Genomic DNA, 144179 nt, shown 5'->3' on the forward strand with positions numbered 1-144179 from the left:
GCAGGCCTAGCTTGCCTCAGATAGGGTCAGTGTTCATGACTTCAACTAAGAAAGAGACTGGTCAAAGAGCATGGCAGAGTTCTAAGACGAAAACTAAGGATACTCAGGAGGGAGCTCGGGTCTCCGCCCTGCACGTTTGGCGCTCTATACAGAGCCAATGAACATGCAGGGATTTCCAGCCAGTCACTGTAATGCCGCAGCCATGTTGTTTGTGGGCATTACAGTGATTGGCTGGCCGCACAGCGTCACCCCGAGTATTTAAAACTGGGTGCCGCCATCTTGGACACAGTCGCTCCGGATCAGACAGTGTAGGGTCAGGGCTGCTGAGCTAGGGAGAGATTTTTACTCCGAAATAGTTAGTGTAGGGTCTCTAAAGCCTGACAAATCAAACAAACAGTCCTTCTCAGGACTAATGTCCATCCCAGATATCAGTCAGGCGGTATAGGAGACGCAGTGGTTATACCAGCAAACGCTGCATTACAGTCCTGTGTGCTCCTGTTGGTCAAATTGCTAGACTTATCACCCCGGTCTCAGGGGCCAGGAAAATTTTTTTTTTTTTTTTTCATCTAAATCCTGTATTTTTTTTCTTCCTCAGTCAGACTGTCCAAATACACGTCTTATTAACCTTTTGGTATTCCCCCCACCACCAAAAAACTTTTGGTATTCCCCCCACCACCAAAAAAAAAATTGAGTGCGTATGTGACTGTTCAGACACCAATATATCTGTTTAAAAGAGTCTGGTGTAGGCCAGAAAAATATAAATGTGGTTTTGCAGTTCCACGGGTGAAATCTCTGTATTATCCTGTTTTTGGCATTTTTTGCCGTAAAAGAAAAACTGTAATAGTGTCTCCCTGACTGGTCAGACACCAATATATCTGTTTAAAGAGTCTGGTGTAGGCCACATAACTATAACTGTGGTTTTGCAGTTCCACGAGTCAAATCTCTATATTATCCTTTTTAGGCATTTTTTGCCACAAAAAAAAAACTGTAATAGTGTCTCCCTGACTGGTCAGACACCAATATATCTGTTTAAAAGAGTCTGGTGTTGGCCAGAAAAATATAACTGTGGTTTTGCAGTTCCACGTTTCAAATCTCAGTATTATCCAGCTTTTTGTATTTTTTCCGTAAAGAAAAACAGTAATAGTGTCTCCCTGATTGTTCAGACACAAATATATCTGTTTGAAAGATTCTGGTGTTGGCCAGAAAAATATAACTGTGGTTTTGCAGTTCCACGGTTCAAATCTCTGTATTATCCACTTTTGGGACTTTTTTACATAAAAAAACAGTTTGAGTGTGTCGCTGACTGTTCAGCCCCAAATATATCTACTTAAAAAAGTCTGGTATACGCCAGTAAATTAGAACTGTGGTTTTGCAGTTCCACGGTTCAAATCTCTGTATTATCCAGCTTTTTGCCTGTTTTACGTAAAAAAAAAAAAATAGTGTCTCCCTGTCTGTTCAGTCACAAATATATCTGTTAAAAGATTCTGGTGTAGGCCTGAGAAATAGAACTGTGGTTTTCCTCTTCCACAGTTCTAATCTCCTTTTTATTATCCTTTTTCCATTGATAGTGTAAGCAATTTTACTTCATTTACAATGGGCAAGGTGCGTGGCAAGGGGCGTGGAACTGGACATTCTGGTGATGGTGCGTGTAGAGGATGGGGCCGTGGCCAAGGTGAAAATGAGCCACAACCAACAGCCACATCTTCTCGCTCCCCCTTCTTCACCGAATTACTAGGGAACCACACTACAACACCAGAATTGCAAACTGATCAGTGTGAACAGGTTATTAATTGGATAGCAGATAATACTTCCAGTTACCTGGGCACCACCACCTCCGGTCTGTCTTCCACACAGTCAAGTGTTAGTAGCCGTGAGTCTCGACCGCATACTCCTCCTCACCCTGATGCTCCTTCCTCCCACCATGCCGAGTGTAGTCAGACAGCAACTGATCCCACACTTGGACACTCTGAAGAGCTGTTCACTGGTCCATTTCCATATTTGTGCCCCTCGCCTGCTCCGCTTGAAGTGGTGGAAGAGGAGATCCCATGTAGCGATGTCCAAATATTTGAACAGCCACGGCCAGAGGAAGTCGACGCTGGCAATTTGTCACAAGAGGTGGATGATGACGAGACACAATTGCCACGAAGTGAGGAGGAGGATCGTGGTGCGCAAGTGGAAGAGGAGGAGGTGGTGGATGATCTAGTAACTGACCCAACATGGCAGGAGGACACGCAGAGTGAAGCCAGCAGCACACAGGGGGAGGGAGGCAGAGTACCCCAACAGGCAGGAAGAAGCAGTGTGGTGGCCGCACAGAGAAGGCGGGCAACATTTCCCCGTAACACCAACACGAGGGACATTGCCATTACAACCAGTAGGTCTTCCAGAGTCTGGAATTTTTTTAAAGACTCTGCTGATAACCCCAATAAGGCCATTTGTACCACCTCCCAAGCTAGCATCAGCAGGGGTGACAAAACTACCAGCCTGACCACCACCAGCATGATCAGGCACATGGCAGCAAAGCACCCGACTTTGTGGGGCGAACCCCAGGGTCCACGACCAGTGTCAGCGGGATTCACAAATGCTTCTTCTGCTGTTGTGCATGTAATAGAACCCCCTGTTGTGCGTGCAAGGCAATCCCCTGTCCATACTGCATGCAAAGATGCCCCCTCCTCTCAGTCTTCACTTGTTATGGCAGTTTCTCAAGAAACAGCATCAACGCCCACGTCCCACTGCAGCGTTCAATTGTCCATATCCCAGACCTTTGAATGAAAGCGCAAATTCGCAGCCAACTCCCCACAGGCCACAGTCCTAAATTCGCACATTTCACAACTGCTTGCATTGGAAATGCTGCCTTTTAGGCTGGTGGAGATTAAATCCTTCCGCAACCTTATGGCGGTGGCCGTCCCTCGGTACTCGGTCCCCAGCAGACACTATTTTGCCCGGTGTGCCATCCCCGCACTAAACAAGCACGTGTCCCAAAACACCTGCCGTGCCCTCAACAATGCAGTTACTGGGAGAGTCCACCTGACAACGGACACGTGGACAAGTGCTTGTGGCCAGGGATGGTACATCTCCCTGACGGCACACTGGGTAAACATAGTGGAAGCCGGGACCCAGTCGGATCTTGGGATGGAACACATCCTCCCCACACTGAGGATTGCGGGCCCTATGTCAGTCAGAGTTGCCCCCACAGTGTACAGCTCCTGCACATCATCCTCCTCCTCCTCATGTTCAGGCTCCATCTCAGATATCACCACCTCAGTTACAAGCTGGAAGCACTTCAGTGCTGCCTCAGCAAAGCGGCAACAGGCTGTGCTGAAACTCATAAGCTTAGGTGATAAACCTCACACTGCTTGTGAGTTGTGGACAGCTGTGAAAGTGTAGGCAGAACTGTGGCTGAGACCGCTGAACCTACATCCAGGCATGGTCGTGTGTGACCATGGCCGTAACCTGGTGGCAGCTCTGAGGCGAGGCGAGATCACACACGTACCATGCCTGGGTCATGTACTTAACCTCGTAGTTCAGTGGTTTCTTAAATCGTACCCCGATTTGCCAGATCTGCTCGTGAAAGTACGCCGCCTGTCAGCTCATTTTTGGAAGTCGGCTACAGCTTCCGTCGCCCTTGCTGTGTTGCAGCAGCATTTGCAACTTCCAGCACACCGACTGGTGTGTGATGTAACCACACGTTGGAACTCTACCCTCCACATGTTGCAAATGATTTATGAGCAGAAGAGAGCAGTTGTGGAGTACCAGCTGCAACAAGGCCATCGATATTCAGGTCAGACTCCTCGCATAAGACCTCAGGAGTGGACCTGGATGTCTGACATATGTACCATCCTGACAAACTTTGAGGAGTCCATCAATATGGTGAGTGGCGATGACGCCATCATTAGCGTCAGCATTCCACTTGTCTGTCTTTTGCAACGTTCTCTGCAGAGAATTAAAGAGGAGGCATTGCAGCCAGAGTATGATGAGATGGATCAAGAAGCTGTAGCGGGCGATTACACAAAGCCCAGCCTCATCTCATACCAACGTGCTTTGGGGGACAATGAGGGAGAGGAGGAGGAGGAGGAAGAACAGGAGCTGGTATCATGCGCTGTAGACGGTAGTACCTGTACAACTGTCATACCGTCGGTTCAGCGTGGGTGGCCTGAGGACAGGGGGGAGGAGGAGGAGGAGAGCATGGTCAGTCGTCATCTTGGTGAGGACACGGAAGTCTTGCCCGTTACCAGTCTGGCACGCATGGCTGACTTTATGTTACGCTGACTTAACCGTGACCCTCGCGTTGTAAAAATGTTGGGTGACAGTCATTACTGGTTGGGGACACTTTTAGACACCCGCTACAAGGAGAACTTTCACTCTCTTATTCCTGAGGTAGAGAGGTCTACAAAAATGGGGCAGTACCAGAAGGCCCTTGCTGCAGAACTGTTAAAAAAATTCCCATCTGAACACGCTAGCAGCAGAGTTCATAGTTTGTTGACCAACCAAGGCGTACAGGCAAGAGAGACGCATCTCCAATCCAGCAGAGGCAAGGGAACACTGTCAACATTCTGGGACAGTTTTCTGAGACCCGCCCAGCTTACAGGCCCTGAGGCGCGGGGTACTCTCACAAGGAGTGGAAAGTTTCAAAAGATGGTGAGGGAGTGCCTTGCAGACCGTACCAGCGTCCTCTGTGATTCCTCTGTGCCTTTTAATTATTGGGTATCCAAGCTGAACACTTGGAATGAACGCGCTCTGTATGCCTTGGTGGTCCTGGCCTGACCTGCTGCTAGTGTTTTATCGGAGCGTGTTTTTAGTGCCGCTGGGGGAATTATAACTGATAAGCGCACTCGCCTGTCAACTGACAATGCTGACAAGCTGACCCTTATCAAAATGAACAAGGGCTGGATTGGGCCAGACTTCTCATCACCACCAAATTACAGCAGAGTAACATAAAGTCAAATCCACTGTGTTATTTCGGGTGGTGTATTCCCATGCACCGCTTCACACCCACACATGGGTATGCGCTTCCTCATTTCGGCTGTGTTTTGCTGTTCTCCTTATCCTCAGCCACCACCACCACTATACCACCAGGGTGACCTTGGTCCGTGTTGCCAGCATTGCAAGTTCCTCCCTCCTAATTTTTGGCAGCTTTTTCTTGGAAGGCATAGGCAAAGACTATCGGAGACCCACTCCCCAATAATGGGAATAATGTTTTTAAGATGCTGTACTGCAAGGCTCTTCCAAGGGGTATTAAAACCATCTTGTTAAGCTACTGCGACCTTCACCATTTCTCCAAGGGGCATTAAAACCGTCTTGTTAAGCTACTGTGACCTCCACCACTCATCCCAGGGGCATTAAAACCGTCTTGTTAAGCTACTGCGACCTCCACCAAATTTCCCAGGGGCATTGATATTGTCTTTTTATTCCACTGTGACCTCCATGTCTCTTCCAAAGGGCATTAAAACCGTCTTTTTAAGCTACTGCGACCTCCACGTCTCTTCCAAGGGGCATTAAAACAGTCTTTTTAAGCCACTGCGACCTCCACGTCTCTTCCAAGGGGCATTAAAACCATATTGCTAAGCAACTGCGACCTCCACGTCTCCTCCACGGGGCATTAAAACCATCTTGTTAAGCTACTGTGACCCCCACGTCTTGTTAAGCTACTGCGACCTCCACCACTTCTCCAAGGGGCATTAAAACCATCTTGTTAAGCTACTGTGACCTCCACGTCTCTTCCAAGGGGCATTAAAACCTTCTTGTTAAGCTACTGCGACCTCCACCTCTCTTCCAAGGGGCATTAAAACCGTCTTGTTAAGCTACTGCGACCTCCACGTCTCTTCCAAGGGGCATTAAAACCATCTTGTTAAGCTACTGCAACCTCCACGTCTCTTCCAAGGGGCATTAAAACCGTCTTGTTAAGCAACTGTGACCTCCACGTCTCTTCCAAGGGGCATTAAAACCATCTTGTTAAGCTACTGCGACCTCCACCACTTTTCCAAGGGGCATTAAAACCGTCTTGATAAGCTACTGCGACATCCACCAATTTTCCAAGGGGCATGAAAACCGTCTTGTTAAGCTACTGCGACCTTCACGTCTCTTCCAAGGGGCATTAAAACCGTCTTGTTAAGCTACTGCGACCTCCACATCTCTTCCAAGGGGCATTAAAACCGTCTTGTTAAGCTACTGCAACCTCCATGTCTCTTCCAAGGGGCATTAAAACCGTCTTATTAAGCTACTGCGATCTCCACGTCTCTTCTAAGGGGCATTAAAACAGTCTTGTTAAGCTACTGTGACCTTCACGTTTCTTCCAAGGGGCATTAAAACCATCTTGTTAAACCATTCTGAACTCCAAAGCTCTTCCAAGGGGCATTGAAATGTTGTTTGTAATTAATTCTAACCGCCACGACTCTTCCAACGGGCATTGCATTTCCTCCTAATTTTAGTCAGCTTTTGTTTTCAATGCATAGGCGAACACTAAGGGAGACCCACTCCCCAATAATGGGTAGAAGGTTTTTAGTACGCTGTAATCCACGTCTGTTTCAAGAGCCATTGCAGTTCCTCATAATTTTTGGAAAGCCTTCCATTCACTGCTTAGGCTAACAGTGCACAGGATACCCAGTTGCTGTAAATGGAAAAAACGGTTTAGTTAAGGCCCTCTGACCTCCATGTCACTTCCAAGGGACATTGGAGTGCCTCGAAATTTTTTATAGGCATTGCACTCACTGTATGCCCTATAACTGTGTAGCCGAACCGCTCCTTTTGGTACAGAAACATATCCTACAAGACATGTGTGGTTGACTGGCCTAATATTGATGTGAATGGTCCCTGTTCCTCCTGCTCTTTCTCCTTTGTCACCACCTCTTCCATCATTCATCACCTGAAGCTTTGTTTTAACGGGAGTCATAGAACTGGGATAGTAGCAGGAAAACATCCAGCAATCCTCGGAGGAGGTAGGATATGCGCCAAAACGCTGACCACCTCAGGCCTAGCCACTACTACATACATGCACTTGCATTCCAAGAAACAGAAAGCTAAGGAGATGGATGGCCTCATAATCATGAATAATTTACTCGTTGTGTAGGAGGCCGACCACTGCTGCTGTCTACCTTTTGAACTTTGTCTTGAAGCCTGATTGACCCAGGACCCGCAATCCTCTTTGTCTGGAGGACGTGTTGCTTCCCAGTGTCCAACTGTGTCCCGGCTTCCACAATATTAACCCAGTGTGAAGGCGTGAGATGCACCATCCCTGGCCACATTCACTTGCCACGTGTTTGTGGTTAGGCTGCCCTTCAAATAGGGGCAGCTGGGGACAAAGTATGGACACCCGGCCGCCCCCAGGTGGCTGTGGACCATGTGTAGTCACCCGGCCGTGGGGCGGCTGGGGACCGAGTATGGACACCCGACCGCCCCCTGGCGGCTGGGGACCAAGCGTGGAAGCCCGTCCGCCGGGCGGCTGGGGACTGAGCATGGATACCAGGCCGCCGACGCAGCCATGACGTGGTGGCCAGATTCCGCATACACATGTCTAAAAGGCCCAATTTGAAGTGCATGCAAACTAGCATTCCAAGAAAACAAAGCAGATGCTAACTTCTATCATCATCATGCTCCTCACCTAGGCACTCTCAACTCCCCTGATGGAGAAGCCAGGGCCCACCGGAGGAGTCTGGTTCTCTGGTGGGCTTGTCCAATGCTGCCCTAAAGCAGGCCAGGCTAAGAAAAGTGTGGAGGAAGTCCAGCGGAGCAATAGGGGTGGCTGGGGACCGTTTATGGACACCCGGCCGCCCCCAGGCGGCTGGGGACCGTGTGTGGACACCCGGCCGCGGGGTGGCTGGGGACCGAGTATGGACACCAGGCCACCGACGCAGCCATGACATGGTGGCCGGCGTCTGCCTCCACATGCACAAAAAGGCCCAATTTCAAGTGCAAGCAAGCTAGCAGTATGGTATTGCAGCCTGGGGGTAGGTGGGTGGCAGGCTGCATACTTGCGCTTGCATTGCAAGGAATGGGGGAGGTACAATTGAACACTGCTCTGGGAGAAGGACTTGCACGGGGATAGCTGCAAGTCTGCATCTTCTGATGCGGCAAGGATCACTTCTGATGGGCACACTTTTAGGCAGTGACCTGGGTGTCAGAGATGCTTCCAGGGGTCTTCCCCATGCTGTTCCCATGTCTTTTCAGCACTGTATGCATGTGTCACACAGCACATGGCCAGATAAGATTGTAAAATGTTAAAATTACATTTCCCGGTGAATGCATTTGTCACGGTTGAAAGCAATACAGAAGTGCAAAAACGCATAAAAAATGCTACTTGTAAACATAGCCCAAGGTGTGGAGGAGTATTTTAGTTTTTAGTTATTTATTTTACCTTATACACATGTCGTTACCCTGGAAAGTAAGTTCCTTAACATATTTCACAGGAAAGCACTTTCAGTTTCGTTTTTGAAAGTTTTCTTTTGACCCCGTAAAAGAGGTTTAATACCTCTGACCACGTTGTTGACAGCAGTGACCTGGGGGTCATAAATGCTTCCTGGAGTGATGCCCATGCAGTCCCCTTGTTTTTTGAGCACTGTCACTATCGTTTTGGGCACTTTTTAGGCTTTCTACAGACTGCCGCAAAAATGCTCGGGTCTCCCATTGACTAACATTGGGCTCGTTGCTCGGGTCGAGCACCCGAGTATCACGGCGAGCTCGGCCCAAGCTTCGAGCACCCGAGCATTTTAGTGCTCGCTCAACACTACTGCTGAGCATAAAGAACATAAAGGCTCGTCTCAGTTTTGCCAGAAAACATCTTGATGATCGCCAAGACTTTTGGCAGAATACTCTGCGGACTAATGAGACAAAAGTTGAACTTTTTGGAGGGTGTATGTCCCATTATATTTGACACAGCATTTCAGAAAAGCAACATCATACCAACAGTAAAATATGGTGGTGGTAGTATGATGGTCTGTGGCTGTTTTGCTGCTTCAGCACCTGGAAGACTTGCTGCGGTAAATGGAACCATGAATTCTGCTGTCTACCAAAAAATTCGGAAGGAGAATGTCCAGCCATCTGTTTGTGACCTCAAGCGAAGCACACTTGGGTTATGCAGCAGAACAATGATCCAAAACACACCAGCAAGTCCACCTCTGAATGGCTTAAGAAAAACAAAATGAACACTTTGGAGTGGCCTAGTCAAAATCCTGACCTTAATCCGATTGAAATGTTGTGGCATGACCTTAAAAAGGTGGTTCATGCTTGGAAACCCTCCAATATGGCATAATTACAACAATTCTGCCAAGATGAACGGCCAAAATTCCTCCAGAGCGTTGTAAAGACTCATAGCTAGTTATCTCAAATGATTGATTGCAGTTGTTGCTGCTAAGGGCCAAACCAGTTATTAGGTTTAGGGGCAATCACTTTTTCACACAGGGCCCTGTAGGTTTGGATTTCTTTCTCCCTTAATAATAAAGACCTTCATTTATAAACTGCATTTTGTGGTTACTTGTGTTATCTTTGTCTAATATTTACATTTGTTTTGTGATCTGAAACATTTAAGTGTGATAAACATGCAAAAGAACAAGAAATCAGGAAGGGGGCAAATACTTTTTCACACGTAGAAAAAAAGGTAGTTAGTTACTGATGGACCTTCAATTAATTTTAAAGCCTTGCACACATATTGTATCAAAAAACTGTAATTCCATCTGAACAGGATTGTATGTGTTCAATAATGGTACGGACATGGAGGAACATTCAATGAATTACAGAAAGGATCTGCAAACAAACTGGTATATGAGAAAAAAAGGAAAGGATGAAATGTTTGAATAAAATAAATGTGAAGAGCAAACTTATTTTTGGGTTGAGGATGGTAATGATTAATTCTTGCCTAAGTAATTACTTAATGAAAACGTAATTTGAATTGAAGACAAAAATATGTGGAGAATGATGCTATACTAGGATTTTAAATATATGAAAATAATGATGATCAAATAATCCCCATCACAATGCAAAGCATATAAAAATATCATCTTTATTGAAAATATTAATTTAAAAAGATACATATAGTGTGATAGAACTAATGGTAATATAGTCTGCAAATAAAGACAAAAGGACGTACTGCACAACCCAAGATAGTATATGAGGTATGGCAAAATATGAGTATTCAATTTAACCTAATCACTCCCTCAAACGTATTTCACGCCTATGCTAAAAGTTTTTATGCCCATACCAAAATCCCAACTAGCAGGGAATAAACAGTAATAGGAGGTACCAAAAAACCTATTATAGCTTACATGTCAAGTACCTGCTGGGAAAAAAACCTGTGATCAAACACACACCTCGAGTGGGCGCACGTCCGCCCCTACGCGCGTTTCAGCGTACCTTCGTCTGGGAGAACACTAGAATTTTGAATGAAAACATGTGAGAGAACATGCCAAAAAAGACATAAAAAACTGAATACGTTAAACATATAGTACTGAAAAGGGAAAAAAAAGAAGGATATTTGATATATATAACTTTATCTAGGACTGAGTACCATTTTTGATATTGATCGAATGATCTACTCACGTGAAAACAAAAATTAATACTCAGACTCAGAAAAAATAACAAAATATGAAACTAATTAAAAAAGTTGATAATATAAATACATAAGATAAATTTGAGGGGTGGATATTTGATGTTAATTTCAGAATTAACAAAGGAAGTGAAAAAACTAGTACACATAAAACAAATAATTTCTGTAATTCATCCTGTTTGGAAATTTAGTATCCAGTTTTGAAATCCAAAAAGCTTCCCGTAAGGCAACCTGTCTTTGTCAATTGGCACCTCTGGGTGGACATACAACCCTTTCAATGCCCAAAAAATGAAAAGTTTAACATATGTTCGCTATATGTTCGACAATACATCCTTTCAATTTGCGTGTAGTGCATCCAACGATACGATACGTACATGAACAGCACTCAATACAGTAAACCACATGGTGTGAATCACAGTGGGTAAAGGTTTTAATAGTGCCATTCACACTATGTGGTAATGTATTTTTTCTATCGCCGGTAAAGATGTTATTAAATTGTGCACTATATGGTATGGAATAACTAATGCAAAATGAGGGATTAGATTCATGTTTTTAACGATTTCTCAATAAGTTTTTTTTATATATTTTACCTATTGTTTGGTGGATATGCCGACTATCTTCCTTTTCACAATCTAAACCAATAAAATCACACAGAAGGATACTGTCTGTCTGTCCGTCTGTCCAGGAAATCCCGCGTTGCTGATTGGTCCGGCCGCGGCCAATCAGCGACGCAGGATTTCAGAACAAGATGGCGGCCGTTAGCGGCTCATCTGCCGTACGGAGGTCGCAGCATAAGTACCCCGACCGGCGGCGCCACTGACCTCCCGACGGCAAGTGTGAAGGGAGGACCAGGGAGCAGCGCCGCCGGTCGGGATACTTGTGCTGCGAGCAGCCGAGAGATGACCAGGGAGCAGCGGAAGTACCCGCACAGGCAGCACCGCTTCCCGGTCTTCACTAATACGGCTCGTTGAAGGGTCGCGGCCGGCGGCCGCGACCAATCAGCGATTTTGGCGCCAAATTTAAACACGCTCTCCGGTCTTCACTAACACGGTTCGCTGATTGGTCGCGGCCGCCGGCCACGATCAATCAGCGATATTGGCGCCAAATTTAAACACCGCTCTGCTGATTGCGCCCGGTCGGCCGCATACATATTCTAGCATACCCGATGCGTTAGAATGGGGCCACCATCTAGTAAAGTATAATACATAGCATATGTATCATGTTCATAGCCCACCAAAAAAAAGAAACCCTCAAAAAACAAATATAAAAGATTTATAAAATATATTAACTTTCCCTTTCCCATTTCCATACTATCCCAGAAGAAACTTCCATCTCTTATTATCTTTATGTACAACTGATATTTTTTTTAATCAAGTTCAATCAAATTCAAATATTAATCCTTTCGCACCAGAGCCTGTTTTTGCCTTTGTGACCAGGCCAATTTTTTCAATTCTGACCACTGTCACTTTAAGTGGTAATAACTTTGGAACGCTTCAACGGATCCCCCTGATTCTGAGAATGTTTTTTCATAATATATTGTATTTCATGCTAGTGGTAAAATTTGTTTTATATAATTGCATTTATTTCTGAAAATATCGGAAATTTGGCAAAAATTTAGAAAATTTTGCAATTTTCAAACTTTTAATTTCTATCTCCTTAAACCAGAGAGATATGTCACACAAAATAATTAATAAATTCATTTCCCACATGTCTACTTTACATAAGCATCATTTTTTAAACATCATTTTTTTTGTTAGGGAGCTATAAGGGTTAAAATTTGATCAGCAATTGTTCATTTTTCTAACAAAATTTATAAAACCATTGTTTTAGCGACCGCATCACATTTGAAGCGACTTTGAGGGGCCTCTTTGACAGAAAATACCCCAAAGTGACACCATTCTAAAAACTGCACCCCTCAAGGTGCTTAAAAACACATTCAAGAAGTTTATTAACCCTTCAGGTGCTTCACAGGAATTAATGAACGTGTAAGAAAAAAATTAAAGTTCTACTTTTTCCCACAAAAATTTTATTTTAGCCCCAAATTTTTAATTTTCACAAGGGTAGCAAGAAAAAAATGGACTCCAAAATTTGTTGTGCAATTTCTTCTGAGTACACCAATACCCCATATGCAGTGGAAAATTACTGTCTGGGAGCACTGCAGGTCTCAGAAGGGAAGGAGCACCTTTTGACTTTTGGAGTGCAAAATTGGCTGGAATAGATAGCGAATGCCATGTCGCGTTTGGAGAGCCCCTGATGCGCCTAAACAGTGGAAACCCCCCACAAGTGACATTATTTTGGACATTAGACCCCTCAAGGAATTTATCTAGATGTGTGGTGAGCACCTTGAACCCCCAGGGGCTTCACAGAATTTTATAATGTTGAGCCATGAAAATTAAAAAACACATTTTTCTCACAAAAATGCTATTTTAGCCCCAATTTTTTTATATTCACAAGGGTAGCAATAAAAAATAGACCCCAAAATTTGTTGGGCAATTTCTCCTGAGTACGCAGATATCCAAGATGGGGCGGAAAACTACTGTTTGGGAGCACAGTAGGGCTCGGAAGGGAAGGAGTGCCATTTGACTTTTGGAATGCAAAATTGTCTGAAATAGATAGTGGACACCATGTCGCGTTTGGAGCCTAAACAGTGGAAACCTCCAACATGTGACCCTATTTTGGAAACAACACTCCTTAAGGAATCCATCTGCTGGTGTGATGACCATCTTGATACCACAGGTGCCTCAGAGAATTTTAAAATATTAGGACGTGAAAATGAAATACTATGTTTTTTTTAATGAAAATGTTGATATAGCCTCAAATTTCTCATTTTCACAAGGGTAAAAGGAGAACATGTACCCCACAGTCGATTGTGCAATTTCTCCTGAGTATGCCAATACCCCATATGTGGTCGGAAACTACATTTCAGCCACAGTGCACAGCTCAGAAGGGAAGGAGCGCCATATTGGAGAGCAGATTTTGCTGGAATGGTTTGTGGGTGACATGTCACATTATCAGAGCCTCTGAGGTGCCAGAACAGCAGAACCCCAAAAAAATAATCGCAATTTACAACCTACTCCTCTGTATGAATTCATCTAGTGGTGCAATGAGCATACTAATACACAGCTGTTCCATAGAAATTTATACCATTGGGCAGTGAAGAAAAAATAATACCTCTCTTTTACCACTAAAATGTTGTTTGAACCTAAGATTTTACATGGAAAATAGGTAGATAGGTAAATGGTCACTACACCATAGATGAATTCCCAGAGGGGTGTCATATCCAAAATGGGGTCACTTCAAGGGGGATTCTGCTGTTCTTGCACTTTTCAGCACCGCTAAGTGCCAGAATTGCAGATTTCCCCCTGAAGTGACCCAATTTTGGAAAGAAATGATACCCCTCTGGGATTTCATGGGTTTAGTGAACATTTTATGGATGGATGATTTCCAGAAACAAGCACAAGGTGGAAGTTTTAGATTCTGGAGAAACAACTCCCCCCTCGTCCACCCCTGGAAATTGTTAAGTGAGCTCTATTCGAATGTGTCATTCACTAAATAAACCAAATGCTTGAATGACAAATTGGGATACATTTTTACAGTTTAAAAACGTGGTTCCATGTGGAAGATTTTAAAGCAGTCAGTGAGGCATTAGGCTGGCAATGATGGGCATTGTGGGCAATAGTAGCGGGTATCACGCCTCATTCCTCTCTTGGTACATACACAACATATTTTCTTAGGGTTCTTTCTTGTTTCTGTTGCTGGAACGAGCGCAATAAAATGTTGCTTAGTGAGTCTTTTCACATCCTCAGATTCTAATGGATGAGTGGTGTTAACATTTTCAAAAACAAGATTTTCAATGACCTTTTCCTGATAATCAAGGAAAGTATCTGAATTTCCTGCCTTTTCGCATAACACAAAAGAATTGTATGCGGCCACCTGAAACAAATAAATGACTAACTTTTTATACCAGGTATATGATTTTCTTGATATTTGGTATGGCTGTAGAACCTGGTCTGCACGATCCACACACCCCATGAACTTATTGTAATCAATGACTGACACAGGTTTTTGGCAGGCACTGCACTAAATAAGAAAAGTGCCTTTGACTGCGGTGCCCCTCCCCAAGCTGTGGCGATTGGTAGTCCCCTCCACCGCCCCTTACTGGCCAGAGAGAAATGGGAAGTCCCCAAAAGGACCAGTAAAGTAAAAGGGACGGCCGTCATAACCTCCTTCCTTTCCCCTGTGGTCCCGGAATCGCGGTGGGGGGTCGGAGTCCTGCATACAGGTACGCAGGATCGTCCGTGGCCTGGAAATAAAGAAAGGACATGTTGGAAAGTTCTGCTTGTTGGCTGATGAGACACAGGGCATTTGGCAACGAGCTGGTTTGAGAAGTTAAATGCCTTTCTAACGAAAAAAATAAACGGATAATTTAATAAAAGTGTGACTGATCTTTACCCATCAAGTGGTACCTGATATATTATTGGTAAGGGAAAGGGGTGAAGGGGGGCCTAAACGTGCATTGGGGTTTGGTTGGGGTCCCCGCAGTATGCTTTGGAGTAGTGGATCCTAGTTTTACATTGGCCCTTGTGGCATCTGTGTGGATCGAGCTGAGGATAAAATACCCTTCTTATCCTTATACTTGAGGGCAAGCAGCTCACCATTGTGTACAGCCCCTGACTGCCCCTTTTGGTACTTTTCGTTGACCAATGATTGTGGAAACCCCTGACGGTTTTTACGAATGGTCCCACAAGCCCCGATGTTGTGTTTAACCAGACTTTTAAATAGGGGTATGCTGGTGTAGTAATTATCCACATAGAGATTGTAGCCGTGTTGTAAAAATTGACTTATCAGCTCGCAAACGATTTTTCCCGATGTCCCCAGATATGTAGGGCATCCTGGTGGGTTTAGTTGGCTATCTTTCCCCTCATAAATGTGACAATCTGATGTGTATCCAGTTGAACTGTCGCACATTTTATACAGCTTTATTCCGAACCTTGCCCTCTTACATGGGATAAATTGCTTGAGGTGAGGTCTTCCTTTGAATTTTACTTTGGACTCATCAATAGAAATATTTTGCGTAGGGGTGTTGAGCCTTAAGAACTTTTCTGTCAAGTCTTCGATGATGGGTCTGATTTTATATAATCTGTCATGTTCTGGGACATTTTTGGGGAGGCATTGTTGTTAAAATACCAAAACCTCATGAGCATTTCATATCGGGTTTTAGGAAGAATGACAGAAAACATAGGTATGGCTTGAACAGGTCAGTTGGACCAGTAGGATCGAATGCTCTTTATTTCTAACAAGCCCCATGGCAAATGTAAGTCCTAAAAAAATTCTTAATTTCCAGAACACTATTCAGCGTCCATAAATTTTATCTAGCATAATAGGATCGTGGATTCTGGTAGATAAATGGGGATGCATATAAATTTGTTTACAGGACAATATGCTCTAGCAAGATATCTAGGGGTCCTGAGCGCTGTGAGACCGCCGATCGTAGACAAATGACTGCGTTGCACAGAACCCAGCAAGGGCAGACGTTTATCTACAGTGGGAGGTCGGGAAACCGGTTAATGAAAAAAAAATAATACAAATAATACAGTATTTTTCTTTTAGTGAATTTAGGAGCTGCTCCATACAGTGCAGGTGCCAGCTGTGCCACACAGCTGGCGCCGGACAGTCACTTGTCATTGCATCCAGCTCCAATCGCAACAGTTTAACCTCTCAGATGTTACTATGAGCAGATCCAAAACACTTGCCCCTTCAGTGACGTGATCACTGGCTGCCAATAGGATACTATGGCCCCCGACCCTACCATGTCGGTACTACTGTGAAGCCTAGGCTCAGGCTCGGCTTTAAAGGAGATCATATATTTTACTATGCATTGAAATATTTAACTACATAGTGTAGGAGGTTCATGTTCCCCACGAGGACTAAAAAGTATAAAGTGAGAATAAATTTTAATAAGGAACATATATAAAAAAGCTTAAAAACTTGAATCAAACCCTTTTACCCCAATTTAAAAATAAAAAAATACACATGTTCAATATTGGCATAAAAGTGAAAATTATTTAAGAGGACCTGTCACCAAACTTTTCATGTTCAACTGGACATGACGCGCCCCCTGGGACATATTCCTTTTTGAGGGGAATACCCGGCACCGGATCAGATGGGGGGTTGTAGTCTCCGAGCGGCTGTGACCCGGCCCGTGCCCAGGGCGTCAAGCTCAGTGTTAAGTGGCAGTCCTACAGATGTTATTAAGAGTTCTTTTGTGTCGACTACGCCACCCGTTGGGATGCGGTCACTGTGGCCGCCGCTGCAGCAGGGTCCGCTGAGGCTGATGGTGGGTGCGCAGCTTGGTGGGATAACCCCCAACGGGAGGGGTATAGCCTCAGAGGGGACAGGCGCAGAGGATGGGGGTTGTGGTGGTGTAGTGCAGACGGCAGTGAAGACAGAGTCGGGTTGTGCAGTTAAGGGTGTTTACTTACTGCAGATGTTGTACTGGTCACTCCAGCTGCTAGTGACCACCCGAGCCGTGCTGCGTCCACCAGGTCCTGGATCCAGCCAACCCCCAAACAAGTCCGGAGCGTGGCCCTGAGCTCTCTTTCTGTCCCGTTCTCTGGCCGTCCCCACCAGTGATCCACCTAGGTCCAGCTCCCTCGGGCCTTCTGTTGGGACACCCTTGGCCCTGGGTTCCCTGACCCTTCATGTGGTGTGCCTTCGGGGTGGATGTGATGGGTGACCGTGGCAGACGCTGCCCACGGTCTCCGGTCTCTGGCTGGGGAATGTTTTTACCCCCACCAGCTTGGGTTCCGGTACCCTGATGCCGACTCTTCACCCTGTGCTCTTAGTTGGGATCTCAGAGTCCTTCTCTTCTGTGCTCTGGGTCTCTCTCTTTTCTCCTCTCTCACTCTGGGTCTTGGTCTTTCTTCTCTCCTCTGCTCCTGACTTGTTTTCTGCAGCTGACTCTCTGTATCTGATCCTCTGCATCTGACTTGTCCTCTGCGTCTGACCCTGATCTTAGTTGGTGCCCACCTTATATACACCCTCTATGTGTGAGCTCAGGTGACCAGCACCCAATGAGCTCCTAACTTTACCCAGGCTGCTCCCCCTATCTGCCCCTACACTACATGGGATGTACCACCCCCCTCCCACTCCAGCCAGGAACAGACTCGGTCGTACCTGCACATTTCTAAGTGGGCGTACCGTCGGCCTGTTCCTCGGAAATGGGATGTATGTAGTGCATGCAGCCTACCGAGCTCAGTTCCACACTCCTTCCTTGCCCGGGAGTGGAATATCACACCTCTGGGTTGAGGTGCAATACCCCTGTAGCAGCCGAATCCTCAGGGTGCTACATTCCCCCCTGGTAAATCACAGCACGTCCTCGGGCTGTAAGACATAAATAACACCAAAACATACATTTTTTTTTTTTTTTCATAAACATATTAAAACATATAAAACATTATATATATAAAACTTTTTATATAAACATTCTCGTCGTCTCTTGTTTCAGGTTCCTCCTCCGGACACTGTGCAACGTGTGTCCGGGAAAAGTGCGACAGTCTCTTAGAAAAACTGGTTTTCCTATAAAACCGGTAGGGGGCGCTTTAGGAAGCGCAACTATATACAGGGGAAGTTGGCCGCTCTCAGTCCTCGGCCAGGTAGAGGGAAGGGCATGGCTGCTCACAGTCCTCAGCCTGTGGGATGAAGGGGTTAACGGGTAAACAGTTCACTCATCTGGTCCCAACGGGGACTATATATATGTATCAACAGTTTCTTTGGTACCCGGTTGGGTAACTATTTACATCATTCCTCTGCCGCACTCAACGGCGTCTTCCTCCTGCTCTTTGCTTACTGCTGGTGGTAACTTCAGACCCGTCCGGGTCCTCTTGCTCCTCCTCCTCGCACTGCAACTCCTCCTCCGTCAGGCGGTGTACGTTGAGGGCATAAGGTCCTTTGGCACACTTGTGCCGAGTAAAGGTGACCTCGTCTCCGATGTAGAGGTCACGACCTCTGTGCCCCTCCGGCAGATGGGACTCCACGTCTCTGCGCGTGACAAAGACGTCGCCGGGGGTGTTGTTGTCTCTAATGAAGCCCCACCCATGCTGCTGGTTGAACTTTATCACTGTCCCGATGGTGCGGGGACAATGCGCTGCACGGGGGTCCCTCCTGGTCCGGCTCTTTTGCTCCGCGCTCCTCACTTGAGCTTGCTGTTCCCGGACCCGCCTCTCTCTCCGCTCCCTCGCAAACTCTTCGAGCTGCTGTCGGCAACACTCAGCACGCTCCGCTGCAGCTGCCCTGGTTTCCTGAGTGAACCCCATTAGATCTTCTCCGGTGGGGTCCCACTCAAACTGCGCTTCCGCTAGCGGGGGCGAGATCCTTATTACGGGCTTCGGAGCCGGAATCAGGGGTGCACACATGGCCCCAACCCTCCTCTGGTGCTCCAGTTCGTAATACTTCTGGGGCCAGATGAAAGGCTGCCCGTCCGGCCACGTGTGCTGGGCAAACAAGTCCTCTCCCAGACGCGGCACCCTTGATTTTACGGGTGCGGGCGCGGTGGTGGTGGCGCCCGGGTTGCCCAGGCCTTGCGGCCAGGCCTGGGGCACCTGGAAGGTGAAGGGCACCGTTAGGACGGCGGCGCCCTGGGCTACCTGACCTTGCGGCCAGGCCGGAGGCTCCGCGGAGGTAGGGGGCGCTGTTGGTGTTGCGACGCCCGGGAATTCTAGGCCCTGCGACCAGGCTGGTGGTACTTCCTGCTTGGTCACGCTCGGGGTCGAGGCGTGTGACGTCACAGGGGTCGCGGCGGCGGCTTCCGGTTGGGGCCTAGTCTGCGTCGGTGACATGGCGTTTTCGGGCACAGCAGGGGGACTTTCGGGCTCTGCGACGGGGAGCTGGGGCAGGTAAGCGGTGTCACGGCTTGGGGTATAGACGTCCCCTTTACCTGCCTCCATGCGTTCGGCTCCCTCCTCGGCGCCGTCTCCGGCCTTGGGTCCTCCCGCGCCATCCTCAGAGGCGGTCTCCTTCCTCATCTCGGCTGGCGTGCTCCGGGTCTTGGTTTGCTGGGCCATCTCACGGCTCCACTCCGCCAATATCTCGCGCTGTACCCGGGCCATCCTCCGTGCGAGGCCCTCCAGGGCAGTCTGTGCACACTCCCGGTCTCGGGGGAGCTGTGCAAGGACCTCCACTAGGCCTAGTGGGGTCGTGGTGTCCAGCAGGCTCCTGACCAACGGGTCGGTGCTGCTCTGCTCTTCTTCCAGCAGGCTCCTGGCCAGCGGGCCGGTGCTGCTCTGCTCTCTGGACATCTCCGGGTGAGCTTCTCTGCTACTCCTCTCCAGACTTCTTGTCTCCGGGTGCGCTCGCTCCAGACTGCTCCAGGCGGCACCCATCTTCGTTCTTTTCTTTCGTCTCCTCCCACTTCGAGGGCGGTCCCGGGGCAACTCGGTGACTGTCAGCTCCAGGGGTAGTTCTTTCACGCTGACAGACACCTCCAGCATCACAGTCTCTGTTGGTGGGGGCGGTTTCCACTTTTGGCGCCATTTTCTGTCCTGGCCCACGATGGGAGGTGGCCTCTTGCCCTCCTTTGGCACGCCCATAATGGCGTCCGCTGCTCTTCCAAGGCGGGAAATCTGCGGTTTTGGCGGGAAGCGTCGCCCAGTGGCGGGAAACTCTGCAGATGGCGGGAACAAGCTGGAAATGGCGGACAATCGGCGGGAAACGACCTGTGATGGGGTCCGATGGCGTGGACCCTCCGGAACCGGCGGGAGACTTCTTTCCGAGGTAAACTTGCACTTTTCTTCAGGCACGCAGTACCCGGGTGTTGTGGGCACGTAATCCTGCCGACTACGCCAAAGTTGACGCGCCCCCTGGGACATATTCCTTTTTGAGGGGAATACCCGGCACCGGATCAGATGGGGGGTTGTAGTCTCCGAGCGGCTGTGACCCGGCCCGTGCCCAGGGCGTCAAGCTCAGTGTTAAGTGGCAGTCCTACAGATGTTATTAAGAGTTCTTTTGTGTCGACTACGCCACCCGTTGGGATGCGGTCACTGTGGCCGCCGCTGCAGCAGGGTCCGCTGAGGCTGATGGTGGGTGCGCAGCTTGGTGGGATAACCCCCAACGGGAGGGGTATAGCCTCAGAGGGGACAGGCGCAGAGGATGGGGGTTGTGGTGGTGTAGTGCAGACGGCAGTGAAGACAGAGTCGGGTTGTGCAGTTAAGGGTGTTTACTTACTGCAGATGTTGTACTGGTCACTCCAGCTGCTAGTGACCACCCGAGCCGTGCTGCGTCCACCAGGTCCTGGATCCAGCCAACCCCCAAACAAGTCCGGAGCGTGGCCCTGAGCTCTCTTTCTGTCCCGTTCTCTGGCCGTCCCCACCAGTGATCCACCTAGGTCCAGCTCCCTCTGGCCTTCTGTTGGGACACCCTTGGCCCTGGGTTCCCTGACCCTTCATGTGGTGTGCCTTCGGGGTGGATGTGATGGGTGACCGTGGCAGACGCTGCCCACGGTCTCCGGTCTCTGGCTGGGGAATGTTTTTACCCCCACCAGCTTGGGTTCCGGTACCCTGATGCCGACTCTTCACCCTGTGCTCTTAGTTGGGATCTCAGAGTCCTTCTCTTCTGTGCTCTGGGTCTCTCTCTTTTCTCCTCTCTCACTCTGGGTCTTGGTCTTTCTTCTCTCCTCTGCTCCTGACTTGTTTTCTGCAGCTGACTCTCTGTATCTGATCCTCTGCATCTGACTTGTCCTCTGCGTCTGACCCTGATCTTAGTTGGTGCCCACCTTATATACACCCTCTATGTGTGAGCTCAGGTGACCAGCACCCAATGAGCTCCTAACTTTACCCAGGCTGCTCCCCCTATCTGCCCCTACACTACATGGGATGTACCACCCCCCTCCCACTCCAGCCAGGAACAGACTCGGTCGTACCTGCACATTTCTAAGTGGGAGTACCGTCGGCCTGTTCCTCGGAAATGGGATGTATGTAGTGCATGCAGCCTACCGAGCTCAGTTCCACACTCCTTCCTTGCCCGGGAGTGGAATATCACACCTCTGGGTTGAGGTGCAATACCCCTGTAGCAGCCGAATCCTCAGGGTGCTACAGACACATGATGTAATGGTGGCTGCAAAGCAAAATAATTTTTTTGTTCTTTTTTTTTTTAATACAAATTTTATAAATTAACGTTATGGGGCTCAAAAAATGACGAAGTAAGCAAAATTAGTTCTTTTTTTGCAAAATTAGGGTTTGTTTTTTACAAACTTCTTAATTTTTTTTTCACTACTGCAAGAAAAAAAAAGTATACATGTTTGATATCTGCATACTCGTACTGACCTGGGGAATCATATTTGCAGGTCAGTTTTACCGAATAGTGAACATGGCAAATAAACAATCACAAAAATAATTGTGGAATTGCACTTTTTTTTCAACTTCAATGCACTTGGAATTTGTTTCCTGCTTTCTGGTGCATCACGTGATAAAATAAATGTTAAATTCAAAAGTACAACTCATCCCACTAAAATCATGTCCTCATACAGCTATCTGGACGGAAAAATAAAAAAGTTATGGCTCTTGGAAGAAGGGGAGGAAATTGGCCATGGCGTGAAGGGGTTAATAAGATGACAGATATTCTTACAGATTGTTCTCACGGATAAGGAGAAAATTGTGAAGTACTTCAAATATTTTTCTTTTTGGTTTGATATGGGGTCACGAGTCCTTCTGATCCAGGACACAAGTTGGATGAACGCTGACCGATAAGACGTACCATCATCATTATGAGGAACCTGCTGTAAATTCAGAAGATGTTTCAAAGGTGCAGGGAAGAAAATGAGAAACAATAGAATAATCTGTAGTATAAGTCTCCTCTAAATTGAATATCTGGAAGATGCGGAAAGATAAAGCTTCAGTAATAACCAAGAAAAGCATCTGAGGCAGCATCAGAGGCAGAACCAGAACCAACAATAGAGGTAGGACCAGGAAAAGCACCAGAGGCAGAAACAGAGGCAGCACCAGAGGCAGCACCAGAGGGAGGACGAGGAAAAGCACCAGAGGCAGAAACAGAGGTAGCACGAGAGGCAGGATCAGAGGGAGTACAAGGAAAAGCACCAAGGGCAAAACCAAAGGAAGCACCAGAGGCAGGATCAGAGGGAGGACCAGGAAAAACACCAATGGCATAACCAAAGGAAGCACCTGAGGCAGCACCAGAGGGAGGACCAGGAAAAGCACCAGAGGCAGAAACAGAGGTAGCACCAGAGGCAGGATCAGAGGGAGTACAAGGAAAAGCACCAAGGGCAGAATCAAAGGAAGCACCAGAGGCAGGATCAGAGGGAGGACCAGGAAAAGCACCAAGGGCAGAACCAGAGGCAGCACCAGAGGCTGGACACCTCTTTATCCTCTACACTTCTGTGCCTCTTCCAGTCTCCTCTGTTCCGATCCCAATACACCTGTATCCACGATACTCCACCGTTCCCTCTAGACTCTTCTGTTCTCAGCCATATCTTCTGTCCTCCTCCAGACTTCTTTGTCTCCTTTGGACTCCTCTGTCCCAACCAGATTTTGCTGTTCCTTACCCACACTTCACAACTCCTCAGACACCTAAGGTCTCTCCAAATACCTCTCCTGTGCTCCAGACTCTTCTGTTCCCTCGTAACAACTCTGTTCTACTCAGACTCCTCTGTTTCCTCAAAACACCTCTGCACCCCTGGAAGCATCTCTGACACCCAGGTCACTGCCTAAAAGTGTGCCCATCAGAAGTGATCCTTGCCGCATCAGAAGATGCAGACTTGCAACTATCCCCGTGCTAGTCCTTGTCCCAGGGCAGTGTTCAATTGTACCTCCCCCATTCCTTGCAATGCAAGCGCAAATATGCAGCCAACCAACCAACCACCCACCCGCAGGCTGCAATACCATACTGCTACCTTTCACTTGAACTGGGGCCTTTTAGCTTGGAGGAGGCCGAAGCTGGCCACTACCTTATGGCTAATTCGGCAGCAAGGTATCCATACTCAGTCCCCAGCCGCCCTGTGACCGGGTGTCCACGCTAGGTCCCCAGCCGCCAGGGGGCGGCCGGATGTCCATACTCGGTCACCAGCCGCTCGGCGGCCGGGTGTCCACACACAGTCCCCAGAGCCGCCTGGGGGCGGCCGGGTGTCCATAAACGGTCCCCAGTCGCCCCTATTTCTCCTGTTACGTTCCCACACACTTTTCTTAGCCGGGCCTGCTTTAGGGCAGCATTGGACGAGCCCAACAAAGAACCAGACTCCTCCGGTGGGCCCTGGCTTCTCCATCAGGGGAGTTGAGAGTACCAAGGCGAGGAGCATGATGATGATAGAAGTTAGCATGTGCTTTGTTTTCTTGGAATGCAAGCGCAAGTGTGCAACCTGCCATCCACCCAACCCCAGGCTGCAATACCATACTGCTAGATTGCTTGCACTTGAATTTGGGCCTTTTAGACATGTGGAGGCAGACGCCGGCCACCATGTCATGGCTGCGTCAGCGGCCTGGAATCTATACTCAGTCCCCAACCGCCCGGCGGCCGGGTGTCCACACTCGGTCCACAGCCGTCAGGGGGCGGCCGGGTGTTCATACTCGGTCCCCAGCTGCCCCACGGCCGGGTGTCCACAAACAGTCCCCAGCCATCCCTATTTCTCCTGTTACCCTCCAACACTCTTTTCTTAGCCTGGCCTGCTTTAGGGCAGCATTGGACGAGCCCACCAGAGAAACAGACTCCTCGGGCGGGCCCTGGCTTCTCCATCAGGGGAGTTGAGAGTCCCAAGGTGAAAACATGATGATGATAGAAGTTAGCATCTGCATTGTTTTCTTGGAATGCAAGCGCATGTATGTAGTAGCGGCTAGGCATGAGGTGGTCAGCGTTTTGGCGCATATCCTACCTCCTCCGAGCATTGCTGGATGTTTTCCTGCTACTATCCCAGTTCTATGACTCCCGGTAAAACAAAGCTTCAGGTGATAAATGATGGATGAGCTGGTGGCAAAGGAGAAAGAGCAGGAGGAACAGGGACCATTCACATCAATATCAGGCCAGTCAACCACACATGTCTTATAGGATATGTTTCTGACCAAAAGGAGCGGTTTGGCTACACAGTTATAGGGCATACAGTGAGTGCAATGCCTACCAAAAATTTAGAGGCACTCCAATGCCCCTTGGAAGTGACATGGAGGTCAGAGGGCCTTAACTAAACCATTTTTTCCATTTATATAAACTGGGTCTCCTGTGCACTGTTGGCCTAAGCAGTGAATGGAAAGCTTTCCAAAAATTATGAGGAACTGCAATGCCCCTTGAAACAGACGTGGATTACAGCGTACTAAAAACCTTCTACCCATTATTGGGGAGTGGGTCTCCCTTAGTGTGCGCCTATGCATTGAAAAGTAAAAGCTGACTAAAATTAGGAGGAAATGCTATGCCCGTTGGAAGAGTCATGGAGGTCACAGTAGCTTAACAAGACTGTTTTAATGCCTTTTGGGAGAAACGTGGAGGTCGCAGTAGCTTAACAAGGTGGTTTTAATGCCCCGTGGAAGAGACGTGGAGGTCGCAGTAGCTTAATAAAATGGTTTTAATGCCCCTTGGAAAAGTGGTGGAGGTCACAGTAGCTTAACAAGATGGTTTGAATGCCCCTTGGAAAAGTGGTGGAGGTCGCAGTAGCTTAACAAGATGGTTTTAATGCTCATTGGAAGAGATGTGGAGGTCACAGTAGCTTAACAAGATGGTTTTAATGCCCCTTGGAAGAGACGTGGAGATCGCAGTAGCTTAACAAGACGGTTTGAATGCCCCTTGCAAAAGTGGTGGAGGTCACAGTAGCTTAACAAGATGGTTTTAATGCCCCTTACAAGAGCCATACAGTACAGCATCTTAAAAACATTATTCCCATTATTGGGGAGTAGGTCCCCCATAGTCTTTGCTTATGCCTTCCAAGCAAAAGCTGCCAAAAATTAGTACGGAGAAACTTGCAATGCCCCTTACAAGAGCGATGCAGTACAGCATATTACAAACATTATTCCCATTATTGGGGATTGGGTCTCCCTTAGTCTTTGCTTATGCCTTCCAAGCAAAAGCTGCCAAAAATTAGGACAGAGGAACTTGCAATGCCCCTTACAAGAGCCATGCAGTACAGCATATTAAAAACATTATTCCCATTATTGGGGAGTGGTCTCCCATAGTCTTTGCCTATGCCTTCCATTCAGAAGCTGCCAAAAATAAGGACGTAGGAACTTGCAATGCCTCTTACAAGAGCCATGCAGTAAAGCATATTACAAACATTATTCCCATTATTGGGGAGTGGGTCTCCCATAGTCTTTGCTTATGCCTTCCAAGCAAAAGCTGCCAAAAATTAGGGTGGAGGAACTGTTGCAAAGCCCCTTACAAGAGCCATGCTGTACAGCATATTAAAAACATTATTCCCATTATTGGGGAGTGGGTCTCCCAAAGTCTTTGCCTATGCCTTCCAAGCAAAAGCTGCCAAAAATTAGGATGGAGGAACTTGCAATGCCCCTTACAAGAGCCACGCAGTACAGCATTTTAAAAACATTACTCCCATTATTGGGGAGTGGGTCTCCCATAGTCTTTGCCTATGTTTTCCAATCAAAAGCTGCCAAAAATTAGGATGTAGGAACTTGCAATGCCCCTTACAAGAGCCATACTGTTCAGCATATTACAAACATTATTCACATTATTGGGGAGTGGGTCTCCCATAGTCTTTGCTTATGCCTTCCAAGCAAAAGCTGCCAAAAATTAGGAGGAAATGCAATGCCCGTTTGATGAGTCGTGGAGGTTCGAGTTAATTAAAAAAAACATTTCAATGCCCCTTAGAAGAGCTGTGGAGTTCAGAGTGGTTTTACAAGACGCTTTTAAAGCCCCTCGGAAGAGATGTGGAGGTTCCAATAGCTTAACAAGACAGTTTTAATGCCCTTCGGAAGAGACGTGGAGGTCGTAGAAGCTTAACCAGACGGTTTTAATGCCCCTTGGAATAGTGGTGGAGGTCATAGTAGCTTAACAAGACGGTTTTAATGCCCCTTGGAAAAGTGATGGAGGTCGCATTAGCTTAACAAGACGGTTTTAATGCCCCTTGGAAAAGTGGTGCAGGTCATAGTAGCTTAACAAGACGGTTTTAATGCCTCTCGGAAGAGACTTGGAGGTCGCAGTAGCTTAACAATACGGTTTAATGCCCCTTGGAAAAGTGGTGGAGGTCGCAGTAGCTTAACAAAATGGTTTTAATGCCCCTTGGAAAAGTGGTGAAGGTCGCAGTAGCTGAACAATACAGTTTTATTGCCCCTCGGAAGAGACGTGGAGGTCCCAGTAGCTTAACAAGATGGTTTTAATGCCCCTCGGAAGACACGTGGAGGTCGCAGTAGCTTAACAAGACGGTTTTAATGCCCATTGGAAAAGTGGTGGAGGTCATAGTAGATTAATAAGTCGGTTTTAATGCCCCGCGGAAGAGACATGGAGGTTGCAGTAGCTTAGCAAGACAGTTTTAATGCCCTTTGGAACAGACGTGGAGGTCGCAGTAGCTTAACAAGACGGTTTTAATGCCCCTCGGAAGAGACGTGGAGGTCGCAGTAGCTTAACAAGACAGTTTTAATGCCCCTTGGAAGAGTGGTGGAGGTCGCAGTTGCTTAACAAGATGGTTTTAATGCCCCTTGGAAAAGTGGTGGAGATCGCAGTAACTTAACAAGACGGTTTTAATGCCCCTAGGAAAAGTCGTGGAGGTTACAGTAGCTTAACAAGACGGTTTTAATGCCCCTCGGAATAGACGTAGAGGTCCCAATAACTTAACAAGATGGTTTTAATGCCCCTCAGAAAAGGCGTGGAGGTCGCAGTAGCTTAACAAGACGGTTTTAATGCCCCTTGGAAAAGTGGTGGAGGTCACAGTAGCTTAACAAGACGGTTTTAATGCCCCTCGGAAGAGACGTGGAGGTCGCAGTAGCTTAACAAGATGGTTTTAATGCCCCTCAGAAAAGGCGTGGAGGTCGCAGTAGCTTAACAAGACGGTTTTAATGCCCCTTGGAAAAGTGGTGGAGGTCACAGTAGCTTAACAAGACGGTTTTAATGCCCCTCGGAAGAGACGTGGAGGTCGCAGTAGCTTAACAAGATGGTTTTAATGCCCCTTGGAAAAGTGATGGAGGTCGCAGTAGTTTAACAAGATGGTTTTAATGCCCCTTGGAAATGTGGTGGAGGTCACAGTAGCTTAACAAGAAGGTTTTAATGCCCCTCGGAAGAGACGTGGAGGTCGCAGTAGCTTAACAAGTCGGTTTTAATGCCCCTTGGAAAAGTAGTGGAGGTCGGAGTAGCTTAATAAGACGGTTTTAATGCCCCTTGGAAAAGTGGTGGAGGTCGCAGTAGCTTAACAAGACGGTTTTAATGCTCCTTACAAGAGCCATACAGTGCAGCATCTTAAAAACATTATTCCCATTATTGGGGAGTGGTCTCCCATAGTCTTTGCCTATGCCTTCCATTCAAAAGCTGCCAAAAATAAGGACGGAGGAACTTGCAATGCCCCTTACAAGAGCCATGCAGTAAAGCATATTACAAACATTATTCCCATTATTGGGGAGTGGGTCTCCCATAGTCTTTGCTTATGCCTTCCAAGCAAAAGCTGCCAAAAATTAGGGTGGAGGAACTGTTGCAAAGCCCCTTACAAGAGCCATGCAGTACAGCATTTTAAAAACATTACTCCCATTATTGGGGAGTGGGTCTCCCATAGTCTTTGCCTATGTTTTCCAAGCAAAAGCTGCCAAAAATTAGGATGTAGGAACTTGCAATGCCCCTTACAAGAGCCATACAGTTCAGCATATTACAAACATTATTCACATTATTGGGGAGTGGGTCTCCCATAGTCTTTGCTTATGCCTTCCAAGCAAAAGCTGCCAAAAATTAGGAGGAAATGCAATGCCCGTTTGATGAGTCGTGGAGGTTCGAGTTAATTAAAAAAAAACATTTCAATGCCCCTTAGAAGAGCTGTGGAGTTCAGATTAGTTTTACAAGATGCTTTTAAAGCCCCTCGGAAGAGACATGGAGGTTCCAGTAGCTTAACAAGACAGTTTTAATGCCCTTCGGAAGAGACGTGGAGGTCGCAGAAGCTTAACCAGACGGTTTTAATGCCCCTTGGAATAGTGGTGGAGGTCATAGTAGCTTAACAAGACGGTTTTAATGCCCCTTGGAAAAGTGATGGAGGTCGCATTACCTTAACAAGACGGTTTTAATGCCCCTTGGAAAAGTGGTGCAGGTCACAGTAGCTTAACAAGACAGTTTTAATGCCCCTCGGAAGAGACGTGGAGGTCGCAGTAGCTTAACAATACGGCTTAATGCCCCTTGGAAGAGTGGTGGAGGTCGCAGTTGCTTAACAAGATGGTTTTAATGCCCCTTGGAAAAGTGGTGGAGATCGCAGTAACTTAACAAGACGGTTTTAATGCCCCTAGGAAAAGTCGTGGAGGTTACAGTAGCTTAACAAGACGGTTTTAATGCCCCTCGGAATAGACGTAGAGGTCCCAATAACTTAACAAGATGGTTTTATGCCCCTCAGAAAAGGCGTGGAGGTCGCAGTAGCTTAACAAGACGGTTTTAATGCCCCTTGGAAAAGTGGTGGAGGTCACAGTAGCTTAACAAGACGGTTTTAATGCCCCTCGGAAGAGACGTGGAGGTCGCAGTAGCTTAACAAGATGGTTTTAATGCCCCTTGGAAAAGTGGTGGAGGTCGCAGTAGTTTAACAAGATGGTTTTAATGCCCCTTGGAAATGTGGTGGAGGTCACAGTAGCTTAACAAGAAGGTTTTAATGCCCCTCGGAAGAGACGTGGAGGTCGCAGTAGCTTAACAAGTCGGTTTTAATGCCCCTTGGAAAAGTAGTGGAGGTCGGAGTAGCTTAACAAGACGGTTTTAATGCCCCTTGGAAAAGTGGTGGAGGTCGCAGTAGCTTAACAAGACGGTTTTAATGCTCCTTACAAGAGCCATACAGTGCAGCATCTTAAAAACATTATTCCCATTATTGGGGAGTGGTCTCCCATAGTCTTTGCCTATGCCTTCCATTCAAAAGCTGCCAAAAATAAGGACGGAGGAACTTGCAATGCCCCTTACAAGAGCCATGCAGTAAAGCATATTACAAACATTATTCCCATTATTGGGGAGTGGGTCTCCCATAGTCTTTGCTTATGCCTTCCAAGCAAAAGCTGCCAAAAATTAGGGTGGAGGAACTGTTGCAAAGCCCCTTACAAGAGCCATGCAGTACAGCATTTTAAAAACATTACTCCCATTATTGGGGCGTGGGTCTCCCATAGTCTTTGCCTATGTTTTCCAAGCAAAAGCTGCCAAAAATTAGGATGTAGGAACTTGCAATGCCCCTTACAAGAGCCATACAGTTCAGCATATTACAAACATTATTCACATTATTGGGGAGTGGGTCTCCCATTGTCTTTGCTTATGCCTTCCAAGCAAAAGCTGCCAAAAATTAGGAGGAAATGCAATGCCCGTTTGATGAGTCCTGGAGGTTCGAGTTAATTAAAAAAAAACATTTCAATGCCCCTTAGAAGAGCTGTGGAGTTCAGATTGGTTTTACAAGACGCTTTTAAAGCCCCTCGGAAGAGACGTGGAGGTTCCAGTAGCTTAACAAGACAGTTTTAATGCCCTTCGGAAGAGACGTGGAGGTCGCAGAAGCTTAACCAGACGGTTTTAATGCCCCTTGGAATAGTGGTGGAGGTCATAGTAGCTTAACAAGACGGTTTTAATGCCCCTTGGAAAAGTGATGGAGGTCGCATTAGCTTAACAAGACGGTTTTAATGCCCCTTGGAAAAGTGGTGCAGGTCACAGTAGCTTAACAAGACAGTTTTAATGCCCCTCGGAAGAGACGTGGAGGTCCCAATAACTTAACAAGATGGTTTTAATGCCCCTCAGAAAAGGCGTGGAGGTCGCAGTAGCTTAACAAGACGGTTTTAATGCCCCTTGGAAGAGTGGTGGAGGTCACAGTAGCTTAACAAGACGGTTTTAATGCCCCTCGGAAGAGACGTGGAGGTCGCAGTAGCATAACAATACGGTTTAATGCCCCTTGGAAAAGTGGTGGAGGTCGCAGTAGCTTAACAAAATGGTTTTAATGCCCCTTGGAAAAATGGTGAAGGTCGCAGTAGCTTAACAAGACAGTTTTATTGCCCCTTGGAAGAGACGTGGAGGTCCCAGTAGCTTAACAAGACGGTTTTAATGCCCCTCGGAAGAGACGTGGAGGTGGCAGTAGCTTAACAAGAAGGTTTTAATGCCCCTTGGAAAAGTGGTGGAGGTCATAGTAGCTTAATAAGTCGGTTTTAATGCCCTGCGGAAGAGACATGGAGGTTGCAGTAGCTTAGCAAGACAGTTTTAATGCCCTTTGGAACAGACGTGGAGGTCGCAGTAGCTTAACAAGACGGTTTTAATGCCCCTCGGAAGAGACGTGGAGGTCGCAGTAGCTTAACAAGACAGCTTTAATGCCCCTTGGAAGAGTGGTGGAGGTCGCAGTTGCTTAACAAGATGGTTTTAATGCCCCTTGGAAAAGTGGTGGAGATCGCAGTAACTTAACAAGACGGTTTTAATGCCCCTTGGAAAAGTGGTGGAGGTTACAGTAGCTTAACAAGACGGTTTTAATGCCCCTCGGAATAGATGTAGAGGTCCCAGTAGCTTAACTAGACAGTTTTAATGCTCCTCGGAAGAGACGTGGAGGTTGCAGTAGCTTAACAAGACGGTTTTAATGCCCCTTGGAAAAGTGCTGGAGGTCACAGTAGCTTAACAAGACGGTTTTAATACCCCTCGGAAGAGACGTGGAGGTCCCAATAACTTAACAAGATGGTTTTAATGCCCCTCAGAAAAGGCGTGGAGGTCGCAGTAGCTTAACAAGACGGTTTTAATGCCCCTTGGAAGAGTGGTGGAGGTCACAGTAGCTTAACAAGACGGTTTTAATGCCCCTCGGAAGAGACGTGGAGGTCGCAGTAGCTTAACAAGATGGTTTTAATGCCCCTTGGAAAAGTGGTGGAGGTCGCAGTAGTTTAACAAGATGGTTTTAATGCCCCTTGGAAATGTGGTGGAGGTCACAGTAGCTTAACAAGAAGGTTTTAATGCCCCTCGGAAGAGACGTGGAGGTCGCAGTAGCTTAACAAGTCGGTTTTAATGCCCCTTGGAAAAGTAGTGGAGGTCGGAGTAGCTTAACAATACAGTTTTAATGCCCCTTGGAAGAGTGGTGGAGGTCGCAGTTGCTTAACAAGATGGTTTTAATGCCCCTTGGAAAAGTGGTGGAGATCGCAGTAACTTAACAAGACGGTTTTAATGCCCCTTGGAAAAGTGGTGGAGGTTACAGTAGCTTAACAAGAAGGTTTTAATGCCCCTCGGAAGAGACGTCGAGGTCGCAGTAGCTTAACAAGTCGGTTTTAATGCCCCTTGGAAAAGTAGTGGAGGTCGGAGTAGCTTAACAAGACGGTTTTAATGCCCCTTGGAAAAGTGGTGGAGGTCGCAGTAGCTTAACAAGACGGTTTTAATGCTCCTTACAAGAGCCATACAGTGCAGCATCTTAAAAACATTATTCCCATTATTGGGGAGTGGTCTCCCATAGTCTTTGCCTATGCCTTCCATTCAAAAGCTGCCAAAAATAAGGACGGAGGAACTTGCAATGCCCCTTACAAGAGCCATGCAGTAAAGCATATTACAAACATTATTCCCATTATTGGGGAGTGGGTCTCCCATAGTCTTTGCTTATGCCTTCCAAGCAAAAGCTGCCAAAAATTAGGGTGGAGGAACTGTTGCAAAGCCCCTTACAAGAGCCATGCAGTACTGCATTTTAAAAACATTACTCCCATTATTGGGGAGTGGGTCTCCCATAGTCTTTGCCTATGTTTTCCAAGCAAAAGCTGCCAAAAATTAGGATGTAGGAACTTGCAATGCCCCTTACAAGAGCCATACAGTTCAGCATATTACAAACATTATTCACATTATTGGGGAGTGGGTCTCCCATAGTCTTTGCTTATGCCTTCCAAGCAAAAGCTGCCAAAAATTAGGAGGAAATGCAATGCCCGTTTGATGAGTCGTGGAGGTTCGAGTTAATTAAAAAAAAACATTTCAATGCCCCTTAGAAGAGCTGTGGAGTTCAGATTGGTTTTACAAGACGCTTTTAAAGCCCCTCGGAAGAGACGTGGAGGTTCCAGTAGCTTAACAAGACAGTTTTAATGCCCTTCGGAAGAGACGTGGAGGTCGCAGAAGCTTAACCAGACGGTTTTAATGCCCCTTGGAATAGTGGTGGAGGTCATAGTAGCTTAACAAGACGGTTTTAATGCCCCTTGGAAAAGTGATGGAGGTCGCATTAGCTTAACAAGACGGTTTTAATGCCCCTTGGAAAAGTGGTGCAGGTCACAGTAGCTTAACAAGACAGTTTTAATGCCCCTCGGAAGAGACGTGGAGGTCGCAGTAGCTTAACAATACGGTTTAATGCCCCTTGGAAAAGTGGTGGAGGTTGCAGTAGCTTAACAAAATGGTTTTAATGCCCCTTGGAAAAATGGTGAAGGTCGCAGTAGCTTAACAAGACAGTTTTATTGCCCCTCGGAAGAGACGTGGAGGTCCCAGTAGCTTAACAAGATGGTTTTAATGCCCCTCGGAAGAGACGTGGAGGTGGCAGTAGCTTAACAAGAAGGTTTTAATGCCCCTTGGAAAAGTGGTGGAGGTCATAGTAGCTTAATAAGTCGGTTTTAATGCCCTGCGGAAGAGACATGGAGGTTGCAGTAGCTTAGCAAGACAGTTTTAATGCCCTTTGGAACAGACGTGGAGGTCGCAGTAGCTTAACAAGACGGTTTTAATGCCCCTCGGAAGAGACGTGGAGGTCGCAGTAGCTTAACAAGACAGTTTTAATGCCCCTTGGAAGAGTGGTGGAGGTCGCAGTTGCTTAACAAGATGGTTTTAATGCCCCTTGGAAAAGTGGTGGAGATCGCAGTAACTTAACAAGACGGTTTTAATGCCCCTTGGAAAAGTGGTGGAGGTTACAGTAGCTTAACAAGACAGTTTTAATGCCCCTCGGAATAGACGTAGAGGTCCCAGTAGCTTAACTAGACAGTTTTAATGCTCCTCGGAAGAGACGTGGAGGTTGCAGTAGCTTAACAAGATGGTTTTAATGCCCCTTGGAAAAGTGCTGGAGGTCACAGTAGCTTAACAAGACGGTTTTAATACCCCTCGGAAGAGACGTGGAGGTCCCAATAACTTAACAAGATGGTTTTAATGCCCCTCAGAAAAGGCGTGGAGGTCGCAGTAGCTTAACAAGACGGTTTTAATGCCCCTTGGAAGAGTGGTGGAGGTCACAGTAGCTTAACAAGACGGTTTTAATGCCCCTCGGAAGAGACGTGGAGGTCGCAGTAGCTTAACAAGATGGTTTTAATGCCCCTTGGAAAAGTGGTGGAGGTCGCAGTAGTTTAACAAGATGGTTTTAATGCCCCTTGGAAATGTGGTGGAGGTCACAGTAGCTTAACAAGAAGGTTTTAATGCCCCTCGGAAGAGACGTGGAGGTCGCAGTAGCTTAACAAGTCGGTTTTAATGCCCCTTGGAAAAGTAGTGGAGGTCGGAGTAGCTTAACAAGACAGTTTTAATGCCCCTTGGAAGAGTGGTGGAGGTCGCAGTTGCTTAACAAGATGGTTTTAATGCCCCTTGGAAAAGTGGTGGAGATCGCAGTAACTTAACAAGACGGTTTTAATGCCCCTTGGAAAAGTGGTGGAGGTTACAGTAGCTTAACAAGACCGTTTTAATGCCCCTCGGAATAGACGTAGAGGTCCCAGTAGCTTAACTAGACAGTTTTAATGCTCCTCGGAAGAGACGTGGAGGTTGCAGTAGCTTAACAAGACGGTTTTAATGCCCCTTGGAAAAGTGCTGGAGGTCACAGTAGCTTAACAAGACGGTTTTAATACCCCTCGGAAGAGACGTGGAGGTCCCAATAACTTAACAAGATGGTTTTAATGCCCCTCAGAAAAGGCGTGGAGGTCGCAGTAGCTTAACAAGACGGTTTTAATGCCCCTTGGAAAAGTGGTGGAGGTCACAGTAGCTTAACAAGACGGTTTTAATGCCCCTCGGAAGAGACGTGGAGGTCGCAGTAGCTTAACAAGATGTTTTTAATGCCCCTTGGAAAAGTGGTGGAGGTCGCAGTAGTTTAACAAGATGGTTTTAATGCCCCTTGGAAATGTGGTGGAGGTCACAGTAGCTTAACAAGAAGGTTTTAATGCCCCTCGGAAGAGACGTGGATGTCGCAGTAGCTTAACAAGTCGGTTTTAATGCCCCTTGGAAAAGTAGTGGAGGTCGGAGTAGCTTAACAAGACGGTTTTAATGCCCCTTGGAAAAGTGGTGGAGGTCGCAGTAGCTTAACAAGACGGTTTTAATGCTCCTTACAAGAGCCATACAGTACAGGATCTTAAAAACATTATTCCCATTATTGGGGAGTAGGTCTCCCATAGTCTTTGCTTATGCCTTCCAAGCAAAAGCTGCCAAAAATTAGGACGGAGAAACTTGCAATGCCCCTTACAAGATCCATACAGTACAGCATCTTAAAAACATTATTCCCATTATTGGGGAGTGGGTCTCTCACAGTCTTTGCTTATGACTTCCAAGCAAATACTGACAAAAATAAGGACGGAGGAACTCTCAATAATGGCAACACGGACCATGGTCACCCTGGTGGTATAGTTGTGGTGGAGGCTGAGGATAAGGAGAAGAGCATAAAACAGCAGAAATGAGGAAGCGTATACCCATGTGTGGGTGTGAAGCGGTGCATGTGAATACACCTCCCGAAATAAATCAGTGGATTTGACTTTATGTTACTCTGCTGTCATTTGGTGGTGATGAGAAGTCTGGCCCAATCCAGCCCTTGTTCATTTTGATAAGGGTCAGCTTGTCAGCATTGTCAGTTGACTGGCGAGTGCGCTTATCAGTTATAATTCCCCCATCGGCACTAAAAACACGCTCCGATAACACGCTAGCGGCAGGGCAGGCCAGGACCTCCAAGGCGTACAGAACGAATACATTCCAAGTGTCCAGCTTGGATACCCAATAATTAAAAGGCACAGATGAATCACGGAGGATGCTGGTACTGTCAGCAAGGTACTCCCTCACCATCTTTTGAAACTTTCCACTACTTGTGAGAGTACCCCGCGCCCCAGGGTCTGTCCAAAGGGAGGGCCTGAGAAAACTGTCCCAGAACCTTGACAGTGTTCCCCTGCCTCTGCTGGATTTGAGTTGCGTCTCTCTTGCATGTACGCCTTGGTTGGGCAACGAACTGTGACCTCTGCTGCTAGCGTGTTGAGATGGGAATTTATTTAACAGTTCTGCAGCATGGGCCTTCTGGTACTGCCCCATTTTTGTAGACCTCTCCAACTCAGGAATAAGAGACCATGCTCTCCTCCTCCTCCTCCTCCTCCTCCCCCCTGTCCTCAGGCCACCCACACTGAACCGACGGTATGACAGCTGTACAGGTACTACCGTCTACAGCGCATGATACAAGCTCCTGTTCTTCTGCCTCCACCTCTCCCTCATTGTCCCCCAATGCACATTGGGATGAGATGAGGCTGGGCTGTGTGTAATCAACCGCTACGGCTTCTTGATCCATCTCATCGTACTCTGGCTGCAATGCCTCCTCTTTAATTCACTGCTGAGAGCGTTGCAAAAGACAGACCAGTGGAATGCTGACGCTAATGATGGCGTCATCGCCACTCACCATCTTGGTGGACTCCTCAAAATTGGCAAGATGGTACATATGTCAGACATCCAGGTCCACTCCTGAGGTCTTATGTGTGGAGTCTGACCTGAATATCGACTGCCTTGTTGCAGCTGGTACTCCACAACTGCTCTCTTCTGCTCACAAATCCTTTGCAACATGTGGAGGGTAGAGTTCCAACGTGTGGTTACATCACACACCAGTCGGTGTGACGGAAGCAGCAAACGCTGCTGCAACACAGCAAGTGCGGCGGAAGCTGTAGCCGACTTGTGAAAATGAGCTGACAGGCGGCGTACTTTGACAAGGAAATCTGGCAACTCGGGATACGATTTAAGAAACCGGTGAACCACAAGGTTAAGCACATGAGCCAGGCATGGTACGTGTGTGATCTCGCCTCGCCTCAGAGCCGCCACCAGGTTACGGCCATTGTCACACACGACCATGCCTGGATGTAGGTTCAGCGGTCTCAGCCACAGATCTGCCTGCTCTTTCACAGCAGTCCACAACTCACAAGCAGTGTGAGGTTTCTCACCTAAGCTTATAAGTTTAAGCACAGCCTGCTGCTGCTTGGCGGTGGCAGTACTGCAGTGCTTCCAGCTTGTAACTGATGTGGTGATATCTGAGATGGAGGCTGAACATGAGGAGGAGGAGGAGGATGATGCGCAGGAGCTGTACACTGTGGGGGCAACTCTGACTGACATAGGGCCCGCAATCCTCGGTGTGGGGAGGATGTGTTCCGTCCCAAGGTCCGACTGGGTCCCGGCTTCCACTATGTTTACCCAGTGTGCCGTCAGGGAGATGTACCGTCCCTGGCTACAAGCACTTGTCCACATGTCCGTTGTCAGGTGGACTCTCCCAGTAACTGCGTTGTTGAGGGCACGGCAGATGTTTTGGGACACGTGCTTGTGTAGTGCGGGGATGGCACACCGGGTAAAATAGTGTCGCCTGGGGACCGAGTACCGAGGGACGGCCACCGCCATAAGGTTGCGGAAGGATTCCGTCTCCACCAGCCTAAAAGGCAGCATTTCCAACGCAAGCAGTCGTGAAATGTGCGAATTTAGGACTGTGGCCTGTGGGGCGTTAGCTGCGAATTTCCGCTTTCGTTCAAAGGTCTGGGATATGGACAATTGAATGCTGTGGTGGGACGTGGACGTGGACGTTGATGCTGTTTCTTGAGAAACTGGCAAGACAAGTTAAGACTGAGAGGAGGGGGCATCTTTGCATGCAGTATGGACAGGGTATTGCCTTACACACACAACAGGGGGTTCTATTGCACGCACAACAGCGGAAAAAGCAGTGGTGACACCCGCTGACACTGGTTGTGGACCCTGGGTTTCACCCCACAAAGTCGAGTGCCTTGCTGCCATGTGCCTGATCATGCTGGTGGTGGTCAGGCTGGTAGTTTTGCCACCCCTGCTGATGCTGGCATGGTTGGTAGTACAAATGGCCTTTTTGGGGTTATCAGCAGAGGAGTCTTTAAAAAAATTCCAGACTCTGGAAGACCTACAGGTTGTACTGGCAACATCCCTCGTGTTGGTGTTACGGGGAACTGTTGCCTGCCTTCTGTGTGCAGCCTCCACACTGTTTCATACTGCCTGTTGGGGTACTCTGCCTTCCAGACCCTGTGTGCTGCTGGCCTCACTCTACATGTCCTCCTGCCACGTTGGGTCAGTTACTAGATCATCCACCACCTCCTCCTCTTCCACTTGCGCACCACGATCCTCCTCCTCACTTTCTGGCAATCTTGTGACAAATTGCCAGCGTCGACTTCCTGTGGCCATGGCTGTTCAAATATTTGGGCATCGCTATATGGGATCTCCTCTTCCACCATTTCAAGCGGAGCAGGCGAGGGGCACAAATCTGGAAATGGACCAGTGAATAGCTCTTCAGAGTGTCCAAGTGTGGGATCAGTTGATGTCTGACTACACTCGGCATGGTGGGTGGAAGGAGCATCAGGGTGAGGAGGAGTATGCGGTCGAGACTCACGGCTACTAACACTTGACCGTGTGGAAGACAGACCGGAGGTGGTGGTGCCCAGGTAACTGGAAGTATTATCTGCTTTCCAATTAATAACCTGTTCACACTGATCAGTTCGCAATACTGGTGTTGTTCTGTGCTTCCCTAGTAATTTGGTTAAGAAGTGGGAGCGAGAATATGTGGCTGTTGGTTGTGGCATATTTTCACCTTGGCCACGGCCCCGTCCTCTGCACGCACCATCACCAGAACGTCCAGTTCCACGTCCCTTGCCACGCGCCTTGCCCATTGTAAGGGAAGTAAAATAGCTTACACTCGCACTATCAATGGAAAAAGGGTAATAAAAAGTAGATTAGAACCGTGGAAGAGGAAAAGCACAGTTCTATTTCTCGGGCCTACACCCGACTCTTTTAAACAATCTGAACAATCAGGGAGAAACTATTACTGTTTTTCTTTACTGAAAAAATGCCAAAAGCTGAATAATAGAGATTTTTTACCGTGGAATGGCAAAACCACAGTTATTGTTCTACTGGGGTATACCAGACAATTTTAAATAGATATATTTGCGGCTGAACAGTGAGCGGCACACTCAAACTGCTTTTTTTTAGATAAAAATAGCCCAAAAGTGGATAATTAAGAGGTTTGGAACTGCAAAACCACACTTCTATTTCTCTGGCCTTCACCAGACTATTTTCAACAGATATATTTGTGTCTGAACAATCAGGAGACACTATTACTGTATTTCTTTACTGCAAAAAATGCCAAAAGCAGGATAATACAGAGATTTGACCCGTGGAACTGCAAAACCACAGTTCTATTTCTCGGCCTACACCAGACTATTTTAAACAGATTTACTGGTGTCTGAACAATCAGGAGCCACTATTACTGTTTTTCTTTACGGCAAATAATGCCAAAAGCAGGATAATAGAGATTTTTTACCGTGGAACGGCAAAACCACAGTTATAATTTACTGGTGTATACAAGACTCTTTTAAACAGATATATTGGTGTCTGAACAATCAGGAGACACTATTACTGATTTTCTTTACGGATAAAAATGCCAAAAGCTGGATAAAAGAGATTTTTTACTGTGGAGCGGCAAAACCACAGTTATAATTTACTGGTGTATACCAGACTCTTTAAACAGATATATTGGTGTCTGAACAATCAGGAGACACTATTACTGTTTTTCTTTACGGCAAAAAATGGCAAAAGCAGAATAATACAGAGATTTGACCTATGGAACTGCAAAACCACACTTCTATTTCTCGGGCCTACACCAGACTATTTTCAACAGATATATTTGTGTCTGAACAATCAGGAGACACTTTTACTGTTTTTCTTTACGGCAAAAAATGGCAAAAGAAGGATAATACAGAGATTTGACCCATGTAACTGCAAAACCACACTTCTATTTCTCAGGCCTACACCAGACTATATTCAACAGATATATTTGTGTCTGAACAATCAGGGAGACACTATTACAGTTTTTTTTTTATGGCAAAATATGCCAAAAGCAGGATAATAGAGATTTTTTACCGTGGAACGGCAAAACCACAGTTATAATTTACTGGTGTATACCAGACTCTTTTATACAGATATATTGGTGTCTGAACAATCAAGAGACACTATTACTGTTTTTCTTTACGGAAAAAATACCAAAAGCTGGATAACAGAGATTTTTTACCGTGCAACTGCAAAACCACAGTTATAATTTACTGGTGTATACCAGACTCTTTTAAACAGATATATTGGTGTCTGAACAATCAGGAGACACTATTACTGTTTTTCTTTACGGTTAAAAATGCCAAAAGCAGGATAATACAGAGATTTTTTACCGTGGAACAGAAAAACCACAGTTATAATTTACTGGTGTATACCAGACTTTTTTAAATATATATATTTGCGGCTGAACAGTGAGCGACACACTCAAACTGGTTTTTTTTAGGTAAAAATGGCCCAAAAGTGGATAATACAGAGGTTTGAACCATGGAACTGCAAAACCACACTTCTGTTTTTCTGTCCTACACCAGGCTATTTTAAACAGATATATTTGTGTCTGAACTGTCACAGACACACTTTTTTTTTTTGGGGGGGGGGACACCAAAAGGTTAATAAGACGGTTATTTGTACAGTGTGAAGGAGAAAAAAAAAAGAGGATTTAGATGAAAAAAAAGGATTTTTCCTGGCCCCCCAGGACCTGGAGCTAAGTCCAGAAATTTCAGCAACAGGAGCACACAGGACTGTAATGCAGCGTTTGCTGGTATAACCACTGCGTCTCCTATACAGCCTGCCTGCCTGATATTTTGGATGGATATTAGTCCTGAGAAGGACTGTTTGATCTGGCAGCCTTTACAGACCCTACACTAACTATTTTGCAGTATAAATCTCTCCCTAGCTCAGCAGCACTTTCCCTACACTAGCTGATCCGGAGCGAATGTGTCCAAGATGGCGGCGCCCGGTTTTAAATACTCAATGTGATGCTGTGCGGCCAGCCAATAAATGTAATGCCCACAACCAACATGGCTGCGGCATTTCAATGACTGGCTGGCAATCCCAGCATGTTCATTGGTTCTGTAAAGAGTGCCAAACATGCAGGGCAGAGACCCGAGCTCCCGCCCGAGTAACTCGGAAATGCTCGGTGCTCGCCGAACATCCCGAGTAGCGTGATGCTCGGGCGAGTACCGAGCAGTGTCGAGCATGTTCGCTCAACACTACTCATTACTAGTGATGAGCGAGCACTAAAATGCTTGGGTGCTCGTAGCTCGAGTTGAGCAAATCGTAATGCTTGGGTGCTTGACCCGAGCAATGAGCCCTGTGTCTCTGGGAAACTCGAGCATTTTTCAGGCAGCTCCCCATGGAGGTCTGCAGAGGGCCTAAATAATTGACCAAATCGAAGGGAACAGTGCTCAAATGACATAGGGACAGCATGGGGAAGACTCCTGGAAGCATTTCTGACTCCTAGGTCACTGCTGTCAACAACGTTGTCAGAGTATTATGCCACTTTTACGGACTCACAATAAAATATACAAAAACTAAACCAAAATGGATTTTCTTGGGAAATATGTTAAGGAACATCCTTTCCAGGGTAATGACTTGTATATAATGAAAAATAAATAACTAAAAACAAAAATACTCCTCCACACCTTGGGCTATGTTCACACGCAGCATTTTGATGCGTTTTTCCACTTTTGCATTGCTTTCAATGGTGAAAAAATCATAAACACCCCTAAAAAAAATGATGTGGGTGTTGCATCACGGTCACCCTGGTGATATGGTGGTGGAGGGTGAGGAGAAGGAGAAGGAGGAGGACAAGAGCAAATAGACAAAATCAGGAAGCGTATACCCATGTGTGGGTTTGAAAAGGTGCATGGGAATACACCTCCCAAGAAAAGACACTGGATTGGAGTTTATGTTATGCTGCTACCATTCAGTGGTGTTGAGAAGTCTGGCCCAATCCAGCCCTTGTTCATTTTGATAAGAGTCAGCCTGTCAGCATTGTCAGTTGACAGGCGGATGCGCTTATCAGTTATAATTCCACCAGTGGCACTAAAAACCCGCTCTGATAACACGCTAGCGGCAGGGCAGGCCAGGACCTCCATTGATTAATACATTTGATTTCCATTGATGATTTCTGTGTGATTTTATTGTCAGCACATTCAACTTTGTACAGAACAAAGTATTCAATGAGAATATTTCATTCATTCAGATCTAGGATGTGTTATTTGAGTGTTCCCTTTATTTTTTTGAGCTGTATATTTATAATTTGATGTATTTTTGTAATGTTGTAATTTTGTATGTATTGGTGACTTGTTCAGATATGTGAGAAAGTAGTTTTGAGATTGATTAATCTTTGTAATTTTCTCCATATGTGTATGATTATGATGTCATTTTCTTGGATGTTTCTATATATTTTTGAATTTTGTATGATTGCCCACAATTGACAAAACTCCGGGAGCGGCTGAAACGTTTTGACTTTCAAGATGTGGAATGAATTAATCAACTTTTAAACACGTGAATGCCGGTTCATGCCACATTTTGAAACAAACAATTTGTGGTTAGGAACGGAGCGCTAGGTAGCAAGGAGACTCTCAGAGAGGAGATGTTATACAGAACTGATTATTACACATTCACTACGCGTTTTGATAGCGGCCTGCTGTCTTCCTCAGGTGGGGTTTGCAGACAAGAGAGGGAAGTGGCCATTTATAGGGACATTGACCAAAAGGGAGAATAGCCATTTAGTCATGACATTTAACCCTTGGCATTCCAAATTCCTGGTGACGCGGACATCAGGTGACCAAGACTCCGTACCACGTGACCTTACCGGGAAGGAGGACAGGGCAGCGGTCCTGCCGTAGCCCAAAGCCCCTTGATATCGTGCTGTTGCCAGTGTTATGCAAGGGTGCACAACCTCACCAGGTGAGCGGATAATCCCCCACCTCACAACACATTTCCCCACTAGACCATGGGGTACTTCTCAGGGTGCGCCTCTCTGTTTTTTGTATTACATAAGTTCATGCCACAAGTCCAGCTTGGATACCCAATAGTTATAAAGCACCGAGGAATCACGGAGAAAGTTGGTAGGGTCGGCAAGGTACTCCTTCAGCATCTTCCAAAACGTTTCCCTCCATGTCAGAGTACACCGCGCATCAGGTCCTGTGTGCTGGAAGGGCCTAAGAAAACTCTCCCAGAACTTTGACAGTGTTCCCCTGCCTCTGCTCGATTGCATTTGTGTCTCTCTCGCCTGTACTCCTTAGTTGTCCAACTCACTGTGACCTCTGCTGCCAGCGTTCTCAGATGCAAATTTTTTTAATAGGCCTTCTGGTACTGCACCAGCTTACTAGACCTCTCTGCCACGGGAATGAGAGATATAAAGTTCTCCTTGTAGCGTGGGTCTAGAAATGTGAACAACCAGTAATTACTGTTGTCCAAAATGCATACATCGCAAGGGTCACAGGAAAAGCAGTGGAACATAAAGTCAGCCATGTGTGTCAGACTGCCAACAGCCAAGACTTCCCTGTCCTCACCAAGAGGATGACTGTCCATGCTCTCCTCCTCCTCATCCTCCTCCTGGTCCTCCTCCTCATTCTCCCTCTCTTCAGGCCATCCACGCTGAACAAATGGTTTGACTGTTGTGTGGGTAGTACCGTCTGTAGCGCAGGAAAACAACTCCTGTTCATCCTCTTCTTCCTTCTCATTATCACCCAATCCACATTGAAATGAGATGAGGCTGGGCTGTGTGGCATCACCCTGCATAGTTCCTTGCTCGATCTCATTGTGCTCAACCTGCAATGCCTCCTCTTTAATAGAGATGAGCGGTGTTCGACTAGAACTGTTCGCCAATCTCAAATTCGAGCTGTTTTGGGTGGTGTTCGAGTTGTTCGACGAACCCGAACGATTTGCAAAAAATTCGGCTGTTCGAGGTTATGTTCGATAACTGTTCGTGCACGAAAAGCGTGTCCTGCATGTCTGGCGCTATTTAGAGCACCAATCATGCAGGGATTGTCTGCCACTCACTGTAATGCCACAGCCATGGTGGTTGTGGCATTAGAGTGATTGCCCAAATCGATGGGAACAGTGCTCACAGTGAAACATGAAAAGCCGGCAATTCAGCAGCGGCATATACCGGTACCCGACAATTTAGAACCGAAAGAATAGAGCTTCACACATAGATTAGATAGATAGAAACATGTCAGTCACACATATAAGAAGCACAGTGACAGTGTTGCTTACTGTACTTGTCATTTAGTGTAAAGGATTTATCAAAAAAAATAATAGTGTTTTCATGCACCGTCTCTTTAAAAAAGCCGGCCGGCAATTCAGCATCTGTACCCGACAATTTAGAATAGAAGGAATAGAGAATCACACATAGATTAGATAGATAGAGACATGTCAGCCACATATATACGAAGTACAGTGACAGTGCTGCTTACTGTACTTGTCATTTAGTGTAAAGGATTTATTAAAAAATATAATAGTGTTTTCGTGCACCGTCTCTTTAAAAAAGCCGGCCGGCAATTCAGCATCTGTACCCGACAATTTATAACAGAAAGAATAGAGAATCACACATAGATTAGGTAGATAGAAACATGTCAGTCACATATATATGAAGTACAGTGATAGTGTTGCTTACTTTACTTGTCATTTACTGCAAAGGATTTATTAAAAAAAATAATAGTGTTTTCATGCACCGTCTCTTTAAAAAAGCCGGCCGGCAATTCAGCACCTGTACCCGAAAATTTAGAATAGAAGGAATAGAGAATCACACATAGATTAGATAGATAGAAACATGTCAGCCACATATATACGAAGTACAGTGACAGTGCTGCTTACTGTACTTGTCATTTAGTGTAAAGGATTTATTAAAAAATATAACAGTGTTTTCGTGCACCGTCTCTTTAAAAAAGCCGGCCGGCAATTCAGCATCTGTACCCGACAATTTATAACAGAAAGAATAGAGAATCACACATAGATTAGATAGATAGAAACATGTCAGTCACATATATATGAAGTACAGTGACAGTGTTGGTTACTGTACTTGTCATTTAGTGTTAAAATAAAGGATTTATTATTAAAAAAAATTGGCGTGGGGTTCCCAGTAATTTTAGTCTCTAGCGGAGGTTAAGCAGACAGCTGGGGCAGATGTTTGAAGCCTGGGAAGGGGGTAATACCCACGGAGCTTCCCAGGCTGCTAATATCAGCCCCCAGCTGAATACCTAGCCTTTACTAGCTATTAAAATGGAGGACCCCCCCCCCCAAAAATTGACGTGGGGTCCCCCCTAATTTAATAGCTAGCAAAGGCTAGGCAGACAGCTGGGGGCTGATATTAATAGCCCAGGAAGGGAGCCATGAATATTGGCCCCCTCCCAGGTTAGAAACACCAGCCGTCAGCCGCCCCAGAAATGGCGCATCCATAGGATGCGCCAAATCTGGCACTTAGCCTCGCTCTTCCACGCTGCCCTGGTGCGGTGGCAGGGGGTAATAGGGTTGGGGTTGATGTCAGCTTATAATGCCAGCTGACATCAAGCCCAGGTTAGTAATGGAGAGGCGTCTATAAGACACCCCCATTACTAACCCCATAGTCAAAGTTAAAAGAAAACACAAACACCCAGAATAAAGTCCTTTAATTGAAATAAAGACACAATCCTTTATTGTTCTAAATTAAATCATACTTACCGTCACGCCCATTCTAGCTGAAGCCAACGATCTCCTGCAATAAAATAAAAATAATAAAGCAACCTCATCCTTAGCTTTCCATGGTTCCCACGACAGCTTCAGCTCTGCTACATCGAGATAACAGGCTGGACCGCAGCAGAAAGCTGCCATCCAGCCTGTGATCCCGCAGACACTGAGAAGCGCAGGCATGCTTGCACTCTGCAGTGTCTGGCTGTGACGGCATAAAGATGAGACGAGTTCATGTCCAATGAACTCGGCGCACCTCATGCACGTCACTGACAGCGTGGGAGAATTCTCCTGCACTCAGCACTTCAGCGTGAGAATTCTCCCACGCTGTCAGTGACGTGCATGAGGTAAGCTGAGTTCATTGGACATGAATGAGCTCACCTCATGCACGTCACTGACAGCATGGGAGAATTCTCACGCTGTAGCGCTGAGTGCAGGAGAATTTTCCCACGCTGTCAGTGACATGCATGAGGTGAGCTGAGATCATTGGACATGAATGAGCTCACCTCATGCACGTCACTGACAGCGTGGGAAAATTCTCCTGCACTCAGCGCTTCAGCGTGAGAATTTTCCCACGCTGTCAGTGACGTGCATGAGGTGAGCTCATTCATGTCCAATGAACTCAGGTGACCTCATGTACGTCACTGACAGCGTGGGAGAATTTTCACGCTGAAGTGCTGAGTGCAGGAGAATTCTCCCACGCTGCCAGTGACGTGCATGAGGTGAGCCGAGTTCATTGGACATGAGCTTGTCTCATCTTTATGCCGTCACAGCGAGACACTGAGGAGCGCAAGCATGCCTGCGCTTCTGAGTGTCCGCGGGATGACAGGCTGGATGGCAGCGTTCTGCTGCGGTCCAGCCTGTCATCTCGATGTAGCAGAGCTGAAGCTGTCGTGGGAACCATGGAAAGGTAAGGATGAGGTTGCTTAATTATTTTACTTTTATTGCAGAAGACATTGGCTTCAGCTGGAATGGGCGTGACGGTAAGTATGGTTTAATTTAGAACAATAAAGAATTGTGTGTTTATTTCAATTAAAGGACTTTATTCTGGGTGTTGTGTTTTTTTAAATACTTTACTAGAAATTCATGGTGGTCATGTCTAATATTGGCGTGACCCCATGAATTTCGGGCTTAGGGCCAGCTGATAATGCCAAGCTGGCCTTAACCCCTTTATTACCCAGTGAGCCACCGCACCAGGGCCCTGGATGAGTTGGGTACAGCGCCAGAAGATGGCGCTTCTATGAACGCGCCATTTTCTGGGGCAGCTGCGGACTGCAATTTGCAGCGGGTGGGGCCCAGAAAGCTTGGGCCTCCCTGCGCTGCGGATTCCAGCTCCCAGCTGCCTAGTTGTACCTGGCTGGGCACAAAAATAGGGCGAAGCCCCACGCATTTTTTTTTTTAATTATTTCATGAAATTCATGGAATAATTAAGAAAAAAAGGGCTTCCCTATATTGTTGTGTCCAACCAGGTACAAATAGGCAGCTGGTGGTTGGGGGCAGCCCGTCCCTGCCTGCTGTACCTGGCTGGACACAAATATAGGGCGAAGCCCCACGTCAATTTTTTTTAAATTATTTCAGGAAATTCATGAAATAATGAAAAAAAAATTGATGTGGGGCTTCGCCCTATATTTGTGTCCAGTCAGGTACAGCAGGCAGGAACGGGCTGCTCCCAACCACCAGCTGCCTATTTGTACCTAGCCGGACACAACAATATAGGGAAGCCCTTTTTTTCTTAATTATTCCATGAATTTCATGAATTTAAAAAAAAAATGCGTGGGGCTTCGCCCTATTTTTGTGTCCAGCCAGGTACAACTAGGCAGCTGGGGGCTGGAATCTGCAGCGCAGGGAGGCCCAAGCTTTCTGGGCCCCACCCGCTGCAAATTGCAGTCCGCAGCCGCCCCGGAAAATGGCGCGTTCATAGAAGCGCCATCTTCTGGCGCTGTATCCAACTCATCCAGGGCCCTGGTGCGGTGGCTCACTGGGTAATAAAGGGGTTAAGGCCAGCTTGGCATTATCAGCTGGCCCTAAGCCCGAAATTCATGGGGTCACGCCAATATTAGACATGACCACTATGAATTTCTAGTAAAGTATTTAAAAAAAACACAAACACCCAGAAAAAAGTCCTTTAATTGAAATAAACACACAATTCTTTATTGTTCTAAATTAAACCATACTTACCGCCACGCCCATTCCAGCTGAAGCCAATGATCTCCTGCAATAAAAGTAAAATAATAAAGCAACATCATCCTTACCTTTCCATGGCTCCCACGACAGCTTCAGCTCTGCTACATCGAGATGACAGGCTGGACCGCAGCAGAACGCTGCCATCCAGCCTGTCATCCCGCAGACACTGAGAAGCGCAGGCTTGCTTGCGCTACTCAGTGTCTGGCTGTGACGGCATCCAGATGAGCCGAGGTCATGTCCAATGAACTCGGCTCACCTCATGCACGTCACTGACAGTGTGGGAAAATTCTCACGCTGAAGCGCTGAGTGCAGGAGAATTTTCCCACGCTGTCAGTGACGTACATGAGGTGAGCCGAGTTCATTGTCGGCTCATCTGGATGCCGTCACAGTCAGACACTGAGGAGCGCAAGCATGCCTGCGCTTCTCAGTGTCCGCGGGATGACAAGCTGGATGGCAGCGTTCTGCTGCGGTCCAGCCTGTCATCTCGATGTAGCAGAGCTGAAGCTGTCCTGGGAACCATGGAAAGGTGAGGATGAGGTTGCTTTATTATTTTTCTTTTATTGCAGGAGATCGTTGGCTTCAGCTGGAATGGGCGTGATGGTAAGTATGGTTTAATTTAGAACAATAAAGAATTGTGTCTTTATTTCAATTAAAGGACTTTATTCTGGGTGTTTTTGTTTTTTTTTTAACTTTGACTATGGGATTAGTAATGGGGGTGTCTTACAGACGCCTCTCCATTACTAACCTGGGCTTGATGTCAGCTGGCATTATAAGCTGACATCAACCCCAACCCTATTACCCCCTGCCACCGCACCAGGGCAGCGTGGAAGAGCGAGGCTAAGTGCCAGAATTGGCGCATCCTATGGATGCGCCATTTCTGGGGCGGCTGACGGCTGGTGTTTCTAGCCTGGGAGGGGGCCAATATTCATGGCTCCCTTCCTGGGCTATTAATATCAGCCCCCAGCTGTCTGCCTAGCCTTTGCTAGCTATTAAATTAGGGGGGACCCCACGTCATTTTTTTTGGGGGGGTCCTCCATTTTAATAGCTAGTAAAGGCTAGGTATTCAGCTGGGGGCTGATATTAGTAGCCTGGGAAGCTCCGTGGGTATTACTCCCTTCCCAGGCTTCAAACATCTGCCCCAGCTGTCTGCTTAACCTCCGCTAGAGACTAAAATTACGGGGAACCCCACGCCAATTTTTTTTAATAATAAATCCTTTATTTTAATACTAAATGACAAGTACAGTAACCAACACTGTCACTGTACTTATTATATATGTGACTGACATGTTTCTATCTATCTAATCTATGTGTGACGCTCTATTCTGTCTGTTATAAATTGTCGGGTACAGATGCTGAATTGCCGGCCGGCTTTTTTAAAGAGACGGTGCATGAAAACACTATTATTTTTTTTAATAAATCCTTTGCAGTAAATGACAAGTACAGTAAGCAACACTGTCACTGTACTTCATATATATGTGACTGACATGTTTCTATCTATCTAATCTATGTGTGATGCTCTATTCTTTCTGTTGTAAATTGTCGGGTACCGCTGCTGAATTGCCGGCCGGCTTTTTTAAAGAGATGGTGCACGAAAACACTATTATATTTTTTAATAAATCCTTTACACTAAATGACAAGTACAGTAAGCAACACTGTCACTGTACTTCATATATATGTGACTGACATGTTTCTATCTATCTAATCTATGTGTGATGCTCTATTCCTTCATGTCTAAATTGTCGGGTACCGGTGTATGCCGCTGCTGAATTGCCGGCCGGCTTTTTTAAAGAAAGCGTCTTCTGAGCAGTTTGTCAGCTTTTGGACACCTTTGAAGGTGTTTTCTATGTGTTCCTATGTGTTTTTGTTTGCCTGCCATTGGTTTTAACGGTGTTCGACGAACAGTTCGACGAACAGTTCCTCGAACATCCCGGTGTTCGACGAACCGAACCGAACCCGAACACTACGGGGGTGGCTCAACACTACTCTTTAATTGTGAGCATCGAGCGTTTCACTAGACAGAGAAGCAGGATGGTGACGCTAATTATGGCATCATCGCCGCTCACCATCTTGGTGGAGTCCTCAAAGTTTTGGAGGATGGCATAGATGTCAGACATCCATGCCCACTAATCAGCTCTCATGTGGGGAGGCTGACCTGAATAACAATGGTCATGTTGAAGCTGGTATTCAACAACTGCCCTCTGCTGCTCACAAATCCTTCCCAACATCTGCAAGGTTGAGTTCCGTGTGGCGACATCTCACATCAGTCAGTGAGCTGGAAGCACGGCAAGGGTGGCGGAAGCTGGAAGTGACTTTCTAAAATGGGCTGACACACGGCGTACTTTGACAAGCCGCTCAGGAAGATCCGGGTAGGTTTTGAGGAACCTCTGAACCACTAGGTTGAGCATATGGGCCAGGCATGGTACGTGTGCGAGGCTGCCAAGCTTCAGAGCTGCCGCCAGGTTCCGGCCATTGTCACACATGACTATGCCTGGCTGACGGTTCAGCAGTGCCAGCCACTGATCTTCCTGCTTTGTTACAGCTGTCAACAACTCCACAGCGGTGAGCAGTTTGTCCCCTAAGTATATTAGCTTCAGCACAGCCTGTTGCAGCTTGGCCAAAGCAGTGCTGCAGTGCTTCCAGCTTCCGACTGATGTGGTAATTTTGGAGATGGAGGCTGAATAGGAGGAGGAGGTGCAGGAGCTGTAGAATGTAGGGGCAACCCTGATTGACCCAGGGCCCGCAATCCTTGACGTCGGGAGAACGTCATCCGTCCCAGGGTTCCAGCTTCCACTATATTAACCCAGTGTGCCATCAGTGAGATGTACCATCCCTTGCCACAAGCACTTGTCCACGTGTCCGTGGTTATTTGAGCCTTCCCAGTAACTGCATTTTTGAGGGAACGATTAATGTTCTGGGACACGTGTTTCTAGAAGCTGGGGACGTCACACAGACAGTGGTGCTGTGCTTGGTGGTGACATCACATGACAGTACTGTGCTTGGTGGTTATATCACATGACAGTGGTGCTGAGCTTGTTGGTTCCTTGACAGTGGAGTTGAGATTGATGGTTGCTTCAGTTTATGGTGGCGCTGATCTTAAAAGTTCTGCAATTAAATTATTTCCATCTTTTAATGAGTCCAAAAAGTGATGAGTGCTGACAAAAAAACAAACTTCTAGTTTGGCAAACATTGCAGTAGGTTATATCTAGAACATTCTCAAAGTTATTTACAAAGCAAATCTTGAAGACACACACCCTTTGCGAGGCTCCCAATGGAAGTCAAAGTCTTCCTAGGTGTCTCAAACCACAAAGCGTTCACAATGCAAGTTACTACTTATGCCATTGTCTCATCAAAGCCCATGGCCACCACTCGTTAGCTGCATCAGCATTCACCACAGCTCCTATCAGTGTCCTAGGCTACATTGTTCTTATAATGGCAGTTGTCTTTACTTGCCAAATGGTTTACTACTTGGGTCAGGGTGTTCCTCCATTTCTGAAGACACCTTACAGGTAGCTGTAATGTGGATTTGCCAAGATCTGGGCCACCATGTTGTGTGCCGCCATGCTCTGGTGTCCTGCATGAGTGACCTGTGAGACATCAATTACTCAAGTAGGGGATGGACAACATGTATAATATATGGTGGACCAGGCAATACATTACAGGACATCAGATCTGGATAAGGAGGTGGTCTTCCCAAGGTGGTGGTCTCTTGGAGAGATCAACTGTATGTGTGCTTTATATGAATCAGAAAGCTTTGCTTTTTACAGAAACCTTTACAGACATCCTCTTCATCTTGGTTTCCAGGCAGGGGATTTCTCAGAATTGGCCGCCCTCCCACTTCAGCTTTTTATTATTTTACTTTCATAAAGTCTTCATAAGAATTTGGAGTTTCTGCATCATTGAAGACCTAGGTAATGTTCTCTCATTCTTTGACTTCATTATTTCTATGAGATTCTATTAAGGAATCCAGATAATTTCTCCTATTCAGACTGAGGAGTTACGATGGTTGGGGTAGAATAAAGAGGCCCCAACGGAACAATTAAATTGGGTTTCTCTTTGTTAATGATCTTACTTCCATCCCTTACAACTGAGACTGAGACTGTGCACTTCCTATCGAACCTTGATAATAGAGTTGCCAGTAACTAACCGTTTTGATTGATAATTGACGACAGGTGCAGATGTTACATTTACATCAGTCATAAGGGACTTAATCCCCACTGTGATTGGACAAATTCTATAATCTGCTACCACATATAGACAACCCTGTACTTCCCTACACCACCATGGATGATTATATTAACCTTTGTCAACCCTAGACCACCAGGGGTGCTGACAATACTCTAGACCACCAGGGATGATTATATTAACCTTTCCCCACCCTAGACCACCAGAAATGCTGACAATAACTACCTCATTATGCTAGACCACCAGGGATGCTGACAATGACTAGCTCACTATGATAGATCACCAAGGATGCGGACAATATCTTAGACCACCAGGAATGATTATATTAACCTTTCCCCACCCTAGACCACCAGAAATGCTGACAATAACTACTTCCCTATGTTAGACCAACAGGGATGCTGACAATACCCTAGACCACCAGGGATGCTGATAATAACTATCTCACTATGCTAGACCATCAGGTATGCTGATGATACCCTAGATCATCAGGGATGCTGACAATAATGACCTCACTATGCTAGATCAACTGGGCTTTTGGTATGGAGCACTCCAACAGAATAGGCAAATGATGCCAAGACCACCAACCAAGCTGCCATTTATCCCTTAACTGCCCTGGACCAGCAGGGATCTTAGTATTCACACTTTCATAGTTTTATACCACAAGGATATTATGTTTTTGAGCTTCTGGCATAAAACAGTATGTGACCATATGTCATGTTTGGCTACCAAAATTTGAAACTTTGAGGATGGTGCTCTGAGAAGTTTCCTATTGCCCATTGTGAAGCGCTGCTGCCCACTTATATGGCCGATTGGCTCATGTATGCTCATTTTTTGGCATCAGAGCCCAGGGGCACGGAGACCCCTGCACCTGCAAGAAAATTCATTATCAGACGTATATGCAGACGGCACATCCTGAGCTGATATTACCAGTTATCATATCTGCAAGTGTCATTAGGGAAGAAGGTATAAAACATGGAGGGGAACGTGTGGGACTGATGCAGATGGTGGAAACATCAACCCCAACGCAGAAGGCAATTGTCTTGTATGAGGGGAAATAGAAGGAGACCCTCTATAATACAGAAAGCCGTGAGCACATATTTGCTTCTAGTTAGAGGTAACCACATCAACATCCTCGCTGGGAAAAGATGAAGAAGCCTCTGAATAGATAAGACTCACATTTCTTCTGTTGCTTCCTTTTTTCATTTTTTTTGTGTAAAGTTACAAATGTTGCAGAACTGAAGCCGACAGCGAATTGTTTCATTTTTCCATTGTGATACAAAAAAAATACTCAGCTTTGTTACATCTCTGCTTTGGTGTCAGCTACATTTCTGTATCTCACAGAAGCAAACTCCTATCTATCAGCCATGTATTAGAACATCAAAACTTTTTTTTAACTTTTTTATTTTGCTAAACTTTCTACAATACAAAAATATTTACAGTATCTTTGCGAAAACAACTTCAGTCCAATGAAATCACACAGAATGATACAAAGAATTACACAGAATGTTACAATAACACATCGCACATGTATCATGTTTATAACCCACCAAAAAAAACCAAATATAAAAGATATATAAAATATATTAACTTTCCCATTTCTATACAATGTCAGAAGAAACTTCCATCGCTGATTATCTTTATGTACAATTGATTTTTTTTTTAATCAGGTTCAATTCATTCTAATACTAATGGGAAAAAATATTACAGATATACAGTATACAGTATTAACCCTTTGGTGCTGTGCTCCATACAGTGCAGGTGCCAGCTGTGACACACAGTTGGCGCCGGACAGTCACTTGTTATTGCATCCAGCTCCAATCGTAACAGTTTAACCTCCCAGATGTCCTTGCGAACAAACACCCAAACACCTGCCCCTTTTCTGCCATTGAGATACTATGGCCTCCGACCCTGCCATCTTGGTACTACTGTGAAGCCCAGGCATTGGCTCGGCTTTAAAGGAGATCATACATTTTATTATGCACTGAGGTTCATGTACCCCAGGAGGAGAAAAAAATAAAATGAGAATAAATTTTAATAAGAAAAATATAAAAAAACGCTTAAAAACTTGAATCAGACCCATTTACCCCAAATTAAAAATAAAAAAAATACACATGTTCGATATTGATTATTGATTAGGACCTGTCACCAAACTTTTCATGTTGAACTGGACACATGATGTAATAGTGACTGCAAAGCGAAATAATTTTTTTTTTTTTTTAGATTAAAATTTTATTAAACTAACATTTTGGGGCTCAGACAATGATGACGACATAAGCAAAATTAGTTGTTTTTTTTGCCAAATTTTTTTTTTCTTACAAAATTCAGATTTTTTTTTCACCACTGAAACAAAAATAACTATACATGTTTGGTATCTGTGTACTTGTACTGACCTGGGGAATCATAATGGCAGGTCAGATTTACCGTATAGTGAACATGGGAAATAGAATACCCAAAAAACAATTGAGGAGTTCCACTTTTTTTTTGCAATTTCAATGCACTTGGAATTTGTGTCCCTTTTTCCATTGCATCAAAAGATAAAATGAATGGAGTCATTCAAAAGTACAACTCGTCCCACAAAAAAACAAGCCCTCAGACGTCTATGTGGATGGAAAAATAATGGGAGGAAATTGTTTGTGGTGAGAAGGGGTTAATGAGGTTGTTCGCCCCGGATAAGGAGAAAATTGTGAACTATTTCATATTTCATATATTTTTCTTTATGGTTTAATATGGGGTCACGAGTCCTTCTGATCCAGGACACACGTCGGATGAACGCTGACCGATAAGATGAACCATCATCATTATTAAAAACCTCCTGTAAATTCAGTAGATGATTCAAAGGCGCAGGGAAGCAATCGAATAAACTATGGAATAAGTCTTCTATAAATTGAATATCTGGAAGTTTGGAAATATAAAGCCTGAGAATGACTATTCATCTATATGAATATCAAAATTTAGATTGTGAGGCCCAATGGGGACAGTGATGATGTCTGTAAAGCGCTGTGGAAATTAAAGGCGCAGAGGCAGAGCCAGATGTAGAACTATAGGCAGTGCAAGAGCCAGTACCAGGAAAAGCATCAGAGGCAGCTAAGGCATTATCAGATACAGAATGAGAAAGAGCACCAGAGGCAGGACCAGGGGCAGAACCAGAGACTGCACCAAAGGCAGCACCAGAGGCAGCATCAGAGGCAGAACCAAAGACTGCACCAGAGGCAGCACCAGAGGCAGCACCAGAGGCAGCATCAGAGGCAGCACCAGAGGCAGCATCAGAGGCAGGACCAGGGGCAGAACCAGAGACTACACCAGAGGCAGCACCAGAGGCAGCACCAGAGGCAGCATCAGAGGCAGCACCAGAGGCAGCATCAGAGGCAGGACCAGGGGCAGAACCAGAGACTGCACCAAAGGCAGCACCAGAGGCAGCATCAGAGGCAGGACCAGGGGCAGAACCAGAGACTGCACCAAAGGCAGCACCAGAGGCAGCATCAGAGGCAGGACCAGGGGCAGAACCAGAGACTGCACCAAAGGCAGCACCAGAGGCAGCACCAGAGGCAGGACCAGGGGCAGAACCAGAGACTGCACCAAAGGCAGCACCAGAGGCAGCATCAGAGGCAGGACCAGGAGCAGAACCAGAGACTGCACCAGAGGCAGCACCAGAGGCAGCACCAGAGGCAGCATCAGAGGCAGCACCAGAGGCAGCATCAGAGGCAGCATCAGAGGCAGGACCAGGGGCAGAACCAGACACTGCACCAGAGGCAGCACCAGAGGCAGCACCAGAGGCAGGACCAGGGGCAGAACCAGAGACTGCACCAGAGGCAGCATCAGAGGCAGCATCAGAGGCAGGACCAGGGGCAGAACCAGAGACTGCACCAGAGGCAGCACCAGAGGCAGGACCAGGGGCAGAACCAGAGACTGTACCAGAGGCAGCACCAGAGGCAGCATCAGAGGCAGGACCAGGGGCAGAACCAGAGACTGCACCAGAGGCAGAACCAGGGGCAGAACCAGAGACTGCACAGAGGCAGCACCAGAGGCAGGACCAGGGGCAGAACCAGAGGCAGCATCAGAGGCAGGACCAGGGGCAGAACCAGAGACTGCACCAAAGGTAGCACCAGAGGCAGCATCAGAGGCAGAATCAGAGGCAGGACCAGGGGCAGAACCAGAGGCAGCACCAGAGGCAGCACCAGAGGCAGCATCAGAGGCAGCACCAGAGGCAGCATCAGAGGCAGCATCAGAGGCAGGACCAGGGGCAGAACCAGAGACTGCACCAGAGGCAGCACCAGAGACAGCATCAGAGGCAGGACCAGGGGCAGAACCAGAGACTGCACCAGAGGCAGCATCAGAGGCAGGATCAGAGGCAGGACCAGGGGCAGAACCAGAGACTGCCCCAGAGGCAGCACCAGAGGCAGGACCAGGGGCAGAACCAGAGACAGCACCAGAGGCAGCACCAGAGGCAGCACCAGAGGCAGCATCAGAGGCAGGACAAGGGGCAGAACCAGAGGCAGCATCAGAGGCAGGACCAGGGGCAGGACCAGAGACTGCACCAAAGGCAGCACCAGAGGCAGCACCAGAGGCAGGACCAGGGGCAGAACCAGAGACTGCAACAGAGGCAGCACCAGAGGCAGCATCAGAGGCAGGACCAGGGGCAGGACCAGAAACTGCACCAGAGGCAGCATCAGAGGCAGCACCAGAGGCAGAACCAGAGACAGCACCAGAGGCAGCACCAGAGGCAGCACCAGAGGCAGAACCAGAGACAGCACCAGAGGCAGCACCAGAGGCAGCACCAGAGGCAGGACCAGGGGCAGAACCAGAGACTGCACCAGAGGCAGCACCAGAGGCAGGACCAGGGGCAGAACCAGACACTGCACCAGAGGCAGCACCAGAGGCTGGACCAGGGGCAGAACCAGAGACTGCACCAGAGGCAGCACCAGAGGCAGCACCAGAGGCAGCATCAGAGGCAGGACCAGGGGCAGGACCAGAGACTGCACCAAAGGAAGCACCAGAGGCAGCACCAGAGGCAGGACCAGGGGCAGAACCAGAGACTGAACCAGAGGCAGCACCAGAGGCAGCACCAGAGGCAGCATCAGAGGCAGGACCAGGGGCAGGACCAGAGACTGCACCAAAGGCAGCACCAGAGGCAGCACCAGAGGCAGCATCAGAGGCAGGACCAGGGGCAGGACCAGAGACTGCACCAAAGGCAGCACCAGAGGCAGCACCAGAGGCAGGACCAGGGGCAGAACCAGAGACTGCACAGGAGGCAGCACCAGAGGCAGCACCAGAGGCAGCATCAGAGGCAGGACCAGGGGCAGGACCAGAAACTGCACCAGAGGCAGCATCAGAGGCAGCACCAGAGGCAGAACCAGAGACAGCACCAGAGGCAGCACCAGAGGCAGCACCAGAGGCAGAACCAGAGACAGCACCAGAGGCAGCACCAGAGGTAGGACCAGGGGCAGAACCAGAGACTGCACCAGAGGCAGCACCAGAGGCAGGACCAGGGGCAGAACCAGACACTGCACCAGAGGCAGCACCAGAGGCTGGACCAGGGGCAGAACCAGAGACTGCACCAGAGGCAGCACCAGAGGCAGGACCAGGGGCAGAACCAGAGACTGCACCAGAGGCAGCACCAGAGGCAGGACCAGGGGCAGAACCAGAGACTGCACCAGAGGCAGCACCAGAGGCAGGACCAGGGGCAGAACCAGAGACTGCACCAGAGGCAGCACCAGAGGCAGGACCAGGGGCAGAACCAGAGACTGCACCAGAGGCAGCACCAGAGGCAGCATCAGAGGCAGGACCAGGGGCAGGACCAGAAACTGCACCAGAGGCAGCATCAGAGGCAGCACCAGAGGCAGAACCAGAGACAGCACCAGAGGCAGCACCAGAGGCAGCACCAGAGGCAGAACCAGAGACAGCACCAGAGGCAGCACCAGAGGCAGCACCAGAGGCAGGACCAGGGGCAGAACCAGAGACTGCACCAGAGGCAGCACCAGAGGCAGGACCAGGGGCAGAACCAGACACTGCACCAGAGGCAGCACCAGAGGCTGGACGAGGGGCAGAACCAGAGACTTCACCAGAGGCAGCACCGGAGGCAGGACCAGGAGCAGAACCAGAGACTGCACCAGAGGCAGCACCAGAGGCAGGACCAGGGGCAGGACCAGAGACTGCACCAGAGGCAGCACCAGAGGCAGCACCAGAGGCAGGACCAGGGGCAGAACCAGAGACTGCACCAGAGGCAGCACCAGAGGCAGGACCAGGGGCAGAGCTAGAGACTGCACCAGAGGCAGCACCAGAGGCAGGACCAGGGGCAGAACCAGACACTGCACCAGAGGCAGCACCAGAGGCTGGACCAGGGGCAGAACCAGAGACTGAACCAGAGGCAGCACCAGAGGCAGGACCAGGGGCAGAACCAGAGACTGCACCAGAGGCAGCACCAGAGGCAGGACCTGGGGCAGGACCAGAGACTGCACCAGAGGCAGCACCAGAGGCAGCACCAGAGGCAGGACCAGGGGCAGAACCAGAGACTGCACCAGAGGCAGCACCAGAGGCAGGACCAGGGGCAGAACCAGAGACTGCACCAGAGGCAGCACCAGAGGCAGGACCAGAAACAGCACCAGAGGCAGCACCAGAGGCAGCATCAGAGGCAGGACCAGGGGCAGGACCAGAGACTGCACCAAAGGCAGCACCAGAGGCAGCACCAGAGGCAGCATCAGAGGCAGGACAAGGGGCAGGACCAGAGACTGCACCAAAGGCAGCACCAGAGGCAGCAGCAGAGGCAGGACCAGGGGCAGAACCAGAGACTGCACCAGAGACAGCACCAGAGGCAGCATCAGAGGCAGGACCAGGGGCAGGACCAGAAACTGCACCAGAGGCAGCATCAGAGGCAGCACCAGAGGCAGAACCAGACACAGCACCAGAGGCAGCACCAGAGGCAGCACCAGAGGCAGAACCAGAGACAGCACCAGAGGCAGCACCAGAGGCAGGACCAGGGGCAGAACCAGAGACTGCACCAGAGGCAGCATCAGAGGCAGGACCAGGGGCAGAACCAGACACTGCACCAGAGGCAGCACCAGAGGCTGGACCAGGGGCAGAACCAGAGACTGCACCAGAGGCAGCACCAGAGGCAGGACCAGGGGCAGAACCAGAGACTGCACCAGAGGCAGCACCAGAGGCAGGACCAGGGGCAGAACCAGAGACTGCACCAGAGGCAGCACCAGAGGCAGGACCAGGGGCAGAACCAGAGACTGCACCAGAGGCAGCACCAGAGGCAGGACCAGGGGCAGGACCAGAGACTGCACCAGAGGCAGCACCAGAGGAAGCACCAGAGGCAGGACCAGGGGCAGAACCAGAGACTGCACCAGAGGCAGCACCAGAGGCAGGACCAGGGGCAGAACCAGAGACTGCACCAGAGGCAGCACCACAGGCAAGACCAGGGGCAGAACCAGAGACTGCACCAGAGGCAGCACCAGAGGCAGCATCAGAGTCAGGACCAGGGGCAGGACCAGAAACTGCACCAGAGGCAGCATCAGAGGCAGCACCAGAGGCAGAACCAGAGACAGCACCAGAGGCAGCACCAGAGGCAGCACCAGAGGCAGAACCAGAGACAGCACCAGAGGCAGCACCAGAGGCAGGACCAGGGGCAGAACCAGAGACTGCACCAGAAGCAGCACCAGAGGCAGGACCAGGGGCAGAACCAGACACTGCACCAGAGGCAGCACCAGAGGCTGGACCAGGGGCAGAACCAGAGACTACACCAGAGGCAGCACCAGAGGCAGCACCAGAGGCAGCATCAGAGGCAGGACCAGAGACTGCACCAAAGGCAGCACCAGAGGCAGCACCAGAGGCAGGACCAGGGGCAGAACCAGAGACTGCACCAGAGGCAGCACCAGAGGCAGCACCAGAGGCAGCATCAGAGGCAGGACCAGGGGCAGGACCAGAGACTGCACCAAAGGCAGCACCAGAGGCAGCACCAGAGGCAGCATCAGAGGCAGGACCAGAGGCAGGACCTGAGACTGCACCAAAGGCAGCACCAGAGGCAGCACCAGAGGCAGGACCAGGGGCAGAACCAGAGACTGCACCAGAGGCAGCACCAGAGGCAGCACCAGAGGCAGCATCAGAGGCAGGACCAGGGGCAGGACCAGAAACTGCACCAGAGGCAGCATCAGAGGCAGCACCAGAGGAAGAACCAGAGACAGCACCAGAGGCAGCACCAGAGGCAGGACCAGAGGCAGAACCAGAGACTGCACCAGAGGCAGCACCAGAGGCAGGACCAGGGGCAGAACCAGAGACTGCACCAGAGGCAGCAACAGAGGCAGGACCAGAAACAGCACCAGAGGCAGCACCAGAAGCAGCATCAGAGGCAGGACCAGGGGCAGGACCAGAGACTGCACCAAAGGCAGCACCAGAGGCAGCACCAGAGGCAGCATCAGAGGCAGGACAAGGGGCAGGACCAGAGACTGCACCAAAGGCAGCACCAGAGGCAGGACCAGAAACAGCACCAGAGGCAGCACCAGAGGCAGCATCAGAGGCAGGACCAGGGGCAGGACCAGAGACTGCACCAAAGGCAGCACCAGAGGCAGCACCAGAGGCAGCATCAGAGGCAGGACAAGGAGCAGGACCAGAGACTGCACCAAAGGCAGCACCAGAGGCAGCACCAGAGGCAGGACCAGGGGCAGAACCAGAGACTGCACCAGAGGCAGCACCAGAGGCAGCATCAGAGGCAGGACCAGGGGCAGGACCAGAAACTGCACCAGAGGCAGCATCAGAGGCAGCACCAGAGGCAGAACCAGAGACAGCACCAGAGGCAGCACCAGAGGCAGCACCAGAGGCAGAACCAGAGACAGCACCAGAGGCAGCACCAGAGGCAGCACCAGAGGCAGGACCAAGGGCAGAACCAGAGACTGCACCAGAGGCAGCACCAGAGGCAGTACCAGGGGCAGAACCAGACACTGCACCAGAGGCAGCACCAGAGGCTGGGCCAGGGGCAGAACCAGAGACTGCACCAGAGGCAGCACCAGAGGCAGGACCAGGGGCAGGACCAGAGACTGCACCAGAGGCAGCACCAGAGGCAGCACCAGAGGCAGGACCAGGGGCAGAACCAGAGACTGCACCAGAGGCAGCACCAGAGGCAGGACCAGGGGCAGAACCAGAGACTGCACCAGAGGCAGCACCAGAGGCAGGACCAGGGGCAGAACCAGAGACTGCACCAGAGGCAGCACCAGAGGCAGCATCAGAGGCAGGACCAGGGGCAGGACCAGAAACTGCACCAGAGGCAGCATCAGAGGCAGCACCAGAGGCAGAACCAGAGACAGCACCAGAGGCAGCACCAGAGGCAGCACCAGAGGCAGAACCAGAGACAGCACCAGAGGCAGCACCAGAGGCAGGACCAGGGGCAGAACCAGAGACTGCACCAGAGGCGGCACCAGAGGCAGGACCAGGGGCAGAACCAGACACTGCACCAGAGGCAGCACCAGAGGCTGGACCAGGGGCAGAACCAGAGACTGCACCAGAGGCAGCACCAGAGGCAGGACCAGGGGCAGGACCAGAGACTGCACCAGAGGCAGCACCAGAGGCAGCACCAGAGGCAGGACCAGGGGCAGAACCAGAGACTGCACCAGAGGCAGCACCAGAGGCAGGACCAGAAACAGCACCAGAGGCAGGACCAGAGGCAGAACCAGAGACTGCACCAGAGGCAGCACCAGAGGCAGCACCAGAGGCAGAATCAGAAACAGCACCAGAGGCAGCATCAGAGGCACCACCAGAGACTGCACCAGAGGCAGAACCAGAGGCAGAACCAGAGACTGCACCAGAGGCAGCACCAGAGGCAGCACCAGAGGCAGCACCAGAAACTGCACCAGAGGCAACATCAGAGGCAGCACCAGAGGCAGCATGAGAGACAGCACCAGAGGCAGCACCAGAGGCAGGACCAGAGGCAGAACCAGAGACTGCACCAGAGGCAGCACCAGAGGCAGCACCAGAGGCAGCACCAGAAACTGCACCAGAGGCAGCATCAGAGGCAGCACCAGAGGCAGCATGAGAGACAGCACCAGAGGCAGAACCAGAAACTGCACCAGAGGCAGGACCAGAGGAAGGACCAGAGACTGCATCAGAGGCAGCACCAGAGGCAGCAACAGAAACTGCACCAGAGGCAGCATCAGAGACAGCACCAGAAATAGCACCAGAGGCAGCACCAGAGGTAGCATCAGATGCAACATCAGAGGCAGCACCAGAGGCAGCATCAGAGACAGAACCAGAAACTGCACCAGAGGCATCATCAGAGGCAGAACCAGAAACAGCACCAGAAACTGCACGAGAGGCAGGACCAGGGCAGCATCAGAGGCAGCACCTGAGGCATCATCAGAGGCAGAAACAGAAACTGCACCAGAGGCAGAACCAGGGGCAGCATCAGAGACAGAACCAGAAACAGCACCAGAAACTGCACGAGAGGCAGGACCAGAGGAAGCATCAGAGGCAGAACCAGAAACTGTACCAGAGACATCATCAGAGGCAGCACCAGAAACAGGACCAGAAACTGCACCAGAGGCAGCATCAGAGGCAGCACCAGAGGCAGCATCAGATGCAGCATCAGAGACTGAACCAGAAACAGCACCAGAATCTGCACCAGAGGCAGGACCAGAAACTGCACCAGAGGCAGAACCAGTGAAAGCATCAGAGGCAGCACCAGAAACTGCACCAGAGGCCGCACCAGAGGAAGCATCAGAGGCAGAACCAGAAACTGCACAAGAGGCAGCACCAGAGGAAGCATCAGAGGCAGCACCAGAAACTGCACCAGAGGCAGCACCAGAGGCAGCACCAGAGGCAGCACCAGAGGAAGCATCAGAGGCAGCACCAGAAACTACACCAGAGGCAGGACCAGGGGCAGCATCAGAGACAGAACCAGAAACAGCACCAGAAACTGCACCAGAGGCAGGAACAGGGGCAGCACCAAAGGCAGCACCAGAGGCAGCATCAGAGGCAGCATCAGAGGCATTATCAGAGGCAGCACCAGAAACTGCACCAGAGGCAGGACCAGGGGCAGCATCAGAAACAGAACCAGAAACAGCACAAGAAACTGCACCAGAGGCAGAACCAGAGGAAGCATCAAAGGCATCATCAGAGACAGAACCAGAAACAGCACCAGAGGCAACATCAGAGACAGAACCAGAAACTGCACCAGAGGCAGGACCTGGGGCCGCATCAGAGGCAGCACCAGAAACTGCACCAGAGGCAGCACCAGGGGCAGCATCAGAGACAGAACCAGAAACTGCACCAGAGGCAGCATCAGAGACAGAACCATAAACTGCACCAGAGGCAGGACCAGGGGCAGCATCAGAGGCAGCACCAGAGGCAGGACCAGAGGCATTATCAGAGACAGCACCAGAAACTGCACCAGAGGCAGGACCAGAGGCAGAACCAGAGACTGCACCAGAGGCAGCACCAGAGGCAGCTCTAGAAACTTCACCAGAGGCAGGACCAAGGGCAGCATCAGAGGAAGCACCAGAAACTGCACCAGAGGCTGGACCAGAGGCAGCATCAGAGACAGAACCAGAAACAGCACCAGAGGCAGGAACAGGGTCAGCATCAGAGGCAGCACTAGAGGCAGAACCAGAAACTGCACCAGAGGCAGGACCAGGGCCAGCATCAGAGACTGAACCATAAACAGCACCAGAAACTGCACCAGAGGCAGGACCAGAGGAAGCATCAGAGACAGAACCAGAAACAGCACCAGAAACTGCACCAGAGGCAGGACCAGAGGATGCATCAGAGACAGAACCAGAAACAGCACCAGAGGCAGGAGCAGAGGCAGCATGAGAGTCATCACCAGGGGCAGAACCAGAAACTGCCCTAGAGGCAGGACCAGGGGCAAAATCAGAGACAGAACCAGAAACAGCACCAGAAACTGCACCAGAGGCAGGACCAGAGAAAGCATCAGAAGCAGCACCAGAAACTGCACCAGAGGCAGGACCAGGGGCAGCATCAGAGACAGAACCAGAAACAGCACCAGAGGCAGGACCAGAGGCAGCATCAGAGGCAGCACCAGAGGCAGAACTAGAAATTGCACCAGAGGCAGGACCAGGGGCAGCATCAGAGACAGAACCAGAAACAGCACCAGAAACTGCACCAGAGGCAGGACCAGGGGCAGCATCAGAGACGGAACCAGAAACAGCACCAGAAACTGCACCAGAGGCAGGAGCAGAGGAAGCATCAGAGACAGATCCAGAAACAGCACCAGAAACTGCACCAGAGGCAGCACCAGGGGCAGCATCAGAGGCAGAACCAGAAACAGCACCAGAGGCAGGAGCAGAGGCAGCATCAGAGACAGAACCAGAAACAGCACCAGAGGCAGGAGCAGAGGCAGCATCAGAGTCATCACCAGAGGCAGAACCAGAACCTTCCCTAGAGGCAGGACCAGGGGCAGCATCAGAGACAGAGCCAGAAACAGCACCAGAAACTGCACCAGAGGCAGGAGCAGAGGAAGCATCAGAGACAGAACCAGAAACAGCACCAGAGGCAGGACCATAGGCAGCATCAGAGACAGAACCTGAAACTGCACCAGAGGCAGGACCAGGGGCAGCATCAGAGACAGAAGCAGAAACTGCACCAGAGGCAGCATCAGAGACAGAACCATAAACTGCACCAGAGGCAGGACCAGGGACAGCATCAGAGGCAGCACCAGAGGCAGAACCAGAAACTGCACCAGAGGCAGGACCAGAGGAAGCATCAGAGGCAGCACGAGAAACTGCACCAGAGGCAGGACCAGAGACTGCACCAGAGGCTGCACCAGAAACTGCACCAGAGGCAGGACCAGGGGCAGCATCAGAGACAGAACCAGAAACTGCACCAGAGGCAGCATCAGAGACAGAACCATAAACTGCACCAGAGGTAGGACCAGGGACAGCATCAGAGGCAGCACCAGAGGCAGAACCAGAAACTGCACCAGAGGCAGGACCAGAGGCATTATCAGAGACAGCACCAGAAACTGCACCAGAGGCAGCATCAGAGGCAGCACCAGAAACTGCACCAGAGGCAGGACCAGGGGCAGCATCAAAGACAGCACAAGAAACTGCACCAGAGACTGGACCAGAGGCAGCATCAGAGACAGACCCAGAAACAGAACCAGAAACTGCGCCAGAAGCAGCATCAGAGGCAGCTCTAGAAACTTCACCAGAGGCAAGACCAAGGGCAGCATCAGAGGAAGCACCAGAAACTGCACTAGAGGCTGGACCAGAGGCAGCATCAGAGACAGAACCAGAAACAGCACCAGAGGCAGGACCAGAGGCAGCATCAGAGGCAGCACCAGAGGCAGAACCAGAAACTGCACCAGAGGCAGGACCAGTGGTAGCATCAGAGACTGAACCAGAAACATCACCAGAAACTGCACCAGAGGCAGGACCAGAGGAAGCATCAGAGACAGAACAAGAAACAGCACCAGAAACTGCACCAGAAGCAGGACCAGAGGAAGCATCAGAGACAGAACCAGAAACAGCACCAGAGGCAGGACCAGGGGCAGCATCAGAGACAGAACCAGAGGCAGAACCAGAAACTGCCCTAGAGGCAGGACCAGGGGCAGCATCAGAGACAGAACCAGAAACAGCACCAGAAACTGCACCAGAGGCAGGACCAGAGGAAGCATAAGAGGCACCACCAGAAACTGCACCAGAGGCAGCATCAGAGACAGAACCAGAAACAGCACCAGAGGCAGAACTAGAAATTGCACCAGAGGCAGCATCAGAGACAGAACCAGAAACAGCACCAGAAACTGCACCAGAGGCAGGACCAGGGGCAGCATCAGAGACAGAACCAGAAACAGCACCAAAAACTGCACCAGAGGCAGGACCAGAGGAAGCATCAAAGGCATCATCAGAGACAGAACCAGAAACAGCACCAGAGGCAGGACCAGAGGCAACATCAGAGACAGAACCAGAAACTGCACCAGAGGCAGGACCAGGGGCCGCATCAGAGGCAGCACCAGAAACTGCACCAGAGGCAGCATCAGAGACAGAACCATAAACTGCACCAGAGGCAGGACCAGGGGCAGCATCAGAGGCAGCACCAGAGGCAGGACCAGAGGCAGGACCAGAGGCAGGACCAGAGACTGCACCAGAGGCAGCACCAGAAACTGCACCAGAGGCAGGACCAGGGGCAGCATCAGAGACAGCACCAGAAACTGCACCAGAGGCAGAACCAGAGACTGCACCAGAGGCAGCACCAGAGGCAGCACCAGAGGCAGGACCAGGGGCAGGACCAGAGACTGCACCAGAGGCAGCACCAGAAACTGCACCAGAGGCAGGACCAGGGGCAGCATCAGAGACAGCACCAGAAACTGCACCAGAGACTGGACCAGAGGCAGCATCAGAGACAGAACCAGAAACAGCACCAGAAACTGCGCCAGAGGCAGGACCAGAGGAAGCATCAGAGACAGAACCAGAAACAGCACCAGAAACTGCACCAGAGGCAGGACCAGAGGAAGCATCAGAGACAGAACCAGAAACAGCACCAGAGGCAGGACCAGAGGCTGCATCAGAGACAGAACCAGAAACAGCACCAGAGGCAGGACCAGAGGCAGCATCAGAGGCAGCACCAGAGGCATAACCAGAAACTGCACCAGAGGCAGGACCAGGGGTAGCATCAGAGACTGAACCAGAAACAGCACCAGAAACTGCACCAGAGGCAGGACCAGAGGAAGCATCAGAGACAGAACCAGAAACAGCATCAGAAACTGCACCAGAGGCAGGTCCAGAGGAAGCATCAGAGACAGAACCAGAAACAGCACCAGAGGTAGGACCAGAGGAAGCATAAGAGGCACCACCAGAAACTGCACCAGAGGCAGGACCAGGGACAGCATCAGAGACAGAACCAGAAACAGCACCAGAAACTGCACCAGAGGCAGGACCAGAGGAAGCATCAGAGACAGAACCAGAAACAGCAACAGAAACTGCACCAGAGGCAGGACCAGAGGAAGCATCAGAGACAGAACCAGTAACAGCACCAGAAACTGCACCAGAGGCAGGACCAGAGGAAGCATCAGAGACAGAACCAGAAACAGCACCAGAAACTGCACCAGAGGTAGGACCAGAGGAAGCATAAGAGGCACCACCAGAAACTGCACCAGAGGCAGGACCAGGGGCAGCATCAGAGACAGAACCAGAAACAGCACCAGAAACTGCACCAGAGGCAGGACCAGAGGAAGCATCAGAGACAGAACCAGAAACAGCAACAGAAACTGCACCAGAGGTAGGACCAGAGGAAGCATCAGGGACAGCACCAGAAACTGCACCAGAGACTGGACCAGAGGCAGCATCAGAGACAGAACCAGAAACAGCACCAGAAACTACGCCAGAGGCAGCATCAGAGGCAGCTCTAGAAACTTCACCAGAGGCAGGACCAAGGGCAGCATCAGAGGAAGCACCAGAAACTGCACCAGAGGCTTGACCAGAGGCAGTATCAGAGACAGAAACAGAAACAGCACCAGAGGCAGGACCAGAGGCAGCATCAGAGGCAGCACCAGAGGCAGAACCAGAAACTGCACCAGAGGCAGAACCAGGGGCAGCATCAGAGACTGAACCAGAAACAGCACCAGAAACTGCACCAGAGGCAGGACCAGAGGCAGCACTAGAAACTGCACCAGAGGCAGGACCAGAGGCAGCATCAGAGGCAGCACCAGAGGCAGAACCAGAAACTGCACCAGAAACTGCACCATAGGCAGGACCAGAGGAAGCATCAGGGACAGAACCAGAGGCAGAACTAGAAATTGCACCAGAGGCAGGACCAGGGGCAGCATCAGAGACTGAACCAGAAACAGCACCAGAAACTGCACCAGAGGCAGGACCAGAGGAAGCACCAGAGGCAGAACTAGAAATTGCACCAGAGGCAGGACCAGAGGAAGCATCAGAGACAGAACCAGAAACAGCACCATAAACTGCACCAGAGGTAGGACCAGAGGAAGCATCAGGGACAGCACCAGAAACTGCACCAGAGACTGGACCAGAGGCAGCATCAGAGACAGAACCAGAAACAGCACCAGAAACTGCGCCAGAGGCAGCATCAGAGGCAGCATCAGAGACAGAACCAGAAACAGCACGAGAGGCAGGAGCAGAGGCAGCATCAGAGTCATCACCAGAGGCAGAACCAGAAACTGCCCTAGAAGCAGGACCAGAGGAAGCATAAGAGGCACCACCAGAAACTGCACCAGAGGCAGCATCAGAGACAGAACCAGAAACAGCACCAGAGGCAGGACCAGGGGCAGCATCAGAGACAGAGCCAGAAACAGCACCAGAGGCAGGACCAGAGGCAGCATCAGAGGCAGCACCAGAGGCAGAACTAGAAATTGCACCAGAGGCAGGACCAGGGGCAGCATCAGAGACAGAACCAGAAACAGCACCAGAAACTGCACCAGAGGCAGGACCAGAGGAAGCATCAGAGGCAGAACCAGAATCTGCACCAGAGGCAGCATCAGAGACAGAACCATAAACTGCACCAGAGGCAGGACCAGGGACAGCATCAGAGGCAGCACCAGAGGCAGGACCAGAGGCATTATCAGAGACAGCACCAGAAACTGCACCAGGGGCAGGACCAGAGACTGCACCAGAGGCAGCATCAGAGGCAGCACCAGAAACTGCACCAGAGGCTGGAACAGAGGCAGCATCAGAGACAGAACCAGAAACAGCACCAGAGGCAGGACCAGAGGCAGCATCAGAGGCAGCACCAGAGGCAGAACCAGAAACTGCACCAGAGGCAGGACGAGGGGTAGCATCAGAGACTGAACCAGAAACAGCACCAGAAACTGCACCAGAGGCAGGACCAGAGGAAGCATCAGAGACAGAACAAGAAACAGCACCAGAAACTGCACCAGAGGCAGGACCAGAGGAAGCATCAGAGACAGAACCAGAAACAGCACCAGAGGCAGGAGCAGAGGCAGCATCAGAGTCATCACCAGAGGCAGAACCAGAAACTGCCCTAGAGGCAGGACCAGGGGCAATATCAGGGACAGATCCAGAAACAGCACCAGAAACTGCACCAGAGGCAGGAGCAGAGGAAGCATAAGAGGCACCACCAGAAACTGCACCAGAGGCAGCATCAGAGACAGAACCAGAAACAGCACCAGAGGCAGGAGCAGAGGCAGCATCAGAGGCAGAACTAGAAATTGCACCAGAGGCAGGACCAGGGGCAGCATCAGGGGCAGCACCAGAAACTGCACCAGAAACTGCACCAGAGGCAGGACCAGAGGAAGCATCAGAGGCAGAACCAGAAACTGCACCAGAGGCAGCATCAGAGACAGAACCATAAACTGCACCAGAGGCAGGACCAGGGACAGCATCAGAGGCAGCACCAGAGGCAGGACCAGAGGCATTATCAGAGACAGCACCAGAAACTGCACCAGGGGCAGGACCAGAGACTGCACCAGAGGCAGCATCAGAGGCAGCACCAGAAACTGCACCAGAGGCTTTACCAGAGGCAGCATCAGAGACAGAACCAGAAAGAGCACAAGAAACTGCACCAGAGGCAGGACCAGAGACAGAACCAGAAACAGCACCAGAGGCAGGACCAGAGGCAGCATCAGAGACAGAACCAGAAACAGCACCAGAGGCAGGACCAGAGGCAGCATCAGAGGCAGCACCAGAGGCAGAACCAGAAACTGCACCAGAGGCAGGACCAGGGGCAGCATCAGAGACTGAACCAGAAACTGCACCAGAGACTGGACCAGAAGCAGCATCAGAGACAGAACCAGAAACAGCACCAGAAACTGCGCCAGAGGCAGCCTCAGAGGCAGCTCTAGAAACTGCACCAGAGTCAGGACCAGAGACTGCACCAGAGGCAGAACCAGGGGCAGCATCAGAGACTGAACCAGAAACAGCATCAGAAACTGCACCAGAGGCAGGACCAGGGACAGCATCAGAGACAGAACCAGAAACAGCACCAGAAACTGCACCAGAGGCAGGACCAGAGGAAGCATCAGAGGCAGCACCAGAGGCAGAACTAGAAATTGCACCAGAGGCAGGACCAGGGGCAGCATCAGAGACAGAACCAGAAACAGCACCAGAAACTGCACCAGAGGCAGGACCAGAGGAAGCATCAGAGGCAGAACCAGAAACTGCACCAGAGGCAGGACCAGGGGCAGCATCAGAGACAAAGCCAGAAACAGCACCAGAAACTGCACCAGAGGCAGGACCAGAGGAAGCATCAGAGACAGAACCAGAAACAACACCAGAAACTGCACCAGAGGTAGGACCAGAGGAAGCATCAGGGACAGCACCAAAAACTGCACCAGAGACTGGACCAGATGCAGCATCAGAGACAGAACCAGAAACAGCACCAGAAACTGCGCCAGAGGCAGCATCAGAGGCAGCTCTAGAAACTTCACCAGAGGCAGAACCAGAGGAAGCATCAGAGACAGAACCAGAAACAGCACCAGCGGCAGGAGCAGAGGCAGCATCAGAGTCATCACCAGAGGCAGAACCAGAAACTGCCCTAGAGGCAGGACCAGGGGCAACATCAGAGACAGAACCAGAAACAGCACCAGAAACTGCACCAGAGGTAGGACCAGAGGAAGCACCAGGGACAGCACCAGAAACTGCACCAGAGACTGGACCAGAGGCAGCATCAGAAACAGAACTAGAAACAGCACCAGAAACTGCACCAGAGGCAGGACCAGAGGAAGCAAAAGAGGCACCACCAGAAACTGCACCAGAAGCAGCATCAGAGACGAACCAGAAACAGCACCAGAGGCAGGACCAGAGGCAGCATCAGAGGCAGCACCAGAGGCAGAACTAGAAATTGCACCAGAGGCAGGACCAGGGGCAGCATCAGAGACAGAACAAGAAACAGCACCAGAAACTGCACCAGAGGCAAGACCAGAAGAAGCATCAGAGACAGAACCAGAAACAGCACCAGAGGCAGGAGCACAGGCAGCATCAGAGGCAGCACCAGAGGCAGAACCAGAAACTGCACCAGAGGCAGGACCAGGGGCAGCATCAGAGACAGAACCAGAAACAGCACCAGAAACTGCACCAGAGGCAGGACCAGAGGAAGCATAAGAGGCACCACCAGAAACTGCACCAGAGGCAGGACCAGAGGTAGGACCAGAGGAAGCATCAGGGACAGCACCAGAAACTGCACCAGAGACTGCACCAGAGGTAGGACCAGAGGAAGCATCAGGGACAGCACCATAAACTGCACCAGAGACTGGACCAGATGCAGCATCAGAGACAGAACCAGAAACAGCACCAGAAACTGCGCCAGAGGCAGCATCAGAGGCAGCTCTAGAAACTTCACCAGAGGCAGAACTAGAGGAAGCATCAGAGACAGAACCAGAAACAGCACGAGAGGCAGGAGTAGAGGCAGCATCAGAGACAGAACCAGAAACTGCCCTAGAGGCAGGACCAGAGGAAGCATAAGAGGCAGCACCAGAGGCAGAACCAGAAACAGCACCAGAGGCAGGACCAGAGGCAGAACCAGAAACAGCACCAGAGGCAGGACCAGAGGCAGCATCAGAGGCAGCACCAGAGGCAGAACTAGAAATTGCACCAGAGGCAGGACCAGGGGCAGCATCAGAGACAGAACCAGAAACAGCACCAGAAACTGCACCAGAGGCAGGACCAGAGGAAGCATCAGAGGCAGAACCAGAAACTGAACCAGAGGCAGCATCAGAGACAGAACCATAAACTGCACCAGAGGCAGGACCAGGGACAGCATCAGAGGCAGCACCAGAGACAGAACCATAAACTGCACCAGAGGCAGGACCAGGGACAGCATCAGAGGCAGCACCAGAGGCAGAACCAGAAACTGCACCAGAGGCAGGACGAGGGGTAGCATCAGAGACTGAACCAGAAACAGCACCAGAAACTGCACCAGAGGCAGGACCAGAGGAAGCATCAGAGACAGAACAAGAAACAGCACCAGAAACTGCACCAGAGGCAGGACCAGAGGAAGCATCAGAGACAGAACCAGAAACAGCACCAGAGGCAGGAGCAGAGGCAGCATCAGAGTCATCACCAGAGGCAGAACCAGAAACTGCCCTAGAGGCAGGACCAGGGGCAATATCAGAGACAGATCCAGAAACAGCACCAGAAACTGCACCAGAGGCAGGAGCAGAGGAAGCATAAGAGGCACCACCAGAAACTGCACCAGAGGCAGCATCAGAGACAGAACCAGAAACAGCACCAGAGGCAGGAGCAGAGGCAGCATCAGAGGCAGAACTAGGAATTGCACCAGAGGCAGGACCAGGGGCAGCATCAGAGGCAGAACCAGAAACAGCACCAGAAACTGCACCAGAGGTAGGACCAGAGGAAGCATCAGAGGCAGAACCAGAAACTGCACCAGAGGCAGGACCAGGAGCAGCATCAGAGACAGAACCAGAAACATCACCAGAAACTGCACCAGAGGCAGGACGAGAGGAAGCATCAGAGGCAGAACCAGAAACTGCACCAGAGGCAGCATCAGAGACAGAACCATGAACTGCCCCAGAGGCAGGACCAGGGACAGCATCAGAGGCAGCACCAGAGGCAGGACCAGAGGCATTATCAGAAACAGCACCAGAAACTGCACCAGGGGCAGGACCAGAGACTGCACCAGAGGAAGCATCAGAGGCAGCACCAGAAACTGCACCAGAGGCTTGACCAGAGGCAGCATCAGAGACAGAACCAGAAACAGCACCAGAGGCAGGACCAGAGGCAGCATCAGAGGCAGCACCAGAGGCAGAACCAGAAACTGCACCAGAGGCAGGACCAGGGGCAGCATCAGAGACTGAACCAGAAACTGCACCAAAGACTGGACCAGAAGCAGCATCAGAGACAGAACCAGAAACAGCACCAGAAACTGCTCCAGAGGTAGGACCAGAGGAAGCATCAGAGGCAGCTCTAGAAACTGCACCAGAGGCAGGACCAGAGGCAGCATCAGAGGCAGCAGTAGAGGCAGAACCAGAAACTGCACCAGAGGCAGAACCAGGGGCAGCATCAGAGACAGAACCAGAAACAGCACCAGAAACTGCACCAGAGGCAGGACCAGAGGAAGCATCAGAGGCAGCACAAGAGGCAGAACTAGAAATTGCACCAGAGGCAGGACCAGGGGCAGCATCAGAGACAGAACCAGAAACAGCAACAGAAACTGCACCAGAGGCAGGACCAGAGGAAGCATCAGAGACAGAACCAGTAACAGCACCAGAAACTGCACCAGAGGCAGGACCAGAGGAAGCATCAGAGACAGAACCAGAAACAGCACCAGAAACTGCACCAGAGGTAGGACCAGAGGAAGCATAAGAGGCACCACCAGAAACTGCACCAGAGGCAGGACCAGGGGCAGCATCAGAGACAGAACCAGAAACAGCACCAGAAACTGCACCAGAGGCAGGACCAGAGGAAGCATCAGAGACAGAACCAGAAACAGCAACAGAAACTGCACCAGAGGTAGGACCAGAGGAAGCATCAGGGACAGCACCAGAAACTGCACCAGAGACTGGACCAGAGGCAGCATCAGAGACAGAACCAGAAACAGCACCAGAAACTGCGCCAGAGGCAGCATCAGAGGCAGCTCTAGAAACTTCACCAGAGGCAGGACCAAGGGCAGCATCAGAGGAAGCACCAGAAACTGCACCAGAGGCTTGACCAGAGGCAGTATCAGAGACAGAACCAGAAACAGCACCAGAGGCAGGACCAGAGGCAGCATCAGAGGCAGCACCAGAGGCAGAACCAGAAACTGCACCAGAGGCAGAACCAGGGGCAGCATCAGAGACTGAACCAGAAACAGCACCAGAAACTGCACCAGAGGCAGGACCAGAGGCAGCACTAGAAACTGCACCAGAGGCAGGACCAGAGGCAGCATCAGAGGCAGCACCAGAGGCAGAACCAGAAACAGCACCAGAAACTGCACCAGAGGCAGGACCAGAGGCAGCACTAGAAACTGCACCAGAGGCAGGACCAGAGGAAGCATCAGGGACAGCACCAGAGGCAGAACTAGAAATTGCACCAGAGGCAGGACCAGGGGCAGCATCAGAGACTGAACCAGAAACAGCACCAGAAACTGCACCAGAGGCAGGACCAGAGGAAGCACCAGAGGCAGAACTAGAAATTGCACCAGAGGCAGGACCAGAGGAAGCATCAGAGACAGAACCAGAAACAGCACCATAAACTGCACCAGAGGTAGGACCAGAGGAAGCATCAGGGACAGCACCAGAAACTGCACCAGAGACTGGACCAGAGGCAGCATCAGAGACAGAACCAGAAACAGCACCAGAAACTGCGCCAGAGGCAGCATCAGAGGCAGCATCAGAGACAGAACCAGAAACAGCACGAGAGGCAGGAGCAGAGGCAGCATCAGAGTCATCACCAGAGGCAGAACCAGAAACTGCCCTAGAGGCAGGACCAGAGGAAGCATAAGAGGCACCACCAGAAACTGCACCAGAGGCAGCATCAGAGACAGAACCAGAAACAGCACCAGAGGCAGGACCAGGGGCAGCATCAGAGACAGAACCAGAAACAGCACCAGAGGCAGGACCAGAGGCAGCATCAGACGCAGCACCAGAGGCAGAACTAGAAATTGCACCAGAGGCAGGACCAGGGGCAGCATCAGAGACAGAACCAGAAACAGCACCAGAAACTGCACCAGAGGCAGGACCAGAGGAAGCATCAGAGGCAGAACCAGAAACTGCACCAGAGGCAGCATCAGAGACAGAACCATAAACTGCACCAGAGGCAGGACCAGGGACAGCATCAGAAGCAGCACCAGAGGCAGGACCAGAGGCATTATCAGAGACAGCAACAGAAACTGCACCAGGGGCAGGACCAGAGACTGCACCAGAGGCAGCATCAGAGGCAGCACCAGAAACTGCACCAGAGGCTGGAACAGAGGCAGCATCAGAGACAGAACCAGAAACAGCACCAGAGGCAGGACCAGAGGCAGCATCAGAGGCAGCACCAGAGGCAGAACCAGAAACTGCACCAGAGGCAGGACGAGGGGTAGCATCAGAGACTGAACCAGAAACAGCACCAGAAACTGCACCAGAGGCAGGACCAGAGGAAGCATCAGAGACAGAACAAGAAACAGCACCAGAAACTGCACCAGAGGCAGGACCAGAGGAAGCATCAGAGACAGAACCAGAAACAGCACCAGAGGCAGGAGCAGAGGCAGCATCAGAGTCATCACCAGAGGCAGAACCAGAAACTGCCCTAGAGGCAGGACCAGGGGCAATATCAGAGACAGATCCAGAAACAGCACCAGAAACTGCACCAGAGGCAGGAGCAGAGGAAGCATAAGAGGCACCACCAGAAACTGCACCAGAGGCAGCATCAGAGACAGAACCAGAAACAGCACCAGAGGCAGGAGCAGAGGCAGCATCAGAGGCAGAACTAGAAATTGCACCAGAGGCAGGACCAGGGGCAGCATCAGGGGCAGCACCAGAAACTGCACCAGAAACTGCACCAGAGGCAGGACCAGAGGAAGCATCAGAGGCAGAACCAGAAACTGCACCAGAGGCAGCATCAGAGACAGAACCATAAACTGCCCCAGAGGCAGGACCAGGGACAGCATCAGAGGCAGCACCAGAGGCAGGACCAGAGGCATTATCAGAGACAGCACCAGAAACTGCACCAGAGGCAGCACCAGAGACTGCACCAGAGGCAGCATCAGAGGCAGCACCAGAAACTGCACCAGAGGCTTTACCAGAGGCAGCATCAGAGACAGAACCAGAAACAGCACCAGAAACTGCACCAGAGGCAGGACCAGAGACAGAACCAGAAATAGCACCAGAGGCAGGACCAGAGGCAGCATCAGAGACAGAACCAGAAACAGCACCAGAGGCAGGACCAGAGGCAGCATCAGAGGCAGCACCAGAGGCAGAACCAGAAACTGCACCAGAGGCAGGACCAGGGGCAGCATCAGAGACTGAACCAGAAACTGCACCAGAGACTGGACCAGAAGCAGCATCAGAGACAGAACCAGAAACAGCACCAGAAACTGTGCCAGAGGCAGCATCAGAGGCAGCTCTAGAAACTGCACCAGAGGCAGGACCAGAGACTGCACCAGAGGCAAAACCAGGGGCAGCATCAGAGACTGAACCAGAAACAGCACTAGAAACTGCACCAGAGGCAGGACCAGGGACAGCATCAGAGACAGAACCAGAAACAGCACCAGAAACTGCACCAGAGGCAGGACCAGAGGAAGCATCAGAGGCAGCACCAGAGGCAGAACTAGAAATTGCACCAGAGTCAGGACCAGGGCAGCATCAGAGACAGAACCAGAAACAGCACCAGAAACTGCACCAGAGGCAGGACCAGAGGAAGCATCAGAGGCAGAACCAGAAACTGCACCAGAGGCAGGACCAGGGGCAGCATCAGAGACAGAGCCAGAAACAGCACCAGAAACTGCACCAGAGGCAGGACCAGAGGAAGCATCAGAGACAGAACCAGAAACAGCACCAGAAACTGCACCAGAGGTAGGACCAGAGGAAGCATCAGGGACAGCACCAAAAACTGCACCAGAGACTGGACCAGATGCAGCATCAGAGACAGAACCAGAAACAGCACCAGAAACTGCACCAGAGGCAGCATCAGAGGCAGCTCTAGAAACTTCACCAGAGGAAGAACCAGAGGAAGCATCAGAGACAGAACCAGAAACAGCACCAGCGGCAGGAGCAGAGGCAGCATCAGAGTCATCACCAGAGGCAGAACCAGAAACTGCCCTAGAGGCAGAACCAGGGGCAACATCAGAGACAGAACCAGAAACAGCACCAGAAACTGCACCAGAGGTAGGACCAGAGGAAGCACCAGGGACAGCACCAGAAACTGCACCAGAGACTGGACCAGAGGCAGCATCAGAAACAGAACTAGAAACAGCACCAGAAACTGCACCAGAGGCAGGACCAGAGGAAGCAAAAGAGGCACCACCAGAAACTGCACCAGAAGCAGCATCAGAGACAGAACCAGAAACAGCACCAGAGGCAGGACCAGAGGCAGCATCAGAGGCAGCACCAGAGGCAGAACTAGAAATTGCACCAGAGGCAGGACCAGGGGCAGCATCAGAGACAGAACAAGAAACAGCACCAGAAACTGCACCAGAGGCAGGACCAGAGGAAGCATCAGAGACAGAACCAGAAACAGCACCAGAGGCAGGAGCACAGGCAGCATCAGAGGCAGCACCAGAGGCAGAACCAGAAACTGCACCAGAGGCAGGACCAGGGGCAGCATCAGAGACAGAACCAGAAACAGCACCAGAAACTGCACCAGAGGCAGGACCAGAGGAAGCATAAGAGGCACCACCAGAAACTGCACCAGAGGCAGGACCAGAGGTAGGACCAGAGGAAGCATCAGGGACAGCACCAGAAACTGCACCAGAGACTGCACCAGAGGTAGGACCAGAGGAAGCATCAGGGACAGCACCATAAACTGCACCAGAGACTGGACCAGATGCAGCATCAGAGACAGAACCAGAAACAGCACCAGAAACTGCGCCAGAGGCAGCATCAGAGGCAGCTCTAGAAACTTCACCAGAGGCAGAACTAGAGGAAGCATGAGAGACAGAACCAGAAACAGCACGAGAGGCAGGAGTAGAGGCAGCATCAGAGACAGAACCAGAAACTGCCCTAGAGGCAGGACCAGAGGAAGCATAAGAGGCAGCACCAGAGGCAGAACCAGAAACAGCACCAGAGGCAGGACCAGAGGCAGCATCAGAGGCAGCACCAGAGGCAGAACTAGAAATTGCACCAGAGGCAGGACCAGGGGCAGCATCAGAGACAGAACCAGAAACAGCACCAGAAACTGCACCAGAGGCAGGACCAGAGGTAGGACCAGAGGAAGCATCAGGGACAGCACCAGAAACTGCACCAGAGACTGCACCAGAGGTAGGACCAGAGGAAGCATCAGGGACAGCACCATAAACTGCACCAGAGACTGGACCAGATGCAGCATCAGAGACAGAACCAGAAACAGCACCAGAAACTGCGCCAGAGGCAGCATCAGAGGCAGCTCTAGAAACTTCACCAGAGGCAGAACTAGAGGAAGCATCAGAGACAGAACCAGAAACAGCACGAGAGGCAGGAGTAGAGGCAGCATCAGAGACAGAACCAGAAACTGCCCTAGAGGCAGGACCAGAGGAAGCATAAGAGGCAGCACCAGAGGCAGAACCAGAAACAGCACCAGAGGCAGGACCAGAGGCAGCATCAGAGGCAGCACCAGAGGCAGAACTAGAAATTGCACCAGAGGCAGGACCAGGGGCAGCATCAGAGACAGAACCAGAAACAGCACCAGAAACTGCACCAGAGGCAGGACCAGAGGAAGCATCAGAGGCAGAACCAGAAACTGCACCAGAGGCAGCATCAGAGACAGAACCATAAACTGCACCAGAGGCAGGACCAGGGACAGCATCAGAGGCAGCACCAGAGACAGAACCATAAACTGCACCAGAGGCAGGACCAGGGACAGCATCAGAGGCAGCACCAGAGGCAGAACCAGAAACTGCACCAGAGGCAGGACGAGGGGTAGCATCAGAGACTGAACCAGAAACAGCACCAGAAACTGCACCAGAGGCAGGACCAGAGGAAGCATCAGAGACAGAACAAGAAACAGCACCAGAAACTGCACCAGAGGCAGGACCAGAGGAAGCATCAGAGACAGAACCAGAAACAGCACCAGAGGCAGGAGCAGAGGCAGCATCAGAGTCATCACCAGAGGCAGAACCAGAAACTGCCCTAGAGGCAGGACCAGGGGCAATATCAGAGACAGATCCAGAAACAGCACCAGAAACTGCACCAGAGGCAGGAGCAGAGGAAGCATAAGAGGCACCACCAGAAACTGCACCAGAGGCAGCATCAGAGACAGAACCAGAAACAGCACCAGAGGCAGGAGCAGAGGCAGCATCAGAGGCAGAACTAGAAATTGCACCAGAGGCAGGACCAGGGGCAGCATCAGAGGCAGAACCAGAAACAGCACCAGAAACTGCACCAGAGGTAGGACCAGAGGAAGCATCAGAGGCAGAACCAGAAACTGCACCAGAGGCAGGACCAGGGGCAGCATCAGAGACAGAACCAGAAACATCACCAGAAACTGCACCAGAGGCAGGACGAGAGGAAGCATCAGAGGCAGAACCAGAAACTGCACCAGAGGCAGCATCAGAGACAGAACCATAAACTGCCCCAGAGGCAGGACCAGGGACAGCATCAGAGGCAGCACCAGAGGCAGGACCAGAGGCATTATCAGAAACAGCACCAGAAACTGCACCAGGGGCAGGACCAGAGACTGCACCAGAGGCAGCATCAGAGGCAGCACCAGAAACTGCACCAGAGGCTTGACCAGAGGCAGCATCAGAGACAGAACCAGAAACAGCACCAGAGGCAGGACCAGAGGCAGCATCAGAGGCAGCACCAGAGGCAGAACCAGAAACTGCACCAGAGGCAGGACCAGGGGCAGCATCAGAGACTGAACCAGAAACTGCACCAGAGACTGGACCAGAAGCAGCATCAGAGACAGAACCAGAAACAGCACTAGAAACTGCGCCAGAGGTAGGACCAGAGGAAGCATCAGAGGCAGCTCTAGAAACTGCACCAGAGGCAGGACCAGAGGCAGCATCAGAGGCAGCAGTAGAGGCAGAACCAGAAACTGCACCAGAGGCAGAACCAGGGGCAGCATCAGAGACAGAACCAGAAACAGCACCAGAAACTGCACCAGAGGCAGGACCAGAGGAAGCATAAGAGGCAGCACCAGAAACAGCACCAGAAACTTCACCAGAGGCAGGACCAGAGGAAGCATCAGAGGCAGAACCAGAAACTGCACCAGAGGCAGGACCAGGGGCAGCATCAGAGACAGAGCCAGAAACAGCACCAGAAACTGCACCAGAGGCAGGACCAGAGGAAGCATCAGAGACAGAACCAGAAACAGCACCAGAAACTGCACCAGAGGTAGGACCAGAGGAAGCATCAGGGACAGCACCAAAAACTGCACCAGAGACTGGACCAGATGCAGCATCAGAGACAGATCCAGAAACAGCACCAGAAACTGCGCCAGAGGCAGCATCAGAGGCAGCTCTAGAAACTTCACCGGAGGCAGAACCAGAGGAAGCATCAGAGACAGAACCAGAAACAGCACCAGAGGCAGGAGCAGAGGCAGCATCAGAGTCATCACCAGAGGCAGAACCAGAAACTGCCCTAGAGGCAGAACCAGGGGCAACATCAGAGACAGAACCAGAAACAGCACCAGAAACTGCACCAGAGGTAGGACCAGAGGAAGCACCAGGGACAGCACCAGAAACTGCACCAGAAACTGCACCAGAGACTGGACCAGAGGCAGCATCAGAAACAGAACTAGAAACAGCACCAGAAACTGCACCAGAGGCAGGACCAGAGGAAGCAAAAGAGGCACCACCAGAAACTGCACCAGAAGCAGCATCAGAGACAGAACCAGAAACAGCACCAGAGGCAGGACCAGGGGCAGCATCAGAGACAGAACCAGAAACAACACCAGAAACTGCACCAGAGGCAGGACCAGAGGAAGCATCAGAGGCAGAACCAGAAACTGCACCAGAGGCAGCATCAGAGACAGAACCATAAACTGCACCAGAGGCAGGACCAGGGACAGCATCAGAGGCAGCACCAGAGGCAGGACCAGAGGCATTATCAGAGACAGCACCAGAAACTGCACCAGGGGCAGGACCAGAGACTGCACCAGAGGCAGCATCAGAGGCAGCACCAGAAACTGCACCAGAGGCTTGACCAGAGGCAGCATCAGAGACAGAACCAGAAACAGCACCAGAGGCAGGACCAGAGGCAGCATCAGAGGCAGCACCAGAGGCAGAACCAGAAACTGCAGCAGAGGCAGGACCAGGGGCAGCATCAGAGACTGAACCAGAAACTGCACCAGAGACTGGACCAGAAGCAGCATCAGAGACAGAACCAGAAACAGCACCAGAAACTGCGCCAGAGGCAGCATCAGAGGCAGCTCTAGAAACTGCTCTAGAGGCAGGACCAGGGGCAACATCAGAGACAGAGCCAGAAACAGCACCAGAAACTGCACCAGAGGTAGGACCAGAGGAAGCATCAGAGGCAGAACGAGAAACTGCACCAGAGACTGGACCAGAGGCAGCATCAGAGACAGAACCAGAAACAGCACCAGAAACTGCACCAGAGGCAGGACCAGAGGAAGCATAAGAGGCACCACCAGAAACTGCACCAGAAGCAGCATCAGAGACAGAACCAGAAACAGCACCAGAGGCAGGACCAGAGGCAGCATCAGAGGCAGCACCAGAGGCAGAACTAGAAATTGCACCAGATGGAAGGACCAGGGGCAGCATCAGAGTCAGAACCAGAAACAGCACCAGAAACTGCACCAGAGGCAGGACCAGAGGAAGCATCAGAGGCAGAACCAGAAACTGCACCAGAGGCAGGACCAGGGGCAGCATCAGAGACAGAACCAGAAACAGCACCAAAAACTGCACCAGAGGCAGGACCAGAGGAAGCATCAGAGACAGAACCAGAAACAGCACCAGAAACTGCACCAGAGGTAGGACCAGAGGAAGCATCAGAGACAGAACCAGAAACAGCACCAGAGGCAGGAGCAGAGGCAGCATCATAGTCATCACCAGAGGCAGAACCAGAAACTGCACCAGAGGCAGGACCAGAGGAAGCATCAGAGACAGAACCAGAAACAGAACCATAAACTGCACCAGAGGCAGGACCAGAGGAAGCATCAGAGACAGAACCAGAAACTGCACCAGAGGCAGGACCAGAGGAAGCATAAGAGGCACCACCAGAAACTGCACCAGAGCCAGCATCAGAGACAGAACCAGAAACAGCACCAGAGGCAGGACCAGAGGAAGCATCAGAGACAGAACCAGAAACAGCACCAGAAACTGCACCAGAGGTAGGACCAGAGGAAGCATCAGGGACAGCACCAGAAACTGCACCAGAGTCTGGACCAGAGGCAGCATCAGAGACAGAATCAGAAACAGCACCAGAAACTGCGCCAGAGGCAGAATCAGAGGCAGCTCTAGAAACTTCACCAGAGGCAGGACCAGAGGAAGCATCAGAGACAGAACCAGAAACAGCATCAGAGGCAGGAGCAGAGGCAGCATCAGAGGCAGAACCAGAAACTGCCCTAGAGGCAGGACCAGGGGCAACATCAGAGACAGAACCAGAAATAGCACCAGAAACTGCACCAGAGGCAGGACCAGAGGAAGCATAAGAGGCACCACCAGAAGCTGCACCAGAGGCAGCATCAGAGACAAAACCAAAAACAGCACCAGAAACTGCACCAGAGGCAGGACCAGAGGAAGCATCAGAGGCAGAACCAGAAACTGCACCAGAGGCAGGACCAGGGGCAGCATCAGAGACAGAACCAGAAACAGCACCAGAAACTGCACCAGAGGTAGGACCAGAGGAAGCATAAGAGGCACCACCAGAAACTGCACCAGAAGCAGCATCAGAGACAGAACCAGAAACAGCACCAGAGGCAGCATCAGAGGCAGCACCAGAGGCAGAACTAGAAATTGCACCAGAGGCAGGACCAGGGGCAGCATCAGAGACAGAACCAGAAACAGCACCAGAAACTGCACCAGAGGCAGCATCAGAGGAAGCATCAGAGACAGAACCAGAAACAGCACCAGAAACTGCAGCAGAGGTAGGACCAGAGGAAGCATCAGTGACAGCACCAGAAACTGCACCAGAGACTGGACCAGAGGCAGCATCAGAGACAGAACCAGAAACAGCACCAGAAACTGCACCAGAGACTGGACCAGAGGAAGCATCAGAGGCAGAACCAGAAACTGCACCAGAGGCAGGACCAGGGGCAGCATCAGAGACAGAACCAGAAACAGCACCAGAAACTGCACCAGAGGCAGGACCAGAGGAAGCATCAGAGACAGAACCAGAAAAAGCACCAGAAACTGCACCAGAGGTAGGACCAGAGGAAGCATCAGGGACAGCACCAGAAACTGCACCAGAGACTGGACCAGAGGCAGCATCAGAGACAGAACCAGAAACAGCACCAGAAACTGTGCCAGAGGCAGCATCAGAGGCAGCTCTAGAAACTTCACCAGAGGCAGAACCAGAGGAAGCATCAGAGACAGAACCAGAAACAGCACCAGAGGCGGCATCAGAGTCATCACCAGAGGCAGAACCAGAAACTGCCCTAGAGGCAGGAACAGGGGCAACATCAGAGACAGAACCAGAAACAGCACCAGAAACTGCACCAGAGAAGCATAAGAGGCACCACCAGAAGCTGCACCAGAGGCAGCATCAGAGACAGAACCAGAACAGCACCAGAAACTGCACCAGAGGCAGGACCAGAGGAAGCATCAGAGGCAGAACCAGAAACTGCACCAGAGGCAGGACCAGGGGCAGCATCAGAGACAGAACCAGAAATAGCACCAGAAACTGCACCAGAGGCAGGACCAGAGGAAGCATAAGAGGCACCACCAGAAACTGCACTAGAAGCAGCATCAGAGACAGAACCAGAAACAGCACCAGAGGCAGCATCAGAGGCAGCACCAGAGACAGAACTAGAAATTGCACCAGAGGCAGGACCAGGGGCAGCATCAGAGACAGAACCAGAAACAGCACCAGAAACTGCACCAGAGGCAGGACCAGAGGAAGCATCAGAGGCAGAACCAGAAACTGCACCAGAGGCAGGACCAGGGGCAGCATCAGAGACAGAACCAGAAACAGCACCAAAAACTGCACCAGAGGCAGGACCAGAGGAAGCATCAGAGACAGAACCAGAAACAGCACCAGAAACTGCACCAGAGGTAGGACTAGAGGAAGCATCAGAGACAGAACCAGAAACAGCACCAGAGGCAGGAGCAGAGGCAGCATCATAGTCATCACCAGAGGCAGAACCAGAAACTGCACCAGAGGCAGGACCAGAGGAAGCATCAGAGACAGAACCAGAAACAGAACCATAAACTGCACCAGAGGCAGGACCAGGGGCAGCATCAGAGGCAGCACCAGAAACTGCACCAGAAACTGCACCAGAGGCAGGATCAGAGGAAGCATCAGAGGCAGAACCAGAAACAGCACTAGAAACTGCACCAGAGGCAGGACCAGAGGAAGCATAAGAGGCATCACCAGAAACTGCACCAGAGGCAGCATCAGAGACAGAACTAGAAACAGCACCAGAGGCAGGACCAGAGGCAGCATCAGAGACAGCACCAGAGGCAGGACCAGAGGCAGCATCAGAAATTGCACCAGAGGCAGGACCAGGGGCAGCATCAGAGACAGAACCAGAAACATCACCAGAAACTGCACCAGAGGCAGGACCAGAGGAAGCATCAGAGGCAGAACCAGAAACTGCACCAGAGGCAGGACCAGGGGCAGCATCAGAGACAAAACCAGAAACAGCACCAGAAACTGCACCAGAGGCAGGACCAGAGGAAGCATCAGAGACAGAACCAGAAACAGCACCAGAAACTGCACCAGAGGTAGGACCAGAGGAAGCATCAGGGACAGCACCAGAAACTGCACCAGAGACTGGACCAGAGGCAGCATCAGAGACAGAACCAGAAACAGCACCAGAAACTGCGCCAGAGGCAGCATCAGAGGCAGCTCTAGAAACTTCACCAGAGGCAGAACCAGAGGAAGCATCAGAGACAGAACCAGAAACAGCACCAGAGGCAGGAGCAGAGGCAGCATCAGAGTCATCACCAGAGGCAGAACCAGAAACTGCCCTAGAGGCAGGACCAGGGGCAACATCAGAGACAGAACCAGAAACAGCACCAGAAACTGCACCAGAGGCAGGACCAGAGGAATCATAAGAGGCAGCACCAGAAACAGCACCAGAAACTGCACCAGAGGTAGGACCAGAGGAAGCATCAGGGACAGCACCAGAAACTGCACCAGAGACTGGACCAGAGGCAGCATCAGAGACCGAACCAGAAACAGCACCAGAAACTGCACCAGAGGCAGGACCAGAGGAAGCCTCAGAGGCAGAACCAGAAACAGCACCAGAAACTGCACCAGAGGTAGGACCAGAGGAAGCATCAGAGGCAGAACCAGAAACTGCACCAGAGGCAGGACCAGGGGCAGCATCAGAGACAGAACCAGAAACAGCACCAGAAACTGCACCAGAGGCAGGACCAGAGGAAGCATCAGAGACAGAACCAGAAACAGCACCAGAAACTGCACCAGAGGTAGGACCAGAGGAAGCATCAGGGACAGCACCAGAAACTGCACCAGAGACTGGACCAGAGGCAGCATCAGAGACAGAACCAGAAACAGCAGCAGAAACTACGCCAGAGGCAGGACCAGAGGAAGCATCAGAGGCAGAACCAGAAACTGCACCAGAGGCAGGACCAGAGGCAGCATCAGAGTCATCACCAGAGGCAGAACCAGAAACTGCCCTAGAGGCAGGACCAGGGGCAACATCAGAGACAGAACCAGAAACAGCACCAGAAACTGCACCAGAGGCAGGACCAGAGGAAGCATCAGAGGCAGAACCAGAAACTGCACCAGAGGCAGGACCAGAGGAAGCATCAGAGACAGAACCAGAAACAGCACCAGAAACTGCACCAGAGGTAGGACCAGAGGAAGCATCAGAGACAGAACCAGAAACAGCACCAGAGGCAGGAGCAGAGGCAGCATCATAGTCATCACCAGAGGCAGAACCAGAAACTGCACCAGAGGCAGGACCAGAGGAAGCATCAGAGACAGAACCAGAAACAGAACCATAAACTGCACCAGAGGCAGGACCAGGGGCAGCATCAGAGGCAGCACCAGAAACTGCACCAGAAACTGCACCAGAGGCAGGACCAGAGGAAGCATCAGAGGCAGAACCAGAAACAGCACCAGAGGCAGGAGCAGAGGAAGCATCAGAGGCAGAACCAGAAACAGCACTAGAAACTGCACCAGAGGCAGGACCAGAGGAAGCATAAGAGGCACCACCAGAAACTGCACCAGAGGTAGGACCAGAGGAAGCATCAGAGACAGAACCAGAAACAGCAACAGAGGCAGGACCAGAGGCAGCATCAGAGGCAGCACCAGAGGCAGAACTAGAAATTGCACCAGAGGCAGGACCAGGGGCAGCATCAGAGACAGAACCAGAAACAGCACCAGAAACTGCACCAGAGGCAGGACCAGAGGAAGCATCAGAGGCAGAACCAGAAACTGCACCAGAGGCAGGACCAGGGGCAGCATCAGAGACAGAACCAGAAACAGCACCAGAAACTGCACCAGAGGCAGGACCAGAGGAAGCATCAGAGACAGAACCAGAAACAGCACCAGAAACTGCACCAGAGGTAGGACCAGAGGAAGCATCAGGGACAGGACCAGAAACTGCACCAGAGACTGGACCAGAGGCAGCATCAGAGACAGAACCAGAAACAGCACCAGAAACTGCGCCAGAGGCAGCATCAGAGGCAGCTCTAGAAACTTCACCAGAGGCAGAACCAGAGGAAGCATCAGAGACAGAACCAGAAACAGCACCAGAGGCAGGAGCAGAGGCAGCATCAGAGTCATCACCAGAGGCAGAACCAGAAACTGCCCTAGAGGCAGGACCAGGGGCAACATCAGAGACAGAACCAGAAACAGCACCAGAAACTGCACCAGAGGCAGGACCAGAGGAAGCATAAGAGGCAGCACCAGAAACAGCACCAGAAACTGCACCAGAGGTAGGACCAGAGGAAGCATCAGGGACAGCACCAGAAACTGCACCAGAGACTGGACCAGAGGCAGCATCAGAGACCGAACCAGAAACAGCACCAGAAACTGCAACAGAGGCAGGACCAGAGGAAGCATCAGAGGCAGAACCAGAAACAGCACCAGAAACTGCACCAGAGGTAGGACCAGAGGAAGCATCAGAGGCAGAACTAGAAACTGCACCAGAGGCAGGACCAGGGGCAGCATCAGAGACAGAACCAGAAACAGCACCAGAAACTGCACCAGAGGCAGGACCAGAGGAAGCATCAGAGACAGAACCAGAAACAGCACCAGAAACTGCACCAGAGGTAGGACCAGAGGAAGCATCAGGGACAGCACCAGAAACTGCACCAGAGACTGGACCAAAGGCAGCATCAGAGACAGAACCAGAAACAGCAGCAGAAACTGCGCCAGAGGCAGGACCAGAGGAAGCATCAGAGGCAGAACCAGAAACTGCACCAGAGGCAGGACCAGAGGCAGCATCAGAGTCATCACCAGAGGCAGAACCAGAAACTGCCCTAGAGGCAGGACCAGGGGCAACATCAGAGACAGAACCAGAAACAGCACCAGAAACTGCACCAGAGGCAGGACCAAAGGAAGCATCAGAGGCAGAACCAGAAACTGCACCAGAGGCAGGACCAGGGGCAGCATCAGAGACAGAACCAGAAACATCACCAAAAACTGCACCAGAGGCAGGACCAGAGGAAGCAGCAGAGGCAGAACCAGAAACTGCACCAGAAATTGCACCAGAGGTAGGACCAGAGGAAGCATCAGAGACAGAACCAGAAACTGCACCAGAGGCAGGACCAGAGGAAGCATCAGAGACAGAACCAGAAACAGCACCAGAAACTGCACCGGAGGTAGGACCAGAGGAAGCATCAGAGACAGAACCAGAAACAGCACCAGAAACTGCACCAGAGGTAGGACCAGAGGAAGCATCAGAGACAGAACCAGAAACAGCACCAGAGGCAGGAGCAGAGGCAGCATCATAGTCATCACCAGAGGCAGAACCAGAAACTGCACCAGAGGCAGGACCAGAGGAAGCATCAGAGACAGAACCAGAAACAGAACCATAAACTGCACCAGAGGCAGGACCAGGGGCAGCATCAGAGGCAGCACCAGAAACTGCACCAGAAACTGCACCAGAGGCAGGAGCAAAGGAAGCATCAGAGGCAGAACCAGAAACAGCACTAGAAACTGCACCAGAGGCAGGACCAAAGGAAGCATCAGAGACAGAACCAGAAACAGCACCAGAAACTGCATCAGAGGCAGGACCAGAGGAAGCATCAGAGGCAGAACCAGAAACTGCACCAGAGGCAGGACCAGGGGCAGCATCAGAGACAGAACCAGAAACAGCACCAGAGACAGGACCAGAGGCAGCATCAGAGGCAGCACCAGAGGCAGAACTAGAAATTGCACCAGAGGCAGGACCAGGGGCAGCATCAGAGACAGAACCAGAAACAGCACCAGAAACTGCACCAGAGGCAGGACCAGAGGAAGCATCAGAGGCAGAACCAGAAACTGCACCAGAGGCAGGACCAGGGGCAGCATCAGAGACAGAACCAGAAACAGCACCAGAGGCAGGAGCAGAGGCAGCATCAGAGTCATCACCAGAGGCAGAAGCAGAAACTGCCCTAGAGGCAGGACCAGAGGAAGCATCAGAGGCAGAACCAGAAACTGCACCAGAGGCAGGACCAGGGGCAGCATCAGAGACAGAACCAGAAAAGCACCAGAGACAGGACCAGAGGCAGCATCAGAGGCAGCACCAGAGGCAGAACTAGAAATTGCACCAGAGGCAGGACCAGGGGCAGCATCAGAGACAGAACCAGAAACAGCACCAGAAACTGCACCAGAGGAAGGACCAGAGGAAGCATCAGAGGCAGAACCAGAAACAGCACCAGAGGTAGGACTAGAGGAAGCATCAGAGGCAGAACCAGAATCTGCACCAGAGGCAGGACCAGGGGCAGCATCAGAGACAGAACCAGAAACAGAACCAGAAACTGCAACAGAGGCAGGACCAGAGGAAGCATCAGAGACAGAACCAGAAACAGCACCAGAAACTGCACCAGAGGTAGGACCAGAGGAAGCATCAGGGACAGCACCAGAAACTGCACCAGAGACTGGACCAGAGGCAGCATCAGAGACAGAACCAGAAAGAGCACCAGAAACTGTGCCAGAGCCAGGACCAGAGGAAGCATAAGAGGCACCACCAGAAACTGCACTAGAAGCAGCATCAGAGACAGAACCAGAAACAGCACCAGAGGCAGCATCAGAGGCAGCACCAGAGGCAGAACTAGAAATTGCACCAGAGGCAGGACCAGGGGCAGCATCAGAGACAGAACCAGAAACAGCACCAGAAACTGCACCAGAGGCAGGACCAGAGGAAGCATCAGATGTAGAACCAGAAACTGCACCAGAGGCAGGACCAGGGGCAGCATCAGAGACAGAACCAGAAACAGCACCAAAAACTGCACCAGAGGCAGGACCAGAGGAAGCATCAGAGACAGAACCAGAAACAGCACCAGAAACTGCACCAGAGGTAGGACCAGAGGAAGCATCAGAGACAGAACCAGAAACAGCACCAGAGGCAGGAGCAGAGGCAGCATCATAGTCATCACCAGAGGCAGAACCAGAAACTGCACCAGAGGCAGGACCAGAGGAAGTATCAGAGACAGAACCAGAAATAGAACCATAAACTGCACCAGAGGCAGGACCAGGGGCAGCATCAGAGGCAGCACCAGAAACTGCACCAGAAACTGCACCAGAGGCAGGACCAGAGGAAGCATCAGAGGCAGAACCAGAAACAGCACCAGAGGCAGGAGCAGAGGAAGCATCAGAGGCAGAACCAGAAACAGCACTAGAAACTGCACCAGAGGCAGGACCAGAGGAAGCATAAGAGGCACCACCAGAAACTGCACCAGAGGTAGGACCAGAGGAAGCATCAGAGACAGAACCAGAAACAGCACCAGAGGCAGGACCAGAGGCAGCATCAGAGGCAGCACCAGAGGCAGAACTAGAAATTGCACCAGAGGTAGGACCAGGGGCAGCATCAGAGACAGAACCAGAAACAGCACCAGAAACTGCACCAGAGGCAGGACCAGAGGAAGCATCAGAGGCAGAACCAGAAACTGCACCAGAGGCAGGACCAGGGGCAGCATCAGAGACAGAACCAGAAACAGCACCAGAAACTGCACCAGAGGCAGGACCAGAGGAAGCATCAGAGACAGAACCAGAAACAGCACCAGAAACTGCACCAGAGGTAGGACCAGAGGAAGCATCAGGGACAGCACCAGAAACTGCACCAGAGACTGGACCAGAGGAAGCATCAGAGACAGAACCAGAAACAGCACCAGAAACTGCGCCAGAGGCAGCATCAGAGGCAGCTCTATAAACTTCACCAGAGGCAGAACCAGAGGCAGAACCAGAGGAAGCATCAGAGACAGAACCAGAAACAGCACCAGAGGCAGGAGCAGAGGCAGCATCAGAGTCATCACCAGAGGCAGAACCAGAAACTGCCGTAGAGGCAGGACCAGGGGCAACATCAGAGACAGAACCAGAAACAGCACCAGAAACTGCACCAGAGGCAGGACCAGAGGAAGCATAAGAGGCAGCACCAGAAACAGAACCAGAAACTGCACCAGAGGTAGGACCAGAGGAAGCATCAGGGACAGCACCAGAAACTGCACCAGAGACTGGACCAGAGGCAGCATCAGAGACCGAACCAGAAACAGCACCAGAAACTGCACCAGAGGCAGGACCAGAGGAAGCATCAGAGGCAGAACCAGAAACAGCACCAGAAACTGCACCAGAGGTAGGACCAGAGGAAGCATCAGAGGCAGAACCAGAAACTGCACCAGAGGCAGGACCAGGGGCAGCATCAGAGACAGAACCAGAAACAGCACCAGAAACTGCACCAGAGGCAGGACCAGAGGAAGCATCAGAGACAGAACCAGAAACAGCACCAGAAACTGCACCAGAGGTAGGACCAGAGGAAGCATCAGGGACAGCACCAGAAACTGCACCAGGGACTGGACCAGAGGCAGCATCAGAGACAGAACCAGAAACAGAAGCAGAAACTGCGCCAGAGGCAGGACCAGAGGAAGCATCAGAGGCAGAACCAGAAACTGCACCAGAGGCAGGACCAGAGGCAGCATCAGAGTCATCACCAGAGGCAGAACCAGAAACTGCCCTAGAGGCAGGACCAGGGGCAACATCAGAGACAGAACCAGAAACAGCACCAGAAACTGCACCAGACCCAGGACCAGAGGAAGCATCAGAGGCAGAACCAGAAACTGCACCAGAGGCAGGACCAGGGGCAGCATCAGAGACAGAACCAGAAACAGCACCAAAAACTGCACCAGAGGCAGGACCAGAGGAAGCATCAGAGGCAGAACCAGAAACTGCACCAGAAATTGCACCAGAGGTAGGACCAGAGGAAGCATCAGAGACAGAACCAGAAACTGCACCAGAGGCAGGACCAGAGGAAGCATCAGAGACAGAACCAGAAACAGCACCAGAAACTGCACCGGAGGTAGGACCAGAGGAAGCATCAGAGACAGAACCAGAAACAGCACCAGAAACTGCAACAGAGGTAGGACCAGAGGAAGCATCAGAGACAGAACCAGAAACAGCACCAGAGGCAGGAGCAGAGGCAGCATCATAGTCATCACCAGAGGCAGAACCAGAAACTGCACCAGAGGCAGGACCAGAGGAAGCATCAGAGACAGAACCAGAAACAGAACCATAAACTGAACCAGAGGCAGGACCAGGGGCAGCATCAGAGGCAGCACCAGAAACTGCACCAGAAACTGCACCAGAGGCAGGAGCAAAGGAAGCATCAGAGGCAGAACCAGAAACAGCACTCGAAACTGCACCAGAGGCAGGACCAAAGGAAGCATCAGAGACAGAACCAGAAACAGCACCAGAAACTGCACCAGAGGCAGGACCAGAGGAAGCATCAGAGGCAGAACCAGAAACTGCCCCAGAGGCAGGACCAGGGGCAGCATCAGAGACAGAACCAGAAACAGCACCAGAGACAGGACCAGAGGCAGCATCAGAGGCAGTACCAGAGGCAGAACTAGAAATTGCACCAGAGGCAGGACCAGGGGCAGCATCAGAGACAGAACCAGAAACAGCACCAGAAACTGCACCAGAGGCAGGACCAGAGGAAGCATCAGAGGCAGAACCAGAAACTGCACCAGAGGCAGGAGCAGAGGCAGCATCAGAGTCATCACCAGAGGCAGAACCAGAAACTGCCCTAGAGGCAGGACCAGGGGCAACATCAGAGACAGAACCAGAAACAGCACCAGAAACTGCACCAGAGGCAGGACCAGAGGAAGCATAAGAGGCAGCACCAGAAACAGCACCAGAAACTGCACCAGAGGTAGGACCAGAGGAAGCATCAGAGGCAGAACCAGAAACTGCACCAGAGGCAGGACCAGGGGCAGCATCAGAGACAGAACCAGAAACAGCACCAGAAACTGCACCAGAGGCAGGACCAGAGGAAGCATCAGAGACAGAACCAGAAACAGCACCAGAAAATGCACCAGAGGTAGGACCAGAGGAAGCATCAGGGACAGCACCAGAAACTGCACCAGAGACTGGACCAGAAAGAGCACCAGAAACTGTGCCAGAGCCAGGACCAGAGGAAGCATAAGAGGCACCACCAGAAACTGCACTAGAAGCAGCATCAGAGACAGAACCAGAAACAGCACCAGAGGCAGCATCAGAGGCAGCACCAGAGGCAGAACTAGAAATTGCACCAGAGGCAGGACCAGGGGCAGCATCAGAGACAGAACCAGAAACAGCACCAGAAACTGCACCAGAGGCAGGACCAGAGGAAGCATCAGATGTAGAACCAGAAACTGCACCAGAGGCAGGACCAGGGGCAGCATCAGAGACAGAACCAGAAACAGCACCAAAAACTGCACCAGAGGCAGGACCAGAGGAAGCATCAGAGACAGAACCAGAAACAGCACCAGAAACTGCACCAGAGGTAGGACCAGAGGAAGCATCAGAGACAGAACCAGAAACAGCACCAGAGGCAGGAGCAGAGGCAGCATCATAGTCATCACCAGAGGCAGAACCAGAAACTGCACCAGAGGCAGGACCAGAGGAAGCATCAGAGACAGAACCAGAAACAGAACCATAAACTGCACCAGAGGCAGGACCAGGGGCAGCATCAGAGGCAGCACCAGAAACTGCACCAGAAACTGCACCAGAGGCAGGCCAGAGGAAGCATCAGAGGCAGAACCAGAAACAGCACCAGAGGCAGGAGCAGAGGAAGCATCAGAGGCAGAACCAGAAACAGCACTAGAAACTGCACCAGAGGCAGGACCAGAGGAAGCATAAGAGGCACCACCAGAAACTGCACCAGAGGTAGGACCAGAGGAAGCATCAGAGACAGAACCAGAAACAGCACCAGAGGCAGGACCAGAGGCAGCATCAGAGGCAGCACCAGAGGCAGAACTAGAAATTGCACCAGAGGCAGGACCAGGGGCAGCATCAGAGACAGAACCAGAAACAGCACCAGAAACTGCACCAGAGGCAGGACCAGAGGAAGCATCAGAGGCAGAACCAGAAACTGCACCAGAGGCAGGACCAGGGGCAGCATCAGAGACAGAACCAGAAACAGCACCAGAAACTGCACCAGAGGCAGGACCAGAGGAAGCATCAGAGACAGAACCAGAAACAGCACCAGAGACTGCACCAGAGGTAGGACCAGATGAAGCATCAGGGACAGCACCAGAAACTGCACCAGAGACTGGACCAGAGGCAGCATCAGAGACAGAACCAGAAACAGCACCAGAAACTGCGCCAGAGGCAGCATCAGAGGCAGCTCTAGAAACTTCACCAGAGGCAGAACCAGAGGCAGAACCAGAGGAAGCATCAGAGACAGAACCAGAAACAGCACCAGAGGCAGGAGCAGAGGCAGCATCAGAGTCATCACCAGAGGCAGAACCAGAAACTGCCCTAGAGGCAGGACCAGGGGCAACATCAGAGACAGAACCAGAAACAGCACCAGAAACTGCACCAGAGGCAGGACCAGAGGAAGCATAAGAGGCAGCACCAGAAACAGCACCAGAAACTGCACCAGAGGTAGGACCAGAGGAAGCATCAGGGACAGCACCAGAAATTGCACCAGAGACTGGACCAGAGGCAGCATCAGAGACCGAACCAGAAACAGCACCAGAAACTGCACCAGAGGCAGGACCAGAGGAAGCATCAGAGGCAGAACCAGAAACAGCACCAGAAACTGCACCAGAGGTAGGACCAGAGGAAGCATCAGAGGCAGAACCAGAAACTGCACCAGAGGCAGGACCAGGGGCAGCATCAGAGACAGAACCAGAAACAGCACCAGAAACTGCACCAGAGGCAGGACCAGAGGAAGCATCAGAGACAGAACCAGAAACAGCACCAGAAACTGCACCAGAGGTAGGACCAGAGGAAGCATCAGGGACAGCACCAGAAACTGCACCAGAGACTGGACCAGAGGCAGCATCAGAGACAGAACCAGAAACAGCAGCAGAAACTGCGCCAGAGGCAGGACCAGAGGAAGCATCAGAGGCAGAACCAGAAACTGCACCAGAGGCAGGACCAGAGGCAGCATCAGAGTCATCACCAGAGGCAGAACGAGAAACTGCCCTAGAGGCAGGACCAGGGGCAACATCAGAGACAGAACCAGAAACAGCACCAGAAACTGCACCAGACCCAGGACCAGAGGAAGCATCAGAGGCAGAACCAGAAACTGCACCAGAGGCAGGACCAGGGGCAGCATCAGAGACAGAACCAGAAACAGCACCAAAAACTGCACCAGAGGCAGGACCAGAGGAAGCATCAGAGGCAGAACCAGAAACTGCACCAGAAATTGCACCAGAGGTAGGACCAGAGGAAGCATCAGAGACAGAACCAGAAACTGCACCAGAGGCAGGACCAGAGGAAGCATCAGAGACAGAACCAGAAACAGCACCAGAAACTGCACCGGAGGTAGGACCAGAGGAAGCATCAGAGACAGAACCAGAAACAGCACCAGAAACTGCACCAGAGGTAGGACCAGAGGAAGCATCAGAGACAGAACCAGAAACAGAACCATAAACTGCACCAGAGGCAGGACCAGGGGCAGCATCAGAGGCAGCACCAGAAACTGCACCAGAAACTGCACCAGAGGCAGGAGCAAAGGAAGCATCAGAGGCAGAACCAGAAACAGCACTAGAAACTGCACCAGAGGCAGGACCAAAGGAAGCATCAGAGACAGAACCAGAAACAGCACCAGAAACTGCACCAGAGGCAGGACCAGAGGAAGCATCAGAGGCAGAACCAGAAACTGCACCAGAGGCAGCACCAGGGGCAGCATCAGAGACAGAACCAGAAACAGCACCAGAGACAGGACCAGAGGCAGCATCAGAGGCAGCACCAGAGGCAGAACTAGAAATTGCACCAGAGGCAGGACCAGGGGCAGCATCAGAGACAGAACCAGAAACAGCACCAGAAACTGCACCAGAGGCAGGACCAGAGGAAGCATCAGAGGCAGAACCAGAAACTGCACCAGAGGCAGGACCAGGGGCAGCATCAGAGACAGAACCAGAAACAGCACCAGAGGCAGGAGCAGAGGCAGCATCAGAGTCATCACCAGAGGCAGAACCAGAAACTGCCCTAGAGGCAGGACCAGGGGCAACATCAGAGACAGAACCAGAAACAGCACCAGAAACTGCACCAGAGGCAGGACCAGAGGAAGCATAAGAGGCAGCACCAGAAACAGCACCAGAAACTGCACCAGAGGTAGGACCAGAGGAAGCATCAGGGACAGCACCAGAAACTGCACCAGAGACTGGACCAGAGGCAGCATCAGAGACAGAACCAGAAACAGCACCAGAAACTGCACCAGAGGAAGGACCAGAGGAAGCATCAGAGGCAGAAACAGAAACAGCACCAGAGGTAGGACCAGAGGAAGCATCAGAGGCAGAACCAGAAACTGCACCAGAGGCAGGACCAGGGGCAGCATCAGAGACAGAACCAGAAACAGCACCAGAAACTGCACCAGAGGCAGGACCAGAGGAAGCATCAGAGACAGAACCAGAAACAGCACCAGAAACTGCACCAGAGGTAGGACCAGATGAAGCATCAGGGACAGCACCAGAAACTGCACCAGAGACTGGACCAGAGGCAGCATCAGAGACAGAACCAGAAAGAGCACCAGAAACTGTGCCAGAGCCAGGACCAGAGGAAGCATAAGAGGCACCACCAGAAACTGCACTAGAAGCAGCACCAGAAACTGCACCAGAAACTGCACCAGAGGCAGGACCAGAGGAAGCATCAGAGGCAGAACCAGAAACAGCACCAGAGGCAGGAGCAGAGGAAGCATCAGAGGCAGAACCAGAAACAGCACTAGAAACTGCACCAGAGGCAGGACCAGAGGAAGCATAAGAGGCACCACCAGAAACTGCACCAGAGGTAGGACCAGAGGAAGCATCAGAGACAGAACCAGAAACAGCACCAGAGGCAGGACCAGAGGCAGCATCAGAGGCAGCACCAGAGGCAGAACTAGAAATTGCACCAGAGGCAGGACCAGGGGCAGCATCAGAGACAGAACCAGAAACAGCACCAGAAACTGCACCAGAGGCAGGACCAGAGGAAGCATCAGAGGCAGAACCAGAAACTGCACCAGAGGCAGGACCAGGGGCAGCATCAGAGACAGAACCAGAAACAGCACCAGAAACTGCACCAGAGGCAGGACCAGAGGAAGCATCAGAGACAGAACCAGAAACAGCACCAGAAACTGCACCAGAGGTAGGACTAGAGGAAGCATCAGGGACAGCACCAGAAACTGCACCAGAGACAGGACCAGAGGCAGCATCAGAGACAGAACCAGAAACAGCACCAGAAACTGCGCCAGAGGCAGCATCAGAGGCAGCTCTAGAAACTTCACCAGAGGCAGAACCAGAGGAAGCATCAGAGACAGAACCAGAAACAGCACCAGAGGCAGGAGCAGAGGCAGCATCAGAGTCATCACCAGAGGCAGAAACAGAAACTGCCATAGAGGCAGGACCAGGGGCAACATCAGAGACAGAACCAGAAACAGCACCAGAAACTGCACCAGAGGCAGGACCAGAGGAAGCATAAGAGTCAGCACCAGAAACAGCACCAGAAACTGCACCAGAGGTAGGACCAGAGGAAGCATCAGGGACAGCACCAGAAACTGCACCAGAGACTGGACCAGAGGCAGCATCAGAGACCAAACCAGAAACAGCACCAGAAACTGCACCAGAGGCAGGACCAGAGGAAGCATCAGAGGCAGAACCAGAAACAGCACCAGAAACTGCACCAGAGGTAGGACCAGAGGAAGCATCAGAGGCAGAACCAGAAACTGAACCAGAGGCAGGACCAGGGGCAGCATCAGAGACAGAACCAGAAACAGCACCAGAAACTGCACCAGAGGCAGGACCAGAGGAAGCATCAGAGACAGAACCAGAAACAGCACCAGAGGCAGGAGCAGAGGCAGCATCAGAGTCATCACCAGAGGCAGAACCAGAAACTGCCCTAGAGGCAGGACCAGGGGCAACATCAGAGACAGAACCAGAAACAGCACCAGAAACTGCACCAGAGGCAGGACCAGAGGAAGCATAAGAGGCAGCACCAGAAACAGCACCAGAAACTGCACCAGAGGTAGGACCAGAGGAAGCATCAGGGACAGCACCAGAAACTGCACCAGAGACTGGACCAGAGGCAGCATCAGAGACCAAACCAGAAACAGCACCAGAAACTGCACCAGAGGCAGGACCAGAGGAAGCATCAGAGGCAGAACCAGAAACAGCACCAGAAACTGCACCAGAGGTAGGACCAGAGGAAGCATCAGAGGCAGAACCAGAAACTGCACCAGAGGCAGGACCAGGGGCAGCATCAGAGACAGAACCAGAAACAGCACCAGAAACTGCACCAGAGGCAGGATCAGAGGAAGCATCAGAGACAGAACCAGAAACAGCACCAGAGGTAGGACCAGAGGAAGCATCAGGGACAGCACCAGAAACTGCACCAGAGACTTGACCAGAGGCAGCATCAGAGACAGAACCAGAAACAGCACCAGAAACTGCGCCAGAGGCAGGACCAGAGGAAGCATCAGAGGCAGAACCAGAAACTGCACCAGAGGCAGGACCAGAGGCAGCATCAGAGTCATCACCAGAGGCAGAACCAGAAACTGCCCTAGAGGCAGGACCAGGGGCAACATCAGAGACAGAACCAGAAACAGCACCAGAAACTGCACCAGAGGCAGGACCAGAGGAAGCATCAGAGGCAGAACCAGAAACTGCACCAGAGGCAGGACCAGGGGCAGCATCAGAGACAGAACCAGAAACAGCACCAAAAACTGCACCAGAGGCAGGACCAGAGGAAGCATCAGAGGCAGAACCAGAAACTGCACCAGAAATTGCACCAGAGGTAGGACCAGAGGAAGCATCAGAGACAGAACCAGAAACTGCACCAGAGGCAGGACCAGAGGAAGCATCAGAGACAGAACCAGAAACAGCACCAGAAACTGCACCGGAGGTAGGACCAGAGGAAGCATCAGAGACAGAACCAGAAACAGCACCAGAAACTGCACCAGAGGTAGGACCAGAGGAAGCATCAGAGACAGAACCAGAAACAGAACCATAAACTGCACCAGAGGCAGGACCAGGGGCAGCATCAGAGGCAGCACCAGAAACTGCACCAGAAACTGCACCAGAGGCAGGAGCAAAGGAAGCATCAGAGGCAGAACCAGAAACAGCACTAGAAACTGCACCAGAGGCAGGACCAAAGGAAGCATCAGAGACAGAACCAGAAACAGCACCAGAAACTGCACCAGAGGCAGGACCAGAGGAAGCATCAGAGGCAGAACCAGAAACTGCACCAGAGGCAGCACCAGGGGCAGCATCAGAGACAGAACCAGAAACAGCACCAGAGACAGGACCAGAGGCAGCATCAGAGGCAGCACCAGAGGCAGAACTAGAAATTGCACCAGAGGCAGGACCAGGGGCAGCATCAGAGACAGAACCAGAAACAGCACCAGAAACTGCACCAGAGGCAGGACCAGAGGAAGCATCAGAGGCAGAACCAGAAACTGCACCAGAGGCAGGACCAGGGGCAGCATCAGAGACAGAACCAGAAACAGCACCAGAGGCAGGAGCAGAGGCAGCATCAGAGTCATCACCAGAGGCAGAACCAGAAACTGCCCTAGAGGCAGGACCAGGGGCAACATCAGAGACAGAACCAGAAACAGCACCAGAAACTGCACCAGAGGCAGGACCAGAGGAAGCATAAGAGGCAGCACCAGAAACAGCACCAGAAACTGCACCAGAGGTAGGACCAGAGGAAGCATCAGGGACAGCACCAGAAACTGCACCAGAGACTGGACCAGAGGCAGCATCAGAGACAGAACCAGAAACAGCACCAGAAACTGCACCAGAGGAAGGACCAGAGGAAGCATCAGAGGCAGAACCAGAAACAGCACCAGAGGTAGGACCAGAGGAAGCATCAGAGGCAGAACCAGAAACTGCACCAGAGGCAGGACCAGGGGCAGCATCAGAGACAGAACCAGAAACAGCACCAGAAACTGCACCAGAGGCAGGACCAGAGGAAGCATCAGAGACAGAACCAGAAACAGCACCAGAAACTGCACCAGAGGTAGGACCAGATGAAGCATCAGGGACAGCACCAGAAACTGCACCAGAGACTGGACCAGAGGCAGCATCAGAGACAGAACCAGAAAGAGCACCAGAAACTGTGCCAGAGCCAGGACCAGAGGAAGCATAAGAGGCACCACCAGAAACTGCACTAGAAGCAGCACCAGAAACTGCACCAGAAACTGCACCAGAGGCAGGACCAGAGGAAGCATCAGAGGCAGAACCAGAAACAGCACCAGAGGCAGGAGCAGAGGAAGCATCAGAGGCAGAACCAGAAACAGCACTAGAAACTGCACCAGAGGCAGGACCAGAGGAAGCATAAGAGGCACCACCAGAAACTGCACCAGAGGTAGGACCAGAGGAAGCATCAGAGACAGAACCAGAAACAGCACCAGAGGCAGGACCAGAGGCAGCATCAGAGGCAGCACCAGAGGCAGAACTAGAAATTGCACCAGAGGCAGGACCAGGGGCAGCATCAGAGACAGAACCAGAAACAGCACCAGAAACTGCACCAGAGGCAGGACCAGAGGAAGCATCAGAGGCAGAACCAGAAACTGCACCAGAGGCAGGACCAGGGGCAGCATCAGAGACAGAACCAGAAACAGCACCAGAAACTGCACCAGAGGCAGGACCAGAGGAAGCATCAGAGACAGAACCAGAAACAGCACCAGAAACTGCACCAGAGGTAGGACTAGAGGAAGCATCAGGGACAGCACCAGAAACTGCACCAGAGACAGGACCAGAGGCAGCATCAGAGACAGAACCAGAAACAGCACCAGAAACTGCGCCAGAGGCAGCATCAGAGGCAGCTCTAGAAACTTCACCAGAGGCAGAACCAGAGGAAGCATCAGAGACAGAACCAGAAACAGCACCAGAGGCAGGAGCAGAGGCAGCATCAGAGTCATCACCAGAGGCAGAAACAGAAACTGCCATAGAGGCAGGACCAGGGGCAACATCAGAGACAGAACCAGAAACAGCACCAGAAACTGCACCAGAGGCAGGACCAGAGGAAGCATAAGAGTCAGCACCAGAAACAGCACCAGAAACTGCACCAGAGGTAGGACCAGAGGAAGCATCAGGGACAGCACCAGAAACTGCACCAGAGACTGGACCAGAGGCAGCATCAGAGACCAAACCAGAAACAGCACCAGAAACTGCACCAGAGGCAGGACCAGAGGAAGCATCAGAGGCAGAACCAGAAACAGCACCAGAAACTGCACCAGAGGTAGGACCAGAGGAAGCATCAGAGGCAGAACCAGAAACTGAACCAGAGGCAGGACCAGGGGCAGCATCAGAGACAGAACCAGAAACAGCACCAGAAACTGCACCAGAGGCAGGACCAGAGGAAGCATCAGAGACAGAACCAGAAACAGCACCAGAGGCAGGAGCAGAGGCAGCATCAGAGTCATCACCAGAGGCAGAACCAGAAACTGCCCTAGAGGCAGGACCAGGGGCAACATCAGAGACAGAACCAGAAACAGCACCAGAAACTGCACCAGAGGCAGGACCAGAGGAAGCATAAGAGGCAGCACCAGAAACAGCACCAGAAACTGCACCAGAGGTAGGACCAGAGGAAGCATCAGGGACAGCACCAGAAACTGCACCAGAGACTGGACCAGAGGCAGCATCAGAGACCAAACCAGAAACAGCACCAGAAACTGCACCAGAGGCAGGACCAGAGGAAGCATCAGAGGCAGAACCAGAAACAGCACCAGAAACTGCACCAGAGGTAGGACCAGAGGAAGCATCAGAGGCAGAACCAGAAACTGCACCAGAGGCAGGACCAGGGGCAGCATCAGAGACAGAACCAGAAACAGCACCAGAAACTGCACCAGAGGCAGGATCAGAGGAAGCATCAGAGACAGAACCAGAAACAGCACCAGAGGTAGGACCAGAGGAAGCATCAGGGACAGCACCAGAAACTGCACCAGAGACTTGACCAGAGGCAGCATCAGAGACAGAACCAGAAACAGCACCAGAAACTGCGCCAGAGGCAGGACCAGAGGAAGCATCAGAGGCAGAACCAGAAACTGCACCAGAGGCAGGACCAGAGGCAGCATCAGAGTCATCACCAGAGGCAGAACCAGAAACTGCCCTAGAGGCAGGACCAGGGGCAACATCAGAGACAGAACCAGAAACAGCACCAGAAACTGCACCAGAGGCAGGACCAGAGGAAGCATCAGAGGCAGAACCAGAAACTGCACCAGAGGCAGGACCAGGGGCAGCATCAGAGACAGAACCAGAAACAGCACCAAAAACTGCACCAGAGGCAGGACCAGAGGAAGCATCAGAGGCAGAACCAGAAACTGCACCAGAAACTGCACCAGAGCTAGGACCAGAGGAAGCATCAGAGACAGAACCAGAAACTGCACCAGAGGCAGGACCAGAGGAAGCATCAGAGACAGAACCAGAAACAGCACCAGAAACTGCACCAGAGGTAGGACCAGAGGAAGCATCAGAGACAGAACCAGAAACAGCACCAGAGGCAGGAGCAGAGGCAGCATCATAGTCATCACCAGAGGCAGAACTAGAAACTGCACCAGAGGCAGGACCAGAGGAAGCATCAGAGACAGAACCAGAAACAGAACCATAAACTGCACCAGAGGCAGGACCAGGGGCAGCATCAGAGGCAGCACCAGAAACTGCACCAGAAACTGCACCAGAGGCAGGAGCAGAGGAAGCATCAGAGGCAGAACCAGAAACAGCACTAGAAACTGCACCAGAGGCAGGACCAGAGGAAGCATCAGAGACAGAACCAGAAACAGCACTAGAAACTGCACCAGAGGCAGGACCAGAGGAAGCATCAGAGGCAGAACCAGAAACAGCACCAGAAACTGCACCAGAGGCAGGACCAGGGGCAGCATCAGAGACAGAACCAGAAACAGCACCAGAGACAGGACCAGAGGCAGGACCAGAGGAAGCATCAGAGGCAGCACCAGAGGCAGAACTAGAAATTGCATCAGAGGCAGAACCAGGGGCAGCATCAGAGACAGAACCAGAAACAGCACCAGAAACTGCACCAGAGGCAGGACCAGAGGAAGCATCAGAGGCAGAACCAGAAACTGCACCAGAGGCAGGACCAGGGGCAGCATCAGAGACAGAACCAGAAACAGCACCAGAGGCAGGAGCAGAGGCAGCATCAGAGTCATCACCAGAGGCAGAACCAGAAACTTCCCTAGAGGCAGGACCAGGGCCAACATCAGAGACAGAACCAGAAACAGCACCAGAAACTGCACCAGAGGCAGGACCAGAGGAAGCATAAGAGGCACCACCAGAAGCTGCACCAGAGGCAGCATCAGAGACAGAACCAGAAACAGCACCAGAGGCAGGACCAGAGGCAGCATCAGAGGCAGCACCAGAGGCAGAACTAGAAATTGCACCAGAGGCAGGATCAGAGGAAGCATCAGAGACAGAACCAGAAACAGCACCAGAGGTAGGACCAGAGGAAGCATCAGGGACAGCACCAGAAACTGCACCAGAGACTTGACCAGAGGCAGCATCAGAGACAGAACCAGAAACAGCACCAGAAACTGCGCCAGAGGCAGGACCAGAGGAAGCATCAGAGGCAGATCCAGAAACTGCACCAGAGGCAGGACCAGAGGCAGCATCAGAGTCATCACCAGAGGCAGAACCAGAAACTGCCCTAGAGGCAGGACCAGGGGCAACATCAGAGACAGAACCAGAAACAGCACCAGAAACTGCACCAGAGGCAGGACCAGAGGAAGCATCAGAGGCAGAACCAGAAACTGCACCAGAGGCAGGACCAGGGGCAGCATCAGAGACAGAACCAGAAACAGCACCAAAAACTGCACCAGAGGCAGGACCAGAGGAAGCATCAGAGGCAGAACCAGAAACTGCACCAGAAACTGCACCAGAGCTAGGACCAGAGGAAGCATCAGAGACAGAACCAGAAACTGCACCAGAGGCAGGACCAGAGGAAGCATCAGAGACAGAACCAGAAACAGCACCAGAAACTGCACCAGAGGTAGGACCAGAGGAAGCATCAGAGACAGAACCAGAAACAGAACCATAAACTGCACCAGAGGCAGGACCAGGGGCAGCATCAGAGGCAGCACCAGAAACTGCACCAGAAACTGCACCAGAGGCAGGAGCAGAGGAAGCATCAGAGGCAGAACCAGAAACAGCACTAGAAACTGCACCAGAGGCAGGACCAGAGGAAGCATCAGAGACAGAACCAGAAACAGCACCAGAAACTGCACCAGAGGCAGTACCAGAGGAAGCATCAGAGGCAGAACCAGAAACAGCACCAGAAACTGCACCAGAGGCAGGACCAGGGGCAGCATCAGAGACAGAACCAGAAACAGCACCAGAGACAGGACCAGAGGCAGGACCAGAGGAAGCATCAGAGGCAGCACCAGAGGCAGAACTAGAAATTGCACCAGAGGCAGAACCAGGGGCAGCATCAGAGACAGAACCAGAAACAGCACCAGAAACTGCACCAGAGGCAGGACCAGAGGAAGCATCAGAGGCAGAACCAGAAACTGCACCAGAGGCAGGACCAGGGGCAGCATCAGAGACAGAACCAGAAACAGCACCAGAGGCAGGAGCAGAGGCAGCATCAGAGTCATCACCAGAGGCAGAACCAGAAACTTCCCTAGAGGCAGGACCAGGGGCAACATCAGAGACAGAACCAGAAACAGCACCAGAAACTGCACCAGAGGCAGGACCAGAGGAAGCATAAGAGGCACCACCAGAAGCTGCACCAGAGGCAGCATCAGAGACAGAACCAGAAACAGCACCAGAGGCAGGACCAGAGGCAGCATCAGAGGCAGCACCAGAGGCAGAACTAGAAATTGCACCAGAGGCAGGACCAGGGGCAGCATCAGAGACAGAACCAGAAACAGCATCAGAAACTGCACCAGAGGCAGGACCAGAGGAAGCATCAGAGGCAGAACCAGAAACTGCACCAGAGGCAGGACCAGGGGCAGCATCAGAGACAGAACCAGAAACAGCACCGGAAACTGCACCAGAGGTAGGACCAGAGGAAGCATCAGAGACAGAACCAGAAACAGCACCAGAGGCAGGAGCAGAGGCAGCATCAGAGTCATCACCAGAGGCAGAACCAGAAACTGCCCTAGAGGCAGGACCAGGGGCAGCGTCAGAGACAGAGCCAGAAACAGCACCAGAAACTGCACCAGAGGAAGGAGCAGAGGAAGCATCAGAGACAGAACCAGAAACAGCACCAGAGGCAGGACCAGGGGCAGCATCAGAGTCATCACCAGAAACTGTACCAGAGGCAGGGCCAGGGGCAGCATCAGAGGCAGAACCATAAACTGCACCAGAGGCAGGACCAGGGGCAGCATCAGAGGCAGCACCAGAAACTGCACCAGAGGCTGGACCATAGGCAGCATCAGAGACAGAACCAGAAACAGCACCAGACGCAGGACCAGAGGCAGCATCAGAGTCATCATCAGAGGCAGAACCAGAAGTTGAACCAGAGGCAGAACCAGAGGAAGAATCAGAGGCAGAACCAGAAACTGCACCAGAGGCAGCACCAGGGGCAGCACCAGAAAAATCACCAGAGGCAAAACCAGAGTATGCCACAGAAGTAGCATCAGAGGCAGAACCAGAAGCAGCACTAGAAAAAGCATCATAGGCAGCACCAGAACCAGAAAAAAACACTGGAAAAATATCCAGAGGCAAAACCAGAGGCAGCACCTGAGGCACAACTAGAAACAACACCAGAAACAGCATCAGAGGCAGGACCAGAGGTAGAGCCACAGGGAGCACCAGAAAGGCGACCAGAGGCACCACCAGAGGCACCACCAGAGGCAGCACCAGAGGCAGCACCAGAGGCAGGACCAGAGGCAGCACCAGAGGCAGCACCAGAGGCAGGACCAGAGGCAGCACCAGAGGCAGCACCAGAGGCACCACCAGAGGCAGAACCAGAGGCAGGACCAGAGGCACCACCAGAGACAGAACAAGAGGCAGCACCAGAGGCAGCACCAGAGGCAGGACCAGAGGCAGCACCAGAGGCAGCACCAGAGGCAGGACCAGAGGCAGGACCAGAGGCAGCACCAGAGGCACCACCAGAGGCAGAACCAGAGGCAGCACCAGAGGCAGCACCAGAGGCACCACCAGAGGCAGAACCAGAGGCAGCACCAGAGGCATCACCAGAGACAGAACAAGAGGCAGCACCAGAGGCCAGACCAGTAACAGCACCATAGTTCCAGATGCAGGATCTGGTGCAGCACCATAGGTAGTACCAGAGACAGCATCAAGAAAAGCACCAGGAAAGGCACCAGAGGCAGTACCTGCCGCAGCAACAGAAACATCCCCAAAGGCAGTTCCAGAGGCAGCAACAAAAGCAGCATAAGAGGCAGCATCAGGAAAAGCACCAGAAACAGCATTAGAGGCAGCACCAGGAAAAGCACCAAAGGCAGCACCAGAAATAGCATAAGAGGCAGCACCAGATGAAGCCCCAAAGGTAGCACAAGAAATAGCATTAAAGGCAGCACCAGGAAAAGTACCAGAGGCAGGATTTGGCACAACAAGTGATGTAGTATAAGTAAAGCAGTTCCATGCTGGGAGGACGCCAAATTTTGGCTTTGATCTCTCTATCATCTTGATGATATTTATGAATAAACATTTATGAAATATGGCGCAAGATTATCCTATTCCTGACTGCTAAACCCGAAAAGTGAGAAATGTAAACCTAACATCTGCATCCTTCTATTTTACAGGTCTTATTCCTTTACAGGAGAATGAAGTTTTTTCATTTAACTATTCTTCTCCTATTTCATAAACTTGGTAAGTGTCAATCGTGAGTTATCTATTATCTATCTATCTATCTATCTATCTATCTATCTATCTATCTATTATCTATCTATCCATATAGTCTACCCTTTGTGGCTCCGTATTGTATGTGGAGTCAAAAAGTTACATAAACTCTATGCGCTGTGGGTGAATAAAGGAAAGTCGTTTTTTGTTTTTTTTTACGCAGAGTAAACTTCATTTTATTTATATCAATAAATCAATAGAAATGTGAAAATAAGAAACTTTGTAATATATTTTATCAAATTCACTTTTTTCACTTTTTTTTTCCTAGACATTACCTGTCTCACTTTCCAGATTTAAATTCTGTTCCATCATATATTCTGAGTCTACTCCTACAATGTGTTTCTTCTACAGGCGGCATCCAGTGCGCTGTTACATTGTTACAACCCCCCGTTGTAGCCGCCATGCTCGGTTCCTCCGTTAATTTGAGTTGCCACATGCAGTTAAATGGCGTGAAACTGGTCCGGGTGAATTTATATTGGTTGATACCAGGAGCAAACAACAAAGTCAAAGACAATCTGTATCCAAAAGTAAAAAATGAAAGTGACCGGAGCCGCAAATCTCGTCTGATCTACCCGGAGTTTACAAAGGACCTGTCCCTGACCATCGATGATGTCCAACTGTCCTATACCGACACCTACATATGTGAAACGTCCCTGGTGATAGGAGATCAGAACACAATTGCTATTGGGAATGGAACATATCTACTTGTGTATGGTGAGTAAAATATCTATTATGTATCTAGAAAAATATGCTGCACTCCTAGTAATGTGAAAAAGTTAGGGACTTATTATTAGTCCTTGTGGCAACATTTTGGTTCCATAATAGAGCCTTTCTCCAGAGAACCAAAACTTTGCCATAGTGCAAAGGGTGCAGGGGACGTGTTATTCTATGCGCTTATCAGAGTACTTGTGACATGATCGCGAGGCGCCGATGGATTGCCATGACAGCCAGGGGGTATTCTGAAGACCCCTGTGCCTGTCATTAAGATCCCCATTTTAAAGCCAACCTGTAGCTGGCATTCATAGGAAATAGTGATCTTCACTATACATAGCAGGACAGATGTACTACTATGTATAGCACAAGCGATCAGATAATCATAGCTTTAAGTCCCCTAAGGGGACTATTAAATTTAGTAAAAATAGAACTTAAAAAAAAATATGAAAAAAATAAAAGAATATATAAAAGTTCAAATTACCCCCTCATGTCCCATTAAAAATAAGGTAATAAAAAACACATATTTTGTATCACTGCATTCGTAAAAGTCCGATCTATCAAAATATATAATAAATTAATCCGATCGGTAGAGGGCGTAATGAGAAAAAAAAATCGAAACGCCAGAATTACAATTTTTTGGTCACTGCAACATTGCACTAAGATGTGATCAAAACTTCTTATCTTCCCCTAAAATGGTATCAATAAAAACGTAAACTCAGGACATAAACGATAAGCCCTCACCCGGCCCCAGATCCTGAACAAAGTTGAATTTGTTTTTTTTTTACAAATTGTTTTTTTTTGCCACTTTAATAAAAAAATATATATATATACAGTACAGACCAAAAGTTTGGACACACCTTCTCATTTAAAGATTTTTCTGTATTTTCATGACTATGAAAATTGTACATTCACACTGAAGGCATCAAAACTATGAATTAACACATGTGGAATTATATACTTAACAAAAAAGTGTGAAACAACTGAAAATATGTCTTATATTCTAGGTTCTTCAAAGTAGCCACCTTTTGCTTTGATGACTGCTTTGCACACTCTTGGCATTCTCTTGATGAGTTTCTAGAGGTAGTCACCGGAAATGGTTTTCACTTCACAGGTGTGCCCTGTCAGGTTTAATAAGTGGGATTTCTTGCCTTATAAATGGGGTTGGGACCATCACTTGTGTTGTGCAGAAGTCTGGTGGATACACAGCTGATAGTCCTACTGAATAGACTGTTAGAATTTGTATTATGGCAAGAAAAAAGCAGCTAAGTAAAGAAAAACGAGTGGCCATCATTACTTTAAGAAGTGAAGGTCAGTCAGTGCGGAAAATTGGGAAAACTTTGAAAGTGTCCCCAAGTGCAGTTGCAAAAACCATCAAGCGTTACAAAGAAACTGGCTCACATGAGGACCGCCCCAAGAAAGGAAGACCAAGAGTCACCTCTGCTTCTGAGGATAAGTTTATCCGAGTCACCAGCCTCAGAAATCGCAGGTTAACAGCAGCTCAGATTAGAGACCAGGTCAATGCCACACAGAGTTCTAGCAGCAGACACATCTCTACAACAACTGTTAAGAGGAGACTTTGTGCAGCAGGCCTTCATGGTAAAATAGCTGCTAGGAAACCACTGCTAAGGACAGGCAACAAGCAGAAGAGACTTGTTTGGGCTAAAGAACACAAGGAATGGACATTAGACTAGTGTAAATCTGTGCTTTGGTCTGATGAGTCCAAATTTGAGATCTTTGGTTCCAACCACCGTGTCTTTGTGCGACGCAGAAAAGGTGAACGGATGGACTCTACATGCCTGGTTCCCACCGTGAAGCATGGAGGAGGATGTGTGATGGTGTGGGGGTGCTTTGCTGGTGACAGTGTTGGGGATTTATTCATAATTGAAGGCATACTGAACCAGCATGGCTACCACAGCATCTTGCAGCGGCATTCTATTCCATCCGGTTTGCGTTTAGTTGGACCATCATTTATTTTTCAACAGGACAATGACCCCAAACACAACTCCAGGCTGTGTAAGGGCTATTTGACAAAGAAGGAGAGTGATGGGCTTCTACGCCAGATGACCTGGCCTCCACAGTCACCAGACCTGAACCCAGTCGAGATGGTTTGGGGTGAGCTGGACCGCAGAGTGAAGGCAAAAGGGCCAACAAGTGCTAAGTATCTCTGGGAACTCCTTCAAGATTGTTGGAAGACCATTTCTGGTGACTACCTCTTGAAGCTCATCAAGAGAATGCCAAGAGTGTGCAAAGCAGTCATCAAAGCAAAAGGTGGCTACTTTGAAGAACCTAGAATATAAGACATATTTTCAGTTGTTTCACACTTTTTTGTTAAGTATATAATTCCACATGTGTTAATTCATAGTTTTGATGCCTTCAGTGTGAATGTACAATTTTCATAGTCATGAAAATACAGAAAAATCTTTAAATGAGAAGGTGTGTCGAAACTTTTGGTCTGTACTGTATATATATATATATATATATATATATATATATATATATATATATATATATGTATACATTTGGTATTTGCACACTTGTATTAACCTGGAGAATGATAATGAGGGGTCTATTTGACCATATAGCGAACATGGGTCAAACAGACCCTTCATTATGATTCTCCAGGTCAGTACAAGTATGCAGATACCAAACGTATATATATATATATATATATATATATATATATAGTTTCTTTTTATTTATTTATTTTTTTTATTTAGGTGGTGAAAAAAAATGTGTAAAATAAAAAAAGATGATTTATTTATGATTATTATTTATTTATAGTAAATCAAAAGTCCAAAATACAATTGTGAAATTGCAATTTTTTTTCAATTTTAATGCACTTGGATTTTTATTTCCTGCTTTCCATCACATGATAAAATGAAAGGTGTGATTTCAAAAGTACAACTCATTTTGGAAATCACAAGCCCTCATATGGCTATGTGGAAGGAGAAATAAAAAAAGTTATAGCTCTACGAATAAGGGGAGCGAAAAACAAGAACGAAAAAACAGAAATTGGCCTCTTCGTGAATTAACCTTAGTTGCATGATAATGATAATATGATAATATCTGTGTTAGGCCACGGTCCCACTATCAGCATTTGGTCAGTATTCGGTCAGTATTTTTTCTCAGGAGTGGGAGCCAAAACCAGGTGAGGAACAATCAGAGAAAAGGTCTAATAGAAACAAGTCACCAATTCTGCATTTATCACCCACTCCTGGTTTTGGCTCCCACTCCTGAGAAAAATACTGACCGAATACTGATAGTGGGGATGTGGTCTTATCAGTAAAAACAGCTCCCCTACTGCTGATGTCAGTAATATACATAGTATGGTGTCCCAGGATCTGCCCTGTACGTGCTCCAGGCTCAGCTTTGATGTCAGAAATCTCAGCTCCTCACTGCACTGAAATACTTATGTTCTGATACTAGTTAACATTATGCTTCCTATATTATTACTATTACTACTACACCATTTTTATGTACTAAATCTAACTGTAATTCCTCTTACGTTGTCTATATTTTACTATTAAGAGACCAGAGCAATCATCAAATTATTTTTTAGCTAAATGCAAAATGCTATGTGTGGTGGAAAACCAGCACTGCATATTACCCTGAAAACACCATCCCCACCATCACACATGGTGGTGGCAGCATCCTGCTGTGGGGAAGCTTTTCTTCAGCAGGGGCAGGGAAGCTGGTCAGAGGGGATGGGAAGATGGGTGAATCAAAATATAGAGAAATCCTGGAGAAAAACCTGATAGAGGCAGCAAAAGACTTGAGACTGGGGCGTAGGTTCACCTTCCAGCAGGACAACAACCCTCAACATCCTGCCAGATCTACAATGGAGGGTTTAGATCAGAGCATATTCCTGTGTGGAGAGAGGTCTCCATCCGATCTCACTGAGCAAGAGCGAGTGTACAAAGAAGACGGGGCAAAATGTTACCTCTAGAATATTTAGTAAACCCTTTATCATTTCCTTTACACATCACAGATACTTGTTACTTTGTGTTGTATCACAGAAAATCCCAATAAAATACATTTACCTTTGTGGGTGTAACGAAAAACATGTAAAAAAGTTCACGGGGTATGTAGACCTTTTCAAGTATTTTTTTATACCTTGTTTGTGCTCTGTGAATGTTCATGGTTTGAGAAAGGCTCAAAAGTTTCAAGAGTCAAAATGTTGCACGTACAGGGGTGAAAAAAGACCACAGATTTTTTCACTATTTCACATCTGGAGTGCACTTTTTGCATCTATCTATTTATCTATCTGGCAATTTACTTCTTCATACCTTTAATAATTTACAGATGAATTGACCACATTTATGAACCACAGTGACCTCGTCTGTAAAGTTAAGGTACAAGCTCCGCAGGACGTGGATCTGGTTTGGGATCTTCAGGGTCAGGATTACAACGTCAGGTCCATTGTGATTCCGGCTTCACACGATTCATACTGGATCCTAAGTGTGATGACGAACCGGACTCAGCAGTGCCAAGAGACCACGACCTTCACCTGTAAGCTCAGGTATAAGGGGCAGAGTCTGGTGGAGCACAGTATGGAGACCACCTGTGCAGGTAAAGTATGCCAAGACAGGAGTATACACTACATTATGCTGTATATTCGTATACAGTGGTGTAAAAAAATGTTTGCACCATTCCTGATTTCTTATTACTTTGCATGTTTGTCACTTAATTGTTTCAGATCACAAAACAAATGTAAATATTAGACAAAGATAACACAAGTAACCACAAAATGCAGTTTTTAATTGAAGGTCTATATTATTAAGGGGAAAAAGAAATCCAAACCTACAGGGCCCTGTGTGAAAAAGTGATTCCTTCCCCCCCTTAAAACATAAATTAACTGTGGTTTATCACATCTTTGGGAAGCTGAGTACTATTTCCCCAGCCACACACAGGCCTGATTACTGCCGCACCTGTTCTCAATCAAGAAATCACTTAAATAGGACAAAGTGAAGTAGACCAAAAGATCCTCAAAAGCTAGACATCATGCTGCGATCCAAAGAAATTCAGAAACAAAGTAATTGAGATCTATCAGTCTGGAAAAGGTTATAAAGCCATTTCTAAAGCTTTGGGACTCCAGCGAACCACAGTGAGAGCCATTATCCACAAATGGTGAAAAGATGGAACAGTGGTGAACCTTTCCAGGAGTGGCCGGCCGACCAAATTCAAATTAATTCACCAGAACTCAAATTGATCAGGATTTGGATTGCTGGATTCTCTTCGGGGAGTGGGAAAGGCCCACATAGATTAATGTTATACTCATCTATTCACATCACTCCCATCATCATTTCTGATGTCTTCAACTTCACCGCAGCTCCCCGTTCCTCGGCACCGGTGTTCTTTTCTTCCATTGCTCCATTCCAATGATGATGTGTGATTGTCCTCGTGCAGTCATGTGTGGGGGCAACTCACATAATGACATACACTGTCCCACCATCTGACTTGTCCGGACAAAGCTAATCACCACCTCGGATTTTCTTGAATAACAGAATGGAGCAATGGATGAAAAGACGTCTGTCGGGGAGAAGAGCAGCAATGCTGCAGCCGAGGATTTGAAGTCATAAGAACAGGTATAGAAGGGCGAGTGAAAAGTTGGTTTTTTTTAAAACCCTTTACCTCTCGTCATGTCAGTAGGATCATTTTCAATTTGAAGTTAATTTTTCAGGCCAAACTTGAACAAATCGGCTCGAATTGAACTTTGGGAGATTTGTTCATCTCTGATATCAATGTTTAAAGCTCCTCCTGGTTATTACCTGATATCTGGGACTTTCTGACCAGATATCTGTGTCTTCTCGGCGGAGTTTGACCTCTTATGACTGATTGTTTCCATTACTTTAGGGAACCTACATTCGCCTCCACACCCCGTCCTGCTCTACGTCCTGATTCTGGGGAACTCTTTCCTAATCCTGATTATTATCATTATTATTATACTTTTCTGGGTGAAGAAGAAGAAGAATAGAAGAGTCCAAGTTATTGCACCGTACGCCAATTTTTCCAAAACCTCAAGGAGATGTTATAATGAATGAATACAAGGGTCTGTTTTGGGGGTACAACCTGCAGCCCCCGACCTGCTGGACAGAATCTCAGTTGATCTACTGTGTGATAATCTGTGTCTCTGTATGAAGATCACTGGGTGCGTCCTCAGGCTATAGATGGACTCATTCGCTAACTTAACGAGACAACAGCAGGAGCAGTAGGACGGTCAGACCAACTCTGTCTGCATGTGTCTGCATCTAAGCTCCACAGACTTGTCTCTTACATCAATGGACTGAGTTGCTCACTGCTCATCTAGAATGGCTTATAGCTGAGCTAAAAAGTGTTTTAAAGTTCTGTTATAACTAAACCCACTGCCCATCAGAGGAGTCAGGAAAACCTAGGGGCCCGTACACCTGAGATAGCTGTCAGCCGAATTGTAGACCCTTCTGTCCCCTCTAGATTCTTCTCTCTGAAAATACCTCTGTCCTCTACAGGCTCCTTTGTCTTCTCCAGACCCCTCTTACACCTCTTTCCCCTACAGATTTCTCTGCTTTCCTCCACACTTCTCTATCCTCCTCCAAACTCTTCTGTCCCCTTCTAATCCCCTTTGCCCCATTCAGTCTTCTCTGAGCTCTCCAAGCTCCTCTGCCCCATCCAAACACTTCTCTACTCTCCAGTCTCTTCTATCCCTTCAAGACTCCGCTGTCTGCTCCAGACTCCCCTTTCTTTTCCAGACACCTCTGTTTCCTCTAGATTCATATGTCCTCCTCCAGAATCTTCTAATCTCTCCAGACTCCTTTGTCCCCGCCAGGCACCTTTGTCCTTCCCAACTTCTACAGACACCTCTGTTCTCCTCAACTCATGCAGACAACTGATAAAGTTTTAAAGTTATGGACTGTGTCACTTGCTGTTCCGGGGCCCTTAACCGAGAAGGGCCAGGTGTCCACTAAGAAGAAGATGTCAGGACAAGATTGTAGCCCAAATGTCCTCCCCAACTTCTACAGACACCTCTGTGCTCCCCAACTCCTACAGACACCTCTATTCCTCATACACCTTTTCTCCTTTTCAGACACTCCTGTACCCCTCCAGACCCATCTGCCCTCCTCCAGACTCTTCTGTCTTCTCCAGATTTTATAGTGCTCTTCAGACTCCTCTGTCATCTCCAGACACCTCCAATTCCTCTGTACTCTCCAGGCCCTCTGTCGCCTCCAGATATCTCCAGACTTCTTTATATCCTCAAGAACACTCTGTCCTCTTCAGACGTTTGTCTTTTACAAACAACTCTGCACTTTCCACACTACTCTGTCCTCCTCCAGACTCTTCTGTTCTTTCCAAAAGCCTCTGCCCTCTTCAGACACATTTTCATTCTCCACACTTCTATGCCTCCTCCAGTCTCCTCTGTCCCCATCCAAACACATCTGTCCATGCAATACTCCACAGTTCCCTCTAGACTCTTCTATTTCTATTCTCAGCCATAACTTCTGTCCTCCTCCAATCTTCTTTGTCCTCTCCAGATGCCTAAGTCCCATCCAGACTTTTTTGTTCCTTACTGGAACTTCAGAACTTCTCAGAGACTTAAGCTATCTCCAAATACCTCTGCCATCGTGGACGGATACAATAGAAAGGTAATAACTTTCTCTGGCATCCATACTCCGCTGTGTGTTGGCTCTCAGACAGGAGCTGTGGAGCTGCTGAGCTCCTGTCTTCTGAGCTACCAAATTCTAAAAGGTCTTTTTACCAATCAGGGGAATCTCAGGACCCCGACCAATCTGCTGAGAATTAAAAGTCCTAAAACATATAACAAATGTGACCAAATATTTACTTTTTTATTTAAATTAATATGGTCTGCAGACCCAGAAAGGTTATGCCCCCTGGGGTAGAGTTACTAGTCTTTTATTTTGCATGAAGCTTTTTTTAATATATGAACATCGTCATGCTTACAGTATATTTACTGTCTGCTTCAACCTCTCAGACAAGAGGGATATTATCTCAACTCTAAATCCACAGACACAGAGATTAATGGAGTTCTGAAATTTTTAAATAGAGCTCAAGGCCAAGTGGAAGCTGCAAAAGCAAGAAGCTGTACAGGAAATATTATTTACAGGATAGGAAAAGGAATATGTTTTATGTGGGGAGAAAAATCATCAATATATGACCACTGCCTATAGAGAAAAACCAAGAGGGAGAACACGCATTACCCAGTGACTGCACCGGCAGAATAGTGAGTGCAGCTCTGGAGTATAATACAAGATGTAACTCAGGATCAGTAATGTAATGTATGTACACAGTGACTGCACCAGCAGAATAGTGAGTGCAGCTCTGGAGTATAATACAGGATATAACTCAGGATCAGTAATGTATGTACACGGTGACTGCGCCAGCAGAATAGTGAGTGCTGCTCTGGAGTATAATACAGGATGTAACTCAGGATCAGTAATGTAATGTATGTACAAAGTGACTGCACCAGCAGAATAGTGAGTGCAGCTCTGGAGTATAATACAGGATGTAACTCAGGATCAGTAATGTAATGTATGTACACAGTGACTGCACCAGCAGAATAGTGAGTGCAGCTCTGGAGTATAATACAAGAAGTAACTCAGGATCAGTCCTCGATAAGTAATGTAATGTATGTATACAGTGACTGCACCAGCAGAATAGTGAATGCAACTCTGGAGTATAATACAGGATATAACTCAGGATCAGTAATGTAATGTATGTACACGGTGACTGCACCAGCAGAATAGTGAGTGCAGCTCTGGAGTATAATACAGGATATAACTCAGGATCAGTAATGTAATGTATGTACACGGTGACTGCACCAGCAGAATAGTGAGTGCTGCTCTGGAGTATAATACAGGATGTAACTCAGGATCAGTAATGTAATGTATGTACACAGTGACTGCACCAGCAGAATAGTGAGTGCAGCTCTGGAGTATAATACAGGATGTAGCTCAGGATCAGTAATGTAATGTATGAACACAGTGACTGCACCAGTAGAATAGTGAGTGCAGCTCTGGAGTATAATACAGGATGTAACTCAGGATCAGTAATGTAATGTATGTAAACAGTGACTGCACCAGCAGAATAGTGAGTGCAGCTCTGGAGTATAATACAGGATCAGTACAGGATCAGTAATGTAATGTATGTACACAGTGACTGCACCAGCAGAATAGTGAGTGCAGCTCTGGAGTATAATACAGGATGTAACTCAGGATCAGTACAGGATCAGTAATGTAATGTATGTATACAGTGACTGCACAAGCAGAATAGTGAGTGCAGCTCTGGAGTATAATACAAATGTTACTTAGGATCAGAATGGGAAAAGTAATATACCCTCAAAATGCTCAACTTTTTATGCAGATTCATTCTACGTAGATTGTACAATAATGATCATAGGTAAACACAGACTTCATTGACTGTTCAACAGTTAATTCTCTTTGCTATTAGTGATAGTTTTCCTTTTTTCCTCTATTTAATCACAGCCCCTGATTTTGTAACTATGACTATCAGGGGTATATGGAGGAGGCAGGATCCTTATTTTCCAGTGATTGCTACAATGTATCAGTCGGAATTCCAGACTCTTCCGCTTAAAAAGCCTTGACTAGAATTCATACAATTGTCTCCATTAGCTGTGAATGCTGTATCATTCGTCTGCAAGCCCCTGATATAAACTAGAATTGTTTTTATTCTTCTGAAGCAAACTGAGATCTTGTGAAAGATGGGAAATTGAAACATAAAATATATTCAAAAGTCTGTATATTGCTGTGTGTAAAGGTGCTATGGTAATAAAAAAGTCTGTTCTGAACTGTTTCCTGTTTCTCACCTTTGCAGTTTCAGTCCTGGGGCTTTGATGTCTATTCTGCTAATGCTGCGGAGGGGTTAATAAATGGTAAAAACAGGATGTACGGTTAATACATTTTTATCTGTGTGATAGTATTAGTATTTTAGAGAAGAAACATCAGATTCATGATATATGGGTCCCATTTTTTTCCAATTCACAAAGAAAATAAATTTAGAGATAGATAATATAATAGATTTTAAATAGGAAGCTACATTACAGAGCGGGGGGTCGAGTGCTGAGGAGCAGAGAGCAGAAAAGTCCCCCCTGCTCTGCTGACCCCTGGTATCACCACAAACACTGCGCCCCGCCGGGGGCTTCATGGCCAAGCAGCTGCATGCAGCCGTACATCACCAAGCACAATGCCGAGCGTCGGATGAAGTGGTGTAAAGCCACCACCACTGGACTCTGGAGGAGACGTGTTCTGTGCAGTGACAGATCGCACTTCTCTATCTGCATCTGATGGAGGAGTCTGGGTTTGGTGATTTCAGGAGAACGTTATCCCCTGACTGCATTGTGCCGCTGTACAGATGATGGAGGAGGATAATACTGTGTGTTTGTTATCAGGGGGCGGCATCAGCCTCTTAGTCCCAGTGATGGGAAATCTTAATCTTACATAAGACATTGTGGCAATTGTATTTCCAGCTTTGTGAGAACAGTGAGAACAGCCTTATCTGTTCCCCATGACTATGCCCAGTGCACAAGGTTCATACAGACATTTTGGGGAAGTTTCCACATCAGACAAGTCACACAAGCACAGCGCACATATCACACAAGCACAGCGCACACATCCGACATGTCACACAAGCACAGTGCACACATCAGTCAAGTCACACAAGCACAGCACACACATGAGACACATAACACAAGCACAGTGCATACATCAAATAAGTCACACAAGCACAGCATACACTGCAGACAAGTCACACAAACACAGTGCACACACCAGACAAGTCACACAAACACAGCGCACACATCAGTCAAGTCACACAAGCACAGCGCACATGCGAGACACATCATACAAGCACAGCACACACATCAGACAAGTCACACATGCACAGCACACACATCAGACAAGTCACACAAGCACAGCGCACATGTGAGATACATCAGACAAGCACAGCGCACACATCAGACAAGTCATACAAGCACAGCGCACACATCAGACAAGTCACACAAGCACAGCGCACACATCCGACACGGCTCACAAGCACAGTGCACTCATGAGACACTACACACAAGCACAGTACACACATCCGACACGTCACACAAGAACGGTGCATACATCAGACAAGTCACACAAGCACAGTGCACACACCAGACAAGTCACACAAACACAGTGCACACATCAGTCAAGTCACACAAGCACAGCACACACGTGAGACACATCACACAAGCACAGCACACACATCAGACCAGACACACATGCACAGCACACACATCAGACAAGTCACGCAAGCACAGCGCAGTCATGAGACACTACATTCATGCACAGTGCACACATCAGAAACGTCACACTACAAACATCAGACACATCACACAAGCATAGTGCACAAATGAGACAAGTCATACAAGCACAGAGCATACATCAAACAAATCACACATACACAGTGCACACATCAGACATGTCACACAAGCACAGTGCACACATCATACACATCACACAAGCACAACACAAATCAGACACATCACACAAGCACTGTGCACACATTAGACAAGTCATACAAGGACAGGGCACACATCAGACAAGACACACAAACACAGTGCACTTACCAGACAAGTCACACAAGCACAACTCATACATCAGACACATCCCACAAGCACAGCGCATACATCAGACACATCCCACAAGCACAGCGCATACATCAGACACATCCCACAAGCACAGCGCATGCACCAGACACATCCCACAAGAACAAAAAAAATATATCAGACTCTTTAAACAAACATAGCACATGCATCAGGCTCATCCACTGACATTGCCAAACATTGCTCACTGGTGCTACAATGCTCTGCCCCAATTCTTCCCTTACTGTGTTCTGTGATTTCATTTTTAAGACAATAGATTTGAAGGTACACAGAAAAAGCTTCAGGGCCCTTTTCTAATTCTGTAGGCCCCCTTCTCTTCTGGGCGCAAACTGCATAGGTCATAAGTCCACCCCTGCCTCAACCCCATCCAACACCTTTGGGATGAACTAGAATGGAGACTGTGAGCCCGGTCTCCCCTCAATATCAGGGTCTGACTCCACAGATGCTCTCTTGGATGAAGGGGAAAAAATTCCCATAAACACGTTTAAAATCTAAAAGAAATGCTTCCCATCTCCATAATCATGCTTAATATTAATGCCTATGAATTTAGAATGGGAGGTCAGAAAAGATTCTGGAGAAGAATGTGGAGGGGGAGCAATATATTGCATCCTTGTATCTGACATTTGCCACCTCGCTCTCTGCTGCTGTCATGAAAGGGTTGGGAAAGATTAAGTGCAAAATGAAGGGAAGAGGGGAAGGGAGCCTAGACACTAGGGAAAGGGGAGTGGAGACCTGCTAGGCTGATCTGATATCTCCCCTGTCTCTTCTATCATCCCTATATTGTTTTCTCACCAATAGCAACACAGGAACCTAAACTCAGTATTTCTCTAGAGCTTGGCCCTCGATAGGGAAGGGGGGGTGAGCACTAGTCAGTCCCCACTAACAACTAAAGGCAACAAGGGAGACAAACACGGGGGAAAGTAACTTAGCTTGAGCCGACTTCAGAGAGATTACACCACATGTCCTTCTTACTCCAGAGAGGATGTAAGCAGACTGCAATAGCTCCAAGCCTTCATAAGGGAACATGTGAAAATTACCAGCACCTCCCTGTAGCAATCAGAAAGTATTTAAACACCCAGGTCTGGGTGTCAATTAGCAGGAGGGAGGTAGCTGCTGGGTCCTAGAGTGAGACAGATCTAAGAAGGTGTTTGTAATGCCAAACAAAGAGATCTTCTGCAACCAACTGCAGGGTGACTGTCACATCTGACACACCCGTGACAGTTGCATGCTGTCTTCCCTGAACAAATGGAGCTATATACAGTATATACTGATAGTTCTTCACCTGCATTGTTGTTTTTTCCCTTTAGAGCAATTGGTCAGAAATATTAACTTTGACACAAAGCAAACATATTTCCTGCCCTAACAGGAGTCTCTTGCTAGTGCTAGTGGCCCTGGACCACGTACATGAGTGATTGTGGCCCTGAATATTAAAGGAGAGCAATTATAGTTCTACATTATACATCAGAGCTCTAGTCACGCTGGATTATGAAAATGAGCACCAGTGGTGCTTGCTTATGTATGTTGGTTTGGGCCATTGTCATCTATAGCCGTAGACAGCCCAAAGGGCATAAGACCTGAGATTCTCAATGCTTTCCTAATCCCCTGCTGCATTATCAAGCATTATATCTGCAGTGGTATACTATATAGACATCAGAGATAAGATTTTCCCAAAAAATCCAAACAACTATGATAGCATATCATACATACGTGAACGTGTATTACAAGAATCTGTAGGATTTCCCTCTGGGTCTACTAGGCTTTACCAAACACAATAAACCGGTTGAAGAATTTCCACACCCGACGTCAATGCTGCAGATTTTAATGTTTAAGTTCCTGATACTTTACATTTTGTTTACTGTAATTTGCATCTGAGCAGAAAAATGTGATTATCAGAATTACCTGAACTAAAGCTCCACATCTCAGTCAGTGGAGAGTCAGGACGCAGTGCACTTCTACAGAGAAAGCCCTGAAGACCCAGGTACGTAGAGAAAGAAGATAACCTTGGTGTCAAGGGGATTCTTCAGTTACATTGTGTACTTCTTAAACTACATCTTTCCAATGGCTCAGTTTCATCATGACTACAAGATGGTGGGGTGCCCCATTGTGAGACCTGCACTATCATGAAATGCTGGAACCAATTGGTAAATATTGAAGTCAAAGGTTGTCCATCCATGAGCTCGACCAATACAGGGATGCCCAATGTGGACAACCTCTTTATTTCATTTTTTTGAGTGTCTTTGATACTTTTACGTTTGTATCATTGGTGGAAGAATTGAGCAACAGGATGAAAAGTTTTACAAGATGCAACTTCTAAATGTCAACTATTGGAGATGTTTGTCAGGGAATAGGATAGATGGTTTGCGTTCTCATTATATATAACTAAATTAGGTTGTGGAGGAAATACTTCACCTGGTTAAAGGGGTTTTCCAGTTTTAACATGAAAAGTCACATAGTGTTCATAAAGTGGAAATGTCTTCAATAGTGATGTGGTCTTCTTCTAATGGATATCCAGCTGTTGTGAAACGAATTATCATCCCTTTCCCTTTAGAAGCGATAAGAGCAGTATCAGTGTTGGACTTTTCCTTCCCAGGATTTCTTTCTAATTTTGTGGGCACTTGAATGGGAAGAAGCTGTTATCTCCAGGCATAACCTTAACCATATGTATGGTGCTGTGTCTGGGCAGTCAATGAGGAGGACAAGGTGCTGTCCGGGAGGACACAATGCTACCTTGACCTCAATTATTCAGCTAATTGGGGGATACGAGTAATGGGGGGATGGGAGTCATACTCCAATCTATACTGGACAACCCCTTTCATTTTAACCAATCCTAGACCATCATGAATACATGTATACTAATATTAACTCCTTAACCATATGTATGGTGCTGTGCCTGGGCAGTCAATGAGGAGGACACGGTGCTAGCTTGACCTCCATTATTCAGCTAATTGTGGGATACGAGTCAGACCCCAATCTGTGGGGGGATGGGAGTCAAACTCCAATCTATCTTGGACAACGCCTTTCATTTTAACCAATCCTAGACCATCATGTATACATGTATACTAATATGAACTCCTTAACCATATGTATGATGCTGTGCCTGGGTAGTCAATGAGGAGGACACAGTGCTGTCCAGGAGGAAACAATGCTAGCCTGACCTCAATTATTCAGCTAATTGGGGGATACGAGTCATGGGGGGATGGGAGTCAAACTCCAATCTATCCTGGACAACCCCTTTCATTTTAACCAATCCTAGACCATCATACAGTATACATAGACCATCATACACCATACAGTATACATGTATACTAATATTAACTCCTTAACCATATGTATGGTGCTGGGCCTGGGCAGTCAATGAGGAGGACACGGTGCTAGCTTGACCTCCATTATTCAGCTAATTGGGGGATATGAGTCAGACCCCAATCTATGGGGGGATGGGAGTCAAACGCCAATCTATCTTGGACAACCCCTTTCATTTTAACCAATCCTAGACCATCATGTATACATGTTTACTAATATTAACTCCTTCGTTGCTCAGAGATACTTGGTATGAACTTCTAATGAACTCTACCTCACTAGGAAAATGGAAGAAATGCCATCACTAAACCCTACACCTACTGGTATAACAAATGTAATACATTCTGAAAATTGGGGTACAGGGTGGCAGAAGGGGAAATCGTATGACTATCTGTGGTTCTAACGCTTGGAAACTTCTTCATCTTTATTAACAGATCACTCGGTAGCTACAGTATGTAACATGGCGCAGAGTGTTCTCTACACTGCGATCATTTTTCTCGGTGAGTCATTGAACTTCATATAACATCTTGTTCTTCTGGTTATGGTGAGTCATTGAACCTTATGTAATATCTAGTTCTTCTGGTTAGGTAATGATTAGCATCTATGAGGTTGCACAGCAGTAAAAGGACCGGTCCAAACTTCCTGCATAAATTTGGTATAGGGGTGACAACTTCTAGCGGAGCTGTGATGGCAGCCATGTTGCTATTATGGCTCAGCTAGTGAGGTGGACTTGATAAACTGTGTTTATGGATTAGCAGCACGCACCAAAGGCATTGGTGCAGTGACATACAGCAGAGATGGACAACCAGATGCCATTTTGAACAGCAGAGCTGGATATGCAGGTCACCTTCTGGAGAAACGTTGAACAGTGGACTTGAATATGCTGGACAGCATGTGGAACAGCATTGGTTCTAAAGATGGTCTACTGTACATAAAACAGTCGAACTGAATGTGCAGACAGGTACCTTGAAAAAAGCAGATTTGAGGCACATTGGGATGGTAAAGTATGCAAACAGGCACACTAGAACAGCAGAGACGAGGATGTAGACAATCACCTTGAACCAACAAAGCCAAGTATGCGGTAGAGAAGAGATGAATTTTCCAGGTAACACACTTTAGGAGATATGGAGAAGACTCCAGTGAATGAGCAGAGCTGGGTTTACCTTATGGTACACTAAGTTCATGAAGGGGGCGAAAACATCGAACTTCCTTAATATTTAGGCAACTCACCACTGCCTGAGTTGTCCTAAAATGCCTATTCGGGAAGTGCACACAGAGCAAGCCGGGCACTGGAAAAGGAGGAAGCAGAGTCTGACTCTGAAGCTGGTTCTAGTTAGTAACATTCAGGTGTCACTCACTTGTCCCAGGACCCAATAACTTAGAAACACGTGCCTGAAACTTGACAGCCAGCGATGACCCCGGGGCTGAGAATGATAGACGCTGGTGATTTCCTCCGTAAAATGTGAACGCCCATCTTACTGAAAAAAAGTCAGATTTTAGGAATGAAGCCAGAAATGTGAACTGTCCAGATTCAGAATGTGAGACGCAGAAGGATACAAAGTATTAGACAGATTTATGAGAGAAAGATGGATGTGCGGGTGCTATCAGAAACCGATCATCCATCCTAATAACTAATGATTTCTTACAATAAAAGTAATAATTGATGTATTATTAGCAGTATTATTATCATATTGTGTATCACTATTGTGTTTCTATTTGTGATATTTTTTTTAAGTACGGTAATTGCAATTTTATAAGTAGAATTTAGATTTGAAAATAATAATTACTAGTTGCAGTAATAATGATATTTATAATTAGTGTTAATAGTGGCAGTAATATTACAAGCACAAATAATAATAATAATAATAATTAGTAGCAACGTTGCAAGTAGAATTAAAAGTCATAGTATTATTAGTGCTAAAGGAAGAATTAGTAGTAGTTATAATATTAATAATAATACTTGAAATTTCTTTTAGCAGTAGCAGTAGTAGAAAAAGTAGTATGAGTAATGGTAGTAGTAGTGGTTATAGTAGTAGTTAGTGTAGAAGTAGTAATCATAGTAGTAGTAGAAGTAGTAGTAGTAATGATGGCAGTTGGATTAGGAATGGTAGCAGTAATAGTAGTAAAAGTGACAGTAGCAATAGGCATAGTGATTGGTGTAGGAGTATATAAGTAACAGTAACATTAATAGTAATAGCTGTAGGAGTAGTAGTAACAGAAGTAATAGTACTGCATTAAGGAAAAGCAGCAGTAGTAACAGCAGGAGTAGTATAAAAAGTACTAGAAGTAGGAATGGAAGTAGGAGTAGTAACTGTAGAATTACTAGTAATAGTAGAAGCAGTAGGAGTAGTAGTATCAGTAGGAGAAGTAGTAGTAGAAGTATGATTGGTGGTAATAATTCTAGTAGTAGCTGCAGTAGGAGTAGTAGTAATGTTAATAGTAGTTGTAGCTGTACCAGTAGTACTAGTAGTAGCAGCAGTAGGATTTGCATTAGTACTAGTAGGAGTAGTAGTAGTAAGAATAGAAGTAGTAGCAGTAGGAGTAGTAGTATGAGTAGTAGTAGTAGCAGTAGAATTTGCATTAGTACTAGTAGGAGTAGTAGTAAGAGTAGAAGTAGTAGAAGCTGAAGTAGGGTTAGAAGGAGAAATAGCAGTAGTAGTAGGAGATGGAGAAGTAGGGTAAGCAGGAGAAATAATAGTAGAACTAGTAGTAAGAGTAGAAGTAGTAGCAGTAGGAGTAGTAGTAGCAGTAGGAATAGCGGTAGTAGTATGAGTAGTAGTATAAGTAGTCGTAGTAGCAGTAGTAGTAAGAGTAGTAGCAACAGTAGAAGTAGTAGTATGAGTAGTAGTAGTAGGATTTGCATTACTACTAGTAGGAGTAGTAGTAGTAAGAATAGAAGTAGTAGCAGTAGGAGTAGGGTAAGCAGGAGAAATAGTAGTAGCAGTAGAAGTAGTAGTAGGATTTGCATTATTACTAGTAATAGGAGTAAGAGTAGAAGTAGTAGTAGCAGCAGTAGGAGTAGTAGTAATAGTAGCATCAATAGTAGGATTTGCATTAGTAATAGTGATGAGCGAGTATGTTCTGTTAACCCTTTCGCAGAGTATGCTCGGCCGAGCACCGAGTAGTTACAGCGTGCTCGGGTGTTATGTTTGAATCACTCCCGTGTGCCTGATTTACTACTGATTGACAGCTTTAATACATGTGAGGAATGTCTATTTCTTACTCATTCCTCACATGTATAATGCTGTCAAACAGTCGCAAATCAGGCACACGGGAGTGATTCAAACATATCACCGAGCAGCTGTAAATACTCGGTGTTCGCCCAAGCATACTCGGCGAAAGGGTTAACAAAACATACTTGCTCATCACTAATTAGTAGTAATAATAATATAATTATTGGTGTGTTACCATAGATTTCACATATCACAATTAATCTCATAATCATTTTCATAACTGTTTCCTCTTTTTCGCTGTTTCTGCCCTCAGTTGCCGGTGACTCCTGCCGCGCACAGACTGTACTTCCAGGTATTTCTATTTTACTCCCATCAGATATTTTTCCATGATTCCCTGTGACTGTCAGTCTGAGTATACAGTATATAGTGAAGGTTTCACCAAAGGGGATGTGGCTTCTTCCTTGTAGATCTTCTGTATCCTTATGGACAGGACCGGGATTATTCCTTTCCTCAGTCAGATGATGACGCGGGGCCCCTGATACAACTTGATGCTACAGTTCCATTATTTGGAAATGTGTACAGTTCACTGTATGTGAGTATGGCAGCCCACCCCACCCAGCCCTCGTCCAAGTCTAAGGTGGTCCAATACCCAAATCTACTAAGGAAGAATCATGTGCAGGTTTCCATTACCTATTATGGTCTCACCCCAACCTCTACAAGACCCCATACCACCTTACTAGCCGTCTTGTAGACCTTTTTACCTCTTATGCTGTGGATGAAAAGTTATCAATATAGTTGGTTTCCTTTTGACTGAACAGGTGGACAGCAATGGATTACTATCATTCAACTCTTTCATTGATGAATTCACTCCTCAAAGTCTCCCATTTGCTACTGGGATTCCCTTTATTGCTCCTTACTGGGCAGATGTGGACATTTCTCATACTGGGAGTATCTTTTATAACCAGAGCAGAGAAGAACAGGTCCTCCTCCGGGCGACATCCGATATCAGAAAGTACTTTGGCCACATGGGTTTCACTGCACAGTGGGTATTCACTGCCACGTGGGACCGAATCCCATATTATGGATCTACATCAAATAAGGTATTTACTGTCGTGTTCCATTGTCGTCACATTTCATAGACATGAGGAACCACAATGCATGCAAAGCACTGCCCTCAGGGTCCCATGGCTCATAGCTACTTCGATGAAGAATTTTATAGAGAGACGTGAGCGAGCATTCATCCTCAATGGATAGTTAAATACAGTGGGGTAACTAGGGTCTGATGGGCCTTGGTTCAAAATTTGGACCTGGCCCCCTCCCTGCATGTTGGTCAGATGTATGGACCCTTGAAGTGCTCGAAATCCTATATATACATTTGTGTTCGCCCCACTTCATTATGTAGTAATGTCCCCCATCCTGGACCCCTTCCTGGTATATATATATGCCTTATAGGAATATATATCACCCATCCTGGTATATATGTCCTCCATCCTGGGCACCTTCCTGGTATATATGTCCCCCATCCTGGTATATATGTCTCCTATTCTGGTATAAATGCCCCTTATCCTGGGCCCCTTCCTGGTATATATGTTCACCATCCTGGGCCCCTTACTGGTATGTATGTCCCCCATTCTAGGACCATTTCTAGTATATATGTCCCCCTTTCTGCCTCTGCATAAAAAAAAGAAAAAAAAACATTCTTCTCACCTTCCTCCAAATCCTCGACGTTCGGCATCTTCTTCTGTAGCCAGCACAGAGGCCGACAGCTAACATTAGCATGCCTTCTATGGTGACTCATGACCCCTCTACCATGCGACACCAATGACTAGCACGACGACGTCAGTTGCTGGCATGTATTGCAGCGTAGGGAGCCGGAGGGTCTGAGGATGCACATCCAGCTGAGGTAGGTCTCTACTGCTTGTGTCCACCACTGAGACTCGCATATCACAAGATTTAATTTAATAGTTTATATATTATATAATTAAGGGAAGAGTTGGCATCAAGGTTGGGTTGTCCATAAAGCCAATGGAGAAGATAGTTGCATCTCATAGTGGCCCCAATGCTTATTACTAGTATCAGAGTGAAGTTGAGATTGTGACATGTTGAGGAGAATTTGAAGATCATTTGTACACCTTGTGTGGTCCAAGGTAGGGTGATGCCCTTCCTTTCTATAATGGACCAGAAGTGTGTAAAGAAATAGCAGCCCATTACCAATGGCAAAGTGAAGCTGTACTGTGGCATCTGAGAATCATGTGAAGATCAAGAGAGGACCATATGAGGACCGCAGTAGAATCATGCTACCCTCCTTTTTTTTTAGGGATTAGAAGTGAGTAAAAACAAAGCAATCCATTATCAATTTCAAAGTGAAACTGCACTTGTGGCTTTTGATGACCATGTAAAGTTTAAGTGAAGACCATAGTAGGGTCACACCACCTTTCCTTTCCATAAGGGACTAGAAATGGTTAATGAAGTAGCAATTCATTACCAATGACTAAGTGAAGCTTCACTGGTGGCTTTTGAGGGCCATGTAAAGATCAAGTGAGAGCCATGGTAGGGTCATGTCACCCTTTCTTTGCATAAGGAGCATGAGAAGACAATGTGTGGAGTATGAGAGGACCATAGTAGGGTCATGTCACCCTTCTATTCTATACCTATTGTGGGTTTAGACATAAAAGCAAGACCTTCTGTTATAAAACTTTCCATGTTTCTGCTCTTATATTATATATCCAGCAGTGAAGTCATGGCTATAATGTGTATAATATATTATGTAGTACAGATGATGCGTTACCTGATGGTTTGGAGTATGAGCGAGCTTAGTAAAGTTTACCATCTCCATATTGATCCATGATCTGATTTCCACAGGTTAACTCATTCCAGGTCATTCTATGCACAAATGGCGTTTGGACATTTGTTATGTTTAACTATGCTAATATCACATGGACTACCGGCATCGGAAGTGGGGGGAATAGTATAACTGGACTTGGCGGTGTACCAGCTCTGGTAAGTCTACATTACTATAAATATCAGTAAATTTTTTAAGAATTTCGAAGGTTGTCCCATATAAACATTCATCATCTATCCATGTATCCATGATCACTGATAATTGACCCATATTAATCCTAAGAACAAGGGTTCCAAAGTCCTCTGTGTGAATGGAGCAGTACTGAGCATGTGCAACCACCAATACCACATAGTGGTCGCACATGCTCAGTACTGTTTCATTCCCAAGAGATTTTTTGACCCTTGCTCTCATGATCAGTGAGGTCAGAGCTAGTGGTTCACCAGCAATCATATATTTTACTTATCCGATGGAGGACGTCACATGCAGTAGACTCCAAATCAATCAAGATCCTTTTAAGAAATGATAATGAATATGCAAATTAATTTTCAGATGTTGGTATTTTCTATAGGCGGGTCTGAACAGTGGAAGCGACATAGGCAATTTTGTGATCCCTAATTCACTGACTCCGAACATTATCAATATAATCTCCACCAGCAATGTTGGTGTCGGAGGTCGCTGGGCTTTCCAGGTTGACCAGTTGTATCCCATATTCCCGACAATCAGCCCAGGTTAGTGCATAATTGAAAATGTGTGGAAGAAAATCTGTACTAAATATCCACATAATTCTATGTATCAATAAATCTCTTCTTATAATGAATTTGTGCTAAATTATTGTAATATCTGACAAAGGCTACCTCTGTCCGTATGGATAACGTAGAGGGTGGAAGCCACAATGGACCCTTCCAAAGTGAAGAGCTGAATTCTACCAGTGGCTCTCATTCAGATGGTTGACCATGCATTTTAGTGCAATACTACATTTCATCTGTAGAGGACGCTGTAGTGGAAGTGTATATGAACTTGATGGGTATATGAGTTTGTAAGAAAAATGGTGTAACATAAAGGGATGTAACATCACATTGTGTATGCCACACACTAAAAATTTTGCATATTATGTGTTTCCTTCTGATTTTGTACCAATACTACTTTTCTAATTTTGTTTCAGCTACGACTACATTAACTACTACAATGACACCAGAAACCACTACAACCACTGGAGCAACATCTCAACAAGCAACAACTACACAAACGACCACCACTCTGGAAACAACAATCCCACAAACAATGACACCTGAAGCAGCCACCGAACAAGCAACATCTATACAAATGACAACTGCTCCGGAAACAACAATCCCACAAACGACACCTGAAACAACCACTCAGCTATCAACAACTACACAAACGACAACCACTCTGGAAACAACAATCCCACAAACAACGACACTTGAAACAACCACCGATCAAGCAACATCTATGCAAATGACAACTGCTCTGGAAACAACAATCCCACAAACAACGACACCTGAAACAACCTCCGAACAAGCAACATCTATACAAATGACAACTGCTCGGGAAACAACCATCACACAAACAACGACACCTCAAACAACCACCGAACAAGCAACATCTATACAAATGACAACCACTTCAGATACAACAATCACACAAACAATGACACCTGAAACAACCACCGAACAAGCAACATCTATACAAATGACATCTGCTCCGGAAACAACAATCCCACAAACGACACCAAAAACAACCACTCAGCTATCAACAACTACACAAACGACAACCACTCCGGAAACAACAATCCCACAAACAATGACACCTGAAACAACCTCCGAACAAGCAACATCTATACAAATGACAACTGCTCGGGAAACAACCATCACACAAACAACGACACCTGAAGCAACCACCGAACAAGCAACATCTATACAAATGACAACCACTTCAGATACAACAATCACACAAACAATGACACCTGAAACAACCACTGAGCTAGCAACAACTACACAAACGACAACCACTCTGGAAACAACAATCCCACAAACAATGACACCTGAAACAACCACTGAACAAGCAATAATTTCACAAACGACAACCTCTCCAGAAACAACAATCCCACAAACAACTTTACCAGAACTAACAACTACACAAACGGCAACCACTGAAGCAACAAATGCAGAGACAACACTAACAACAGCAGAAGAAACACGCTCATCTACAAGGACACCAACAACAATGGTTTTAGAAACAATATCTCCAGATACAACAACAACCGCACCCACAACAACACCAACGACATTGGTTTTAGACTCAATGGCTCCAACAACCAGCCCAACAACACCAACCACACTAGAAGCAACAATTTCACATACAACACCTCCAACAACAACACCAATAACCACATTAGAAGCAACTATTTCATATACAACAACACCAATTACAGTACCTTTAACAAGGTCAATAACAACTGTTTTACAAACAACTGTATATTCAACATCCAAGGAGACAACGACCACAACTACAACAGCAAATCCAGAGAAAAGTAAGACATGGAAAGATACAAAAAATAAATTACACTTGTCACCAGGTCAAATGTTGTAAGGTTTGCTCTTATTTTATTCCTGCTACTCCCCTAAATATTTTTTTCTAAATCCGCCATACACTTCCAGAGTTATTGGCCTTTTTATTTGGTGCTAAGCTTTATGGTTGGCACCTCGGGGGCATGGCTCAGAGGTAATAATACAGCGCAGCCTATAGACATGCCCACAAAGAATTCTGTAAGTATTGCCCCTTTGTAAACACCAGAAAAAAACTGAATAAAAAGGTTAATAACTCTGGAACCGTATGGTAGATTTAGAAAAAAACAACAACATCAAAATAAGAGAACAGTGGGAATAAAATAAGAGCACAATCTGACCACATTAGATTGGTCATCTATTGTAGGGAGCAGGTCTATTGCTGTATTTCGCTGCCGTACAGTCAGAAACAGGGTTGTGAGCAGCAGGAAGGAGCGGCTTATCACCTGGGCTTTGGCATTTTTAGAAGACTTTTCTAAATATATTTTTTTAAATGTTCCTATGTACAATACATTTACCAGTATTCCACTCCCGTACTTTACGAATATTTCACTCCTGTATTATATTTAGTTTGATACTTAGTAATAAGCTTCCACCGGTGACTTAATAGCTATTGGGCTTTTATTTGAACCTATTGACAATTTACAATATCTGTTATTTAACTGCAAAGCAGCACATTGCAAAGAGTAACACAAAACTTCCCTCCATGCAGATCTTTTCTACCCATATGGCCCCCAATATGACAGTATCAGCCCGAAACTAGATGATGAAGGACCACCCATTATAATTCTCAATATCAAACTACCTCTTTTTGGGAGTACATATTCATCATTTTATGTGAGTATACCAATATCTATTATCTTCGCAAAAAGAGGTTACACCGTAATACTATATCCTGGAAGATAGATAAGATAGTTAGATAATAGATAGCTAGAGAGATAGATAGATAGATAGATAGATAGATAGATAGATAGATAGATAGATAAATAGATAGATAAAAGTCACTGGTAAAGTGCTGGAGGGGAGATATGTTTCGCTGAGGCTGTTGGCGTCAGTGAACTAAAACCAATAAGTTTCCTCCAGCATGTTATTTGTTCAGAGGGGTTAACGCTATAGCAAAAGGGAGTGGTTTTTGTGAATGACTATTGTGAAGGGTGGGAGGTCATTCACCATATCTCCCAGAAGGGAGCTTGTGTTTGTTTCTGAACCCTGAGAAGTTGCTGAACTCCCAGCAGGCGAAGCCCTGCTACTACAAGGACTGCATTCTTTGTGTTATCATTTTTGCTTTATTTTCCTGTTTTTGCCCAGTGGGCTGTGTTTATTTTCACGGACTAAAGGTTGGTTTATGCTGTTATAATAAATCAACCAAAGATTTAAAGAGACGGTGTACCTGTGTCTACCTCCGTGTGCAGCCGAGTGAGCGATCTACCACAATAGATAGATAATATATAGATAATGTTCTTTTGTTACATTGTTGTAATTCCTTTATTATCATTCCATAGTTGAGTAACAATGGATACCTGTCATCCAAGGATTTTATACAATATACACCTCAAAAATTCCCATTACCTAAGAAAATCTTCATGATTGCTCCTTACTGGTCTGACGTGGATATCAGAGTAGTTGGAGACATCTACTATCGGCAGAGCACAGACGCAGACCTCCTGGCCCGGGTATCATCCGATATCAATATATATTTCCATGACATGAGCTTCACAGCTAACTGGGCATTTGTGGTGACCTGGAAAAATGTCCCCTTTTATGGATCAATATCGAAAAAGGTATTTTGTCTAAAAAATAAATAATAGTAATGTCTTTTAACACATTCCTTAATGTTTTTGCCCTTTTTATAAATCTGATGTAACACGAATTCTCTAATTGTCATGTACTGATGGAATCAATGTTTGCAACCCCCAAAAAAAATCTAAATTCTAGCAAAAACTTCAACTGTCATTTATATGATGTCCACACTTCTCAGGGGCCAGTATATTTTTTTTTTCTAAAAAATTATTCACTGACTAGTTGACATGTTTTTTTTTTTTTTTTGGAAATTCTTAATTTTATTATTTCTTAACAATGTATTGTTTTATACAAGTTTGTAACATCTATGACTCTTTTTTAACTGTGTTTCCATCGTGATATATTTTTAAATATATATTTGATAAAATGATCAAATCTTGGAAAATAATTGAGTAAAATAAAAAAATGATAAAAAAATGTAACTATTCAGTGATTCAAATATTATATTATGATAAAATATTTTTATATTGGTTAAGTGATTAGTTAGTAAAAAAAAACACTGCCAAAATTGAGACAATTTTAGAAACATAAAAAAATGTTGGAATTACAGAATATTTATTTTATTTTTTTCATCTTTTTCCCTCTGTAGTTGAATACCTTCCAACTTGTGCTTGCGTCAAATGGAAATGTCACTTATACACTTTACAACTATGCAGAACTTACGTGGAATACTGGCACGGCCAGCGGAGGAAACAACATTACAGGACTTGGTGGAATTCCAGCTCTAGTAAGAAAATTATGAGGAGTGGGTCCGTCAAGGTCATCATGGAAGGGTCCTATGTGACCTATAGGTGGCAAAGTAAAACTTTGTATCCCTGGTCTATCCCATACTTCTGTTTACCCATTAAGCCATTGTCCTGGAAGTAGAGCTGAGTGAATCAATTTGTAACAAAACTAATTTGTTACGAACTTCCCCAAAATTTTGCATTTGCCAGAATTCACATTGAATTTTGAGGAAGATCCAGCAAAATGTTAGAGAGAACAATTTTACTGGTTATTTTGAGGACTGGCATGGGGTTAAAAAATAAGAAAATATTACGCTCATGCATTTTAGACTGGCCACCAGTTCTGTCATCACAGCTCCTCACCTGGTGATCAGTTCCAGTCTTCAAGTTGGTCTTCAGATCGGGCTTTGGTCCGGTTCTTCCATTGCTGACTAAGTCCCATGTGGTCACAGTCATTGAAGATTCATCGGTCACAAAGAGAGATGCAAAGATGGATCCAAAGTGGGCAAAGGAATGGGTGAGGAGCTTTGGTGGCAGGACAGATGAGTGGCAGAACTAGGGCAGGTGAGTATAAACTTATTTTAACCCCCTACCCAGCCTTCTGCTTTGGGGTCTGAAGTGACCATAGAACATATTAAATGTATTTTCGTGAAAGATTCAACTCAAATATAATTTTATTTGAACCTAAACTAATCCGATGGCAAATTCAAGAAAATGTGGCAAAAACAAATTTTGGAAAATTTACTCATCTTTACCTATACAAATTGTCTATTCAGAGAGGAAGAGTACTAGAACTCTAGTGCCACCTATTGGAAGTAGCAATCCTAAAAGTCAATATCGACCCTTTAATGAGCCTTGTAATATTACTAAGGATAAAAGCCAAACCAGAATCTCAATTTGTAGACACTGTTTTGGGGTATTGCCCCTCGTCAGTGCAAAGTATGAGATCTGATTTGGCTAGTTGAAAGGCTCCGGACTGGGGTTTAAGGGGTAAAGTTTCTTCTTGTGGAGAGTAACAAGCCAAGCTTGGGATGTCAGAGTGAGGAGACTCATAAGCCATGCATACTCCTCTGGGAAATTAAATATGCAAATTGTCTCTTCAGAGAGGAAGAGGACTACAATTCAACACCCTAAAACGCCATGTCTGCAAATTGAGATTCTGGTTTGGCTTTTATCCTAAGTCATATTGCAAGGCTCGTTAAAAAGTCGATATTGACTTTTGGGATAGCTGCTTCCAATAGGTGGCACTAAAGTTCTAGTAGTTTTCCTATCTGAAGAGACAATTTGCATATGTAATATCCCAGAGGAGCATGCATGGCTTATAACAAGTCTCCTTACTCTGACATGCCATGCTTGGCTTGTCACTCTCCACAAGGAGAAATGTTACCTCCTAGACCTCATCTCTACCTAAAACTTAGTTGACATTGCCTTGACCTTGAAGGGTGAACACGGTTTTCTTCCAAATCATAGGACTATAAGAGCAGATTAAGCATTTTTCAAAAATAAAATTAAAAAATTTCACCAATATTTTTTTCTCCTAAATTCCTTAGGCCGGTTTTAACAGCGGCAATAAATCTAGCTATTACGAGATTCCCGGATCACTCACTTCAGACGTTCTTCTGCTATCCTCTACAAGTAATGTTAATCTTCCGGGGCGTTGGGTGTTCAAAATTGACCAGACATTTGCCAGAGATGTCAAAGGCATTTTAGGTAAGTTACTTTGTTTACTATTTAACTTTCAAATGTAATTTTATATTTTTGCCAAAATTTGAAAAATTTTGCATCTGAATAGAACTGAAAAAACACAAATTAGATTGACAAATTAATTCAAGTTTTAATTAACTGAATCAAAAAACTCGAGGAGAGGATGACACCGCGACGAAAATCTGACCTTAAAGGACATCCTGTACATGCATAAGAAATGTCCAGATGTGAACAGTTATATTTTTAATGAATCTAAACATGATTATGTTAAAAAAGTGAAACATTTCCGTCATAGTTCTTTTATTTCAATGGGTACAAAAAAAAATTCTTTTGGCTGGTGTTCATTATGAAAATTATATAAGTATTAAAATTAAAAGTGTTACATTTTCAACAAGTAAATTATTTAAGTTAATGGATTTTTTGCATTAGTTTTACTTTTCTATTTTGACTTGAAATGTGTTTTCTCTTACATTTATTTGCATTTTTCTATTTTCTACTCTCTCGAACTTCACGTTATTATGAGTTGCATACATTATTCTTAAAAAAAGATTTAAAAAACATATTTTTTCTTTATTCATGGATTTGCAATACTTTATTAGATTTCTCTTGTATAGTTGTAGCATAGGCAAATTTTTTTTTTTGATTTGTCAGAAGAAACTTTCGCTAACGTGATATTCTTCCGATAATATTAGATGCTTTATGGTGTTGACCCACTTTTCATACATAAAAAATGGTTTTAGTTAACTTATCAATGCTTCTGTGCCCATTTTTTGGCTTACAGAAAAAAAGTAAAATTTTTGCTATAAAGTCAATGCAGCCCTAGGAATATTGACTTAAAAAACCCCTTCATGACCTATGACGTATAGGTCATGTAATGTCCTTTATTCGGGATCTTGCGCCGAGCTCGCATCTTTTCAGGCACATGATAGCTGATTTGATCGCAGGGCATTGATGGGTTGGCATGACACCCGGGGTTCTGCAGAAGACCCCCGCACTCCTCATTGCTGATCTGCTATGAACGTCGACCCGTGGCCGACGTTCATAACAGATGATCAATTCTGCTACACATAGCAGGGGTATAGCCCTGCTATGTATAGCACAAGCGATCAGATGATCGCAGCTTCACTTCTCCCATGGAGACTATTGAAGCAAGTAGAAAAAATGTTTTTAAAAATATTTAAAAAAATAAAAAATATAAAAGTTCAATTCACCCCCCCCCTTTTGCCCCATTCGAAATAAAACAATTCAAATAAAATAAAAAATACACATATTTGGTATCGATGCTTTCAGAATCGCCCGATCTGTCAAAATCTAAAAAGAATGAATCTGATCGGTAATCGGCGTAACGAGAAAAAAAATCAAAACAACAGAATTATAGTTTTTTGGTTTCCCGAACATTGCAATAAAATACAATAAGACGCGATCAAAACATCATATCTAGCCCAAATATCAATAAAAACATCAGCTTGGCGAGCAAGAAAAAATAAGTCCTCACCTGCCCAAAGATCCCGAAAAATGGAGACGCTAAGGAAATGGCGCCATTTTTTTTTTTTTTTTTTTCAAATTTTGAATTTTTTTTCAACACATAAATAAAAGGACCCTATACATGTTTGGTATCGGTGAACTCGTGATGACCTGCAGAATCATAATGGCAGGTCAGTTTTACCATCTAGTGACCATAGTAAAAAAACAAACATAAAAAACTATTGTGGAATTGCACTTTTTTTGCAGTTTTACCGCACATTTTTTACCTGTTTTCAAGTACACTATATGGTAAAATCAACGGTACCGTTCACAAGTACAACTCGTCCTGCAAAAAAATAAGCCCTCACATGGCCATATTGACCCCCCAAAAAAAAAGTTTTGGCTCTGAGAAGAAGGGGAGCAAAAAAATGAAAAAGCAAAAACGGAAAATCCCAAGGTCGTGAAGGGGTTAAGAAAGATGTACATACAACTTTTACTGAGACTGGCTTGGACTTTGTTTCATGAATTTACGGCATTTTTCTCCTGTTGCGTTGTATTTTTTACAGTATATTAATGTTATTGTAAGTAAAGACATACTGCAAGTGCGGGAACGCCAGCATACTCAGATGAACGGATCATCTAAGCTATCCACAATTGTATCCACACCCTGCATTAAAGTGATTCAGATATCCTGCTACCTTGACAAAGACCCGGGACTGGTCGAAACGACCTTTATTTTGTCACTTATGTACCCGTCTGATTCACTTTATGCATATATGCTAATCAATAATTAGCCTTGCAAAATATCAACTTTTGAGAGAGCGGCGAATTTTCCTTCCAGCATTGGGACCACGATCTACTCCTCATGCACCTCTCCTTTAAATTTTGAGTGCAGACCATTTTTTTTCTATTGTAAATCAAGATACAGAAGAGAGAAGATGTCATCGAGGTAAGTGATATGTGGCACCCCAGGGGTCTGGTTTCCACAGTAATGTAATGTTATGTCTGAGAGCAGGTGGGAGGTCCTTTGGTCAGGGATCCTGTGCATGCCACACCTCCTGCCCAGTCTTGGGAGGGGAAGAACTTCCCCTATATAAACCCGGGGCTTAAGCAGGGTTAGGAGTCAAGGAGAGTAGAGACAAGAAACAGTCATAGGAAGAAACAGCAGAAGCTCAGTGGGAGCAATACTACTACGAGTCAGGGGCTGGCAGCTGCAGTGCTCGCCCTGACTGAGAAGCTTTCTTACCGGACCCGGCGTCCGAGGCTGTGGGGACTAACTCTTACCCAGCAGCAGAAGCCGACCGGCAGGGGATTTCAGGTCCTCAGGCCCAGAAACCCGAAGGCACGGTCACACGCGTGGGACCAGCACCGCCATCGTGGAGCGGAAGCCATTAGAAGGCCCCGAGTCACCGGCCATACGGGTGAGCACCACACGGTACACTCAGGGACGTGGGCTACTTATATCCGCTTCTAGCAAGGTAGCCAGAAGAGTACAGTCAGTTTGGGAGGCCTACAACTCCGCCTGGCCAGGGGAGATCCCACCTGCTCAAGGACTGACCAGGCCCCGTTCGCTAGCAAGTACTCCGGGAGGGTCTATCGTTGTTACCAGTAAAGACCCTGAATTACACCGCACCGTCTCTGAGTGGTTCCTGCTACCCCCCATCTTCCACGTCGGCTGCCCTGAGGCCATACCCCTCCCGTTGGGGGTTATACTATCACGCTGCACAATTCTACACCGGCCTCAGCGGTCTGCCCTGCAGCGGCAGCTCCATAGCTGCAAATCAACGGGTGGCGTAGTCGACACTCAAATAACATCTATCAAGACTGCCACACACTGAGTTTGACTCCCTGGGCACGGACCGGGTCACCGCCACTCGGAGACTACAACCCTCATCTGATCCGGTTCCGGGTAAGCCCCCGTGCGCGGGACGCTGCGCGACACAGCAGGCCCAGGGGCGCGTCAACTTTGGCATAGTCGGCAGGATTTCGTGCCCGCAACCACCGGGTACTGCGTGCCTGAAAAGCAAAGACTGTTCAAACTTACCAGTGGTGAGGTTTCCCGCCATCCGGCGCCATCTTCTGCCTTCTTCCCGCCATCCGTGGAGTTTTCCCGCCATTGGACGCCATCTTGAGGACGCCGCGCGGGAAGAAGAGGGGCGTGGACTTCGAAAGCGCGCGAGAACTGAAGCCCCGCCTCACGTCCGGACGTTGCGTAAGGTCCTGGAAGGAGCCCAGCAGACGCCGACGTCACCGGAGCGCGACGGAAGGTCCTCAACCCTGACGATCTACTGCGGAGCCGCGGCCTACGGAACAGGATCATCGCAAGGTAGGCCACGGTCCACTAGGGGGGAGGAAGATGTCGGATACGGAGGAGAGCTTCACTGCCTCAACCCCCGCCAGCGCCACCGCTGCTGCAGTTATGCCCTTCACCATGCCCTATATCCCGGGAGCAGCTTGGCTACCCCAGTACTCAGGGGAGTCACATACCCTGCATGACTTTAGAGAAAAGCTGGATAGCCTCTTCCAGGTGTACCCCCTCACAGAAAAGCAAAAAGTGAGCATCCTGGTGGCCCAACTAACCGGGGCAGCTAAAAGGGAAGTAAAATCCTGGCCACCTGGGAGGAAGACTGTCGCAGGGATACTAACCCGGCTGAAGGATACCTTTGATACCCGCACCTCAGCCGAGATTAAGCTTAGATTCTACGGGTGCAAGCAGCGAGCGCATGAGAGTATAAGGGACTATGCACTAAACCTACAAGAGGCCCTGAGGGCCATTAAACAGACCGACCCTGATGGAGTGGGAAACGAGGACAGGCTGTTGACCGAACAATTTATAGAGGGACTATATTGTAATGCCCACCGAACCCAGTTGCGGGCGATGGCCTTACAGGATCCCCATATGGGCTTTGCACAGTTCAAGGACAGAGCCATCCGGGTGCTCCGAGAACCGGCACCGGGTGGCGTTATGACCCACAGGCGCCCAGCTATTACTTACCACCAGGAGGCGGCGCCCTTGTCGGCAGGGCCTGTGGGAGCTGATGCGCAGGCTTTGGACAATGACCCGGCTCCAGACCTACACCATCAGGTCCAAGAGCTAGCTAAGAGCGTTGCTGCGCTAACCCGAACTGTGCAGTCTTTACAGGTTTCCACCCCAGGGAAGATCCAGCTGGCATCCGGACCGGAGGACATCCCGTGGCGTCGACCAAGGAGGACCCCACCGGCCAGAGGAAGACCCAGTGACCGATACAGCGAGGACGGACGACCCATCTGCCGCCGCTGCAATCAACCCGGACATATGGCAAGGTACTGTTCTTTAAACGGGCACAACCTGGGGTAGAGGGCCAACCCCCAGGAAAAAGATCACCAGGCCCATCGAACTGGCGCGACAGATATGTGGGAGGACGTCCAGTCTTGCCTGTGGTACTGGATGGCATTCCCATGAGTGCCCTACTGGACACCGGGTCACAGGTCACCACCATCCCATACGTGCTCTTTAAGCAGTACTGGAATGACTCGGATATTACCCACTACCCTGACGACGACTTGAGTATCATCGCCAGCAATGGCCAGCCCGTGCCACAGATCGGATTTAAAGAGGTGACCATCAAAATCGGTAGAGTCGAACTGGCAGCACAGGGACTGATCATTGTAGATATTGACAAACATGAGAGTCACCCAAAAATAACCCTAGGAACTAATGTAATTGAAAATTGTCTTGCAGAGGTGATTTTCCTTTTACAGCAGGTTGCCAAGAACGCCAGCTCCGGCGAGCAGCGGGTGCTCCAGAAAGAGATCCGGGCACTGATGCGACGGCAACAGGTGGAACTCTCCGGCGGTGAGATTGGTAGCGTAAGAATGTGTGACCCTTTTCCTATTGCCATGCCCCCAAAAAGTGAAATGATGATTTGGTGCCGGGCAGCTATTGGTCTGAGAGGTAGGGATTACCAGGCAATGGTAGAACCAGTTTACTCAGACAGTAGGCCCACCATTTTGACAGCACGGGGGGTGGTTGATGTACGCCATGGGAGGGTGCCCGTTCGCATAATAAATATCGGGGAGAGGGAAGTGTACCTGCCCCGGTATGCCACGCTAGCCAAATTATATACCATTAACCAAAATTCTATACAATCTGTGGAACCCTTGCCTCCATCTCACCCGGAGGAAGGTAACGGCTCTAAGAAAAACATGGAGGACTGGTGTCAGCAACTACATCTGGGTACTGACTCCACTCCCTCACACCAGAAACAAGGAGTCTATCGGGTGGTTCAGGAGTACGAGAGAGTGTTCAGTAAACACCCGTTAGACTTCGGGCGAGTCAAGGGGGTAGAACACCACATCCCCACGGGAGACCATCCTCCTATAAAAGAGAGGTATCGACCCGTACCCCCTGCCCACTACCAACACGCCAATGGGATGCTTAGAGACATGAAGGAGGCTGGGGTGATCAGGGATAGCTGTAGCCCCTGGGCAGCTCCACTAGTCTTAGTCAGAAAAAAAGACAACACCATGAGGATGTGTGTAGATTACCGGAAAATCAACCGTATCACACACAAGGATGCGTACCCCTTACCAAGGATAGAGGAGTCATTGGCTGCTTTAAGATCTGCTAACTTCTTCTCTACCTTGGATCTCACTAGCGGGTACTGGCAGGTTCCTGTAGCAGAGGCGGACCGGGAGAAGACCGCATTCACCACCCCGATGGGACTTAGCGAGTTCACCTGCATGCCGTTCGGACTCTGCAACGCACCAGGAACCTTCCAACGACTAATGGAGTGTTGTCTGGGCCACAGAAACTTCGAGACGGTCCTGTTGTACCTGGACGATGTCATCGTATATTCCAAGACGTATGAGGACCACCTGAAACACCTGGCGGAAGTGTTCGAAGCTCTGGCGAGTTACGGCCTAAAGGTGAAACCCTCCAAGTGTCACCTCCTGAAACCAAAGGTGCAGTACCTGGGACACGTGGTGAGCGCTGACGGAGTGGCTCCCGACCCTGATAAGATCACCGCAATTAAGGAATGGCCAAGCCCCTCCAGCGTAAAAGAAGTGCGGCAGTTCCTCGGGTTGGTAGGCTACTACCGAAGGTTTATTCCCGGTTTCACCAAAAAGGCAGCTCCTATGCAGGACCTCCTGATAGGCCAGTCCCGGAAGGCCAAGAACCAGAAGCCGCCCTTCAAATGGGAGGAGCTGGAAGAAGAGTCCTTCCGCCAGCTGAAGATGGCCCTCACGGGGGACGAAATCCTGGCGTACCCGGATTATAGCCAGCCCTTTATCCTCTACACCGACGCCAGTAACATCGGGCTAGGAGCCGTACTGTCCCAGATCCAGCAGGGGAAGGAACGAGTAATCGCCTACGCCAGCCGAAAACTGCGACCCACCGAAAGGAACCCCGAGAATTACAGCTCATTTAAGCTAGAGTTCCTGGCTGTAGTATGGGCAGTCACCGAGCGCTTTAAGCATTACCTCGCTTCTTCCCGGTTCACCGTGTACACGGATAACAACCCGTTGACACACCTGGACACGGCAAGACTCGGTGCCCTGGAGCAGAGGTGGATGGCCCGTCTGTCCAACTACGAGTTCACAATCAAATACCGGGCCGGACGCTCCAATACCAACGCGGACGCCCTGTCCAGGATGCCCAACCTGCCGGACGAAGGAGAAGATCCGGAGGGACTGGAAGAAGTTGAACTCCCTGCGTTCCACCGTCATGGGACTATCCAGTATTCCCACCGGGTAAGGAGTAAGCAGGCTGCTACGTTGAACCCCTTACCTCACTACAACTGGGCGGAAACGCAAGACAGCGACCCTGCCGTCCGACTGGTGAAGGAGATGCTGACTCGCCCGGAGGCTTGCCTTGAACCAGACGCTCCGGAGGAAGCCAAACAACTATGGGCAGAGAAGAGTCGACTGTTCCTTTACAAGGGGAAGTTGTGCCGCAGAATGGTTAACTCCCGGACGCATGAACTACTCTGGCAAGTAGTGGTGCCACGAAGAGACGCAGCCATGGTGATGGAGGCATACCACGACGGAACTGGACACTTCGGGTGGAAGAAGCTGGAGTTCCTGCTGCGCGAGCGATTCCACTGGGTAGGCATGAGGGGAACCATTGAGAAGTGGTGCAGAGACTGTGGCCCGTGCAACCTGAGAAGGAAGGACCGTGCCAGCCAGAAGACTCCCCTGCAGTCCATCGTCACCCGGCAACCGTTGGAACTGGTAGCCTTGGATCATGTAAAACTGACCCCAAGCAGAAGTGGCTACGTCTACGCGTTAACCATCGTGGATCATTACTCCCGGTTCTTGGTTGTCGTCCCCGTCAAGGACTTAACGGCTCAAACAGCAGCTAGAGCCTTCCAGCAGCACTTTTGCCGTCCACACGGGTACCCGGACCGAGTGCTGACGGACCAGGGACCTGCCTTTGAAGCGGAGGTCTTCCAGGAATTCTGCAATCTGTATGGCTGCCGGAAGATAAGGACGACACCCTACCATCCGCAAACTAATGGACTTTGTGAGAAAATGAACCAGGTGGTAATGGATCTTCTAAAAACGTTGCCCCTGGAAGAACGCAGTCTGTGGCCTGAGAAGTTGCCCGATCTGGTGGACCTATACAACCACATCCCGGTAGGTTCCACCAACTGTACCCCGGCTTACCTAATGAGGGCAAGACCTGGTAAGTTACCTGTTGACCTGGAAATGGGAGTCCTGACACCCGAGGACACTTCACCAGAAACAGACTGGGACACAGAGAGGCAGCAGCAGTACCGGAGAGTACAGGAGAGCGTGGAACGAAGTCTCTGTCAGGCTAGGGAAAGACAAGAGAAAACTTACAACCAGTATGCTCCCGCTGTTCCCCTGGTACCCGGAGAGCAGGTCTTGAAGAGGAAGAGACGGCTCCACAAGTTGGACGACCAGTGGGAGAAGGACCCGTACACCGTACTGCCCTCAAGCCACGAGAACCCGAAGGTTTGTACCATCAGTAAAGACGGAGGGGAAACCACAGCCATTGTATCCCGGGACCACCTGAAGAAGTGTCCCGAACAACTGAGGAACCCTGAAGAGGAACAAGAAGACCATCGACCCGTAGAGGAAAGGGAAGATATGGTTAGTACTGTGCTCGGGGACTTCCCTCGGTCTTGGACTCAAGTCAATGGTGCAGTTGTGGTACCCGTACTCCCCTTCCTCCAACCAGCATCCCAAGCACCTACGGAGCAACAGGTAGAGCTGGAAGAACAGCCGGTCCAGGAGGCAGAATACCCCACACCCGCAGACCAGGAGGATCAACCCTCTGCTTGCAGTGAGCCTGCCATATCCCTAGTGAGCCAAAGAGCCGGTAGACAGCTGCCCAGTTTACCCTTGACAGCTCCTACACCCTGTAGTTCAGGGCTAGGCAGTCAGCTCCGTAGGTCCACTAGGGCCACTAGAGGCCAGTTACCCGCACGGTGGAGGATTTGAAGTGTATAAATTGTTTTATTTATGTTTACCTGTGTATTGTTGCTTGTGTATAATTTTGTGTTTCTAGTTATTTGTAGGAGTCCTTGGTGGATTTACTGGGAATCCTTGTACATAGTTGGAGCGTAACCCAGTACGGACTAAAGACTTTTAAGGACTTGGGGCAGGACAAACCCCTACCTAGTTACGTCTCCCTGTTTTGGTGAAATGGACACCTTGCTTTTCTTCAAAGACTGCACCCGGTTACGGACATGCCGTAACCATCTTTATATGTTTTTCTTATTGTATTATTATTGTTTTTACCTTGTTATGTTTTTCTAAAATATGTTTAGTCCCGGAGTACTAAATTTCACTAGGGGGGAATGTGGCACCCCAGGGGTCTGGTTTCCACAGTAATGTAATGTTATGTCTGAGAGCAGGTGGGAGGTCCTTTGGTCAGGGATCCTGTGCATTCCACACCTCCTGCCCAGTCTTGGGAGGGGAAGAACTTCCCCTATATAAACCCGGGGCTGAAGCAGGGTTAGGAGTCAAGGAGAGTAGAGACAAGAAACAGTCATAGGAAGAAACAGCAGAAGCTCAGTGGGAGCAATACTACTACGAGTCAGGGGCTGGCAGCTGCAGAGCTCGCCCTGACTGAGAAGCTTTCTTACCGGACCCGGCGTCCGAGGCTGTGGGGACTAACTCTTACCCAGCAGCAGAAGCCGACCGGCAGGGGATTTCAGGTCCTCAGGCCCAGAAACCCGAAGGCACGGTCACACGCGTGGGACCAGCACCGCCATCGTGGAGCGGAAGCCATTAGAAGGCCCCGAGTCACCGGCCATACGGGTGAGCACCACACGGTACACTCAGGGACGTGGGCTACTTATATCCGCTTCTAGCAAGGTAGCCAGAAGAGTACAGTCAGTTTGGGAGGCCTACAACTCCGCCTGGCCAGGGGAGATCCCACCTGCTCAAGGACTGACCAGGCCCCGTTCGCTAGCAAGTACTCCGGGAGGGTCTATCGTTGTTACCAGTAAAGA

The 144179-nt window shown here is 48.8% G+C and overlaps 1 protein-coding gene across 1 annotated transcript; it reads left to right on the forward strand.

The window, feature by feature from the left end:
- The first annotated feature begins 51419 nt into the window (after positions 1-51419).
- LOC141171960 (uncharacterized) lies at positions 51420-116243 on the forward strand. The gene is made up of 5 exons (XM_073655693.1): positions 51420-51456; positions 105676-105742; positions 106124-106486; positions 110789-111055; positions 112340-116243. The coding sequence occupies exons 2-5, from the start codon at positions 105697-105699 to the stop codon at positions 112525-112527; spliced, it is 864 nt and encodes a 287-aa protein (XP_073511794.1). The 5' UTR covers positions 51420-51456; positions 105676-105696; the 3' UTR covers positions 112528-116243.
- Positions 116244-144179: the final 27936 nt, after the last annotated feature.

Source organism: Phyllobates terribilis, unplaced genomic scaffold (genome assembly GCF_046119375.1).
Source record: "Phyllobates terribilis strain yellow unplaced genomic scaffold, ASM4611937v1 Scaffold_12__6_contigs__length_324123572, whole genome shotgun sequence".
Lineage (NCBI taxonomy): Eukaryota > Metazoa > Chordata > Amphibia > Anura > Dendrobatidae > Phyllobates > Phyllobates terribilis.

Excerpts from the sequence above, each read along its gene's own strand:
- LOC141171960 (XM_073655693.1), top strand. The coding sequence starts at position 105,697 with ATGAAGTTTTTTCATTTAACTATTCTTCTCCTATTTCATAAACTTG. Across the intron at positions 105,743-106,123 it reads TCTCCTATTTCATAAACTTG|GCGGCATCCAGTGCGCTGTT; the intron begins GTAAGTGTCAAT and ends TTTCTTCTACAG. Across the intron at positions 111,056-112,339 it reads TATGGAGACCACCTGTGCAG|GGAACCTACATTCGCCTCCA; the intron begins GTAAAGTATGCC and ends CCATTACTTTAG.